The sequence below is a fragment of the Spermophilus citellus genome (genome assembly GCF_964194105.1).
Source record: "Spermophilus citellus genome assembly, chromosome: 3".
Classification (NCBI taxonomy): Eukaryota; Metazoa; Chordata; class Mammalia; order Rodentia; family Sciuridae; genus Spermophilus; species Spermophilus citellus.
Genome location: NC_138184.1, coordinates 8,454,686 through 8,568,481, shown reverse-complemented (window position 1 = coordinate 8,568,481; position 113,796 = coordinate 8,454,686). Strand labels below are relative to the sequence as shown.

At 40.0% G+C, this 113,796-nt stretch overlaps 4 protein-coding genes across 7 annotated transcripts; 1 reads left to right on the top strand and 3 right to left on the bottom strand.

The window, feature by feature from the left end:
- Nucleotides 1-24,491: 24,491 nt before the first annotated feature.
- On the bottom strand, nucleotides 24,492-38,029 carry LOC308645892 (uncharacterized protein). 2 transcript variants are annotated; one of them, XM_081288334.1, is made up of 6 exons: nucleotides 37,695-38,029; nucleotides 33,075-33,163; nucleotides 32,180-32,306; nucleotides 30,882-30,956; nucleotides 29,974-30,056; nucleotides 24,492-28,983 (listed from the first exon to the last, which is right to left on the bottom strand). In XM_081288334.1, exons 2-6 carry the CDS (start codon nucleotides 33,102-33,104, stop codon nucleotides 27,130-27,132), a joined length of 2,169 nt encoding a protein of 722 aa, XP_081144460.1. In that variant the 5' UTR covers nucleotides 33,105-33,163; nucleotides 37,695-38,029; the 3' UTR covers nucleotides 24,492-27,129. The 2 variants fall into 2 exon arrangements, with proteins under 2 accessions (XP_081144460.1, XP_081144461.1); XM_081288335.1 differs by having other exon boundaries at nucleotides 24,492-28,980.
- Nucleotides 38,030-48,752: 10,723 nt separating this feature from the next.
- On the bottom strand, nucleotides 48,753-62,192 carry LOC308645897 (uncharacterized protein). 2 transcript variants are annotated; one of them, XM_081288344.1, is made up of 6 exons: nucleotides 62,020-62,192; nucleotides 59,296-59,387; nucleotides 58,473-58,599; nucleotides 57,134-57,217; nucleotides 56,223-56,305; nucleotides 48,753-54,932 (listed from the first exon to the last, which is right to left on the bottom strand). In XM_081288344.1, the coding sequence occupies exons 2-6, from the start codon at nucleotides 59,326-59,328 to the stop codon at nucleotides 53,547-53,549; spliced, it is 1,713 nt and encodes a 570-aa protein (XP_081144470.1). In that variant the 5' UTR covers nucleotides 59,329-59,387; nucleotides 62,020-62,192; the 3' UTR covers nucleotides 48,753-53,546. The 2 variants fall into 2 exon arrangements, with proteins under 2 accessions (XP_081144470.1, XP_081144471.1); XM_081288345.1 differs by lacking the exon at nucleotides 62,020-62,192 and having other exon boundaries at nucleotides 59,250-59,383.
- Nucleotides 62,193-67,774: 5,582 nt separating this feature from the next.
- Nucleotides 67,775-82,165, bottom strand: LOC308645898 (uncharacterized protein). Of its 2 annotated transcripts, XM_081288346.1 has the most exons (7): nucleotides 82,029-82,165; nucleotides 75,198-75,339; nucleotides 73,584-73,672; nucleotides 72,550-72,676; nucleotides 71,376-71,459; nucleotides 70,137-70,219; nucleotides 67,775-69,536 (listed from the first exon to the last, which is right to left on the bottom strand). In XM_081288346.1, the coding sequence occupies exons 2-7, from the start codon at nucleotides 75,235-75,237 to the stop codon at nucleotides 68,271-68,273; spliced, it is 1,689 nt and encodes a 562-aa protein (XP_081144472.1). In that variant the 5' UTR covers nucleotides 75,238-75,339; nucleotides 82,029-82,165; the 3' UTR covers nucleotides 67,775-68,270. The 2 variants fall into 2 exon arrangements, with proteins under 2 accessions (XP_081144472.1, XP_081144473.1); XM_081288347.1 differs by lacking the exon at nucleotides 75,198-75,339 and having other exon boundaries at nucleotides 67,776-69,536; nucleotides 82,029-82,149.
- A 4,408-nt stretch (nucleotides 82,166-86,573) lies between these two features.
- ZNF561 (zinc finger protein 561) lies at nucleotides 86,574-112,594 on the top strand. The gene is made up of 7 exons (XM_081288343.1): nucleotides 86,574-86,836; nucleotides 87,118-87,201; nucleotides 103,706-103,794; nucleotides 104,398-104,524; nucleotides 105,232-105,312; nucleotides 106,681-106,766; nucleotides 107,365-112,594. Exons 3-7 carry the CDS (start codon nucleotides 103,762-103,764, stop codon nucleotides 108,751-108,753), a joined length of 1,716 nt encoding a protein of 571 aa, XP_081144469.1. The 5' UTR covers nucleotides 86,574-86,836; nucleotides 87,118-87,201; nucleotides 103,706-103,761; the 3' UTR covers nucleotides 108,754-112,594.
- Nucleotides 112,595-113,796: the final 1,202 nt, after the last annotated feature.

Sequence of the window (113,796 nt, the reverse complement as noted above, 5' to 3'; positions counted from 1 at the left end):
AGCTGCGGGGGGTGGGGAGGGAAATAAAATTAGGCCTGTTTTGCTGATGGAGGCTGTCAGGAGAACTGGGTTCTATTTGGGGGAATATGATGGAGGGTCCACATCAGCCACACATGTTACTATGGTTTGGATAAGGTTTGAATTTGTCCCCCAGGAGTTCATGTGTTGGAAGCTTGGTACCTAGCGAGGCAATGTGAGAGGTGGTGGGAACTTCAAAAGATGGAGTTAGGACTGGGGATGTGGCTCAGTGGTAGAGCAATTTCCTGGTATGCATGGGGCTCTGAGTTTGATCTTCAGCACTACAAAAAAGAAAAAAGATGGAGCTTAGTGAGAAGGACTTAGTAGGGATTGTAGGACTCTAACCTCTCTAGCTTCTTTTTGATGACAAGACTTGTTCCTTCCTGACATGCTGATGCCATTAGACATCATTAGCCATGAGGTTTGTATCAGAGGCACGTTAATGCAGGCATCATGTCCTTGAACCTCTAGAACTGAAAATAAGCCCTTTTTTCCATCATGAAGTTAGCTTGCCTCTGTCATTTTGTTATAGTAATGAAAAACAGATTGATACAGTTGGGCTCTGCAAGTTTATTTTGGCTTATGTTTTTGGAGGTTGTGGGATAAGATCAGGCAGATCCATTGTTTTGGGGGCTCTGATTAGGGTGTTGGATGCCAATGACAGGGAGCATACAGTAGAGCAAATAGCTCACCACATGAGCCAGGAAGCAAAAGAGAAAAAGTTCCTGGACATAATCCTATTCAAGACCATGCCCCTAATACTACCCTATCACCTAAAGATTCCACCAGCTAGGAACAGTATAACCTGGGGACCAAGCCTTTAACACACAGACCTTTGGAGAACACATATAATCCCCTACAGTTATATGTTGAAATTCTAGCCCCCAAGGGGGGGGGGCGTTAGGAGGTGATTAAGTCATGAGGACAGGGACCTCATGAATGGGACCAGTGCCCTTTTCAAGAGGCCTCTATTAGGGTAGCTGGCACAAATGTCCACGAGAGAGACAGCTCTTGAGTCAAGCAAAGGTTTATTGACAGAGAATATCTGCCAGGCTGCCCTTCTGCCAGGCGCAGCCGCCTGCTGGGAAATACTTCTTAACTATATAGTCAAGTACAAGGAAACAGTTAAAAAATAACCCATCGGGTCCTGTGATTGTTACTCGGCATCTTTGATTTGATTTTGGCAATTAGGGACTCTTGGAGGCGGGCTTAACAAGAAGGTCATGCCTGGGTGGGCTTCTTAGGATGGTGGGTGCTGATTTTCAAAATGAAGTTACTTTGGCCTAAGGACTTAACAGTCTCAACTGGGCATGGTAGTGCATGCCTGTAATCCCAGCAACAATGGAGGCTCAGGCAAGAGGATCACGAGTTCAAGGCCAGCTCCAGCAAATTGGTGGGGCTTTCAGCAATGTAGTGAGATTCTGACTCAGATTTTAAAAGTGGGGGCTGGGGATAAAGCTCAGTAATAAAGTGCACCTGGATTCAATCCCCAGAGGGTAAAAAAAAAAAAAAAAAAAAAAAAAAAAAAAAACCCTGGGCTGGGGTTGTGACTCAGTGGTAGAGTGCTTACCTAGCATGTGTGAGGCATAAGGTTTGATTCTTAGCACTGCATATAAATAAATAAAGATCCATTGACAACTCAAAAAAAAATTTAAAAAATAGCCCCAAAGAGACTCTTGCCCATTCCACCATGTGAGGATACAGAATGCACTCTGAACCAGGAAGCCCTCCTAGACATTAAAACTACTGGTGGTTGATCTTGGACTTCCCAGCTTCCACAACTGTTAGGAAAACATTTCTGTTATTCATTCCTCTTTATCCACAGGGGATGATTTTAGAATCCTTCGCAGATACCAGAATCTTCAGAAGCTTATGTCCCTTATATAAGTATTGGCAAGAACCTACACACATCCTCCTGTGTAAGTAATCTCCAGGTTACTTATGATAACAATATAAATGTCACATAAATTACTGTTATTCTGTATTGTTTAGTGTATAAAGACAAGGAAAAAATGTCTATGTCTAGGCATGCTGTCCTACACCTGCAATTCTAGAAGGACCCTGAAGCAGGAGGATTTAAAATTCAAGGCCAATCTGGGAAATTTATCAAGACCCTGTCTCATAATAAACAAACAAACAAACAAACAAATGGAAGGGACTGGGCATGTGGCTCACTGGTAGCATGCCCCTAGTTCAATCCCCAGTACCCACCCCTCAACACACAGTCTGAACCTGTTCACTGTAGACAGACACAATTACACTTTCATGTGTTCTTTGTCCAACTTTGATTGAATCCACAGATGCAGCTCTCCATGGATACTGAATGCTGGCTGCATTTTGTCACAGGAGCAAGAACAGATCTTCCTTGGGGTTTACATTGCAGGACATGGCTCCCAGGGGTTTTAAGGAAGACAGTCAGTTAAGCTTCTTTCTTCCCATGAGGACCTCAATCCTCAATATCCTCAGTGGAAACCAATGTGGACGTTGAGAACATCTACTCCTTAAACAAAAAGACATTCTCTGAGCTTTTTTACTTCTTTCTGCAAAAAAAAAAAAAAAAATCCCCTTTCTACTAATCTTTGAGATATTTCTGTGTGTGCTTATTGTAGTAATACCTTTCCACCTGTTGCAATAAGCGCTCTCTCTCTCTCTCTCTCTCTCTCTCTCTCTCTCTCTCTCTCTCTCTCTCTCGGATTAAACCCAGGTTCTAATTTAATCTTATCCACAAAACACTGAAATCAGTATTTGCTAACCACTGACCTACATCCCAGCCCTATTCTTCCTCTTGAAATGGAATTTTTTTATTGAAGTCTCTATTTACCAATGTCCAGAGTTCTTTTCAATTGACAATGCAAAACAGACAAATGAACTAAATCCTTGGAATCATGAATGATTCCAAAATACATCTTAAACAGCTATTGACTGTCTTCACTTTAGCATCAGACAACTTCCCACCCTCTCATCCTCCAAACCACTTTCTCCTTAACTTTCTAGCTATTCTTCCACATCATACCTTTGCTTCCCTAGAGTTCACAAATAACAGAGATATTTTAAAAATGTTTCAGACAATGTTGCATTTTTAACTCCAGACCTTTCCTTCAGTGGCTCCCCATTGCAATCAAAGTAAAACTCAACATTTTTAGAGTTGCTCAGTTCCCCTGTTATGATCTGACTCTGTGACTTCTCTGATTTTACTCTTCTTGGTAGTTTACCTTCGACCTAATCCACAATTCACTCAAACCATTTCAGACACTGAGGGTTCCACTGTTGATTAAAGAGGTCAAACACTGTCCTATCTCACGGCCTTTGCACTTGCTGTTTATTCTTCCCTCAGAAATTTACATTTTCTAAATTCCTTCAGCATTTTGCTGGGAATGAAGTGGAAATATTATGTGTAAATATAATTATATATAATTATAATTATGTGGGTCTGTTTTCTCATCTGTTAAACTGTTGCTATCTACTCCCATCCCTAGCCCAAGCAGTGGGAAGATGCTACAACCCAAAGATACAGTGAGACAGAAATATGTTTTTGGTTTTGTGCTAAGGGGTTAGATCCTTAAGCATGGTAGGCAAGCACTCTACCACTGAGCTACATATCCAGCCAGAAAGTGTTTTTCTTGTTTATGAGAACTTTCAGTACAGAAGATTTTATGGTTAGTTTCAAAAAGCAGCTGCTTGGGATGGAATGTAAAACCACTAGTAGGAGGTAGAATATTACCTGAATTGCCATGTAAATCATTAACATCTCAACAGGAATATGAGAAAACCTATATGTCTATCTCTTCACCCTTGTTTGAGATAAAGTGGAAAGAACTATTTGCTGGGTATCAACTTTATCATCTGGATACTCTGGTTTACATTTGTGATTTAAATAAAAATACGTCCCTCATCTTCCCAAAGACCCACATAACAAATAAAGGAAAATCTATATGAAACTAGTTGTTTTTACATGAGAAATGCATATGTGTTATCTGTCATTTTTGTAAATCTGTATCCATATTTCATTCTGTAAGTTCACTTCATAATTTGCATTTTCACTGTACAAAACTAAATAGGTCCAATTTGCATGTATATCAACTTATTTTTTTTATTTTGGGGCTCCTGGGGATTGAACCCAGAGGGATTTTACCACTGAGCTACATCCCCAGTTCTTTTTGAGACAGGGCCTCACAAAATTGTTCACAGGGCAGAATCTAGCTAAGTGGTGAGACTGACCTCAAACTTTCAATTCTGCCTCAGCCTCCCAGGTGCTGGAATTAGAGCAACTCATCACTTGTTTCCAGTGGACAGTATTAATTCAACAGCTGGTAAGTAAATGAATCAATGGCATCTCCCTTGTCTTAGGATATTCTTTAGATTGACTGAACATTTCTTAATCCTGAGAGGATCTTTACACTGATTCTTGGCATTCTGATTATTGCAGAAACATATGTTTTAATTTTTATACTTAATTTTATTGCAATGTGAATGAATTATTTTTTGCTATTCACATTTGAATTTTTTCTGTTCAGGCGTAAACCAAGTATTCCCAGCAACTCAGGAGGCAGAGGCAGGAGGTTCATAAATTCAAGCCCAGCAGGGCAATTTGGCAAGGCCCTGTCTCAAAAAAAAAAAAAAAAAAAAAAAAAAAAAAAAAAAAAAAAACCATAAAGTTTGGGGGGTGGGTGGGGATTGCTGGGGATTTAACCCAGGGGCACTTAACCATGGAGCTTCACCCCCAACCTTTTTATTTTTCGAGACATGATCTCACTAAGTTTGCTGAGGCTGGTCTCAAACTTGCAGTCCTCCTGCCTCAGCCTCCCAATCACTGGTATTACAGGTGTCCAGTGGCTTATTATTATTATTATTTTAAAGACAGGCTCTGGATATATTGCCCAGGCTGGCCTCAAACTTGCTGTACTCTCCTCTCTACCCTGCTCCCTAGTAGCTGGGATTACAGGGTGCTCCTCCACACCCAGCTTACAGAATTCTTATAGGGAGAAGCTTTTTACTGGGATGAACATGGGATAGCATTAATCATGAAGTATCCTTGAATCAACAGGAACGAGGACGCACAACAGAGCAACTCTGACTGTGAACGATGTGGATGAGGAGAGGATTTTGCAGTGCTGGGGATTGAATTAGGATCCTACACCTGCTAAGCACGTGCTCTACTACTACTGACCTACACTCCCAACCCGATGGGGGAAAAAAATGTCTTTAAGGACTCTATTCTTAGCTGCCCCCCCACCGCCACCCCCGCCCCCACAGCCCCTCTGGAGTGAGGTCCACAGCCACCGCTGCCCTGGGGCGTGACAGGAGGGGGCAGAGACCCAGCCCGGGCGCCCAGACCTCTGCACCCACCTGGAGGAGCCGCAGCTGCGGCCGCCCTCCTCTCCTTGCCACCCTCCCAGCTGGCAGTGGCGCCCGCTCATTCCAGAGCCCCCGCCCCAGCCTGTGGTTGTGCGGAGGGAGGCAGCTACAACCACAGGAAGGGACTGGGAAGCCGCTCTTCGGTGCCAGGAGGCTGAGGAGGGGCTGGGATATGTGCCTTTCCCCCGGGGAGTGGAGCGAAGGACCCAAAGGGGTGTGTGTGTGTGTGTGTGTGTGTGTGTGTGTGTGAGAGAGAGAGAGAGAGAGAGAGAGAGAGAGAGAGAGACACACGTACCCCAAGGTGTGTGTATGTGGGGGGGGGGGCGGTGGGCAGCCTCAGAGACACAGACGGGGACCGAGGCAGAGCCTAGCTGAATTGGTTTGTTCCCCTGCCTCTCAGCCTCTAGGCCACCTTCCCCGAGAGGTTGGGGCAGGAGCATCAGGGCCTGGAATGTATGAGTGGGGCCCCCAGCTCAGCAGCTATCCGTGCCCCCACCAACAGGGTGTGGAACCCCAAGGTGAAGGACGGCTGGAGTGGCAGGGAGAGCAGGACTGGCAGCCACCACACCCCCAAACTCCCTCAGGTCTGCCCCCAGGCTCTTGTGCCCAACCTTGCCTGCGTGGGGTCGGGAGGTGGGGAGGCCCCAGACCTGGTAGCCTCTGCCCAGAAGAAACTTCATAAAAAAAATCTTGACTGTCCTGGGACAAGTGGCCCTGGATGGGCAGAAGACAAAGCCTGAAGAGACCCAGGAAGAAAAGAGGAGCAAGCTGGGACTATGCATCCTCCTCGCTGCAGCACAGAAGAGACCCAGAGAGAGGGCCAGATGGCCTGTGGAATGAGGAACATCAGGGTGGCTTCTTCCCGTGTGGGCCTGGAGCTTTCTACAGATGCTAAGTCCAAAGGAGGAGGGGGAGGAACCTACTTTCTCAGCTCCAGGGCTCTTCTCTAAAGCAGTCACCACCATGAGCTAGATTTTTAAAAGGCCATATAAATACTTGAATATGGGGAGCCACTCTGAATGATTTGGTCTTCCAGCCTGGAGGGAAGAGGCTGTCACTGTCACTACATCTCCTTCTTTGTGTGTAGATAAATGTTTATGAGATCGTGACATTATGGATATGGTGTTTGACCATAAATACTTGGTTACTTGCCTCACATGTAACAACAAAGGAATTATAATTCCTACAAATTTACTACAAATCCCAGGAGATTAATTTGCAAGGGATTTGGATAGCCTCTTCCATAAAGAAAATGCCTAAATGGACAACAACAATAAGGAAAGGTGCTCATTCATTATCAGTAACCAAGTAAGGGCAAGTCCAAACCATAAAGTGACTGTACTACACACATAACTGAACAGCTACAAGTAAAACTGCATGAGTGACAACTTGATATAGTTGGCACATGCCTGTAAACCTAGCTAGTGGGGAGGTTGAGGTAGGAGGATTGCAGGTCTGAGACCCACTTGGGCAACTTAGTAAGACCCTGTCTCAAATAAATAAATAAAAAAAACACCTGGAGATGTAACTCAGTGGTTGAGTGCTTGCCTCGCAGGTGGGGGAACTCTTGGATTCAAACACCAGTCCTGAAAAACAACCACAAAACAACTAAAATGAATGATCTTAGCAAGGGTTGGTTAAGATTTGCACACATTGCTGGTAGAAGCACATTTTTGAACAGTAGCAACTAAATAGGAAGTGTTCATAATGCAACAGTAATGCATGTACATGTGCACCAAAATACATATAGACTATCAGAGGAGCATCATTTGAAATAACTGTAAGTTGGAAACAACTGAAATATGGATCAACAGGACAGTGTGTGAATTGTGGCATATTTTTTCTACGGCACGCTATTCAGCCAAGAGAAAGAACAAACCACCAGTAGATAGATGCAACAACTTGCAAGAGCCTCACAAACATGTTAAATGGGAAAAGCCAGACACAAAAAAATGCATAGTGTTTCTTTAAAAATTAAAAATGGACAAAATCAACTAGAGTGTAAGATGTCAGTGTAGTGGTTTTGACTAGGAGTCAAAAGACAGATTTGAGATGTGGGATATAGGAATGTTCTATTTCTTGACCCGAATGGTGGCCTTATGGGACAATTCATTTCTTGACAATTTACTGAAATTCTTACTCTGGATTGCCTCCTTCTGTTGTATATATACTGTAACTCAGTGAGAGAAGTTCAAGAAATAGAACTGAGTATAAACATTTCAAAATGAGACTGAGAAATAGGGAGAATAAAGTGTATGAAACCATGAATTATAATAAAACCAATACTTAGGGCTGGGGCTTTAGCTTAGTGGTGGAGCACTTGCCTAGCATGTGTGAGGCACTGGGTTCTATCCTTAGCACCACATAAAAATAAACAAATAAAATAAAGGCATTCTGTGCATCTACACCTACAAAAAATTTTAAAGAACCAGTACTTACTGGGCAAAAGTAGTACTTACTGGTCAATAAGAAGAAGATAAAAAGATGAAACTGTTTTATTGTATTATTTATAACTATGAGTAAAATAAAGCTACTTCAATTTGAACATAAAATTCGACATGATTCAGACCCTGTTGAAATGGTCAGCATAAGAAATGAATTTTGACTCATAAAACCATAATATTCAAGTTCAAGTATCTTTGGGTCCAATATGATTATTTTCCTATTCTGCCTTTGTCCATCTGTCTGTCTGTCTCTTTCCCTCTCTGAGGATTGAAGGGGTACTTAACCACTGAGCCACATCCCCAGCCCTTTTTTAAAAAAATATTTTTTTTAGTTGTAGATGGACACAATACCTTTATTTATTTATTTATTTATTTTTATGTGGTGCTGAGGGTTGAACCCAGTGCCTCACCCATGGTAGGCAAGCATTTTACCACTGAGCCACAACCCCAGCGACCCTAGCCCTTTTTCATATTTTATTCAGAGAAAGTGTTTTGCTGAGTTTCTTAGGATCTCACTAAGTTGCTGAGGCTGGCTTTGAACTTGTGATTCTTCAGCCTCCACCTCCCAAATTGCTGGGATTACAGGTGTGTGAACCCTTCTTTGTGTGTGTGTGATACTTCTTATAGTTTATTGGGATTTTTAAAAAAATAAAACCATACTACTCATCTGCAACTGATAAATCAGTTATTTGTGCCCTACTGAAATTAGAGATCCCTAAGAGTTACACTCAGCACCTGGTACCTGCCTGCCACAGTGAAGGACCTTAATGAATGTTTGCTAATAGACTGAAGGGAAAGCAAAGGTTTCAAATCCATCCAAGCTCCAACAGAGCATATCCGGGACCTTCCAAATTCCATAAAGCCTTTTATATTGTGTTGTTCATATGCCTAGCAAAGGTCTGGAGTGAATTCTAGTCATATCAGGGATAACAACCCGGAGATAAGGCTTTTGACACACTAACCTGTCATTTAATCCTGGCCTGCCTCTTCCTGGCTGGAGAATATAGGACAATTACTGATTCTGTCAGATCCTTAGCATTCTCAGCTATAAAACAACAGTGTTCAGACCTAATTTGTAGAGTTGTTAGACATTGAAAGGATGTTATAAATGTAGAAGTCCTAACAGGTGCTAATTAAATGTCAATTGTTATTATTAATATTTGCCTGGGATAGTGTTAGCTTTAATGTTTGGTGCTTGTCTTATTTGCATAGAGGGCTAATGAGTAATATTTCATGATCAAGGAGAAACCTCTGAGGCTTAGTGATTGATGATATTAACCCAGTTACCCAGCCAGTAATGTACTGAGAAATCAAGATCAATCTATTAATTTAAATTCACAGGATTCTTCTGAGCAAGAAATGGAATGTCCTGGAGAATTTCACTATCAGTGCCACAGAATGGCAGTCATTGATCTGACTTATATGTGGTGAGTCCTTGTTGATGCTTCTTTTCAAATCATCTACTTTGTGAGGCTCCTTCACAAATGATGGACCCATTGCTCAGGAGTAGTCACAGTGAGCCTTGCAAAAGGTATTGAAATGAACCAGGGTATCTACAGCTCAGGTTCCTAGAATTTGGAATGCAAAAAGGAGCACATATGTGCTCTTTTGGGGATAACAATCTGCAAATGTTATCGTGTCTGGTGAATAAACAGCTCCACCTATCTGTGCTTTAATTTGTATAACTATAAAATGAAATTAATCTCCTCTACTTCAAAGGTGAGAAGATGCAGATAGCCCTTTTCTTATTCTAGGTACCTCAGAACCACTTTGGCATTGTGTGGAGCTATTGTGTCTAGTGTGTTCTCCGTGTTGTGTGGAATAGTATACTGGCATGTGATTGTTGCTACTGAGGAAAGACTTGAAAATTTCATGCCCTAATTCTTTTCTCTAGATATCTTTCTCAGGAACCTTTTTGTCTTTGTGAGAGGAACCTAAAGGAGGCAAGGATGATGGCTGGGTTACTGATGGATTCCTCTCAGGCAAATGGAAAGTAGTTCTTTCTTTAAAACGTCATGCATGTTTCCATCAGGTAGCCTTTGCCCTTCTCATGTATGTAAGTGTGTTAAGTAGTTAGAGCACTCCTCAGGGATTGAGTGAGTTCCCAGGTGAGTTTCTCCAGGAACCATACATTAGGCTATACAGGGAGTATATTGGCAATGATTCTTTTATCTCAGTATTTCCTACTTCTTTTTTTTTTCTTTTTGTGCCAGGGATCAAACCCAGGGCTTCACACAGTCTAAGCATAAGCTGTGCCCCTGAACTACCCCCAATCCTTTACTATTTTTTTTCTGATCCTCAGTCATGTTTGTTGGCTTATTGTTTTCCAAGTGTTACATCACATAATAATAAAAAGATGAAGGTGTCCAATCTGAAGGAATATGTATGTCATTGTGGGAATAATTCATTTACCAGTCTTTACAGAATGCTGTAATGTCTTCAGTGTTAACTATGACCTAAAAATAGAGGAAGAATAAGATGAGAACCCACAGTAGAGTTATGGTAAGGTACATTTAGACATGGGTGAGCGATACTGGTAATCCATGTGACCGAATGGAACCACCAGACAGCGATGATATGTAGAGAAGAGAAAAGATCTGAGGCCCAAGAGTGCCATCCCTCATGCACCTTTCTTGGAACACCAAAGAAGATGGTAATTAGCTAAAGCCAGTATGTATTTGATGGTTTAGCATTTAGTGACCTTTGAGGATGTGGCTGTGGACTTTACCCAGGAGGAATGGACTTTGTTAGATCAAACACAGAGAGCTCTCTACAGAGATGTGATGCTGGAGGACTACAGGAGTCTTGTTACACTGGGTAAGGCTGGCATCATGTCTCCACTGAGCCCTTTATGAAATGAATGTTTCTTAAATGCTTGCTGTCAAATGGGAATGCTGTGATTAAAAAACAAAACATAACAAAACAAAACAAAAACGACATAGTCAGGCATGGTGGCATATACCTGTAATCCCAGCAACTCAGAAGGATCACAAGTTTGCAGCTTACCTCAGCAACTTAGTGAGATTCTGTCTCAAAAAAATAAAAAGGACAGGGGATATAGCTCAGTGGTGGAGTGTTCCTAGGTTCAATCCCCAGTGTCTACCCCATCCCCGCTGCAAGCACAGACATAGACCTTGGCCAATGGGCATTACTGTGCAGAGGGTTACCCATGAAGACTTCATTAAATAAATGACTTTCTTTTATGTGATTAAAAACTGTAAACCGGGCTGGGGATGTGGCTCAAGTGGTAGTGCGCTCGCCTGGCATGCATGCGGCCCAGGTTCGATCCTCAGCACCACATACCAACAAAGATGTTGTGTCCGCCGAGAACTAAAAAATAAATATTAAAAAAAATTCTCTCTCTCTCTCTCTCTCCTCTCTCACTCTCTCTTTAAAAAAAACTGTAAACCTTTAAATATGAATAAAATTCATGGTTCTTAGGTCTTAGAGCTCCCCAGTCATTTGAGGGCACACAGAGAGACTATGTTTACATTTTTGTTCCTTTTAAATTAGCTTTACTACATTATTGAAAATGCTGCATGATTAGTTTGCTGTTTGCAAAGTTAGACTTGATCATCTTCAGAAGTCCTGAAAGCAGAGGTGTGGTTTCTTGATTCACAGAAATGGCTGTCATATCTTGCCCAGTTCTCTTTGTGTGTTTTCCCTCAAAAAAGGTCCAAATTATGTAAATCCAATTCCATCAATTGGACAGAGGGGGAAAGCTGAGGACAGGAGGAAGAAGGGCTCTGAAGGGTGAGGTCACAAGTAAATATGGTATTATGAGGAGGAGTTGCTAGTCTGGGAAACATGGGGTACATTGTAAGTATCACTGTGTAAATTCTGAGTGTACTTTTTTCCTGAGAAGATTAAGACAATTGGCTTTTGAGTTTCCTTGGGTGCCTTCAACTTGCTGTTACCTTTAAATTTCCACCTATCTTCTCAACTTACTTTTTTCTATTTTTAAGGAGGCCTCTGGCCTATTTGAAAGTTTAATTTTTTGCATGTAGTTCCTTTGCAACAGGCTTTCACTAAGTTGATTGAGGCCTTGCTAAGTTTTTGAGGATGGATTTAAACTTGTGAACTTCCTGCCTCAGCCTCCCAAGCCACTGGGATTACAGGCAGGCAGTACCATGCCTGGCTGCCATATGCTTTTAAACAACTTTATCCCAAACCTGCATTTTTTAAAAAAACCTGCTATTTTTATTTAAGATTTGGATTTGCAACTTAATACCAAAGATACTCCACAGCTTCAAAACATTTCTGCAGAGAAAACATCAAATGGAATATAATTGGTAAGATTTTCCATCAGTGAAATCTTCCACATTAGGACCTGAAGCACCAGTTCCATGATTATGTGAGTCAAAGAAAGCAGAGTTTCTGAGAGATTCTCTGAATTTCATGAATTAAGGGATCACTCTAAACTTACTTCAAAGCTATTTTTTCTCAGATACCCCCCAAAAAATCCACATATAACTCATGTATTCTATATTTTACTTGAATTTTTTACTTGTTCTAATTAGTTACACCTGAAGGTAGAATGCATTTTATGTAATCCATTTTTGATAAACATTTTAATGACTATATTTATTAATATAGTCATTATCAGATACAATCTCTAAGAAGTTCTGTGAAAGTAGAGATGGTAAACAGGCTCCTGGCTTCACAGATTATTCAGTATAAAGTAATTCAGGGTTGGGGGTGTGTAGCTCAGTCCTCAAAGCTCTGGATTATCTCACCACACAAAATAAAACAAATCTCAAAAGCAGGGCAGTAACTCTGTATACATAGTAGAAACAGCAAAATGTTTAGTCATGATAATGTTGTTTCCAGTACATAAATGTTGCTGATGGGGAAGACATTCTGTTACTATACTGAATGTGAAAAACTCTGTATTCATCATTCATCTCTTAATCTACAGAAAAGAAACACTGCTACAGAGAAACTCTATGGTTCTAACCATTGTGGAAAAGTCTTTAGCCAATACTTACTTCTTATGACTCATGAGAACTTACATTAGAGAGAAAACATCTAAGGATAAACAGGGTGGAAAAGCCTTTAAAAAGAACTTAATTCATTTTCTGCCCCAGAGAAACCATGTTGTGGAGAAAACTAAGTGTGTACAATATAAAACCTTGAACCAGGTTCCAAATCCTACTTGCCAGGAGAAGACTCATACACAAGAGAAATTGTATGGATACAAAGATTGTTGGAGAACTTTTCTTATCAGTCATGTCTTAAAGTACAAATGAGATCTCATATTGGAGAAAAACATACGCATGTAAGGAATGTGAGAAAGCCTTCATTCATTCTTTGTACCTTATAGGACATTCTTTTCACTATGGAGAGAAGCCCTATGTCTGTAAAGAATATGGCAAAGCCTTCACTCAATCCACAGGACTTAAATTACATATGAGAACTCACACTGGAGAAGAAAATATATGAATCATACAAGAATTCACAGTGGAAAGAAGTCCTATGTGTGTATGGAATGTGGGAAAGCCTTCACTCCACACTCCACAGGACTTATTTTACACATACAAATCCACATGATTTCATAGCACATAACAACTCACACTTAAGAATAACTCTTTTGTAAGAAATGTGGTTTATGTTTTTGAGATGGGATCTTGCTATGTTGCCCAGGCTGGTCTCAAACTTCTGGGCTCAAGCTTTCCTCATGCCTCAGGCTCCTGATATTTGGGACTACAGGCAAATGCCACCATAACCAGCCTAAGAAATATGGTAAAATTTTGTGATTAGGTATTAATATCCACATGGGGATTCAAATGTGAAGTCTACAAGAAAACCCTTCCCTGAGAACTTACAGTGAATGGCTAGAGATGTAGCTCAGAGTAGAGTGCCTAGAATGCATAAGGCCCCGAGTTCCATCCCTGGCACCCCACACACACACACACACACACACACACACACACACACACAACAGAGGGGGGGGGCTACGTATGCAAATACCTGGGAGAGCCTTCAGAAATATTTGACAGCATCATGTGTAAGAAACCTCACAAGTTTAAGAAATGCTAAAGATTCTTCAGATATTGCTAAGTAACAGGAAATGGAGAGAAACCCTGTCCCCATAAGATATAAGAAAGCTTTAGTCCCACCACATATGTTAAAAATCTCAGAGGCCAAAAACATGAATGTCAGAAGTACAGGAATGCCACCGGGCAAGGTGGCCCATGCCTTTAATCCCAGAGATTTTGGCAGCTTAGGCAAGAGAATCTCAAGTTTGAGGCCAGATTCAGTAACTTAGCTGGGGATGTTGCTCAGTGATTCAGTGCCACTAGATTGAATTCCCAGTGCCCCCAAAAAAAATTTTTTTAAAGGAAGGAATATGGGCATGCCTACACACATGTGTGCATACACACACACACACACACAGGAAAACATGTTATTTTTGCCTTCATCCTTTAATAAACTTAATTATTCATACTGGAGAGGAATTATGATTGTAGAGAATGAGGGAAATGCTCAAGTCTTATTATAAACTAAAATTCACACTTCAAAGAAGCTCTATGAATACAAAAATGTAGGAATGTTTTTAGTAAATACACATATCTTCAGAGGCACAGAAAATATTCATTGTCCTTCCAGAAAGGATAAACCAAGAATTTGGAGAAGATAGGTGGTACTACAATTGCATATAAGATAAATCATTCTGGAGGACAAACTGAAATAAATGATAGGAAATCACTTTTCTGTGTCTTACTCTCAAGATACATAAGCACACAGTTTTCTGTGGTTGTTTTATATTTTAATGTTTAATTGCTTTAAAAATACTTTCTAAGTAGAATTTCCCCCCAATGTTATACTGAGGATAGCAGGAGGGAAGAGTGGGACTGGTATAATGCAATAGGCATTGGGATATTATGTTTAATCTTTATGGTAATCATAAAAATCTGTGGAATATATACAAAATGAAGAGGAAATTTCAGGCAACAGGTATGTATCAGAATGCAAGATAAAAAGCTCATAATAAAATTTCCATTCTGTTCAAGAATCCTGGAGCTAGGAGTCACTGCCTGGCCCTGCTGACACTCAGAGTGGCCTGACAGCCACATCCAGATATTCAGATAGGATTCCACAGGATGAATTCCAGCCCATACCCACATTCCAGGACTTGGTGATACAGAACCTGCTAAGCAATGAGGCCTTGCCATCCCCAGTATGGAGTACCTGACCAGGGTGCTCATTCTAGAGTTGTACAAAGGGTCTTTAATGGTGGTGGTGGGGTCACATGGAGATGCTGAAGAAGATGTTACTGTCCTGCCCCTTGGCTTGCCTCCTTCTGGGGTCTCTTATGAAGTCACAAAATGTGCAGGCCTTAAAAACCCTGTTGGGTGGGCTGGATATGCTGCTTTCCCAGAAGGTTCACCCCAGGCAGTGGAAACTGCAAGTGTTGAATTTTAGGAATGTGAATCAGGACTTCCTGATCATGAGGTCCAAGGCCCAGTGAGCACTTGCTCACAAGAGGCCATGTGTCCAAAGAAAAGAGGGAAATATGGCTGAAGGAGAATAAAACAGACTTTGAGGGTATTCATACGTAAGTGATGGATGAAGCCGCCAAAAATGAACTCATTTTCAGGCTCCCCACGTGGGCCTTGGAGAGAAAGGTGGTGGTCCGCATATACCACGAGAAGCTGAAAATTGGTGATCACTTCTCCTATAAAGCTGGTGGACTATGTCCAGGAGCTGGAAATGGATATTTTCTGGGGTCAGGAAAAAATGGAATATTTTGTTTTTCTTTACCTGAGCAAGATGAGGAAACTTCATTATTTCATTTCACCAGCATAAGTTGGCACCTCTTTACATCCCACTTGCTGAATAGGTGGTTTCCCCATAAATACAGCCTTCACTTGAGAAAGCTGGACAACCTCCAGGAACTCTGCATGAGGATGTCTTCTTCCTTTACAGAGCACTACATAAAATCCTCCTGAGCCAGACCCCCTCGAAGACACTCTTGCTGACATCGAGTCCACTTAAAGAATCAGACATAAAGCATCTGTCCGCATGTCCAAGCACTAACCAACCGAAGCATCTGAAGCTCAGCAAATGATCAATGAAAGAGATGAGTCCCGGACCTCTCCAGGTTCCTCTAGAGAAGGTGCAGACGCCCTTGAGACCCTGGTCCTAGAGTTTTGTGAGATCACAGACTCCCAACTGGATGCCATCTTTCTAGCCCTGGGTTACTGTTTCCAGCTCAGAACCTTTGGCTTCTATGGGAACCACATCTCCCTGTCCGCCCTTAAGAACCCGCTGCGCTACACAGCTAGACTGATGCTGTTGACACAAGTGCAGTACCCTGCCCCTCAGGAGAATATCACCCCCTGGGCTTATGGAGATGAAGTCAACCCCATTAAATTTGACCAGATTCAGAGGGAGTAGATGCAGCTGGTAAAGGACATCAGGCCTTGCCATGACATCCAGGTTCATGCTTACCACTGTGTTCTCCACCTAAGACATACAGATTTTATTGCCTGAAATTCAGTGGAAATTGGGTAGTCAGGGGATTGTTGATATGCATATCCCATTAGATGTTTCTTGGGCTGGGGACATGGCTTAAGTAGAGCTCTTGCCCGAAGGCATGAAGCTCTGAGTTCAATCTCCAGAACCAAAAAAAAAAAAAAAAAAAAAATGCTTCTTATAAACTTCTAATGGGGTGCATGTGTGAGGATCTCAAGTTCGAGGCCTGTCTTGGCAACTCAGCAAGACTGTCTCAAAATAAGGGCTGGTGTGGTGGCTCAGTGGTAGAGTGCTTGCCTAGCACATGCAAGGCACTGGGTTCAATCCTCAGCACCACATAATAAAGTTCTTATGTCTACCTACATTTAAAAAATATTTTTTAGAAAATCTTTTTAAAAAAACTGTCTCAAGGGCTGGGTATATAACTCAGTTGGTACAGTGCTTTCCTTGAATGCACAAAGCCCTGGTTCCATTCCCAGCAACACACACACACACACACACATACACACACACACACACAAATAAAATAAAATATAAAAAGTCTCAAAATTAAAAAAGGTTTGGAGATGTAGCTTTGGTCAAGTGTCCTGGCTTCAATCTTCAGTACCACTGAAAAATGGGTTGGGGTTGGCCTTCAGGATGGTAGGTATAAGGGGCTCCATTTTAATATATGTTACTTATGGAGTACTATGCAGCAATAAAAAATGACAAAATCATAGAATTTTCAGGGAAATGGTTGGTACTAGAGCAGATTATGCTTAGTGAAGCTAGCCAAACCCTAAAAAACAAATACCAAATGTCTTCTTTGATATAATGAGAGCAACTAAGAACAGAGCAGTGAGGAAGAGTAGGAAGAAAAAATTAACATTAAACAGAGACTTGAGATGGGAGGGAAAGGGAGAGAAAAGGGAAATTGCATGGAAATGAAGGGAGACCCTCATTGCTAAACAAAATTACACATAAGAGGTTGTGAGGGGAATGGGAAAATAAACAAAGAGAGAAATGAATTACAGTAGATGGGATAGAGAGAGAAGTTGGGAGGGGAGGGGAGGGGGGATAGTAGGGGATAGGAAAGGTAGCAGAATACAACAATTACTATTAGGGCATTATGTAAAATTGTGGATGTGTAACCGACGTGATTCTGCTATCTGCATTTGGGGTAAAATTGGGGGTTCATAACCCACTTCAATCTAATGTATGAAATATCATATGTCAAGAGCTTTGTAATGTTATGAACAACCAATAAAAAAAAATATATATGTTACTTAGTCTCTGTTGCTTGTATTATTCCATAATAAAAATGTCTTGTACTCAAGTTTCACTGCTATATGTTAATTTGATGGCTCTTTTTTTGGTACTGAGCATTGAATCAAGGGGTGCTCAATCACTGAACAACTTCCCTAGTCCTTTTTATTTTAAGACAGGTTCTATGTTACTAGGACGTAGCTAAATTGCTGAGGCTGGTTCCTGCCTCAGCCTCCCAAGCTGCTGGAATTACAGGCATGTGCCACCTTGCCCAGTTGCTAATTTTACTCCCTTAGAAGCATGGAGCATAACTGCCATATCCACCTTTCTGAGTTTGAAGCCTTGATTTTCTGTGCCTCTGCTCAGGGCAAAGAAGCAAGTCTGAGCTACCAAGACAGACCAGCAAGGAAGAGTCTGCAAAGCCAGGTGCTATCTGCAGGTTTGTGCAGGGAAGTGAAAGGGAAGAATCAGACACTGTTGCCAAGATCGGAGAGAAGGACAGAAACAGTAGATACTTTAGAATTTTAGTCTGATGCAGGCTATTTTTAAAAAAACTTTCAGTTGCCTAATTCAGACACCACTGGAAGTTCAAGGCTATATTCTGACATAACTGAGGAACAGGACTAGTTAGGCTAGTAAATGCCCCCATGTGGCGTTTGGTCCTATCTAGTATTACTTTTCGCCATCTTTGCTCTAACAACCTTAGCATCCATTTGCACATTTACCTGTTTTTCTTCTGATACATATTTACATACTAGCAGAATGGATTTTTTCCCTAAAACCACAAAGGAATGGGGTCCGGGAGTGCCCTGCTTTATTTATCACACTGGTCAGACTGTCTTCAAGATAGCTCCAGCAAATGGCGATATAGAAATCCATTTTGAGCCCTCAGAAAACAGAAAAACACTGTTAGGGTTTTTGACAGGGGACACTTACTAGACATTCTGGATTTCATGGATCTGGGTGTAACTAACAGTTATGTTGGTTGAATGACTGGAACTTGACTTGGTGGTGACCTAGAGTTAGGGAAATTCATATGCTAGAGCTTTCCTGGCATAAGTGAAAGAAGGAATCCTAGAGACAGGAATGTTGCCCTGAATTTCTCACGTGTGATCTGCACAGCCCTCCTTCCTCTTCCTGTGTTGAGGACGCAGAAGACACTCTCTTCATGAATTATCCATAGATAAACTGGTGACAGGAGAACCTCCATCCTTGAAAACCTGTGGTAATACCATTTTATATGTCAGGTACAAATATAGGGGAGACAATCATTGAGGTGAGTACCTTGATTTCTTGGGGATGATGCAAACCCAGAGTAGTGACAACTAAGTGGGTGGCCCTTAACTATCAAAGGCAATGGGTCCACATCAATAGTCAAGAACAGATGACACATACCAGAAATTAGAATGATTTGGCTGGCAGAGATCATTGATGATGGAATATGAAGACAGTGCTGCAAGGAATGACACTGAGAACCAGCCTAGCAGAACTGGGACCAACAGACATTGTCCTAAAGGGATGGGTATTAAACGTTAGGCATTGTGGGTCAAATGATCTCTGTTGCAAATAGTCAACTCCATCCAGCTGGTGTAAAGTGAGAGATGAGCACAGTTATGTCCCAGTGAAACTTTTAAAGTTAGGGCAAGATGTGTCCCATGGGCCATAGTTGCCAACCTGAGCTCTAGACTCTTATTTATCTATGTAAGAAGTCTCAAATCCAGTAGACAAAACACCTGACACAAGTCATCACAGCAGAGAATCACAGCCTCTCCCCCAATTTTCAGAAATAGGTAACTTCTATTTCTCAAAGTTACCTACTTATGAAAATAGGTATGTAACCTGACCTGTGTGGAAGAAGATTGGAACTTGGAGAAGTGGATTATCATAAAATTGGATTAATCCCCCATTCTCTGCCTATGTTAGCATTCCATTGCTATAATAGGTACCTGAGATAATCAACTTATAAAGAGAAAATGTTTACTTTGGCTCACAGTTTTGGAGACTCCAGTCCACAAGTGACTGATCTTGTTGCTTTGGACCTGTGACAAGTTGGCACATCATGGCAGAGTAAAATATGCTCACCTCATGGTTAAGAAGTAAAATGTGTGCTCACGCACACAAACAATTAAGTTTTGCTGCGATTAGCAAAACAAGGAGTTCTGTGAGAAAGTATGAATTCTTTGAACTGTGTCCTTGTTGCTGTCTTAAGAAGATAAAAGAATGTTCTGCCAAGTATAAAATTTATATGTGTGTGTGTGTGTGTGTGTGTGTGTGTGTGTGTTTGCTTGGGAATATTTAACCACAAGTTAATTGATAAGAAATATGGAGCACTGTGATCATAAACAAAGTTCTCCTGAGAATGTTTATCCATGCTTGTAAGGATTAAGCTGCTGAAAGGATGTTTTTTCTTTCCCCTTGTTTTAATTAACAATGCTGTATAAAAGAAGGAGAGAAGAAAGTAAAGATGGTGCTCATTTTCTAGTGGATGTGTGTGTGTGTGTGTGTGTGTCTTTCTTTAAGCATCTCTGCTGTACCAGGAATTACAGATTGTCAGCGGGCTCTGACAGTAAAAGACAGGACAGAGCTGGGATCCCACTATCACCTTAAAGAACATGTCCCCAGTAACCTGAAGACTTCCCACTAGTACCCACCTCTTGAAGGTTCCACCACCTCCTAGTTGCAACTCGGAAGTGACCAAGACTTTACCATATGGACCTTTGGGGGTAATTCCAGATCCAACGTATACCGCTGCACTAATAGAATGTCAGAGGTCTTACATTGCATAGATCATCAAACTGTCTACTCTGTTGACTATCATGTGGCTTGAATCTCATGAGTTGGAAATGCCAAATACTTGAGACATCTGTATAAGATACAAACAAAACAGAGAATGGAGCTGTAGGGGCCAGCTAACTCAATGATGTTTTTAGGGTCTGGCACCTGCTCCCCAATGAGGCACAGCATTGGTAAAACTTTCAGGGTGTTTTTCTCCCATTTCAGTATTTAGGATCAAACTCGGTGCCTCACACATGCTAGGCAAGTACTCTACGTCTGAACTCTATCCCCAGCCAAACTTTCAGATTTTGAAGACAGTAGTATGTATCCATATGAATGTGCTTTAACCCATCTTCAGAGCCTCCTAGATGGATTCCAGTTTCAATTGGGACAACAGTGAAAGCACTCTGCATCAAATCTAGGCTGAAGTACCAATTTCTCAAGCATTAAGTCTGAATGGTCCACCAGACAGAATGATACTGTCAATGGTAAGTAGGTTGAGGTTGGAAGCCTCTAGAAAGCACTAATATGAGACTCAGCACAGACTTCTAGCACTTCAGAACAAATACATGCCCTGTTGTAGTGGAAACCATTCTACTTTTGAGAAACAGCTTATGATTGGTATATAATAGAGACTGAACAAACCATAAGACATCAAGTGACCGCACAGACTGAGCTTCCTATTAAGAAAAGGATGTTATATGTTCTGTTGAGACACAGGACAGACACATGGGTACATGCAGAAAAAAAATGTATCCTCAAGTAAAAATGGCATAGATGATATTGTTCTCAGGCAGCTCCAGTAAGTAAAGATTGCATGAGCAGGGGATCTATACTCTTCAACACAAACACGTTACACTACCTCTTCTCCCTCAGTCCATGCCTATGACTTCCTGAGATATTCCTTATTACCCATTGATGCCGACAAAAAGCCTGGTTTACAGATGTTGTCTGCATGATATGTAGTTCCACCTGAAAGTGGAGAACTAAAATTATGTTCTCATAGAAAGGTGATCATGAAGACAGTAGTAAAAGAAAAATTTTCCCAATTCAATTACTGAATTTAGCAGCCAATAAGTCTGGAGAGAGAGATGGCCACAAAGAAGCATACACATTGATTTATGAATTGTTGCCAGTGGTTTGGCTGGATAGGCAAGGATATGGAAGAAACAAGACTGGTGACAAGAATGTCTTGAAAAAGGTATGGTGTTTGATGGGGGACTGCACACCTCACTTTAGAGAAGGGTAAGAACTTTTTCCCTTGATTCTTGTTAGGCAGAAATATATAATTGTTTTATATTATAAGGAAATTCAAATATGTATATAAGGATACATATGGATGTTGACTATCCAAAACATGGACTGTGGCCGTTATAAATTAATTAATCTTAGCTTCAAATTCACCTTCAAAACCTACCATAGAATAATGAACTGGATTCTTTTTCACTTATCTTTTACACTTACAGGTTGGTATAGGAGGCACTGGAGGGACAAACAAAAGCAAAGAAATCCTCTTGCTGCATCTAGTTGGTGCACAGTGGATCAGCCATGTGGGGGTAAAAGACATTTTCTGGCGCTTTGCCCATTCTATATACTCAGAACACAGTCCCTATGTGGATTAGTCAATTTTCTGTTACTATAACAAAATATCTGAGAATAGACACTTTATAAAGAGACTTATCTAGTTCCAAGTTCTAGATGTGCAAGGGCATGGCACCAGCATTGGCTTAGCTCTAGTGAAAACCCCATGGGAGATGGCATCACAGTGGTGGAAGCAGGTGTGAGGAAGATTATGTGGTGAGATAGAAAGCCAGAGAGCAAAAATGGGTCATTCTTGGGACCTTCAACTAGGTTCCACCTTAAAATCCTACCACACGTGTGTGTTACTAGGGATTGAATTTAGGGCCTTGCACACATAGACAAGCATCCTACCTCTGAATTCCATCCACAGACCTTTATTTTTTTTTTTTAATTTTGAGATAGGGGCTCACTAAGTTGCCCAGGCTAGCTTCAAATTTGCAATCCTTCTGCTTAGCCTCCCAAGTAACTGGGAATATAGGTATGTGCCACCTACACCTGTCTCACCACCTCTTAACACCTCCATACTTAGGACCAAGGTCCAACGCATGAACACTTGAAAAATACATATCCTATCCAAACAACAGCACTAGAAGAGTTTGAGCTTTGGCCCAGGCATTTCCTTCTCTGGCCCCCCTAATTTGAACATTTAACATTGAAAGGATGTCCATTAAAAGAGGGACATCTCAGTTACATGTGTCAAACAGCTTAACAGATTGTTTTCAATGTCCCTAGGACACATGCACTGAGCATCCCAGAATGAATGCTGCATGTCAGCATAGTAACTTTTGTGCAACCTGCCACATAAGCCTATGCCCCAGATGCCTGTTTACCATAGCCCTCCAGATGTGGACACTAAGGGTGCAAAGCCATTTACTACTAATGTACTTACATCACTTTATTTTAAGAGAGTTTCTTGGAAGCAACATATAATTTAGTCATGCTACTTCATCTTTCTTTTTGTATGTTAGATCATTTATATTGAATGGTTCAGATTACAAATGTGATTCAACTCTATTATTATATTTAGTCTCTTTTTTATTTTTCTGTTTTCCTTTTATTACTGTGCTTTTTAGTTATTTAACCACTTATTAGTACTCTAATTTATCTCCTGTATTTTTTACTGTATCTCATTGCTTTCTCTTCTTTTTGGTGGAGCTGGGCATCTGACCAAGGGCTTCTTGAATGCTATGCAAGTACTCGCTGAGTTAAATCCCTAGTCCCCCACTGCATACTTTTTAGGGATTAAAATATACATAAATTATTAGGTTACATGGAATAACATTTTACCATTTAAATTAAATACAGAAACTTGGTATCAACTTGGCTTACCCTCATTATTATGTTGTGTTTGTCTTATGTATTATATCTACAAAAATTGAAATATCTGTATACCTGTAAGATGTTTTATTCTTTTCAACAATCATTTATAAAAAATTCAAGTAGAAACTAGTTGTGGTGGTGCATACCTGTAATCCCAGCTACTCAGGAGCCTGAGGCAGGAGGATGGCAAGCTCAAGGTCAGCCTGGTCAATTTAGAAACTGTCTCAAAAACAAAACAAAGGATGAGGGGCTGGGGTATAACTCAGTGGTAGAGTATCCCAAATTCAATCCCCAGTATTGTCCCCCAAAATACCTCAGTTGTACAATACCATATTTATCCAGGTAACTATTTCTACAGCTTTCCCTTCATTCCTGATATTTCAAGTTTCATTTCTTTCTTAGGTGCATTTCTAACAATTCATTTAAAGCATGTCTTTTGGCAATGACTCTGTCTTACTTCATCTGAGAATTTATTTCACTTTCATTACTAGAGAATACTTTTGCTTGATATAGCATTCTAGGTTGATACTTCAGTTCAGTACTTGAAAAGTATTTCCACATTTCCTCTTGGCATTTATGATTTCAGTTGAGAAATAAATGTAATTTTTCTACTACAAGCATTCATGTGAGTTTTCTCAGTCTTTTAAAGATTTCTTATTTTTAGCTTTCACTACATTTTTGGGATTAGTTTTCTTTATGTTTTGTGTTCACTGAACATCTTGTATCTGTGTTGTTCACCAAATCTGAGAATTTTTTTTCTTCTGATACTAGAGATTGAACCAGGGGTACCCTATCACTAAACTATATCCTCAGCACTTTAATAAAAAAAAAACTTATTTAAGACAGGGTCTTGCTAGTTTGCTGAGACTGTCCTCAAACTTGCCATCTTCCTACCTCAGCCTCCGAATCACTGATACTACATGTGTGTGCCACCACACCAGGCCTATTTTTCAAATAGTCATGTGCCATGGGAGTGAATTCTGAGAACTGCACTTTTGGGCAATTTCATCATTTCACAAATATCTTAGATTTACACAAATCTAGATGGCATGGCCTACTACAAACTTAGCCCAGATGGTATGTAGTCACATGCGATCTATTGTTGCCTGCATTTGGTTGTTATGACACACAGTACTGTTTTTTGTTTTTAAAATTTTTACTGTAGTTGTAGATGGACAGCATGCCTTTATTTATTTATTTTTATGATTGAACCCAGTGCCTCACATATTCTAGGCAACTACTCTACCACTGAGCTACACCTTGAATTATTTTCAAAGCTTTCTACAATGCTATTTGTGTCTGAAAGGCTGGTCTACCTCACATTCTAGTTCTCAAAGTCTGTTATGTTTAACTGCCACTACAGGATTGCCTGGAGATTGTAGGCAAGTGAATAACATTGACTGACATGTAGCAGGTGACTCCTGGGAAACAAAAAAAAAAAATTCCTGTCAACTTTCAGAACTGCAGATAGTAATCTCTCTAAGAAGTAGCAGTAACTTCTATCAGATTTTCCTAAAGGGATGGGGTATATAGAGCTGTATATTTTGGCTGACATTATGTTGTAATATCTTTCAGTTTACAGCTAGCAGCTATGAGCAGCTCGGAGTGCTTGAAGAATCTATACTTGTTCAAGCCTGATAGGATGGGATGCTCTGCTCTAGCAAGCTGTTAGTGAAACCACATCCTTAGCACTGTGGTTAGCACTGCCAAGCTGCCAGGCCAGGAAACCGATAGCCAGGAGCTTCGACATGGAACTTCTAACTTAGAAACCCTCTCCCCTAGGGACAAAGACCCTTCCTGATGATAGCAATATTTAGAACATCCTCATAGTGTGGTTACATTAGGCATAAGATTATTGGCTTATGGATACTATCCTTGATGGGCACGCCCCACTCAAACCCTGTAACATTATACCAGGGTCACAGGCTAAGCTGACAACAAGCTCGGGCACACCAATCAAACCCCAAATATCAAATTAAGAAAAAATGTTTTGTGTGCAATTTGTACTTGAGGAGCACGAGCGCACAGGCATTGCTACAAAGAAGCAATGATGAATCTGAATTCATCTCCAGTGCAGTGGAGGAAGTCCTCTCCAGTGGCAAGGTGTTTGGGTGAGGTGATGTCTTCACCAGCAGTGAGTTTCTCAGGCAGGGCAATGTCTGGGCTGTGAACACTATACTGTCATTTGTTAATGATACTGTCACTTGGAGTCCAGACTGAAGGACAAGGCCAACCTGCACTAGTGACTTCACCCATCACCCACATGTGCTCATCATCAGGCAACTATCAGCGAGTTCCAGAGGGACCTACAGGTCTCATTTCAGACAGTAAGATGGCTTCTAAGGCAAATTCATGAGCCATAACCACCCACGCAAGGCAGCCCAGATTGATGTGATCACCTTTATTGTCATTGCCAATAGGTAATGGCAATAACGATTGTGCCTAACAGTAACACTCACACCCACAAGAGAATCATTCCATTACCACTCCTCACAAGAAACACATGGAACATGAAAGTGCACAGGTCTCTTCTGTTCAGGATTATTGTTTAGTGTGATTTGGAATACCTCTACACTGGCTGGATTAAAAGCCAAAGAAAGGACTGCAGCCCTGAGGGCAGCACATGACAGAATCCAAAGTTGCTCAAGCATATATAAATGTTGGGTCACTCAGACTGAAATCTGGTTGAGTTGGTCTGTGAAAGGCCATATTCAAAGTCAGTGATGATTTCCAGCATAGCAGAACATGATACCAGCCATGTCCAGAGTTCTTGCTATTTTTCATCTTATATGAAAGGGCAAATCCGGAAAGTCTAGTTGTCAGTCCAAGCTGTTGTTTGACTCAGGAATATGATTTATTTTCCAATCATGGAGTGAATCTATAAAGAAAAAGAAAATCTAGGTCTCTCCCTCCCTCCCTCCCTGAGTTAAAGGAATTCCTATTCTCAGGTCCAAGGATCTGGCTTTTCCTCCACAGCCATGAAACTCAGGTCTGTCACACTACCAGCTATTCACTCAACCTTTTTTCCACATGCCCTTTTTAATATGAATTAAAAAATCAGGTAAGAGAGGAGCAAGAGCATTTGAACAACATTGAGAGCTATATTATAGCCTAAATTTGGCTAGTGTGAGTTACTATTAGTGAACCATGTTTAAAAGCATGACGAGAGAATCTTCAATGCTAAAATAGGATTTGTGTTGGGGGTGCAACTCAGCCGTAGAGTATACACTTGACATGTGTGAGGCCCTGAGTTCAATCCCAGGAACAACAAATAAACAAATAGTATAGGATACTTTTGTTTCCAAAAGGCTCATTTTTGGCTAGATGCCATCTGAAAGGTCTAGCACCTTGACTGGAATGGTTTTGCTATACAAGAAACATATATCCCACCAGGAATGATCAAGGTGGACTCATAAATATTCAAACTAAATGTAAAGAATCATTCAGAAGGTGGTATGTCTGTCAACATACAAGATTTCAGGGGTGGGAATGCAATTTTCATATCTAAACATTCACTTTTTCTTGTGTGTGAATCACTGTTTTTAAAGGCTGAAGGATAATATGTAAAAAATTGACTTTGCATCCTTCCTCGCCTATACAATAAAGTTTTTCTCCACTGTGAGGTCAAATGAACATCAAAGTATTTAACAATTACAACTTTTCCACATATCATACATCAACAGTGTTTTCTCTCCACTGGAAGAGCCTATATATTTAATAGGTCCCTGAGAATTACGATTTTCATGTTTGTTACATTATATGGCTCCAGGATGAGTTCTCACAATACTGCATCATGATCAGATTCCAATGATTCTAACACAATTTTTAAATTCATGGGGCATCTTGAGAATAGAGGTCTTTCAATCCTTTGAAATAAACTGGCATAATTGAGGGCTGTTCCACATTCTTCGCATTAATAAGGTTTTTCATCAGTAAAAATTCCAGTGTGATGATTAAGACGTGAAGAACCCCTAAAGGATTTTCGGCATTCCTTCCATTCAAAGGGTTTCTGTTCAGTTTGAGTTATTAAATGTTCTGTTAGCAAATAAAGCCTATTATAGGTGTTCTCACATTCCTGATATTTACAGGGTTTCTCCCTAGTGTGAATTCTTACATGGTGATATAGGTTTGAGGATGTAGTGAAGGATTTCCCACATTCCTTACATTCATAGGGTTTCTCCCCTGTGTGAGTTCTTACATGTTCAGCTAGGCTTGAAGAAACGGTGAAGGCTTTCCCACAATACTTACATTTATATGGTTTTATTCCAGTATGAATTCGAATGTGCTTATTAAGACATGAGGAATTTCCAAAAAATTTTCCACATACCTTACATTGAAAGGGCTTTTCCCCTGTGTGAGTTTTTACATGTTCAGTCAGCAGATAACACCTTTTGTAGGCTTTCCCACATTCCTTACATTCATAAGGTTTCTCTCCAGTGTGGGTTCTTATGTGCACAATGAGACATGAAGAAGTTGTGAAGGCTTTCCCACATTCCTTACATTCATAGGGCCTCTCTCCAGTGTGAGTTCTTACATGTTCAGCTAGACTTGAGGAAACAGTGAAAGCTTTCCCACAGTATTTACATTTATAAGGTTTTACTCCAGTATGAATTCGAATGTGTTTATTACGGCAGGCAGAACTTCTAAAGGATTTTCCACATAACTTACATTCAAAGGGCTTCTCCACCGTGTGAGTTTTTAAATGTTCAGTTAGCAAGTAACACCTTTTGTAGGCTTTCCCACATTCTCTACATTGATAAGGTCTCTCTCCAGTGTGAGTTCTTACATGTTTCCGTAAGTATGAGGAAGCATGGAAGGCTTTCCCGCATTTTTCACATTCATAGGGCTTCTCTCCAGTGTGAGTTCTTACATGTTTACGCAGGTAGGAAGAAGCATGGAAGGCTTTACCGCATTCCTCACACTGATAGGGTTTCTCTCCAGTATGAATTCTTAAATGTTCAGTTAGGTTTGAAGCGGCAGTAAAGGCTTTCCCACATGCCTTACATACATAGGGCTTCTCTCCAGTGTGTGTTTGTATGTGTGTGGTAAGGCCTGAGCGTTTAGTGAAGGCTTTTCCACATTCTTTACATTTATAGGGTTTCTCTCCAGTATGAATTCTGAAATGTTCAGTTAGGCTTGAAGAAGTAGTGAAGGACTTCCTACATTCCTTACATTCATAGAGTTTCTCCCCTGTGTGGGTTCGCATGTGACTGTTAAGATTTGAAGAATAACCAAATACTTTTCCACAAACCTTACATTCATAGGGTTTTTCCCCAGTGTGGGTTCGCATGTGACTATTTAGGTTTGAAGAATATCCAAATACTTTCCCACAAACTTTACACTCATAGGCTTTTATGGTATACATTTGAATAGGCACAGTTCCACTTGTGGGAAATGTAAAATCTCCTGCATACTGCTTCAATTCAAAGAGTTTTTCTCCATTGTGATTTCTCAAATGAGCCTGAAAGTATGGCTGATTGAGGAAGGCATAGTCATTGCATTCAAAAGATTTGTCTTGTGTGATGGTTTTCTGGTAAACGTCATTTGGAGTCAGGCTAAAAGCTCTTTCACACTGACTCAACACAGAGAGCGTCTGTTCAGTAGAGGTTTTGTGAGTAGTAGGAAAATACCTTCCATACTGATTAGAGTCACAAGGGTTCCTTGAATTTTGAATCTTCATGTGTGTCTTGAAATATGAGTGTTCACTGAAGATTTCTCCATATTGCAGATAGTTACAGAGTTCCCCTGCACTTTGGTTTCCCGTCTGCTGATAAGGGATGAAATATGGTTAAAGATTTTTTTCAAATGAAATGGATTTTACCTATCTGAAAGCAAAAATAAAACATAATTGATTCTTACTGTTTTTATTACATGTATAGAATTTGTACTCTGTGAACTTCTCTCAAATTGAATGAAGGAATACTGCAAGGATTCTGAACCATCTATTTTAGTCTTAGGATAATTCCTGTACATTTTCATAAAATTTTTTAAGAATCTCAGTACCCAACTTTATATGTGGGAAAGTGTACTTCTAAGAACTCTGAAGCTCCAGGTTTTGAGCTTGGATTAGGGTATCCTAAATTCATCACATTCAGGATCTCAGGATCACTTTAGAGACATTTCCCCTGCTAGGGTAAATGTTATTTCTCTCAAGCATCTCTTGGGCCAGGGATGCAGCTCAGTGGTAGAGTGCTTGCCTAGCTCAAGGTCTTGGTTTGATTCCCAGCACCACGGAAACAAAAAAACAAGTATCATTGACACAGATTTTCTATAAGAGAATTCCCCATCTTTTTCAAGTATGATAAATGAGGATTCACCAATACTGCAACCTTCTCCCTAGTGACAAATGGTTGAATGATGAATAAAGAACGTATTTAGAGGGTTATTATAAATTTCACCATTTTCATTCTTTCATATAGTTATTGCCATGTGAATTCTATAGTACTCAATGAAGGAACAACAGGACTAAAATCCTGTGATATCTGTTCTAATGTTAAAAAGATTAAGATAATTGCTTTAAAAACTCCCATGTCCAGAATTCCAAGATATGTGGGACTATGTACTTGTGGGATCCCTGAAGGAACTGGCTTCACAATAGTTTGGGATACTATTGATATTATACTCAAAATTGATATTATATTCAAAGTATTTCTCCTGACATATTGCTTCCCTCCCACTTGGATGAATGTTACTATCTATAACAGAATTCACATCTTCTCTGAGTGTGGAAAACAACAACATCTTTTGTTAATCTTACCATTTGTATCCCACTGGAAATTCGTTCCTTCAAAATATTCTGCTGAAATGCTGCCTCTTCAGTGCTAACGTGCATTTTCCATTCTAAATATGATCAGAAGACAAATTTAAGATTTGGAGAAAGAAATGGTAGATTGTAGAAATTTAAAATGATAGGGCTTATATGTATTTGTTTTATCATTCTTTCTTCTTCTTCTTCTTCTTCTTCTTCTTTTTGGTACCAGGGATTGGAGACACATCCCTAGCCCTTTTTATATTTTATTTAGAGACAGGGTTTTGCTAAGTTGCTGAGGCTGGCTTTGAACTTGTGATCCTCCTGCCTCAGCCCTGTGTGCCACCATGCCCAGCCACTGTATTTGTTTTCAAATTAAACATGGTATAAAAAAAAAAGTGGGCTGGTGTTGGAAACCAGTACAGCACTTGCCTTGCATTCCTGGGTTCAATCCCTAGAGCCAAAAGAACAAACCAACCAAACAAACAAACCAAACAACAACAACAAAAAAAAGATAAAGGAAAAAAATATGGGGGGAAAAAAGCAAAGTTTGAGCATTTTAACTAGATCAAATTTGGCAACAGTAAAGTTGTGGATCATAGTCTTAAATAGTTTATTATAAACTGATTCTTTAAAAATTAGAACTGATGGTAAACAAGAATAATATTATCAGGCATGAAAAGAAGAAAAGATCTAGACAAAGAATAAATGAAAAAGTGACTTAAAAAAAAGACAACAGTTCATTTTGGAGATCACAGGAAACTTTGAGTAGACAGAGTATGAGAAGCTGAGATTTTCTACCTTCTCAGAGTAATGTCCTGAACCTTCTTAAATCAAGTACATCTTAAAAAGTTTCATGATCTTTCCAAACTCAATAAACTTCTCCTTGATCACAGTTGCCCTCCAGACTCACTCACCTTGGAGATCTCCGGTCTGCATATCCTCTTCTTGTTCTAACCATGAGATGAGAATGGGTTTGGTGGGTTCACATCCTGTACATGGGGAAAGATATTCATGAAATAGGTTCATGCAACAGATGATAAAACAGTATAGTTCTAATCATCCTGTTTCTAATGAAAGCAGAAGAATTATTTCAAAAGAGTGAAGTATGCAAGTATCACCTCTTTCTGTACCCAAAAATGATTAGTTATCTTGGAATTCTGAAGACCCAAATTAATGTTAACAAACAAAACACTAATACTGAATCAAATAGAAAGTAAAGTGAAACAAAAAGATCCTTGTTCTTCTGGGGAAAAACTATACCAGGAATCACAAATTATAATGCGTCAGATACAAATGGGTGGCTTACTAACATGCACTGACAGGGATCTATCTGGAATTTCTGATTCAGTATGTCAAAGGAAGAGTCTGATAATTTACATTTCTAACAGGATCACAGTGATTTGTTCATCTTGGACCACATTTTGAGAACCACCATGTTAGACCATGGTTTTGCTTTCTGCAGTTTTAGTTACCTACCATCAACTAACTTAATATTTATGGATGTTTCTTAACATCCATAAATATTAAGTAGTAAATTCCAAAAATAAACAATTTGGAAGTTTTAAATCACACAATGTTCTGAGTAGCTTATGAAAGCTCACAATATTCTATTCTGTCCTATCCATGGGATATGAATTATCCCTTTATCCATCACAGCCATACTTTGTATGCTACCTGCCCATTAGTCTTTAAGAAGCCATCTCATTTATCAAGTTGACTGTCACAGTGTAGCAGTGCTTTTGTGTAAATAACCCTTGTCTTACCTAATAATAACGAACCCAAAGCAGACTGTAATTATGACGACAATTTGAACATGCCAAAGAGAAGCCACAGTGCTCCATTTAATCTAAAAGTTGAAAGATCGTGACTTAATAAGGAAAAGAAAAAATATCATATGCTAAGGTTTCTAATATCTACATAAGAAGGAATCTTCAACCTGTGAAACTGTGAAGAAGGAAAAAGAAATGCATGCTACTTTCACTGTTACATCTTAAAATATTATTTTGAATTTGTATGAGTTTGGTTTCAGAACTCCACTGGGGATCTTGAGACATATCCCCCATGGATAAAGGGGGACCACTGAATTAGGGTAAAGACTATGTTCCTATTGTTTCCCAATATATTTGGTGTTGAGATCACTGATTGTGCAGTACTTTAAGGACAGAACATCCATTTCTTCCCTAAGAGCTACAAGGAATGATGGCAGACTTACCTAACGAGACCAGGTTCTGGTAGTTCTCCAGCATCACATCTCTGTATAGGTCTCTGTGAGTTTGATCCAATAAAATCCACTCTTCTTGAGTGAAGTTCACAGCCACATCCTCAAAGGTCACCAAGTCCTAAATTGTTAAACACATGGCAGCCTGAGTAATAAATTACAATACTAATATCTCTATCAATGTTGACTAAAGAATGAGGAAGTGAGGCCAAGGTCTATGCAAGGATCTGATGGTTTTCACTGTCTATTGGAAGGTTCAGTGGTCCCAGGAACTCTTTCTCTATCCACATGCACTTACTGCCCATCTCCTGAATCATATGGCTTTTATGGCTCTACTGAAAAATGAATTTATCGCACCACACTTAGACTAGAAGCTCTTCTCTTATTTCCTTCTATTTTTTTTTAATATTTATTTTTTAGTTTTTCGGTGGACACAACATCTTTGTTTGTATGTGGTGCTGAGGATCGAACCTGGGCCACACACATGCCAGGTGAGCGTGCTACTGCTTGAGCCACATCCCCAGGCCCTTATTTCCTTCTATTAAAGTATACTCCTATCATATACTTGATAAACAGGACAAATGAATAGTCTTTTATGGAAAAGGACACTTTTTTCTTTCTTAACATCTGGCAGAGTACTTGGCAAAAGAAGAATCACACCATACCCTTGTCACCATTAGTGTCATCATTGCTTAGTAATTACTGAAATATTGGGATGATTTTCAGATAACACCTCATTGATAAGAAGACTCCATTCCCGTAAATTCATCTGGGGACTTAGTTGATTGAGGCTCTACTGACTTTAAATAGTTGTGGAGATAAGTCTGTGTAGAAGAAAATGTGCCTGGTGGAGGCAAGCATGTCATTCTGTTGGACAGTTTCTGCATACCTGGTAATAGTTTATCAGGCAGTCTGCCATCTTTTCTGCTTTTATCTTTTTTTCAAGTAGGCTGAATGGATCCCTGAAAAGAACTGCTCCTGGAAAAGAAAGAAGGCATGAGAACCGGTACTACCCTAATTCCTACACTTACATGCCTAGAAGCCATTCCATCCTAGCATGAAACTGCCATGTAATCCTGCACATTTGAAAAGCGCTCTCTCTCTCTCTCTCTCTCTCTCTCTCTCTCTCTCTCTCATATGTGTACTACTATCATAGAATGCTAGAGCAGTCCTGTCTCACCTAGAGCTAGAAAAAGGGATGGTGAGTAGAACCGCCCATTAAAAAAACTACGATAGTTCATTTTACAGGTAAGCAAACGTAAATTCAGAGAAATTGTCTTCATTTATCCATGATGAAAATTCTCAAGGATATTATGCAGCACATACACCAGGGGGCTCATCTGCACAACAGTATTATCTAGCCCACTTTGACATCTCCAAAAAAACAAAACATAAAAAGCTGGGTGGTGTGGCTGCTCAGGCCTGGGCCAATGGGCTCTGTTACACAAGGTGGATATAAAGCAGAATCTCTATAAAAGAACATTAACAGGACTGGTCAGGGGCCAATCAATAACTGTCATTCTGTGAGGCTGAAGGCAAAGTTTTCTGGAACGCTGTTTTCCTAGATGCCAAGACCACTTCAGGCAGCTTACGAATCTTGGAGGATAAGGGAAATCTCCATTCTTCCTTATAGAGCAGTACTTCATCATTTGTCATCAGACATTGGCTTACTCGCCACAGATGATATAAAGAAAACCACTAAATACAGTGTAACCTGTTAACATAAGTATTAATAACACCCACTATCATTTACTGAGGACCAGAAAGTATGCATTTACACTAGGAGGTCAGTACACACACACACACACACGTGTGTGTGTGTGTGTGTGTGGAGAGAGAGGGAGAGAGAGAGCGAGAGCGAGCGAGCGCGCGCGCGCGCAAGGGCACACGGGAGACAGACTGACTTATGCATATTTCCAACCCTTCACCGTAGATATCAAATCCCTATTTAATGCTAGAAAAAAACTAGATTCAAACAATAAAAGGATTTGTTTCATATCACCCATTTAGGAAGTGGTGAACCAGGGCCCAACTGTAGCTAAAGTGGTCCTGATCTCCTGAGGTTGCTGTCACATTCCAGGATGATTAGAAGTTGGTCTAGACCTGCAATGTCTAGAGCACCACAATGTACTGACTCATCACATGTGTTAATGTTCATTTTATATGAAGCTAGTATGATGGAAAAGAATTAAAATGTCTTTATTTTTTTCCTTGCAGTGCTGGAGATGGAACTCAGGGCCTCACACATGCTAGGCAAGCACTCTAATACCACTGAGCTAATCCTCAGCCCTAGAATTGTATATTTATTTATTTGATTTGTTTGTTTTTGTACTGGGGATTGAACCCAGGGGTGTTTAACTCCTGAGCCACAACCTCGGCCCTTTTTATTTTTTGAGACAGGGTCTAAGTTGCTTAGGGTCTTCCTACGTGGTTAAGGTTGGCCTCAAGCTTGCAAACCTCTTGCCTCAGTGCGACCTTTTTTTTTTTTTTTTTTTTTTTAAGGAATAGGATTTATTTAAGTGTGAGGATAGAAACAACTCCTGCAGGGGCAGGAGGAGGACCCCAAGAGGGGTTGCCCTGGGTACGACTTTAACAGCTAAATTAGCTAGGCGACTAAAACTTGGATTCAAGGATGACCTACAGTTAGTGAGGCTGACATGCCAGAACTTCCCTGGTATAATGTGACAGAAGGGATCCTAGAAACAAGAAAGTTCTACTGAATTTGCCAGCTGATTTCCACACCCCTCCCACCCTTACCCTAATCTATGTTGATGATCCAGAAGACAATACTCTCTTTATGGAGATAACAAAAAAATTTATGCCAGATATTCATGTACTGATACCATCATTGAAATGCACATAGAGTTCCTCTATTCCAATGGCAAAAGTCAAAACCCAGAGCAGAAGAAATCAAGTGTGTAGCACTTAGACATCAACATCACAAGGTCACATCAACTCTCTGCTGCTTACACTTCAGGTGGCACCACCATCCATGGGCTCACAAAATACTTTAGCCACAGTGACAGCACTCACATGGCACTGGCTAGGGAAACCATTCCAGTGCAGATTAGTGCAACAATGGGAGTAGTCTCTGCAATCAACTAATCAACACATACCCCATTATTGAGAAGTAGCTGATCTAAATGAGAGAGGGAATGCCTTCCCGAAAACTCAGCTGCAGGGCCTGCTGTGAGACAACTTTAAGAAAGGGTGGCATTCTGTCTCATAGGACACAGTGCTTTGAATTAGAGTCTTACGTGGTACTGTCTCCCCCACAACCAGATTACATGGGCCCAAGATTGATGAATAAGGGTAGAAATGGCTCTATTGACAGAAATTTTGCTTCCAATCCCAATAACATAGAACACTTTGGAGATTTCTGCCCCTATTTGGGACTGCGTTCCCCAGGAGGCACAATTATATGACCCAGTGATCTCCACCTTCTGGTAGACACCCTCCTGGATAATCCCCTTATGTTAACTAACCCTCTAACCTGTTTCTAACAGAAATATGGTAAATGTGCAGGGATTATGTAAATATAATTAAAGTCCCCAGTGAGTTAGTTTTGTTTATCAATGGGAAAAATATCCTAGTGGACTTGATCTAATCAGGGAGAAGTCTTATTGAGTGTCTAGGCTTTCTGAGGTCCAGAAATGAAGAGCGGACTGTGTACATGTATAAGAAACACCAACCAACCCAAATTCAATTTCTTCTCCAAATACTCTCACAACACAGATCACTTCTGAAACCAGATGTGTTGGAATATTCCTCACACACAGCAAATAATTCTTTCTGCAACAGTCCTCCAATTCAATTCAGTTCTGACACTGTCTACCTGGAGATAGTATTAGATCCCACAGGTTGAGGGCTCAGTCCCTAAAACTGGCTTTACTTATCTATATACTAAATTTATTTTGGTACTGGGGATTGAACTCAGAGCCTCCTGCACGCTAGGCAAGCACTCAACCATTGAGCAACACCCTCTGCCCACCCCCACCCCAACACCTTTAATTGCCTGTGCTTCTTACTAGCTATAATCAGGGTTCCCATAAACCCCTACTCAATTCAATTAATTTGCTTAAGCCTCTCACAGAATTCAGGGAAACACATTCACCAGTTTATTATAAAGGACGAAGTATATTTTCCCCACATTTTTCTTTGGAAAAAATGTGAAGCTACTAATAGGTCATTTGAACATAACATATAATATGCACACACTATAGTAGTGTTTGTGTCAGCTTTTCGCCACTATGATCAAAAGATCCGATAAGAAATATGTGGAGGAGTAAAAGTTTATTTGGTGCTCATGGTTTCAGAGGTCTCAGTCCATAGGTGGCTGACTCTGCTGCTTTGGCACAAGGTGAGGCAGAGCACCATAGCAGAAGGGTGTGGAAGAAGAAAGCAGCTCAAATCATGGCAATCAGGAAGCAGAGAAAACTCTGCTTACCAGGGACAAAATACAGACCCAAAAGACATGCTACCAATTACCTGTTATAGCTTCCAGCCTACCCTACCTGCCTACTTATCACCACCATTCACTGACTTGATTTAAGGCTCTCATAGCCCAGTCATTTCACTTGTGAATTTTCTTGCATTGTCTCAGACATGGGCTTTTGGGGGGAACACCTCATATCTAAATCATAACAAATAGGTCCACTAATTTTTAGCATTTTTTTCATGTTTTCTTTTTCCCCACACACATTTTATTGTATTTGAAAGAAAGCCTGTTGAAAATAAACTGTAAACATGATGATATTGGAACATTAAATACTTGGTAATGCATCTCCTAAAAAAAGGGATTAAATCCACAATAGTAGTTTTTTTATTCAAGAAAATGAATAGTGAGTGGGCTGGGTGAGTATCTCATTGGTAAAATGCATGCACCAGACCCTGGGTTCAATCCTCATCACACACAAATCCATAAAAAGAAAATTAATATTCATAGTATTGTCTAATATCTACTCAATCAAATGTTAATTTAGTCACATTGTTCGGTTTTGGATATTGTTGAATCTAAAATCCAAGGTTTCTTATTACATTTGTTTATGTACTTTTAGTCCAACTATCTTGTCAAAGATAAACTATTCCTAGTGCAATAAAGCCTCCTTCCTTACTGGAGGCACGGTTCTTAAATTCTGTGGGGATGGATGTACAGCCTTAGGAAGTTCGGATGAAGGGAATGCCTGTAAATTCGTGGTTTTGTTTATAAAAAGGCTTGTGTTCTACAAACGTTCGTGTTCACATACAAAACTAGGCACACCTTCGGCACCTAAGAAAGTACCTTCACCTTTCTAACAAAGTAGAGTATGAAAGGTAACTATCTGATGCGCAAAGGCGGCACACTCTCATTTGAAACATTGAATTGCCCAAGAGAGGGGAAATAGGTCGTCAGGAAACTTCGCCACCTCGCGCCCGGGGCATGGCGTGGAACCCACGCTCTGGACCTGAGCAAGCGCTTCGCCACCCAGCTACAGCCTCAGCCCCGAACCAGTTTTCTCGCAGGGCTCACCCCGACTCGCAGCAGTCGCCAGGTCCAAGAGGCGGAAGGACACCGCGACGTCAACACGACTCTAACAGCGGAAAGTCCTTTTTTTTTTTTTCGAAAAATAAAATTTACAAAGGGAGCTACTGGAGAGGACGGCAGCAGATGAGATACCCGGGACGCAGGCCCACGTCACTTCCCGGGCCCACAGCACGACCGCCCTCTCGGCCCCGCTGGACGCTGGCTGAGGACGAGCCTTTGCGCCGAGGTCCCTTCGCTGCCTAGGCCAACTCGGTCCTGTAACAACTCCTTCCACCTTCCTCCGTGGAACTGACACCGACCAGGACGTCCCCCAAACTGGGGAAGCCAGAAGGATCCGGGTCGCGCGGAGATTGCGTCAGGAAAAGGGAGCGGGGTCGCTGACGTCACCTCCGCCCGGCCTCGGGCGGGGCACGCGGGCGGGGCACGCGGGCGGGGCTCGCAGCCTCGGGCCTCAGACCAATTGAACCTGATAAGGCCGGGATTCTGGTGTATTCCCGCGTGCACTGGGAAGGGCCCCCGACGTCGGCTCGCCGAGGGACGCGAGGGCAGAAGCAAGGCGGGGTCACAGGCTATTAGAACGCGGCCCTGGGCCGGTACAGCGGGACGGGCCCCCGCGGGGGTGGGGACGGCGGAATAGGCCGGAACCCCGCCCCCCACGTCCCTAGAGCCCTTCAAATGATATCACATTGGCAAATCTGTCAATCAATGCAATGGTCGGTGCCCTCCATACACTGGGTCTTTTAACTATTTCCTTATCTGGATACCCTGCTAAACCCTGTCTATTGCTTTACTTTTCAAAGTGATATATTTTTAGGAACCTTGAATTGTTTCTTCTTCAAATATATTTTTATTATTCAGGTCTTAGCAGATGATCTGGGGCCTCCCATTTGGATAGATCAGGCAGTCTTCATTTATTCAGCAAAAATTCTAGAATTTCTCCTGCAATGCCACTTGGCTGTGGTTTTCAGTGGGTAGCATTTGTAGAGTTAACAAAGATATTTTTTCTTTTTCTTTTCTTTTTTCTTTTTTTTGGTGTTGGAAATGGAACCCAGGACTTGTGCATTTTAAGCACGAATTCCACCAATGAGTTACATCCCCAGCCATAATAAAGATTTATATATATATTTGGGGCTGGGGTTGTGGCTCAGCGGTAGAACGCTCGCCTAGCATGTGCCTGGCGCTGCGTTCGATCCTCAGCACCACATAAAAATAAATAAATAAAATAAAGGTATTGTGTACAACTACAACTAAAAAACTTAAAATAAAGTCTAGAAAAAATATGTATTTATCTTAAATCATAGTTATACATAAATGTGGGGTTCGTTTTGGCATATTCATAAATGCACATAATTTGCTCCATTTCAGTCCCCAGTTCTATACCCTCCCCTAAGCCCCTTCCTCTTCTCTGTTGGTCTTCCCTCTATGGTTTTTAATTAGTACGCTGGAGTTATATATACATAAAAGTGGAACTCATTGTGATACATTCATACATGCCCATAACATACTTTGTTCAATGTCATGCCACTCTTTTTCCCATTTCCATCCCTCCTCCCTTTGTCTGGATCACCTTTCTCTCCATTGTTCTCCCTTCTATTTTCATGAGAATCCCACAAACCCCTTTTTAAATTGCTTATTTCTCTCTAGTTTCTGCATGAGAACATTCGATCCTTGATTTTTTTTTTTTTAAAGAGAGAGGGGGAGAGAGAGAGAGAGAGAGAGAGAGAGAGAGAGAGAGAGAGAGAGAGAATTCTTCAACATTTTTTATTTTTTTTAGTTTTTGGCAGACACAACATCCTTGTTTGTATGTGGTGCTGAGGATCCAACCGGGCCGCACGCATGCCAGGCGAGCGCTGCCACCGCTTGAGCTACATCCCCAGCCCTGGATCCTTGACTTTCTAAATCTAGCTTATTTCATTCAGCATAATATTCTCCAGTCTCATCTATCTACCAGTAAATGACATAATTTCATCATCTTTATGGCTGAGTCAAACCCCATTGTGTATATATACCACATTTTTGTTTACCAATTGTCTATTGAGGGACACCTAGGCTGGTTTCATAACTTGGCTATTGTGAATTGCACTGCTATAAACATTGACATTCATGTATCACTGTGGTGTGCTGATTTTAGGGTTGTTTTTTTTCTTTTGTTTTTGGATACATACCGAAAATTGGGATGGCTGGGTCAAATGGTGGTTCCATTCATGGTCTCTTTAAGAATCTATATACTGGGGCTAGGGTTGTGGCTCAGCGGCAGAGCACTTGCCTAGCATGTGCAAGGCCCTGGGTTTGATTCTGAGCACCATATAAAAATAAATAATCAAAATAAACGTTAAAAAATAACTTACAGGGGCTGGGGATGTGGCTCAAGCGGTAGTGCACTCGCCTGGCATGCATGCGGCCCGGGTTCAATCTTCAGCACCACATACAAAGATGTTGTGTCCACCAAAAACTAAAAAATAAATGTCAAAATTCTCCCTCTCTCTCTCTCTGAAAAAAAAGAAGCTGCTAAAAAAAGAAGCTGCTAAAAAAATAACTTACAAATCAACAAAAAAAAACATAATAAAAATTTTTTAAAACATAGAATCTATATACTGCTCTGTAAAGTGATTGCACTAATTTGCAGTCCCATCAACAATGCATGAGTATGCCTTTTCCCCCACATCCTAAGCAGCATTTATTATTTGTGTTCTTGATGGTTGCCATGCTAACTGGAATGAGATGAAATCCCAGTGTAGTTTTGATTTACATTTCCCTGATTACTGCAGATGTTGAATATTTTTTCATATATGTATTGTTTTCATATATTTATAACTTTCTTCATTTGAGAGATGTTTAGTTCATCTGTCCATTTATGGATTTGGTTATTTGGGGAATGGTGTTAAATTCTTTTCTGTATCTGGATATTAATCTCCAGTTGGAAGATTAATTAGCAAAGATTTTCTCCCATCTGTTGGCTCTCTCTTCATGCTCTTGTTTCCTTTGCTGGGCAGAAGCTTTGTAATTTGATACTGTTTCACTTCTTGGTTTTATTTGATTTACTTAATTTATTTGATGTATTTGATTCTTGGTTTTATTTCCCAAGCTTTAGGAGTCTTATTAAGGAAGTCCGTGCCTGAGCCAATATGTTGGAGTGTTGACCCTATGTTTTCTTCTAGCAGTTGTAGTGTTTCTGGTCTAATTCCTAGGGTTTTGATCCACTGTTAGTTGATTTTTATGCAGATGAGAGATAGGGATATAATTTCATTTTTCTTTTTTTTTTTTTTTAATTTTTAATATTTATTTTTTAGTTCTCGGCAGACACAACATCTTTGTTGGTATGTGGTGCTAAGGATCGAACCCGGGCCGCACGCATGCCAGGCAAGCGCGCTACCACTTGAGCCACATCCCCAGCCCATAATTTCATTTTTCTACGTACGGAAATCCAGTTTTCTCAGCAACATTTGTTAAAAATGCTATCTTTTCTCCAATATATGGTTTTTGTACTTTTGACAAGAATCAAATGACTGTACCTATGCGAAATTGACTTTTTGTCTTCCATTTCATTGGTCTTCGTGACTTTTTATGCCAATAACATGTTGTTTTTGTTACTATAGCTCTGTAGCACAATTTGAGATCAGGTATTTTGATGCCATCAGTGTCATTTATATTGTTCACTATGCTTTGGCTATTCTTAGTTTATAATAAAGATATTTTTACACATTGATTTACTAACACATTTTATCAAGATTTCTTGGGCTGGGAATGTGGCTCAGTGGTAAAGGACTTATCTGGCATTCCTGGGTTTGATCCCCAACACCAATAAATTTTAAAAAAGAAATGTGTATCAAGAATTCTTCAAGAATTGATGATTATTTTGCTATGCTAATATGCAACATTTGGGGAGGTTTTGCCAGGAATTGAACCCAGGGGTGTATAACCCCTGAGCCACATCCCCACCCCTTTTTATTTATTTATTTTTGAGACAGGGTCTTGCTAAATTGCTTAGGGCCTCGATAAGTTGATGAGGCTAGTTTTGAATTTATTTTTTTTTAGCTTTAGATGGACAAAACACCTTTATTTTTTAATTTTAATTTATTTTTATGTGGTGCTGAGGATTGAACCCAGTGTCTCATACATGCTAGGCAAGTGCTCTACCACTGAGCCACAACCCCAGCCCTAGTTTTGAATTTATGATGCGCCTACCTCAGCCTACCTATCTGCTGGGATTACAGGCATGCACCAACACATTCAGTGCTAATTTGTTTTTTATAATTTTTTATTTGTTTTAATTAGTTACACATGACAGTAGGATGCATTTATGTACTTTTATATATCATACATAATTGGGATATAATTTCTCATTTTTCTGGGTGTACAAGCTGCAGAATCATATTGGTCATGCAGTCACATATATATAGTAATAATGTCTGCTTCATTGTACTATCTTTCCTATCCCCATATCCCATCCCCTCCCCTCCCATCACTTCCCTTTACCTAATCTAAGGTAGTGCTATTCTTCCCTAGTGCCCCCCTCCCCCGCCACCATATTGTGAATTAGCATCTGCATATTAGAGAAAACACTTGTCCTTTGGTTTTGTGAGATTGGCTTATTTCACTTAGTATGATATTCTCCAACTCCAACCATTTACTGGCAAATGCCATAACCTTAATCTTCTTTAAAGCTGAGTAATATTCCATTTAGTATACATACCACATTTTCTTTATTCATTCATCTATTGAGGGACACCTAGGTTGGTTCCATAGTCTAGCTATTGTGAATTGAGCTGCTATAAACATTGATGTGGCTGCATCAATATAGTATGCTGACTTTAAGTCCTTTGGGTATAAAACAAGGAGTGGGATAGCTGGGTCAAATGGTGGTTCCATCCCCAATTTTCTAAGGAATCTCCATACTGTTTTCCGTATCGGTTGCACCGATTTGCAGTCCACCAGTAATGTATGAGTGTACCTTTTCCCCCACATCCTCGCCATCATTTATTGTTGCCTGTATTCTTGATGATTGCCATTCTGACAGGAGATGAAATCTTAGAGTAGTTTTGATTTGCATTTCTCTAACTGCTAGAGATGTTGAACACTTTTTCATATATTTGTTGATCAATTGTATTTCTTCTTCTGTGAAATGTCTGTTCAGTTCCTTAGCCCATTTATTGATTGGGTTATTTGGTTTTTTGGTTAAGTTTTTTGAAATTTGAATCCATCTTATTAACTGATTTTTTTTTTTTTAAAGAGAGAGAGAGAGAGAGGAGAGAGAGAATTTTATTTTTAATATTTATTTTTTAGTTCTCGGCGGACACAACATCTTTGTTTGTATGTGGTGCTGAGGATCAAACCCGGGCCGCACGCACGCCAGGTGAGCGCGCTACCAGTTGAGCCACATCCCCAGCCCATTATTAACTGATTCTTGATTTTACTTCTTGTGCTTTAGGAGTCTTGTTAAGGAAGTCAGATCCTAGGCCAACGTGGTGAAGATTTGGACCTATATTTTCTTCTATTAGGCACAGGGTCTCTGTTCTGGTGCCTATTTGTTGATCCACTTTGAGTTTATTTTTGTCCAGGGTGAGAGATAGAGGTTTAATTTCATGCCAGCACCATTTATTGAATAAACCATCTTTTCTCCAGTGAATGTTTTTGGCACCTTTGTCTAGTATGACATAACCATATTTATGTGGGTTTGTCTCTGTATTCTCTATACTGTACCATTGGTCTACAAGTCAATTTTGGTGTCAGTACCTTGCCATTTTATTACTATAGCTTTGTAGTATAGTTTAAAGTCTGGTATTGTGATGCCTCCTACTTCAGTTTTCTTGCTAAGGATTGCTTTAGTTATTCTGGGTCTCTTATTTTTCCAAAAAAATTTCATGATTGCTTTTTCTAATTCTATGAAGAATGTCATTGGGATTTTAATTGGAGTTGCATTAAATCTATATAATGCTTTTGGTAGTATGGCCATTTTGACAATATTAATTCTGCCTATCCAGGAGCATGGGAGATCTTTCCATCTTCTGATGTCTTCTTCAATTTCTTTCTTTAGGATTCTGTAGTTTTCTTTGTAGAGGTCTTTACCACTTTTGTTAGATTGATTCTCAGGTTTTTTTTTTTTTTTTTTTGAGGCTATTGTGAATGGAGTGGTTTTCCTAACTTCTCTTTCAGTGGAGTCTTTGCTGATGTATAGGAATGCATTTTATTTATGGGTGTTGATTTTATATCCTGCTACTTTGTTGAATTCATTTATTAGTTCTAGAAGTTTTGTGGTGGAATTTTTTGGATCTTCTAGATATAGAGTCATGTCATCAGCAAAGAGTGATATTTTAAATTCTTCTTTAATGTGCAACTATTGATGTATAAAATATTTATGTTTTACACAGTCCAAGAGATTGTTTTTCTATAATTTGAATGTAATAACCTGCCTTAAGTCTTGTCATCCTTAAATCTTGTTATTGGGGACATAACTCAGTGGTTAAGTGCTTGTAGGGGATTGATCCCCAGCACCACAAAAATAAAAAGAAAAGAAAAAGTCTAATCAAACTGATTATATATAGATTGCCAAAGTTTCCTTTGATTTTTTTTTTTAAGTACTGGAGATTAAACCTAGGGGGACTCTACCACTAAGCTCTAATCCCCCATCCTTTTTATTTTGAGTCAAGGTCTTGCCAAGTTGCCCAGGCTGACCTCAAACTTGTGATTTTCCTGCATCAGCCTCCTAAGTAGCTGGAATTGCAGGCATGCACCACTACCCACAACTCAAATTTTCTTTTGAAAGATACTTCTTTATGAAAGATTTGTATCTTGGGATTGGGGCTGTAGCTCAGTGGTAGAGTGCCTAGTATTTAAGAGTCTGTGGCTTTGATTTCTAACACTGCAAAAAAGAATTAATATATTTTGGCATGCATTGTGGGATAGTGGATCTAATATATCTTCCTCTAGAAGCATGGCCAGTTATTGGAGTACCACTTATTAAGAAACTGTCCCTGACCTACTGATGAAATTCCACCTTGAATAAACAATAATTCCTATACATACTTTTGTCAGTTTCTAGACATTCTATGCTAGTAATGTATTTACTCACACTAATATCAATATCATATTATTATTATTATTATTATTATTATTATTATTATTATTATTTTAGTTGTAGGTAGACACAATATCTTTGTTTCATTTATTTACTTTTTAATGTGGTGCTGAGGATCAAACCCAGTGCCTCACACATTCAAGGCAAGTGCTCAACCACTGAGCTACAACCCCAGCCCAATATCATATTATTTTTATTCATTTTTTAAAAATTGAGTCGTTTTCTTTTCTTTTGGTGCTGGATACATGGCCTCCTGAATGCTAAGCATGTACTTTACCACCAAGCCACCCCTTTGTTCCCAAAAGTTTTATATCAATAGTGCTAAAAATATAATGGTAGCTAACTGTTTGTTGCCTACTACTAGTCTATATGCTTCACAGACATTGAATTCTTCATGGTCACAATTAGGTTGGTACTATCATGATTTTCTCTTTTACTTAATTTACAGAATAGCTTAAACTATTGCATACCATAAACAATGCATTTGAAACTGTAAAATTTATTTTTTAGTATATTCACAGAGATTTGCAGTCAGCACAATTTTAGAACCCTTTCTCTTACAGCCATTTTCTTACTCCCTTAATCTCTGAACAACCACAAAGCTACTAATTATAGATCTGCCTTTTGTAGAAATTTCATGTAACAAAATCATACAATCTTTGACCAATAGTTTCTTTTACACAGCATTTCTTTCAGGGTTCATCTGGGATATAGTGTATCTCTTTCCCTTTTATTGCTGGATGATATTCTGTTGTGTGGATATAATTTTTCCATTCATCAGTTCATGGACATTTGTTTGGACTTTTGGGACCTCATACATAATGCAGCTATAAAAATTTACCAATATCTTTTTGTATATACAGAGCTTTTAGGGATATTCCAAGGAGTGGAATTGCTGGGTCAATTAGAAACTGTATGTTTTTAAATGTGCAGAACTCCCAGGCTGTTTTTCCAAAATGGCTGAAGCATTTTCCATTCCTGCAGGAAGTGTATGAAATTTCCAGTGTCTCCACAGCCTTTCTAACATTTATATTTCGTTTTAGTCATCCTAGTGAAGTGATGTGATTTTTTTTTGGGGGGGGTGAGGGTACAGGGGATTGAAGTCAGAGGCACTTGACCACAGAGCCACAACCCCAGCCCTATTTTATATTTTATTTAGAGACAGGGTCTCTCTGAGTTGCTTAGGGCCTCACTAAGTTGCTGAGGCTGACTTTGAACTTGTGATCCTCCTGCCTCAGACTCCTGAGCCACTGGGATTCTGGGTGTGTGACACTGTGCCTGGCAAATTTATTAATTTCTTTTCAAGTACTGAGGATTGAATCCAGGGCCTTGCACATGCTAGACAAGTGCTGTACCACTGAGCTACATCTCAGCCCTTTTCTGTTCTGTTCCTAATTTCTAGTCTAACTTCATCATGGTCAAATAATACACTTTGTTTTACAGTTTCTTTAATGCTCCAGGATATGTACATTTTTGGAGAATGTTCCATGTACATATGAAAGTAATTGTATTTATTGCTATATCACATTTTACAGATGTCAATGTGATCCTTTTGATAAATATTTATTCACATTTTTTAAAAAACCCTGCTCATGCTCTCTACTATTGTTTAATTTATTTTGGGGTGGTGCTGGGGATTGATCCCAGGGCCTTGCGCATGTGAGGCAAGCACCCTACAAACTGAGTTATATCCCCAGCCCCTACTATTCTGTTTATTACTGATGGAAGAGATTTTATATGGATGTCTGCTTCCCCCCCCCACCAATGTATCTCTTTTTCCTTCATGTATTATGAAGCTCTATTGTTAGATTCTGTACATTTAAGATACTTTTCAGTGAACTGATATATTATTACAGTATCAGCATTCTGTTAGGCTCTTCTTTTCCTTTGGTCATGAAAGCTCTTTATATTACCTGGTAATTTTCTTTGCTCTGAAGTGTATTTTGTATAATATTAAATGTAGACTCTCTAAAACTTGATGATGTATGCCTGTAATTCTAGCTACTTGAGAGGCTGAGGCAGGAGGATTGCAAGTTCAAGGCTAGCCTCAGAAACTTAGTGAAATATTGTCTCAACATTTTAAAAAGGGATAGGGATGTAGCTTGGTGATAGAACACCTTGGCTTCAATGCCCAGGATAAATAAATAAATAAATAAATAAAATTTTAAAAAACCAAAAATGTATGTCAAATCCAAACCCACAGAAGAAAATGAGTTCAGTTCCCAAGAGAATAGTGAAACCATAACTATGTGAAACTTTATTTATATATTGGCATTAAATTAGTACTGCTCAAATTACATTGAGGATTTACAGTAAAATCTGAAAGTTCCTTCTAATGTACATATAAGTGGAGTCATGAAAGCTCTTTATATTACTTGGTTTATGACCTTACAGATTTAATTAAGTGAATGAAAACTGAATCTCTATTCCATACTCCATCTTTTATCACTAATAATAAAATCTATTCTTATTTTCAAGGTAGAATTTTAAGTGTCCATATTTCTCTTTTATTAATTTTTTAGTTATAGATGGACACAATACCTTTATTTTATTTATTTTTAATTTTTATAGTTATAGATGGACAGAATGCCTTTATTTATTTTTATGTGGTACTAAGGATCAACTCCAATGTCTCACACATACTAGGCAAGTGCTCTGCCACTGTGCTACAGCCCCAGTCCAATACCTTTATTTTATTCATTTACGTTTTATGTGGTGCTGAGGATTGAACCCCGCACCTCACATATGCTAGGCAAATGCTCTACCATTGAGGCACATCCAGTCCCTAAGTGTCCATATTTCTTAAGCCACATTTGAGGAAGTCATATCTTAGGTTTGGATGTTGTCTCTCCTCATCTTATACATAAAACTTCAACAGATTTAATATTGGCATCCATCATCTGTAAAATTCTTTACATTCTTCAAACCAATCAAATTTATTTGATGTCCTTGTCAGACTGGACTTGTAGTTGCTATCTGGATTGGAATTAAAGGATGGGGAAGCAGAGATGGTTCTTGGCCTAAGTCTCTTTAACAGTAAAGAGGTAGAACAGAGCGCGAGGACTGTGAAAACACTGATGGTTGACAGCATGGCACTCTACCTCTTGGTGGTGAAATTAGGGCAGCAAAGGTATACTGAGAGGAGTTATTTGAAATCGTCACAACAGCTGTTTTAATTTGAATAAATCTGCACGGGTAGGAGCAATGCCAGATGCAGCAGCCTCAGCCCAGCATGGCCACCATTGCTCTGCTCCTTCAGTGCTCAGCTTTTCTCCCTAGATGCCAGGTATGTGGAGATGTGCTGCTCTGGGATAGCACAGGCAAAATGGGGTGCATCCTTTCAATTACATTTAATGTGTCTGAGTATGCTGAGATTCAGTTCTACTATATTATTATCTCTATGGTCTCCTTTCTCATTATCCAGTTTCCTCTTTATTACTGTTCTTTTGGGTTAACTATTTTTTATGAGATTTTGAAAAATTTTTCAAACTTTATTTATTTATATGTGGTGCTGAGGATTAAACCCAGTGCCTCACATGCTAGGCAAGTGCTCTACCACTGACCTACAACCCCAGCTCTGGGTTAACTATTTCTTTCTTTCTTTTCTTTTTTTTTTTTAAAGAGAGAGTGAGAGAGGAGAGAGAGAGGAGAGAGAGAGAGAGAGAGAGAGAGAGAGAGAGAGAGAGAGAGAGAGGGAATTTTTTTAATATTTATTTTTTAGTTCTCGGCGGACACAACATCTTTGTTGGTATGTGGTGCTGAGGATCGAACCCGGGCCGCACGCATGCCAGGCGAGCGCGCTACCGCTTGAGCCACATCCCCAGCCCTATTTCTTAAGTACTGTTTTCATTTACCTTTTAAAAAAACAATTTCATTGTATCCTTCTCAGTGATTAAAATATACATATATAAAATATATGTATAAATGTAAAATATTTATCTTCTCAGTCTTTTTTTTTAGAGAGAGAGAGAGAGAGAGAGAGAGAGAATTTTTTTAATATTTATTTTTTAGTTTTCGAAGGACACAACATCTTTGTTGGTATGTGGTGCTGAGGATCGAACCCGGGCCGCACGCATGCCAGGCGAGCGCGCTACCCTTGAGCCACATCCCCAGCCCTCTTCTCAGTCTTCATGAAATATTTTACCATTGAACTGGAAAGTAGAACCTAACAATCACAGAAGTCACATCAGCCTTAAACCTTTCTTTTGTAACTGTCTTGTTTATAATTTGAAATCCCCATGTTTTTATTTTCAACAACACAGATTATAAATTTCTCTAGGTTTCACTAGTCTCAATGGTATGTTTAGTTGTGACTTCATGTGGATTAACCACGTTTTAGTTTCACTGAACTTCTTGAATCTGTAAGTTTATATCTTCTACCAAATTTGAGAAACTTCATTATTTTTCAAATTCTTTACTGAATCACTTTTCTTCCTATAGGATACTATGATAGCCTTTTGGTATGTCACAGTCCCTTGATTCTTTGTTGTTCACAGAGAATTTGGAATTTTGTTATGACATTTTTAATATTATGACACTTTGGGTCTTTAAATCATATGGAGAAGGTAGATATCTGTATCACCAGACAATTAATAAAGTTGGGTTCAGTGTGCAAATTTCAGTGTTGAGAGTATAGCTTAATGGTACAGTACTTGCTTAGCATGTGTAAGGCCCCTGCTTGAATTCTCAGCACTACCAAAAAAAAAAAAAAAAAAAAGGAAAAAATGCAAATTTAAGTAAGCATTCTGTAGTTGTAGTTTCAATATGAATTTCATTTCAAAGGCCTTTTCCATGCTATTTATTCTCTCTATTACAAGCTGGCCTACATTGAGGGTGGAGGATGATCATCTCAGTCTTTTTTGTAAAGGTCTATGCTGTGTCTCATAGCCACCATAGAGTTGTCAGATGTTGGGGACATGTACATGGAGGGGGAAAAATAGCATTTAGCTCTTTTCTCTCACTGTGAATCCACCTCCCTCACTGGCCTTTTGATGGTTGGTTTGAATGTGAAATACTTGCCTCCATGTATGTTGTTTGCCAGAAATAGAGGAGCTATGGTAATCTCATGTCCATAGGGAGAAAAATGACCAAAATGGTATGCATTTGGTATATAAATTTGAAATTAGAATTACAAATATGGAAGACAAGGTAATGGAACATATTTAAGGTCTTAAATTTCTGAAAAACATAAAGGAATGGAGACACTTGGGTAGGACAAAATGAAGAAATCTATAAGACACCATCACAAAGGGGAAAACACATAAGATGTAAACTCCTATAATCTTTTTTCCCCTCCTGCAATGTTGTAATAAAAAAATTACAAAGGTTGAGGATATACTTTAGTGACATAGACAACACCAGCCTAGTATATATAGCTCTCACACAGTGCAAAATTTACCTAGGAAAGGTAACATCTTGCTGTGAGATATGTACACAGGTATTAAAAGCTATGAAGAAAGGCCAAGAAATGATTGATTTAAGTTTGTGGATTCATAAAGATGACTGAGTACAGAAAGAGGTTCCAGTGACTATGTTTTTACTCCTAGTACTAACAAAAAGGGCACAGCAGAGGCCGCACAGGCCTACAAGGGGAAAAGAGAGAGTTGATCAGGAGACAGATAAGCAAGAAGAAAGCATCTGCCTCAGCATTTATTGGAGTTTCCACCACAAAGGCAAAGCAGGGCATGAAAAAGTTTAGGATCAAGTTTGAATAATTCTCATGGGTAAAGGCATAGGAAATATTACTATTTGTCTTGAGCCTTTCCCTGTGTTGATTTTTGGCAGGGGAAATACTGACTTTATATATTAGTTAGACAAAGCAAGTAGCTGAGAATTTGGCCTTTTGATGGTTGGTTTGAATATGAAATACATGCCTCCATGTATGTTGTTTACTATCTTGAGGAATAACTTAGCACATTGGGAGGGGCAGTCTCTGCCCAGACCCCCAGAATTTCAGTACATCCCAATATACAGGAAATACAATACATGAGTAACACAATTGGTCCTCAGATGGTCTGATGTTATACTAAACAACTCTGGGACAACGTCAAGAGATTTTTCACTGATAAGGAGAAAAATGCCAGGCATGGTAGTAATTCTGGAGACTGGGACAGGATTTGTAAGTTTGAGGCCAGCCTCAGCAATCTAGCAAGACTGTCTCAAAATAAAAATAAAAAAAGATTGGTGATGTAGCTCAGTGAGATCGCCCCTGGTTCAATCAGAAGGGAGGAAAGGGGTTAAAAAAAAAAGGACAAAGAAAGAAAAGGTGAAATATTGCAGTACTTGTAATAAGTATGTACAGTACTTGTGGGCCTGGCCACAACAAAGTTCTCAGATAACTATGGCATTATTCAAGAAAATAGACCTGAAATGTTGCAAGATCAATAATATTTCTGCAGATTGTAAAAAGTATGATAATAGTATGAATTTGACAGTGATCAAGATGGAAGGCCTGGAATTATACTGTTGTGAGGGTATGAATTCAAACATTAGCAAATTCTAAGTAAAGATAAATGGTTTTGAAACCAAGGGGAAGGAGTCAGATCAACATGGAAAACATGATCAGCAGAATTAACTGGGAAGATAGTGGACTCCCCTTTGGTGTCACTGCATTAATTGACAGCAGCTGCCTCCTGGGAAACCAGAAAAAGTTTTGTCAACTTTCAGAAATGTAGATAGTAACCTCTCTAAGAGGTAGCAGTAACTTCTATCAGATTTTCCTAAAGGTATGGGGTATAGAGCTGTATGTTTTGGCTGACATTATACCAGGATCACAGGCTAAGCTGACAGCAAGCTCGGGCACACAATCAAACCCCAAATATCAAAGTAAGAAAAGCAAATATTTTGTGTGCAATTTGTACCTGAGGAGCACTAGCGCACAGACATTGCTACCAAGAAGGTTCTGGTGAATTTGAACTCATCTCTAGTGCACAGGAGGAAGTCCTCTCCAGTGGCAAGGTCACCAGCAGTGAGTTTCTCAGGCAGGGCAATGTCTGGGCTGTGAACACTATACTGTCATTTATTAATGATACTGTCACTCGGAGACAAGGAGAAGGACGAGGCCAAACTGCACTAGTGACTTCACCCATCACCCACATGTGCTCATCATCAGGCAACTGTGAACAAGTTCCAGAGGGACCTATAGGTCTCATTTCAGACAGTAAGGATGGCATCCAAGGCAAATTCATAAGCCATAACCACCCACACAAGGCAGCCCAGATTGATGTGATCACCTTTATTGTCATTGCCAACAGGTAATGGCAATAATAGTTGGGCTTAACAGTAATAATCACACCCACAAGAGAACCATTTCATTACTACTCCTCACAAGAAACACATGGAACATGAAAGTGCACAGGTCTCTTCTGTTCAGGATTTATTGTTTAGCATGATTTGGAATACCTCTACAATGGCTGGATTAAAAGCCAAAGAAAGGGCTGCAGCCCTGATGGCAGCCATCAAGGGGCTGAGTTCTGATGGCTACACATGATAGAACCCAAAGTTGCTCAAACTTTAAATTTAGATCACTCAGGCTGAAACCTGATTGTGCTGGTCTGAGAGGCTGTACCTAAGGGCCACATTCAGAACCATGATGGTTTCGAGCACAGTAGAACATGACACCAGTTATGTTCAGTTTTTCTGTTTCCATGTGCATCAAAGGACAAATCCAGAAGCAGTTTGTACTGCCAGTCCAAGCTGTTGCTAACTCAGGCATTCATAAGTGCTTTGCAGGCTATGTAATGGATGCACAGATTAAAGACAACACTCAGGCTTCTCCCTCACTCCCTATGTTACAGGAACTTCCATTCTCAAGGGGATCAAAGGGTCTCTCTCTCTCTCTGCATGGTCATGAAATTGAGGTCTCTCACACTAGTAATTATTTACCACTCATCCTTTCTCTACTCACTTTTCTTGCACTCTCACCTTTTATCTGAAAGGATCAGGTATAAGAGAACAAGGGCATTTAACAACATTAAATGTGTTAAAGTGAAAAAGGCTTTCTCACAGTACTTGCACTCCCAGGATTTAGCCTGTTTAAGAGCATGACAAGCCAGGTATGGTTATGCGTGCCTGTCCTAGCAGCTTAGGAAGCTGAGGCAGGAAAATCACAAGTTCAAAGCCAACCTCAGCAATTTAGCAAGGTCCTAAGCAATTCAGTGAGACCCTGTCTCAAAATAAAAAGGGCTGGGGATGTGGCTCACTGGTTAAACACCCGAGTTCAATCCCTGGTACCAAAAAAAAAAAAAAAAAAAAAAAAAGCATGACAAACCTAGGAAAGATTCTATACTGCTAAAATAGTATTGTTTGTATCCCAAAGACCCACTTTTACCTGGTGGCTATCCAGAAGTTGTAGCAACTGAAATGACTGAAATGAAATAGTGTTGCTATGGAGGAAAGGAAAGACATATCACTCCAGAATGATCAAGGTAGAATCACAAACGTTCGAAATAAACCAGAACCATTCAGACAGTGGTGTCTGTTGGTGCACTAGATTTCAAGATAAAGGGACCCCAAACCCCTATATTAAATTTCTCTTGGATCTGAATCATGTTTGCTAAAGGTTGACTTTCCAACAGTCCTTTCCTTCATAAAGTTTTCTCCACTATGATGACACAAGTGAAGACCAACATATTTACAGAACTACAACCTTCCCATATATTTTACATCAGAAGTTCTTCCTTCTATTGCAAAGTCTCACATTTAGTAACTTTCTGGGAATTAGTGAAAGATTTTATATTTCCTTCCTTACAATGTGAAGAATCTTAAGGGATTTTTTTGTATTCCTCCCATTGAAAGGGTTTCTTTTCAGTGTGAGTTATTAAATGTTCAGTTAGTAGGTAAAACTTACTATAGGCTTTCCCACATTCCTGACACTTAAAGGGTTTCTCTGTTGTGTGAATTTTCACATGATGAATTAGGTTTGAGGATGAACTGAAGGATTTCCCACATTCCTTACATTCATAAGGCCTTTCCCCAGTGTGAGTTCTTACATGCTCAGTTCGGCTTGAAGAAGTGGTGAAGGCTTTCCCACAGTACTTACACTTATAGGGTTTTACTCCAGTGTGAATACGAATGTGCTTAGTAAGATAAGAGAAATACTGAAAGGATTTTCCACATACATTACATTCAAATGGCTTTTCCACCATGTGAGTTTTTAAATGGTCAAGTAATAGATTGCATCTATTGTAGGCTTTCCCACATTCCTTACATTCATAGGGTTTCTTTCCAGTGTGAATGATTAGATGTTTACGTAGGTATGAGGAATTGAGGAAGGCTTTCCCACATTCCTTACATATATAGGGTCTCTCTCCACTGTGAGTTCTTACATGTCTACGTAGGTATGAGGACGCATGAAAGACTTTACCACATTCACCACATATAAAGGGTATCTCGCCACTATGAGTTTTTCTTACATGATTATGTAGGTATGAAGAATTAAGGAAGGCTTTTCCACACTCTTTACAAATATAGGGTCTCTCACCACTGTGAGTTCTTACATGTCTACGTAGGTATGAGGAAGAATGAAAGGCTTTTCCACATTCCCTACATATATAGGGTTTCTCCCCACTGTGAGTTCTTCTTATGTGGTTACGTAGATATGAGGAAGTGAGGAAGGCTCTTCCACATTCCTTACATATATAGGGTCTCTCGCCACTGTGAGTTCTTACATGTTGAGTAAGGCGTGAGGATGAAGCGAAGGCTTTCCCACATTCGTTACATTCATAGGGCTTCTCTGAAGCATGTGTTGGTTCATGTGTGGTAAGGCCTGAGCGCTTAGTGAAGGCTTTTCCACATTCCTTACATTTATAGGGTTTTTCTCCAGTATGAATTCTGAAATGTTCCATTAGCCGTGAGTAAGTAGTGAAGGGCTTCCTACATTCCTTACATTTAAAGGGTTTCTCCCCAGTATGGGTTCGCATGTGCCTATTAAGGTTTGAAGAACGTCTGAAGACTTTTCCACAAACCTTACATGCATTGTTTTTCATTGTGCGCATTTGAACAGGCACGGCAGGACTTGTAGAGTGAGTAGAATGCCCTGCATTCCTTGTATTTTGAGTTTTCATGTGAGTCTTGAAATATGAGTGTTCACTGAAGATTTCTCCACACTGCATATAGTCACAAAATTCCCCTGCACTGTGGTGTCCTGCCTGTTGATGAAGGGATGAATGATGGTTAAAAGACTTTTCAGACTTATTAATTCTTACCTATCTGCAGACAGAAACAGTATTATGATGATTATTATTCTTACCACTTTGATTACATGCAAACATTCCCTGCTATGTAAACTTCAAGCTGAATGAAGGAACCCAATTTCAAGGATCCTATGACATCCAGCCTACTCTTGGAAATGACTACTCTATATTTTTATGAAGTTCCTTTAGGAACCTCAGTGCCCAGTTACATGAATAGGAATGTGTATTAGTGGAACTCTGAAGCCTCATGTTTTGAGCTAAAATTAGGATAAAACCCTAAATTCATCATATTCAGAGTATCTCCCTACTGGGTGAATGCTACTCAAAAATCTCTCATTTATGCTGATTTTCTATAAAGAAATTCCCAATCTTTTGATATTAATCTCCCTTGTTAATATTAGAATTCACCGATTCTATTGCCTTTTCCCTGTAAAACAATGAACAATGATAACATATTTATTTAGAGGATTATTATGATTTTTAACATCTTCATGACATTCTTATAGTTCCTGGCATGATTTCTTTTAAATTGAATTATGGAACAATAGTGCCAGAACCTTCTGCCATCTGTTCTAATCTTTAAACAACTGTTTAGATATTTACAAAATTGAGGCTAGGCGAGGTGGTACGTGCCTGTAATCCCAGTGGCTGAAGAGCCTGAGGCAGGGGAATTATAAATTTAAAGCCAGCCTCAGCTACAGCAGGCACTAAGCAACTCAGTGAGACCCTTTCTCTACATAAAATACAAGAGGACTAGGGATGTGGCTCAGACGTTGAGTGCCCCTAAGTTCAATCCCTGGTACCCCCTCCACCAAAAAAAAAAAAAAAAAGATATTTACAAAATTGAGCCAGCAGAGTGGCATTCACCTAGAATCATAGATACTCAGGGGCTAAGGCAGGAGGATTGTTAAGTTCAAGGGCAACCTGAGCTGGGAATGTAGCTCAGGGTAGTGTTGGCCTAGCTTGCACAGGACCAAGATTCACTCTTTAGCACCATTCCCCCCTCCCCCCAAAATATTCACAATACTGCCTTAAAAGTCAATGTCTAGTTACACATGTGGGACTATGTACTTATGGGATCTCTGAAGGAATAGGTTTTATGACAGACAGGTTTGGGACATGTTAAAAATTCAAATTTATCACCTTCAGAATATACTCCTTCCTAGGTGAATGCTACTTATTTTCTATAAGGGAATTGGCAATGTTCTCTGAGTGGAAAACAACAAATATCCATGTTAATCTTACTGTTTGTATCCCACTGGAAGTCTGTCCCCTCAAAAAATCCTGCTGAAGTGTTGCCTCTTTGGTGTTAAGTAGCATTTTCCATTCTGAAGATAAACAGAAAAATAAAATTAAAGTTTGGAGCAGAAATGGTAGACTTAGGAGTTAAAAATAATAGGGCTCATTTATATTTGTTATCAAATTAAAACTGGTTAAAAAGAAAGAAAAGTCTGGAGCTGGGGTTGTGGTTCAGTGGTAGAGTGCCTGCCCAGCGTGTGTGAGGCACTGGGTTCGATCCTCAACACCACAAAAACATAAATAAATAAGGGTTAAGGTTTAAAAAGAAAAGTTTGACCATTTTGAACTAGGTTAAAACTTTGGTGACAGCTAAAGATGTGAATCACAGTTTTAGACATTTATTAAAAATTAATTCTTTGAAAAATAAAACTGATGGTTAACAACAAAAAATATTATTAGGCATAAAAAGGAGCAAAAATCTGGACATAAACCATATAACAAAATAATAAAAAAGGTCATTTTGTGAGATCACAGGAAAGTCTGAATAGACAGAAAGTGAGCATATGAGAAGTTCTTTACTTTCTTACCTTCTCAGAGAAATGACCTGAAATGTCTGATATCAAGTGCATATTAAAAAGTCCCCCTTAACACTCCCAAATACACTATGTGTCCTTTTTTTTTTTTAAAGAGAGAGTGAGAGGAGAGAGAGAGAGAGAGAGAGAGAGAGAGAGAGAGAGAGAGAGAGAATTTTTAATATTTATTTTTTAGTTCTCGGTGGACACAACATCTTTGTTGGTATGTGGTGCTGAGGATCGAACCCGGGCCGCACGCATGCCAGGCGAACGTACTACCGCTTGAGCCACATCCCCAGCCCCACTATGTGTCCTTGATGGGGACTGTTATTCACAAACACTCACCTTGGAGATCTCCACTCTGCACTGTCCACAGATCCTCTTCTTGTTCCAACCAGTAGATGAGACTAGGTTTAATGGGCTCACATCCTGTAAACAGGGAAAGATATATTCATGAAAGAGTTTCAGATAAAAGATCATTAAACATTATGATTCAGGAACTATATTTCTAACAGATGTAGGAAATCATAAAAGGGCTAGGCATGCAAATATCATCTCTTTCTATGCCCCCAAAAGATCTTTGAACCCTGAAACCCAAACACTAACACCTTGATTCAAATAGAAAATATAGTGAAACAAAAATTACCCCAGTGATTCTCACATGACACTGCATCAGATTCATGTGGGTGGCTTGTTAAAACTCACATGACAGGTATCTACCTGGAGTTTCTGATTCAATAGGTCAAAAGAAGAAACTGGTAATTTACATTTCACTTTTGTGGGGGTAGTCCTAGTGACTGAATCTCAGTATCTTTGCATGTTAGGCAAGTGCTCTACCACTGAGCTGGAAATAAAAAATAATTTTTATTTCCCATGGGGTGATGGCAACAATATTCTTCTTGGACTCACATTTTGATAACCACCAATATGTATTAAAATGTACAGTAGTCTCCCCCTATAGTTTTACTTTCATGGTTTCTTACAATCCATCCTATCTAAACATATTAAATATAAATTTCCAGGAAAATATTCACTAGTTTTAAATTGCATACCATTTTGAGTAGCTTGATAAAATCTCATGCTATCCTACTCTGTCCTACAGGGGATATGAATCATCCCTTTATCCATCATATCCACACTCTATATGCTTCCTGCCCATTAAGTCATTGAGTAGCTGTCTCACTTATGGTTGATTATCACAGTATGACACTGCTTGTGTTCAAGTAATCCTTATTTTACTTAATAACAGACCCAAAGAGAACAGTAGTGATGCTGCCAATTTGAAAATGCCAAGAGAAAACTTAAAGTGCTATATTTAAGTGAAAGTTGAAAGTTCTTGATTTAAAAAGGAAAAAAAATATACATGCTTAGGCTGCTAATATCTACAATAAGAAAAAAATCTTCAATCTGTGAAACTATAAGGAAGAAAAAAGAAATTCATGTTGCTTTTGTTGTTGCACCTCAAAACATGATTGAAACTGTTCAGTTCTACGAACATTTCCAGACATCCATTGGGGGTGTCTTAGAATATACACCTTAGAATAAAGGTGGACCACTGTACTAGGGAAGAGACTATGCCCCTGTTATTTCCCAATATAGTCAGAGTTGACATCACTGATGCTGCAGCACAGCAAGTACAGAACACCCATCTTCCCTAAGCTACAAGGAATGATGGCAGTCTTACCTACTGAGGCCAGGTTCTGGTAGTTCTCTAGCATCACATCTCTGTACAGGTCTCTGTGCTTTTGATCCAATAGAATCCATTCCTCTTGGGTGAAGTCCACAGCCACATCCTCAAAGGTCACCAAGTTCTTAAAAAAAAAAAAAAAAAGTCACCAAGTCCTAAAACATTACACACATGCATGCAAGCAAACCTGAGTAACAAGTAAAATAGCAACATTTCCACCAATGTTCACTAGAGAAAGAGGAAGTGAGACCAGTGCCTACACAGGGATCTGAGGCTTCCATTGTCTACCAAGGCTTTCGTGGTCCTAGGAACTTTTTTCTCTATCTACACTCAATTTAAGATTGATCTCCCTCAGTCATGTGGCTTTAATGGCTCTTCTGGCACCTGAACTGATCTCACCACAATCAGAATACAAGTCCTTTTCTTATTTTGTACTATTAAAGTACATTCCTGGAGGCTGGGGATGTAGTTCAGCAGCAGAGCACTTGACTAGCATGTTGCAGGCCTTGGTGTCCATACCAGTACCACATTTGAGCCTTTAATCCCTGCTTCTTGGGAGGCTGAGGCAGGAGGATTGCAATTTCAAGGCCAGCCTCAGCAACATAAGTGTGAAGATTAATTCATAATTACTGAGATAATGGGATGATTTTTAGGTAACACTTCACCAATACCAGAGGCTCCACTCTAGAAATTCAGCTGGAGACTGAGTGCTTGAGTTTGTCTCTACTTAATTTAAGAAACTTTGAAGATATATCTGTCTAAAAATGTGCCTACCTGTAAAGACAAGCTGGTCATTTTGTGAGACATGGTGTCTGCATACCTGATAATAATTTGTCAGACAGTCTGCCACCATGCTGTCTGTCTTACTCTTTTCTTGAAGAAGGCAGACTGGGCCCCTAGACAGAAGAAAGCCTAAAAAAGAGAGAGAGAGAGAGAGAGAGCATGAGAACCCAGAGCTGACCACAATTCTTACTCATATGTCAGTAAATTAGTCCACTCTAGCATGAAACCCCATATAATCCAACACACTCTACATACAGACACACAATTGCCATACAATGTCAGAGTAGTCCTTTCTACCTAGAGCCAATAGAAGGGACGATAAACTATGCTGCCCACCAGGAAAAGACAACAGTCTCATTTTACTAGGAAGACATTTCAGGCCAGGGGAGATGTGACAGTTTATTTCCCCATGGTGATAAATGACATGAGGGAGATTATGCAGCACCTCTTTTCAAAAGACACATGCTAGGGAGCTGACTTCATAACCGCATTCTCTAGCCCCCAGGGTTCCCCCTAAACGAACTAGACAAGATAGAGTGACTGCTACAGCATTGACTCTACATTATACGGGGGGGGGGGGGGGGGTGACCTAAATCAGATAGCCCCTAGGCTATATCAAATCCCCATTCTTTCTAATAACATAGTCCCCAGAGAACTTGGCATTGCAAATGAAATTTTGTAGGTGTTCAGTGGTCTGGATCTTGTAAAGACATCCCTCAAAGATTCCACTCCAAAAGATTGCACGTCATACAAACTACCAGCTAAAATAAAGGGGTGTGACACTCTATAGACCTTTTGAATTCTAGATGCAACATTTCAAAACTTGAATGAATTTTAACATATCTTAAGGCTTTCAGTTTCAAATAGAGACAAGAGAAAGTTAAAGGTACAGTACAAGCCTCTCAAGCACCTGGTCCACATTATCAGGCAGACCCAATAATCCTCAAAGTGTCCATGGGTAAACAGTGTGAACTATTGGAAGCCTCTAGCAAGCACCAACAGGAGAATCACACAACAGACCTTTGGTACTTGTAAGCAACTCTGTGCGCTCTCTCTCTTTTTCCCAATGCCGAGGATATAACAAAGCCCAAAGAATGCTAGGCAAGCATTCTACCAGAGTTACAGCCCTCACAATTATCCCTTTTTTGAAGATAACTATTCTGTTTTTAAGAGACATGTTGTCAGTACCTGGAAGAATAACCATGGACATTAAGTGATTAAAATAGAACTGAGGGAGCTGGGGTTGTAGCTCAGTGGTAGAGCGCTTGCCCAGCACAGGAGGCACTGGGTTCAATCCTCATAACAATAAATAAAAGTATTGTGTCCCATCTACAACTAAAAATATTTAAAAAAAATAGAACTGAGTAATTCAAGAGCACATGGCCCAAAAAGCATAAATTACTTACTGTCAACCTCTATCAGTTTCCAAACCTCTTCTATGGAGCCAATAACAAGTTCATAGAAAATAGCAAGAAATGGAGGAATATTTAAACATTCTATGAGAATGCAATCGACATCAAAATGTGTGACTTCCTCAAATAACCTATGACTCTTCAAAAGTCAACATAACAGGGGCTGTGAGTTTAGCTCAGTAGTAGAGCTCATGCTTAGCATGTATTAGGCTCTTGGTTTGATCTCCAGATCCTCAGTTCCAAGAAGAAAAGAAACAATAGAAACCACTCTAAATGAAAAGGCACTAAAAAACATGAATAATTGCAACATATAAACTTCCAATGTATCTGAGATCCAAAAACTCCCAACTCTAAACAGTGTATGTTGGAATAGTGTGGAAAATTTCAGTTGTTACACAAAACAAACTTTAGATGACATTATTATTATTTTTATTTTTTGGTACTGGGGATTGAACTCAGGGGCATTCAACCACTGAGCCACATGCCCAGCCTATTTTGTATTTCATTTAGAGACAGGGTCTCACTGAGTTGTTCAGTGACTCGCCTTTGCTGAGCTGGCTTTGAACTAACTATCCTCCTGCCTTCGCCAACGGAGCCGCTGGGATTACCGGCGTGTGCCACTGCGCCTGCCTAAATGACATTATCATTTTTAACTTTGTTACGGTGAAACAGTATTGTGGTTTTAGTAAGGCGATGCCCTTATCTTTAGAAGATGCATTCCCGAGTATTTAAAGGAAAAGTTTCATGTTCTCAATTTATATTCAACGATAATTTATATTCAAATGATAATTTACCAAGAAATGTTCTTAATTTCCTGAAAAGTGGGCAAACATGCACAAAGCTAAAAATTGGTACATCTGCCACTATATTTATTACATATGTTAGTTCGTATTTTTTGAAAGAAAAATGTAAGGGAAAAAACATGCATGCATACAGGAGGTGGGGTAGAGGGCTTACCTTCAAAGCCCGGTGTTCAATTCCTACTACCACAGAATAACCTGAACAACAACAACACATGCTGTAATGAATTCAATTATTCTAGCACCACTGATAAAGCTGCCATCTCTTTTTCCTGGCGGCCCCCGTTTTGAAGCTCTGTGGGGACGTACAAGCTTTGGAACTTCGGAAGAGAAACCTGTATCTATGCAGATACAGGTTTTTCCAGTAAGAAAACTTGTATCTGCATAGAAGTAGTCACACCCTAGACACCTAAAAATCTACGTTATCTTTCTATCCGAATGTCATGTATAAACTAAATACCGTCAAAGACAATGCCAAACTTTCAGATAAAACATTCTTTTAAGAAAGAAGTAGAGGCTCTTGTGAACCAACTTGTACCCAATACTGACCTGAACTCGCCAGAATGCCAATCCGTCAGGAGAGTGGGCACTGAGTCTGGAGCCAACGTTACTAAATCGCGGAAATTCTCTTCCCTCTGGGAAGCAATTTCGGAAAGACTGCTTTGCAGGCTTTGGAAAAGAGGAGCGCCGCGGAAGAAAGCACCCGGAGGGCGCCCCCCGGCGTCTCTCGGACCCGAGAGCCGGGAAGGATGCGCGGCCCTAGGCACGCCAGCGAAGCCGGCCTGGTCCCTTTACGGGGGTCCGCTGCCACCCAGCTGCCACCACTGGGAGACCCCGCACGCAGAATCCACCCTAGGCGGGGAGAGGTGCACCGTGAGGAAGGCACTTGACACTACACTGCGGAGCCGGCGCCCGCTGACGTCACTTCCGCTCTCAGGCTTCGGCCTTCAAGGGGGTTCCTCAGGCATCAGCCACGTCGAGCCACGTCGGCCCGGCCAGGCGCGGACATTCTAACTTCCTCTCCGGGGAGGATGAGGCTGACACACAGGTCGGTTCATTGCAGGAGGCAGAACCGGGCGCAGCGGCCGAGGGCGAAGTGAGAGCCAGGCCTGGGGGTGGGGCTGGGGGTGGGGCCAGGCCCGTGCCGACTCCGCCCACAGCTGCCCAGCCCGTTGATTCTTCACGTTGATGCGTGGCACGGCTTTTCCGTTCTCTTTTTGTGGGTCTTTATGGTTCCTTAATTCATTAACTTATCTGAATACCATGCTAGACTCTAATAGTTTATTCCTTTGTGTTTTCAGTGTAATCATATTTTCTGCAAACTTATTTTTTTTCTTGTTATTTTTGGATTTTGCCAGAGGGCCTGGGACCTCCTCTCCCCCCCCCCCCGCCCCCATGCGACAATTCAAAATAACCACTGATATTACGGAGTATTCTCCAAGAGTTATTCAGAAGTGTGACGTAACCCCAACAAGAATGCCAACATTTTTTAAAAGCAGTTAGGCATATTGATACTTAAGTTAATATCAAAGAACAAATATCTGATGATAAACAAAGAAACACTGAAAAACAAAATAGATGATAACCTACAGATATTAAAAAAATATTAAAAAGCGAGGTGATAAGCAACTCAGTGAGACCCTGTCTCTAAATAAAATAAAAAAATAGGGTGGGGATGTGGCTCAGGGGTCCAGTGACCCTGAGTTCAATCCCGGGTACCCCCCCCAAATATTATAAAGCCTCTGTAATTAACAGTGCATGGTACTTACATATGAACAGGAAGCGGATAAATAGAATGTCTCCAAGTAAATTCAATAACATGGAAATTTGATTCAAGTATATTCTAGATCAATGGAACAGAAATGCACTTTGGAATGAAAGGTGCTAAAACAACTGGTAAACCATCTGGAAAAAGATGAAATTAAGCCTGTTCCTTTTACAATATACAACAATAAACTCCAAATTAATCTAGAATCTAAATGTATAAAATAAAAACATACACATATGTAGGGTATTCCAGTGATTTTTTTTTCTTTTTCTTTTTTTTTTTTTTGCTATTAAGGGGGAAAAAATGTAACCAGGAGGTGGCAGTAGTAAGGAAAAAGATGTAACCAGGAGGTGGCAGTAGTACACAAGCTTTATTTGTGTAGTGCTTTGGCAGGCGAGAAGTTGACTCTCTGTGCCCAATGGGTTTCATGACTGATAAAATTAGACAAGCCTATAAAGTAAAACATAACCATTTTCCTCTGTTGTCTATTAGGTATACTTTTGGGTTGTATGAAGCACAATGTTTAAATTTAGTGGGAGGAAAATATATACATGGCTATTCATATATTTTCTTTTTTTGAGGGGGAGACTGAGGATTGAACTCAGGGACACTTGACCACTGAGCAACACCCCCAGTCCTATTTTTTTAGTATTTATTTTTTAGTTGTAGTTGAACACAATACTTTTATTTTATTTATTTATTTTTATGTGGTGCTGAGGATTGAACCTGCAGGGCCTCGCACATGCTAGGTGAGTGCTCTATCACTGAGCCCAACCCCAGCCCTCTCCGGCCCTATTTTGTATTTTATTTAGAGACAGGGTCTCAATGAGTTGCTTATCACCTTGATTTTTACTGTGGTTGGCTTTGAACTCTGTCCTCCTATCTTAGGCCCCAGGGCCTCCGGGATTAAAGGCGGGCACCTCCATGCCTGGCTCCTATATTTTCTTGTGTTAAAATATTTTCCATATGTATATATAATCTATTTAATTACCTTGTATCTTTACTCCCTATACCTAGGAGTTTTAAAGTCAGTAAGTAATCATACCATTATATTTGCTTTACCTGGCATTAGCTAACTAAGTTTGAAATTCCTTTTTTGTTTTCACTGAGCTCCTGGCCACTTAAAGTGGCAGTCTTCCTTCCACCCCTTACTTTTATTTTATTTGTTGTAGTCTTCAAGGGCTAGAGCCTAGGTCTTTAGTTTCTCTAGCTGATAAGAGTAAAAGAGGAGAGAGACAGGGATCAGGTGTCTCTTGACAATTGCATCCTGAAATGGCCCCTGTCTACAGGACTACAGAATAATTAGCACTCCACATATCCTCTTATATTTTTAAATTATTTTATTTGCAACCCAGGGCCGAGCTCCTGCTAGGCAAGTGCTCTTTTACTTAACTACATCCCCAACCTATCCCCTCCTTTTAACTTTAAGGGTCTAAGAAATCTTCCTGATGATGGTACCCAAAGATTCAGTGTCTATTGAGGGCCTGCCTGTGGGAGGCAGACATAGCATGTGACCAGTGTTTGCCTCCCCTTTTGATCAGTGTGGCACTGTAGGTCACCCTGTGATCTGGTTGCTTAAGTAACCAAAGATAGTAGCCCCGATCTTTAGGGTTGAAAAAACGCAAATGTGTCTTTGTGCATGGGCTCGTCCTCCTACATCCCCAGGGATCGAGCTACCCTCACCTGTTCCTTTGTGATATTAACCCTTGCCCTGTTTGGGATAGAATGTTCCATGGAAATTTGTGCGTCCCCTTCTCTTGCTTTGCCTTTGAGTGTGGCCTTCCTAGATGTCAGGCAACCTACTGACAGCAGGCATCATGAAGCTAGACTCAATCCTCTGAAACCTGACCCCTTGCCTCATTTGAATGGCTTCTCCTCAATAAAAGGGATCAGGATGCACTCATTCTTTCTCTTTCTGCGGACCCTTAATGTCAGAAGAGCTGTCTCAGCACCCCCAAAGAAAAAGGTATTTCTCTGTCTTGTGTGGTTATTTCAGGCAGCCCAGTTCCCCTGGAGTGACCCCTGAGTGTTTTAGTTGCATGCAACACATCTCTGGGTGGCAGGTGTGAGTGTTTAAGTCGCCAGGAATGTGACACCTGCCCTTTGCTTCCAAGATGGTGCCTATTGCCATATCTTCAAATGGCAGATGGGCAAAAAAGAACAAATATTGTGTCTTCACAATGCAGAAAAGTTGGAAGGGATGAGAAGGACAAATGTTTTGTCCTCATAAGGCAGAGGAAATGGAAGGTCCAGATGGCTCCCTGTAGTCTCTTTTACAGTTTATTAATAACACTGTGGGGGTGGAACCCTTATGACTTAATCACGTCCCCCAAAGACCCTCATCTCTAGATACCATCACAGTATGAATGAAGAGCAAATGGTGAAGGTGGGAAACTTATCCCTTTGTTTCTGCATTCCTCTGTTTGAAACCCCTGTTAAATTCTCATGGAAGGTGTTAGGTATTGAAAAAGACAAACCCCAGAATAATGTGGCCTGGGGAGAAGGAGTGAAGGAATCACTGCCTTTCCCAGTGACAAGACAGGCCCTGGGGAGGAAATTTCCATCCAGTTTGAAATGACAGTTTCTGAGAAGCCAAAGCATTGATCCGACCCTAAACTGACCCCCACCCACCATCTGGCCCAGTAAAGATAAATTCCGGGTACTGACCACTGACCCCACATCCACTAACCCCACACCTTCCATCTGGCCTAGTAAGGATAGCCCAAACTGACACGCTCATTAATTGATTCACCTCTCAGTGTAACCATATAAGCCTAACACCTACCCCGCTTTGGCCAATGGCTCATTTTCCACCAGGAAAATGGGTCAGTCAGAGGCATCATTCCATTCCTGAATAAAAGCTGTGCTGGGCTGGTTTGTAAAGTTTGCATCTAGCCCAGTCCTCTTGCACTAACAGAAGGAAATAACATTTCCCTCAAGATGCACCACAACTGCCTGCAGCTGCCACTAGTCATAACCAGTGCAAAACCCAGAGGCACAAATGTATAACATCAAGCAAAAGAAAAAAGCTCACATAATAAATTAATTCCCATTGTGGTAATATATGTCATAAGAAAAACAAGAAACATGTATGAGAAGGGATTCTAAGGATGTTAGACCAAGAATTGTGGAATATAACACTAGACAGGGCCAACTACTGAAATAGGAAGACAACAGGATTTCATATATAAGCTCATGGACCTGGGTGCTGCCTTTAACAGTTAAATTGTTTGGATGACTTGAACTTAAAACTCAGTGGTGACCTACAGTGAGTGGGGGTGATATGCCAAAGGGATTCCCTGGCATAATATGAAGGAAAGTATCCTAGAGGTATAGGAATGTTGTACTGAATTTTTTTCTTTTTGGTGGTACTGGGAATTGAACTCAGGTGTGCTTTTTCACTGAGTTGCATCACCAGCCATTTAAATTTTTTTTTTAAGTTTGAGACAGGGTCTTGTTAAATTGCTGAGGCTGGTCTTGAACTTGAGATTCTCCTGCCTTGGTTTCCCTAGTTATTGGGATTACAGTCATGCACTGCAACTAGGTTTCCCTAGTTACTGGGATTACAGACATTTCCAGCTCCTAAATTTATTATGTGATCAGCGCTGCCCTCCTTAATTAGCCTATATGGAGAACTCAGAAGGCATTGTCTTCATAAAGGTATTCAGAAACAGATCAGTGATGGGAGAACTTCTATCCTTGAAAAGCTCTGTGTTTACACTCCTTTCAGGTATGACTGAGATATTTTCCCCAATTTCAGTGCTGCTGATGAGAACCCATATTAGCAGAAATCAAGTGAATAGCCCTTAACCATCAAAGACCATAAGGCCACATCAGATGTCTTGGGCAGGTGGAACATACTAGTAATAAAAATACTTTGGCCTACAGAGCTCAATGGTGGTGGCAAGATTATCAGTGTCCCAAGGATTATCATCAATAAGAGGACACATTGACAATATTTAGAGAAATAGTAAACACAGGTTTAGGGTCACATGTAAAATTAGGGCTAAAGTCAGTCAGTTGAGTATTCTTCCTTAGGATAAAAGTGAAGAGAAGGGCTGTGGATGGTGTGGTGGTAGAGCAGAGCACTTGCCTTGGCCTGTATGAGGCCTTGGGTTTGATCCCCAGCATTGAGAAACAAAAGTGAAGAGGACATTGATTTTCCTTTTGTAAATGAATACCTAGCAATTAAACTAAAATCTGTTCCTTATTAAAGAATAGTCTTTAAACAAATTTTTAAAAATTTGATTCAGGGGGCTAGGGTTGTAGCTCAGAGGTAGAGTGCTGGCCTGGCATGTGTGAGGCAGTATGTCCAATCCTCAGCACCACATAAATATAAAATAAAGATATTGTGTCCACCTATAACTAAAAAATAAATATTAAAAATTAAATAAAAGTTGATTCAGAAATTGCCTATGGCACAACATATGTGGAAAGAAAAACATTCATGTATGATGAAATTAAAAATATATACTTTTACCTAGATATCCCATCTTAAAAACTTGCCTTGAAAATAAACCACCACACGTTTAAAAAAAATTGAGAACTTTATTCACTGCAGGTGACTCTTGGCTGCTCAAAAAATAAACAAGGTTATTGGGGGATAATATGCTTATTGGGGGATAATATGCTCTGAATATCAAAATAGCAACCTACAAATCACTTTCTTATTCACAAGGAAAAGTCTATATTTAAAATAGAGTTCTCTGATGGTCAATATTTTAAGCAAGTATCAAACATAGTATCACTAACCAAGGACAATAAAATGTACATCTTACTGATGATATGTAATTGCAAGTACAAAATATTTTGCAAATGAACTTCTGAATTCTCAAAATCAGGAGTTGGCTTACTCCTTACATTCATTGGGTTTCTCTCCAGTGAGACATTGTTCCTGTACTAAAAAGAAATCAGAGTAACTGAAGGCTTTGTCACATTGTTTACATTCATAGTTTTCCACCACTGTGGAATAACATATGACTATTAAGGTATGTAGAAAACAAACATTCCCACCTTCCTTATATATCTATAGTTATTGGACTTTGTGAGTTCGTATGTGATTATTGCGACTTGAGGAATATGTAAAGACTTTCCCACATATCTTACATTCATAAGGTTTCTCTCCTGTGTGAGTCCTTTGATGTACAGAAAGATTTGAGTAATAAGCAAAGGTTTTCCCACATTCCTTACATTTATAGGGATGTTCTCCAGTATGAATTCTTACATGTCTGTTTAGGTCTGAAGAAGCAGTATAGGCTTTCCCACATTCTTCACATTTATAGGGTTTCTCTCCAACATGAGTTCTTATATGTTCAATAAGGCAAAAAGATCTAGCAAAGGCTTTCCCACATTCTTTACAAACAAAGGGCTTCTCTCCAGTGTGAGTTCTTATATGTGCAATGAGGCAAGTGGACGTGGTGAAGGCTTTCCCACATTCCTTACATTCATAGGGCTTCTCTCCACTGTGAGATCGTACATGTTTAGTAAGGCCTGAGGATTGAGTGAAGGCTTTTCCACATTCATTACATTTATACGGTTTTAGTCCTGTATGAATTTGAATGTGTTTTTTAAGGTATGAAGGATTTCCAAAGGATTTTCTACATTCCTTACATTCATAGGGTTTTTCTTCATTATGAATTCTTACATGTTTAGTTAGGTATGAAGAAACAGTGAAAGACTTCCCACATTCCTTACATTCATAGGGCTTTTCTTCACTGTGAATTCGTACATGTTGAGAAAGGCCCCAATACTGAGCGAAAGCTTTCCCACATTCTGAACATTTATAGGGTTTTTCTCCAGTGTGGGTTCGCATGTGCTTATTAAGGTAAGCAGGATATCTAAAACTTTTTCCACATTCCTTACATCTATAGGGATTTTTTACATTGAGACTTTCTATATGCATAGCAAGGTTTGTGGATATAATAAAACTGCTCCCATATTCATTCCATTCACAGAGTTTTTCTTCACTGTGAGTTCCCATAAGGGCCTGAAGGTATGACTGATTCATGAAGGCCTTCCCATAGTCACTACAATCAAAGGGTTTCTCTTGTGTGCATGTTCTCTTATACACAACATTTGGAGTTGGGCTGAGGGTTTTTCCACATTCATTAAACTCAGTAAGTTTATCTCCAATAGAAGTTTTCATGTGCAGAGTAAGGAAATCTTTTCCATACTGATCACAATCATAACTTCTCCCTACATTTTGAACTCTCATGTGTGTCTTGAAAAATGAATGTTCATGACAGACTTCTTCAGGTTGGTTATAGTCATAGAGTTCACCAACACTATTGCTTCTTCCCTGTTGATATGTGGACAAATACTGATTAAAGTATATCATTTTGAGGATGATAATGATTCTCCCCCATTGTGTTACATTTATATAGTTCCTGTCTTTTTTTGGCGGGGGGGGGGAGTGGGGGACGGAACCCAGGGTTTTGCATATAGTTGGTAAGCACTCCAAAATTGAACTACATTCTCAACCCAAATCCTTTAATTTTATTTTGAAAGAGTCTTGCTAAGTTGACCAGGCTGGCCTGGAACTTGAAATCTTCCTGCTTTAATCATTTAAGTATTGGAAATACAGGTGTGCACTACCATACTCAGTTTATCATGTTTTCTTTCTAATTGAGCAGTAGTAAAATACTGCCAGAATCCTGTGCCATTCTCTAATCTTAGACTGTTAAGAAGGATGTATACTGTAAACTCTAAATCAACAGGTTTCATGAGACATTTAGGGCACTCTTAAATTCATTATATTCAGAATATCTCTCCAGACATTTCTCTCTCTTGGGTGAATGCTACTTTTCTCATGCCTCTCTCATTTGGACTGATTTTCTAAAATGGAATTTGTAATCTTCTATGAATACAGAAAATAAGAGACATCCCCTGTTAAACTTACCATTTGTATCCCAATGCAGGTTTGTCCCCTCAAAAACTCCTGCTTAAGCATGGACTCACTGGTACTAAGTCTCATTTCACATTCTGAAAATAGACAGAAAAACAAAATTAACAATTGGAGAAAGAAATGGCATACTGAAGGAGTTACAAATAATACAACTGGGTATATAGCTCAATGGTAAAGTGCTTAGTTAGAATGCATGAAGCCCTGGGTTCCATCCCCAGCAAAACACACACACATACACAACATTAAAGCTGACTCTTTTTTTTTCTTTCTTTTCTTCCTTTTATTTGTGTGTGTTTTCCTTTCAGTATGAGGCATTGAATCCAGGCCAGGCAAGCACTTTATCATTGAACTACATCCCCAGAAAGATAGAAATGATTTTTATTTATTTTTAAATTAAACTAGCTTAAAAATTTGAAAACTTAAGTAAGGCCCAATAGCTCATACTTGTAATTCTAGTTACTCAGGAAGCTAAGGCAGGAGGATCAAGTCCATCCTGGGCAACTAAGTGAGACCATATCTCAAAACAAATAAAAAGGGCTGGGGATATAGCTTAGTGGTAGAGTGTTGCCTCACATGTGCAAGGTCCTGGGTATGTACCACCCCAGTAGCACAAAAAACAAAACAAAAATTTTAAAATTTAAAAAAAGAAAAGTTGGGAATTTTAACTTGATTAAAAATTTTTCAAAGCTATGGATGCAAATAATTTTAAATAGTTTATTACAAATTGATTCCTTGAAAATTAAAGCAAATGGTAAACAGAATGAATGTGTGTGTGTGTGTGTGTGTGTGTGTGTGTGTTTGGTGGTGCCCATGGTCTCATATATACTGAGCTATTCTCCCAGTCCCAAGATGAATACTATCAGGTATAGAAAATATCCAAGATCTAGGGCTGGGGATGTGGCTCAAGCAGTAGCGCACTCGCCTGGCATGCGTGTGGCCTGGGTTCGATCCTCACACCACATACAAACAAAGATGTTGTGTCTGCCGAAAACTGAAAAAATAAATATTAAAATTCTCTCTCTCTCTCTTAAAAAAAACTATCAACATCTAGACACACAGCATACATCAAAATTATATACTTCAAGAAGAAATAGAGTAGGTTTTTTTGTGAAATTATAAGAAAATCTGAGTAGACAAAAAGTAGATGAAGATGGGAAGCTGAAGATATTCTCAGATATATGACCTCAACATTCTGAAATCAAGTGCATCTTAAACAGTTTCCTTCACACTCACCTTGGAGATCTCCTCTCTGCACTGCCCACAAATCTGTTTCTTTTTCCAACCAAGAGATCAGACTAGGTTTGATGAGCTGACAACCTGTACATGGGGAAAAATGCACTAATAGAAGAAACTGATGCAAGAGATCATAAATCTTCACATTATTCAGGAATGTTGCTTCTAATTAAAACAGTTAAATTATTTCAGAGGGGTTAAAAATGCAAGTAGTACCTTTGTGCTCCCAAAACACTGGTTATACCTGACCCCTGAAACTCAAATTAATGATTATGTATACAAAGGGCTAAAAGTTTCAATCATTTAGGAAGTGAAATGAAGAGAGCTTTATTCTTATTGGTAAAAAACTATCCAAATGATTCTGAAACGATACATCAGATTCATCCAGAGGGTTTATTAAAAAGTTTATAAAAAATACGAGGGCTGGGGTATGGCTCAGTTGGTAGAGTGCCCTTGCATGCACAAGGCCCTGGGTTCAATCCCCAGCACCAAAAAAAAAAAAAAAAAAAAAAGATGCACAAGGACTGGAGTTATGGCTCAGTGGTAGGACTGAACCCAGGGTCTCATACATACTGAGCTACTAGCATGTGTGAGGCACTGGGTTCAATCCTCAGCACCACATAAAAATAAATAGATAGATAGATAGATAAATAAAATAAGGGTATTGTGTACATCTACAACTAAAAAAAAAAAAGAAGATGCATGAGAATCAGGCACAGTAGCTCACTGAGCCTGTTCCAGCCCCTCAAAAGGCTGAGGCTGGAGGATTGTGAGTCAAAGCCATCCTCATCAACTTAGTGAGGCCATAAGCAACTTAGTGAGTTCCTGTCTCAAAATAAAAAATAAAATGGCTGAGGATGTGGCTCAATGGTTAAGATCCCCTGTATTCAATCCTTGGTTTAAAAAAAAAAAAAAAAAAAAGCACAACAAGGATCTACCCAATGACATAATTGTATGTCAAAGGAGACTACTAACATATTTCTAAAAACGTCATGGTGATATGTTCATCTTGGCTCACATTTTGAGAACCATAACATTAGATTATAATGTATTAAGCAGAGACTATGCCCCTGTTATTTTCCAACATAGTCAGAGTTGACATCACTGATGCTGCAGCACAGCAAGTACAGAACACCCATCTTCCCTAAGCTACAAGGAATGATGTCAGTCTTACCTACTGAGGCCAGGTTCTGGTAGTTCTCCAACATCACATCTCTGTATAGGTCTCTGTGCGTTTGATCCAATAGAATCCACTCCTCTTGGGTGAAGTTCACAGCCACATCCTCAAAGGTCACCAAGTTCTTGAAAAAAAAAAAACAGTCATTAAGTCATAAATTATATATACAATAATATGGCTTTGAACTCATGATCCTCCAGCCTCAGCCTTCTGAGGTGCTAAAATGACAGGTGTGAGCTACCGCACCTGGCTCTTGTGCATCTTTCAATAAGCCCTCCAGATGAATCTGATGTATTATTGTTTCAGAATCATTGGGATTTTTTTTTTTTTTTACCAATAAGGATACTTCTTCATTTCATTTTACTTCCTAAATGATTGAACCTTTTAGCACTTTGTATACACAATGTCATTACACACATGCCAACCTGAGTAACAAGTACAATAGAAACATCTCCACTGATGTTCACAAGAGAATGAGGAAGTGAGACCAGTGCCTACACAGGGATCTGAGGGCTTCCATTGTCTACCAAGGGTTCAGTGGTCCTGGGAACTCTTCTCTCTATCCACCTCACTTTAAGGCTGATCACCTCTGGTCATGTGGCTTTAATGGCCCTTCTGACACATGAATTGATCTCACTACAACCTGCCTGGAAGCTGTTCTCATCTTACTTTTTTCTTCTGAAGTACCTGAGGGCACTGTATATGCTTCATAATCAGTGTGAATGAATAAGTCTTTAGAAGAAGAACACATTTTCTTCTTCCTATCATCTGTCAGAGCAAACAAACATGCACTCAGAACTTGGAGTGTCTTGATCAGTTGCTAATCACTGAACAATGAGGGAGATTTTCAAGGTAACACCTTGCTAATATGAGAAGCTCCATTTCCTGGAGAAAACTAACTGGGGACTCAGCTCTTCAGTGAGGCTCTGTTGACCTCACTGAAGAAGGTGTGGAGACAAATCTGCCTAAAAGGAAATGTGTCTACATGTTGGAGCAGGTATGTCATTATGGGGGACACTGCTTCTGCATACCTGATAATAGTGTGTCAGGTAGTCAGTCAACATCCTTGATGTCTCTATCTTTTCTTCATGAAGGCGGAGTGAGTCCCTAGAAAGAACTCCTGGAAAAGAGAGAAAGCATGGTAATCCAGAGCTGACCATAATTTGTACACTTGCATGACTAGAAGTCACTCCATTCTAAAATGAAATTCCCATAAAATTGCATATTCAGTAAAATTCACATACATGTTTCTACCATACAATGCTAGAGTATCCTGAATCACCTAGAGCCATAAAATGGATGGTGAGCCATGCTGCCCACCAGGAAAACTATAAAACTCTCATTTTATAGGTAGAGAAATTTCAGAAAGATGTGACTTTATTTCTCCATGGTGATAAATGTCATGAGGGAGATTATATGGCTTGTTGGTGTGAATGTTTGGCATGGAGAAACTGCTAAATTTTAAAAATTTGCAATTCAATCAGGTAGAATAAGAATCTGAAACTTGGAATGGAGACATGTTGTTGGACCTTGAGAAAAGTCAATCTTAAACCCCCAAGACAGTCTGAGACCCACTAACCAGGCAGGTAGGTTGTCCTTGGTATCTAAAGAGGCAACCTACTCTCAATGAAAACCCTGTGATAATCTCAACTGGGCCTGAGATCTTGGAAAGAAATGTACATTTTCAAGATAAACCATGATCTGCTGTTGTCACTAGAGTAAAAACCAGTAACAATCCAGGGATATAGATATATAATATAATGTAAGAAGAAAAGCTCACACAACAAAATAATCCCAATCTGGAAATAATATCAGAGGAAAATCACAAAACAAGTATAAGTGGAAGGTAAAACTAAATAGGGCCATATATTCATTGATGTGGGGCCACTTAATAGACTATTAGCTAATAGTTAAATAATAGTTTAATTAGATGATAAACCTGCACTCAATGGTGATCTTAAGGTTAGTGAGATGGATAATGCAAGAGATTTCCTGGCATAATAAAAGAGAAGGAATCCTAGAGATAAAGGAAGATTGTACTGAATTTATATGTGATTGTACTATATTTATATGTGAAAATGGCTCCCCTTCACCAATTGATGTTAAGAACCCAGAAGACATTCTCTTCATGAAGGTAGTAAAAAAAATAGGTTAGTGAATGAAGACCCTCCATCCCTGAAAAGCTCTGTGGTTATACTGTGCCAGGCCATCACTGAGATGAGTTCCTTGATTATAACAGGAATGGCCAAAATCCAGAGCAGTATAAACCAAGTATGTGGCACTTAACAACCATCTATAAACATGAGGTCATACCAACTGTCTTTCTGCTAGTTATGCTTCTGTTGGCACCACCATCTACACACTTGCAAATAGTTCATAAGTAGCAGCAGCATTCATAAGTATGGGGTCTACTCAAGGAAAATGTTTCAGTATAAAGAAGTACAACAAAGGGAGCATGTTCCTACAATCAGCCATCTTATTACGCCCACCACCTCAGAACATCCCTTCAGGAGATCAGAGGTAGAGTTTGGGTAGAAGGTTGAACTTCAGCTATCCACTCAAACAGTATTTGACACTGTGTTTGTGAATACAAATATTTACTGAGATTGATAATTAATATAAGAGGCTTTTTAAGGAGAACTTACCAGTGTTCAGCCTGATTCTGATGAACTCCTTGAATTTCATTTCACAAATTTCCAATGTTTTCTTCTATTTTTATTTTTTCTTTCATGTTTTCTTCTATTTTCCCTTGATTTATGGCACTGGAATAAATATCACTTATTTTTCCTGTCAGTAACATATTAAAGATCCTTTCTTTAGTTTTTTTTTTTTTTTTAACCCAGCAATAGAAAAGAAGTCTTGAAGGGAGAAACCCTTGAAGAAGGCTGAGGGAGGAGCATCATGAATTCAAAGCCAGACTCAGCAACTTAGTGAGGGTCTAAGCAACTCAGTGAGACCCTGTCTCTAAATAAAACACATAAAAGGGCTGGGGATGTGACTCAGTGGTTAAGTGTCCCCCGAGTTCAATCCCCAGTATAAGAACGAAAGAAAAGAAAAAAAAAAGAAAAGAAAGAACTCAGTCAACTCACAAGACACTTTTCCCCTCCTTGTACTCCCCTCCCTTTCAATGTTACCTTTTTGTTTTTCAGTCTCTGCTTAAAAATCCCTCTCTGTTCTTACCTTTTCCTATTGCCTTGTAAAGATAGAGAAAAATCACACTGACCTCTACTTCACTTTCAGAACATTCAATCAATTTGGACTTATACATTTATTTGTGTAGTTAGATGACAATCTACTTCACTAGGTTACAAGTTCCCTAAGAATAGCTTTAGGATGAATTTTTTTTCACTATGCTTTGATCAAATACTCAAGAATTCATTAAACATGCCATATCCTACAGTAAAATAAGAGATAAAGAAAAGACTAGGTTCTAGCAATGTTAAGTTGGTCAAAACTCTTGAATGGGCTGGCCTAGGTGCCTCTATTGCAGACTGCAGGAGGTTTGGTGAACACAAATTTGTCAGCATTCTTAAATGGCTATGCACTGAGGAAGGTTTCTCCCAGCAGAAATATCCTTTCTTAGGAATCAATAGCCCAGAGCCCTCATTCACATTCAGAATTATCCTGGGACCTATAAAATTTCTTTTCCCCTAAAGTGAAAACCCGAAGATGGGGGAGGGAAGAAGACTAGGAAGGAACCCTATCAAGAAGGCCTTATTCATCAGCCCAGATGTCACTGTGAACAGAGACTGATGTGCAAACTTGGGATACTTAGTCTCTCTTGCTGGAAAAAGAGGACCTGAGGGTTCCCAGTATCCAGGAACTATCTCCCCTTCCAGCTGAATAGTTCTTTACATCTTACCAAGGGCAGAGGCATAGGAAAGGCCATCTCCCCTGATTTTTGCTACCCTTTCTTCATCACAGGGTTGCCAGCTTCATCATATAGCTGTGAAGAAAACTGAGTGCAGGTTTCAAGTGGTTTGTTCAAGATCCCTAAACCAGTAATTGGGGAGCCAGATTCTGATCTTCTGTATATACTGTTAAAATGAAAGTGGATTGCTAGGAATGATGGCATATACCTGTAATCCCAGTGACACAGAAGGAGGAGGCAGGAGGATTTCAAGTTCAAGGCCAGCCATAGAAACTTGGTGAGGCCCTATGAAATTGAGACCTTGTCTCAATATAAAAAATATTTTTTAAGAGAGAGAGATGAGAGAAAGAGAGAGAGAGATAGAGAGAATTTTAATATTTATTTATTTTTTTTAGTTCTCGGCGGACACAACAACTTTCTTTGTATGTGGTGCTGAGGATTGAACCCGGGCCGCACGCATGCCAGGTGAGTGCGCTACCGCCTGAGCCACATCCCCAGCCCCATAAAAAATATTTAATAAATGGCTGGGGATGTTGCTCACTGGTTAAGTGCCCCAGGTATAATCACCAGTACTGGCTTTACCTCCCCTCACAAAAAAGTGAGCCAACCATTTAATGTACCTCATGAGAAGGACAATTTCTTGTTTCTTCACTGTCTGATGCCACTTCTCAAACTCGATACCCCTCCCTTATTAAACAAGCATCCAGAGAGCCTGTGTTCTACCTATATCATATGTAGTTACATTCCTCGGCTCTAAACCAGAGCCTTGAGAATGCAGGGTCGTTTCTCCAGCTAAAGCAGGGAGCTGGCCAGGATCTCAAGAGTAGCTCTTGAGATCATCTCCCTCCTCCTCTACAGATGAACACCCACCTTGTCTGTGAGCTTGCGGGAAAAGAGCAACCTAAAACATCTTCCCTGGCAACAAACATCCTCTGGGCAAGTCTTAGGGATGGTAGAAGACGTTTCCTCTTAGAATTCTGGCTTGGCAACAGTGGGTTCCTCAGAGGATAGGCTGAGGTTCCAAGGGGAACCCTGAAGAAATCCATGACATGCAAAGAAGCTGAGTGGGGAGAGGGAAACAGAGCAGACAGCCCATGGGCCATTCAGCAAATCTACCCCCTAGGGCCTTGCTCAGATGTTAACAGTGAGATTCAGAGATTGGAAGAAAGGGCAATGGATATGATAGTATCTTTCAGGTCACTCAGGAAGCCTGAACATGAAGATTTTGCAACAATAGGACATCCTACCTCTCTGACCTTGAACTGGGCGCAGCAAGGATGGGGGGATTGACAGATGCTATTTGGAAACTATCTAGTTCATCCAGGATCTGGGTTTGAGAGTCCCAACAGCAGACTGTGACTCCAGGACAGAAAGATGCCACTCCAACACATCATGGCAGAGGAAAGGAAGAGCTTCAGGCCTGAGTTCCAAGACCACAATGAGGGCCTGGGTACTTCCAGTTCCTGGAAACCTGGAGTTGCATGGCTTTTGCCTAGAAGCCCACTTAGAAAAATGAGACAAGATAGTGGAGGAAAGGAAAAGGATTAATTAGGACTTCCCATGACTTGTGTATGGACATCATGGGAATCCTCACTCCTCACTCTGAATACAATTTAATAAAGTTTTTAATTTTAAAAGTTTTTAATCGGGCTGGGGATGTGGCTCAAGTGGTAACGCGCTTGCCTGGCCTGTGTGGGACGCTGGGTTCGATCCTCAGCACCACATAAAATAAAATAAAGATGTTGCGTCCACCAAAAACTGAAAAATAAATATTAAATTTTCTCTCGAAAAAAACAAGTTTTTAATCTAGGAAAATGAATGAAATAATTTTGATCAAAATCACTTTGATCACAACACTGATCAAAGTCTATGTTACCACAATCATATTTTAAAGTTATTCTGAGAGAGAGACACCAAGAATTAGAGACAGTCCCTAAGGGCACACCCTTCAGGACTTACTTAGTCCAACCATGCTCCACCTGACGACAGTTACCAACCAGTTATCCTTTCAAATTATTAATCTATCAAATGAATTAATCCACTGAGGGGGCTTGTGCCTTCATGATCCAATCATTTTCTAAAAGCCTTACCTCTGAATAATACTGCATTACCTTCAACACATGAGGGTTTAGGGGACATTCCAAATTAAAACACTAATAGCAGATTTCCCTATAGGCATGGAGTGTAGTGCATTTTGACAGAGAGCAAAGAGTTTACTAGGATGATGGACCAACCAGCAAGCTCAGGAACAACATAAGAGAATCTAAATGAAAGGAAGAGTCAACACAGTTGTGTGTGCCTATAATCCCAGCAATTTAGGAGACAGGAGGATTGTCAGTCCAGGTAACTTTGCAAGATTCTGTCTCAAGATTTTAAGAAAGGGCTGTGGGTGCAGCTTAATGCTAGAGTACCCCTGGGTTCAATTCCCAGTATCTAAAGTAAATAAATAGCAGAAATGTCCCATGTCCAATTTGTACCTTTGGTGAGACTGCCCATGAGCAACCCCAAGGTGAAAGTTCTACTGAATTAAAGGAAAACCTGTTACAGGGATGAAATCATCTTCAATGGCAAGATATTAGCAAATGGAGTGATTTCCTCTAAAGTGATATGTCACCAACAGTGAAATTCTGGGTCAGGCTGATGTTGTGTGGGATATCAGAATGTAGTGTTCTTTCCCTGTTTATACCCACATAGACTGATGTGGGTATCAATTTTTATCATGTTTGGGAGAAGTGTGGTTTATGTGGTGTGTGTATGAGCCTCTATATTTTAAATCAATAAAAGTACTTACACAAATATAATAAGACCAACAAACAACAGAACAGTGTACAGCTGTACCTGACAGGAATTTTGGATTTTATTTTATTTTTGACACTAGGGATTGAACCCAGGGTGCTAACTACTAAGCCACATCCCCAGCCCTTTTTTAATATTTTATTTAGATACAGGGTATTGTTCAGTTGCTTAGGGGCCTCACTAAATTGCTAAGGCTTGATTTGAACTCTCGATCCTCCTACTTCAGCTGCTGGGATTATAGGCATGCACCACCATGCCTGGCTGGATTTTTGGATTTTAGATAGCTTAGACTCCAATAGGTCCCATAATTAAAAGGGCAGCTACCTGGCCCATGGGAAAATTCACAGTTAACAGTTCACAGGAAAGTATATACACTTGATCTGTCCTCCAGCCCATATAGGATGGAGGAAAGATGGAAAATGTATAAAGACAGGTAAAACCATGGAGCAACATAGAAACCTATTTAGAGGTCCATTTGCTGAACTGGATTTTTTTTGGGGGGGAGTACTGGGGATTGAACTCAGGGCCACTCTAGCACTGGAGGGAAAAAACCCAGGTTAAAATGGAGTTTTTATTTTTATTGCAGTACTAAGGTAAAAATGAATCCAGGGGTGCTGTACCACTGAGCTATATGTCCAGTTTTTTTTTTATTTTTTTATTTTTTTATTTTGAGACAGGGTCTCACTAAATTCCCCAGGGTGGCCTCAAACTTGTGATTCCCCTACATTAGCCTTCCATATGTTGCTGGGATTTCAGGCATGCACCATTGCTCAAGCCATGGCTTCTCTAATTTGGCTGGGCATGGTGGCACATGCCTGTAATTCCAGAGTCTTGGAAGGCCGAGGCAGGAAGATGGCAAGTTTGAGACCAGGAAATTTAGTGACACCCTGTCTCAAAATAAAAAAATAAACAATAAAGGGCTGAGGATGTAGCTCAGTGGTGGAGTGCCCTTGGATTCAACTCTCAGTTCTTAAAACAAAAATAAAAAAGTCAAAACAAAAACCCAACATTCATAATTTCTCCTATTATATGTTGCATTTCAACATACAGTATTAATTTTTTTCTGTCAGTTATGAATTGGAGATCAGACTCCTCCTCTAGCTTTTTTTTTTTTCCCAAAAAAAGAGCACTAGTGTGAAAACTGCCAGTAATACTTGATGTATTCCTTTCACCCTAGAAATCTCAACAGCTAATTTATAATAGGCTTCTGTTACCTGATATTCCATTCCTTTTCAGCATGACTAATTCTACAATGTGTATAGTTGTTTAGTTCTGTTTGCTTAGCACTCTCCTTACTTTCACCAACTCCCATACAAATAAACAACAAAATAATATTGTGCTTTACTTCCAAAATATTTATTTCCTTGGTTAAATGCTTGTGTCCTCCTTCAGTTTGCAATTTTCCAAGAGCTGGATGAACTTTTTCATTTTCCCTTGATCAATCATCCACACACTATGCATGAAGAGTGCATGAAGAGATGAAAGGATAAAAAGAGTCTGGCAATTTCACCTTATTTAAAACTTGCAAATAGGCTGGGTGTGGTGGTGCTTGGCTGTATCACAGCGACTTGGAAGGTGGAGGCAGGAGGATGGCAAGTTTGAGGTAAGCTTTAGCAACTTAGTGAGGTCCTAAGCAATTTAGTGAAACTCTGTCTCTAAATAAAAAAATAAAAAGGGCTGGGATGTGGTTCAATGTTAAAGCAATGGGTTCAATCCTCAGTACAGAAAAGAAAAAAGTCAGTTGCAGTGGTACACACCTGTAGCTACTTGGGAGGCTGAGGTAGAAATATCACTTTAGCCCAGCCTATGCTAAGAACCCATCTCAAATAAAAAAACAAAACAACTTTGCAAATTATTTTATTATTTTCTGTTCTGTAACAATCATCTAAGTATGTTACTACAATCATATTTAAAACTTATTCATCGTAAGCTGCTATCTTGACTCTACCTTCACTCTTTCATTTCCTGAACTCCATTCTCAAACTAGGAAGTCCTTGAATTACATTATAGTCAAATATATATTCAAATCACTTCCCTGCTTAAACCATTTCATAAGGCCCCTAACCCAGTCATTTTTCTGGTCCTATCTCACTCCAGTCTTCTTCCAGCACTCTCCCTCTCTGTGCAGCTTTAGCCAACTCCCTTTCCTCAGTTCAGGAACTGCTCTAGGCTCTCAATTGCTCTGGGATTTTGTTCATGAAGTTTCCATCTCCTAAAATCTTCTTACTCTACCTCGATGATCTAACCATCAAATCCTGCTCTTGTCTTGTTCTCAATGTAAACATCAATCCTTCTCAATATACTCTCCCCTCTTACCAATTCTAGGTGTTTAAATTATGAGTATGTTTAAGAATTTACCCTGTTAAAGGTCAATTCGATTAGTTGTGGGTTGGAGATTAAACCTATCGGTAAAGCTCTTGCCTAGCATTCACAAGGGCCTGGGTTCCATCTCAAGCACACAAAAGAAAAAACAGGGGTGGGAGGTGGGGGTGCAGTGTAATAAAATCTCCATCCTTTCTCCTTGTAGGTCCTGGTTTTTAAGCTCTGTAGGGATGTACAGACCCAAAACGTCAGATAAAGAGAGCGGCTGGTATCCTTTAGTAGAAAGACCCGCGGTCTACAACCGCTTGCGGTAGTCACCCAGGGAAACGCGCCTAAGACAGTATCTGTATCTTCCCACCTTAACATCATGTGGCAAAAATGAACACAGGCTCGCAAAGACAAAGTCAAGTTCTCAGGTGAAATATTTGTTTGCATAAGAAAAGGAAGACCCCCCCCCCCTTCTGACCGCCTTTCACCCAGGGCTCACCAGAACGTGTGGGATCGCTAGGTCCTTGAGGACGGAGGACGCGGGGCCAGAATCTATGATTCGACAGGAAAAAAAAATTCCTTCTGGTAAATAAGTGAGAAAGGTTCCCTGGAGCCTTTTGAAGAGGGGAGCTGGGTGAATGCGGTCACTCCGACGACGCAGTATAACGACACTTTCCAACCCGCTCCTCCCGGGGACCAGCGGCCGGACTCGCGGCCCCGGCGGACAGAAGAGGAGCGGGCAAGGCCTTTCCACCGAGGCTCCTCGGAGCCGGGGTCAGACCTGTCAGTGTCGCCTCATTCCCACACCCGGACCCTCGGCTGCACGCGAGCGTCTCAAAGAAAACGCGGACCGACCACCACCAGGCTAAGCAGGTCTTTGACAAGCGCCGCCGCCGGCGGAAGAGAGGGGCACGTCTTACGACGTCACTTCCGCCCACTCCTCTGCGGGGCCGGGGGCTTCTTCCGTTCTGTATCCGTGCCGGCGGAGAAATCCTATTTCCCCCATTCCCATCACGGCCCTGAGGCCTATTCTGCGTTAGGGCTAGACAGAAACGGGCCCCGAGGACACGGTCAAACTTCGAACCAGTCCTCCGCTGGGCTACGGGTGGGGGCGGTGTTGGAGGAGGGTCGAGGCCCGGCGCCCTGCGGTGCTGACAGCGGGATGGACTGAAAGGGCCACCCGAGGGGCGGGAGCTCACACCACCGGAACTCCCCACCGGAGCTCCCGAAAGCTTCCTGCGTGCCTGTCACCTACCTGTCGCCTAGCCTCACACAGTGTTTCCCACGTGAAGCAGGGCCAACTAAACCCACGGAGCTGAGGACACAGCCACACTGGAGCAGAAGCTGAGAAAGGCACAAGATGAACAGGACTGACTTTTAGATACAGACATTGAAACCTTAGGATTTATTGTGATAGCTGAAGGATGGCTCTAAATTATTTTTCTTTGTTTCTTGCTGTTCTTGTAATTTGGGGAGGGGGAGGGGCAGTGTGGGGGCTGGGGATTGAACCCAGGTCCTTGTGCACTCTACCAGTGAGCTACATCCACAGCTTCTTGTTGTCCTATTGTTATTATTTTTGGTACTAGAAATTGTACCCAATAGTGCTTTACCACTGAGCTGCATCCCCAAACCCTATTACTTTTTTGAGACAGAGTCTCACTAAGTTCCTTAGGCTGTCCTACAACTTGTGGTCCTCCTGCCTCAGCCTCAGGAGTAGCTGCACCACCATGCACCACTATGTTCAGCTATGAGTTGTTTTTTTTTTTTTTTAAAGCAATATATTTTGAAAAAAGAATTTGGAATTTTCCACTGAATTTGGTGGGGTTCTTTTTTTTTCTTTCTTTCTTTTTTTTTTTTTTTTTTTTTTTGTCTTTTTTGGAACTGGGGATTGAACCCAGGGCTTTGCGAATGTGAGACTAATATTTTGCTGCTGAGCTGCATCCCAGCCCTTTCCACTGAATTTGAACTTATGTATGGCCTATATGACAAAATTCATGTTCATCAAGAGAAATATAAAAGATTATTCATAGGAACTTGATTTGAAAACACCTTAAGTGGAAAAAAATCCAAATTCTAAAGGAAAAACTATGTTACCTTCATTTATTGAAATACTCCTCTAGAAAGAAAAGCAATAATTTACAGATTGTAGTAGCTATGTTTGCCACAAAACTAGTGGCTTAAAATAATACCAACTAGGCTGGAGATGTGGCTGTGTGATAGAGTAGTTGCTTAGCGTACTTGAGACCTTGGATTCAATCCCTAGTACTGGAGGGAAAAAAGTAAACTTTGCAGTTTCTGTAGGCTAGAAGTGTAACCATGGTTTAGCCAAGTTCTCTGCTCAGGGATGTCATAATGCTAAAATCACATGTGGCCAGGGTACAGTCCCATCTTTTTAAAATTTTTCTAGTGCCAGTGATTGATTCCAGGACCTCTTGCATGCCAGGCAAGCATGCTACTACCAATGAGCTATACTCTCAGTCCTATATTCTCATCTTGAGACTGAAAACAGTGAGATATATTTCTAATTTCCCTCAGGTTATTGGCTATTTATTTCTGTGTGGCTGTGGAATTCTTGACTGCTTATTTCATCAAAGCTAACAACAGAAGCTGGGTGCGGTAGGGTGTGCCTATAATCCCAGCTACCTGTTTCTCATAGACACCAGCCTGGGCAATTCAGTGAGACCCAGGCCAAAAAATAAAGCTAGCAACAGAGAACAGAGAAAGTATCTTTGCTCCTCTTCATCTCTGCTTCACCCTTTTTGAAGGAGCTCACCTGGTTAGGTCAGGCCACCTCCAGGATAGTCTCCCCGTTTGATTAGGGACATTAATTTCACCTGGAAAAGTACTTAATTGTTGCCACATGATCATAGGTGTGATATCCCATCATAATAGTCTTTTTGTGTGTGTGTGTGGGGGGTGTGATACTGGAAATTGGACCCAGGGGAACCCACTAAACTACATCCCCAGAACTTTTCATTTTTTATTTTGAGACAGGGTCTCACTAAATTGCTGAAGCTGGCCTTGACCTTTCAATCCTCCTACCTCAGCCTCTGAAATTACTGGGATTATAGACATGAGCCACATGCCTGGCTCCAAACCATTCTTATAAAAAAAAAAAAATAGGGTGAGGTGCTGTGGTCAAAGCCTGTAATTCTAGCTACTCAGGAATTTGAGGGAGGAGAATCATAGGTTCCAGGCTGGTCTGGCCAACTTAGGAAGACCCTGTCTCAAAATAAAACAAAAAAGGGTGGGGATGTAGCTCAGGGAAGAGTGCTCATCTAGCATGTATAAGGCCTTGGGTTCAATCACCAGTACTCGATGAAAGGAAAAGGTAAAGAAAAAACAGAAAAAAGGGACTATTTGCCTGAGAGAGAGAGAGTGTGTGTGTGTGTGTGTGTGTGTGTACTGGGGAGCAAACCCAGGGCCTTGAACATGCTAGGCAAGGGCTAAACCATTGAGCTACATCCACCACTTACTATCTTTTATTTTATTATTTCATTTATATAAATAAATATTTTGTAGTGCTGGGGATCAAAGCTGGGAAACTCTTGCATATTAAGCAGGAGTTTAACATGCCTGCCACTAAGGCATACCTCCAGCCCAGGGACTAATTATCTTGAGGCTACTATCTAGAGGTAATAGGCTCTTATCTTTCCATCTTTTCCCCCTTTCTTCTTTTTTTTTTTTTTTTAGAATTTTTAATATTTATTTTTTAGTTCTCGGCGGACACAACATCCTTGTTGGTATGTGGTGCTGAGGATCGAACCCGGGCCGCACGCACGCCAGGCGAGCGCGCCACCGCTTGAGCCACATCCCCAGCCCTCCCCCTTTCTTCTTGATAGTCCATTTTTAATTATTATTTACCATCTTTTCCTCTTATAAAACAAAGTACAATTGGTCATGATGGTGCAAATTTATAATCCTGGTTACTTGGGAAGCTGAGGCAGGGAGATTACAAATTTGAGGCCAGCCTCAGGAATTTAGTGAGGCCCTAAGCAACCTAGAGAGACCTTGCCTCAAATTAAAAACTAAAAAGGGCAGGGGGTGTGGCTCAATGGTAAAGTGCCCCTGGGTTAAATCCTTAATACCAAAAATAAATAAATAATAAAACAGAGGCAGATATTAAGAACTGTGGCTTTACCTGGACATGGTGGTACATGCTTATAATCCTAGCAACTTGGGAGGCTAAGGCAGGAGGATCTCAAATTTAAGGCTGATGTGAGCAATTTATGGAACCCCTGTCTCACAAAAAAAAATTTTTAAAGGGATGAGGATATAGTTTAGTCGTAGAGTACTAAGCTAGCATGCACAGGACCCTGGGCTCAATCCCCAGTGACACACACACACACACACACACACACACACAAATCCTAAACCAAAACAAAAGTGGCTATTTCAATAGCCTCTCTGCAACAATTTTTTTCCATTTCTAAAGGACACACATTTTTCAGGTCACCATGAGGTGCCTCAAAGTTTTGTCATCAAAATCTTTGAAAACCTGATTTTTTTCTTTTTGCAAAACTGGGAGTTGAGCCCAGGGCCTTGTACATGCTAGGCAAACGTTCTAACATGTAACAACTTTTCAAACCCTTTTTGTTTTTAATTTTGAGAAAGGATTTTTCTAAAGTTTCTGAGACTGGTCTTGAACTTGCCATCCTCCTGTCTTGGACTCTCAAGTAGCTGAGGTTACAGATGTGGGCCCGGTTGCAGACAAAATCTTGATGACAACCCCCTTTCTACAGGAACATTAAATTAACAATATGCTCCTCCAAAGAGATCAACCCTCATTAAGGACATATAAATCCAATATTTCTGTTTGGGTTCTGGTGGCAACAGAGTCCTTATCTACAAATATTACTTATATAGCAAAACCAACAGTCTCTCTTGTTGGAGCCTGCAAAAGAAATCCTTCACTGGAAAGGGAGAAAAGCTTTTGTGAGCATCCTGAGGGATGCGTCCCCACCCCCACTCTTGCCTAACCTGTTTCTCCATCCACCCCCGGAGCGCAGGGCCTGGTCCCACCCCCAGCCCCGCCCCGGGGCGTGGGCCCCGCCCGCAGCCCGCTCAGAGGCCTGGTTCTAACTTCGGCTTTGGCCTCTGGACTTCTTTCTGCCTCGGATCCCCTTGATGGGCTCACCCGCGAGCCCCCGGACACGAGAGGAAAGTGTAATTTCTCGGCCCGAAGAGGCCTAAAGTGCTGCTGCCTGCCCGGAAGCGGTAGTGACGTCAGTGGTCCACCGCCTCCTTTCTGGCCCGGTTCGCCCGAGACCTCACTACTTGGTGGTCTTAGGTCTCGGCCCGGCTCTGGTGAGGCGTGGTGAGAGGGATGCCCCGGCGGTGGAAGAGGGTGGTGGGAACACGAGCTTGCCCCTGGCGGTCCCCAGGACCTGTTCCGTGGGGCCGGGCGCGCCCCGCCCGCCGGGCTGCGCGTCCTCCTGGCGTGGCCTTGTCCGAGAGGCCGCCCGGGCAGTCGGTGCCCTCCAGCGCCGGGCTGAGCGGCGTGGTGAGAGCTCGCCCTGGACGCGTGTCCGTGCACCGCGCGCCCCTCCTAAAAGCCTCCGAAATAACCTTTGTGAATTTTTTTCCAGAGGGAATAGAATTTCCGGCACTGGAGTCACGTTGGTTCACACTTGCGTCCTCCTCCGGGGACCCGGCGACTTCTGCGTGTCCTGGTGAGCGCTGGGTAGAAAATGGGTCGAGGGGGCTTTCTCCTCCTTTTTTATGCGAACTAATATTTCATCCGGGAATTTCGCTTTGTTTGTGCGTCATGTATTTATTTGTGACACATTGTACCCTGGTAGAAAGAGAAAGATACTTTCTTAGGTGTCTTGTGAACCATATACAAAGGTACATAGACCCCAGCGCCACTTTCTCCTGAAGAAAAAAGCTATTTTTTTTTTTTGTTGTTGTTGTTTGGATGCTGTAAATGGAACCAGGGCCTCATGCATGCTAAGCCTGCTCCACCACTGAGCAACACCCCCATCCCCGTTAATAACTATTCTTATCTGAACTTTATAGGTCTCTACCTCTGTACCAACCTTATAAGCCCTCCTCCAGGAGAAAAGAATGGAGGCTTTGTTTTGTTTTGGGTACTGGGGATTGAACCTAGGGGCACTCTACCACTGAACTACATCCTCAGTCTTTTATTATTTATTTTTAAATTTTGAGACAGGGCCTTGCTAAGTTGCTGAGGCTGCCCTTGAATGTGCATCCTCCTGACTCAGCAGGAGGATTAAAGGTGTGCCATCCCACCAGCTAAGAAGGCTTTGTTAGACTGGTACTACCAATTAAATTAGCTATTTGATTTCGCCATAGAATAATAAAGTACGTTTTATGGCAAACTGTTTAAGCATACATTGAAATTACAGGCATGATATTATCAGGTTGTTGGTGAGGTATCACCTAAAGATAAGAATATTGGTCTACTAAAACCACAATAGTAACATTTCCTCTAAGAAAATTAAAAATCTAGTATTTACTTTTTTAAAAAATATTTTTTTAGTTGTCAGTGGACCTTTATTTTATTCATTTATTTACTTATATGCAATGCTCAGAATCAAACCCAGTGCCTCACACATGCCAGGCGAGAGCTCTACCACTGAGCCACAACCCCAGCCCAAAGTATTTAGTTTTTTTGAAATTAAAATTCTCCACATTGTTCCAAAATAGACTTTTGGGTGTTACTGGATCTAATATCAATCTCTTCAAAGTTCTTATATTGAAAACTTTTAATGTCTCCTAGGTTCTTTTTTTTTTTTTTTTTTTTTTTTTTTTAAGAGAGAGGGGAGAGAGAGAGAGAGAATTTTTAATATTTATTTTTTAGTTCTCGGCGGACACAACATCTTTGTTTGTATGTGGTGCTGAGGATCGAACCCGGGCCGCACGCATGCCAGGCGAGCGTGCTACCACTTGAGCCACATCCCCAGCCCCTCTCCTAGGTTCTTTGAACTGAAAACAGTCATTGTTGTTTCTCTGTTGACTTTTTTTTAAGTTTTTTTTTTTAGTTTTTTTAGGTGGACACATATCTTTTATTTTATTTTTATGTGGTGCTAGGTGAGCAGGCTACCATGTGAGCCACATCCCCAGCCCCTCTGTTGGGCTTTTTTAATGTACTTTTTTTAAAAAAAAAATTATTTTTAGTTTTATGTGGACACAATATCTTTTACATTTTGTGGTACTGAGGATTGAATCCAGCGCCTCATGCATGCTAGGCTAGGCGAGCGCTCTACCACTGAGCTACAACCCCAGCCCCTCTCTGTTGACTTTTTTGAAAGGTCACATGTTCTTTCAGAAAGTCACAAGTTTTGCTATTTGTTTAAAGTCTGATGGCGTATTAATATTTTCTCCATTTCTTATATATATCCTATAAACTGATGAATGCCTGAATGACTGAGGTAGAGAAAAAAATTCACACTAGGTCTTTTTTTTTTTATTAAAGATATTGATATAGGTTTAGGAAAATAGTTACATATTCAAAGGAGAATGGGGCAATCTTGAAAGAGATTGTAGGTAAAGCAAGGAATGCACATGAGGGCTATCTTCAGAGGGAGGGAGAGCTAAAGGTCTGTTCTGAGGGAAGTTATACACTAATAAAGAGGGCAAATAAATGAATTTATGTAGTGATCAGAATTTTGGAAGTAAAGTGTAATATGCTCTGTTAGTGTATGAAAGTAGGTGAAGGAAAAAAAAAGTGAGTTCTATTTAAGCTGAGATCAAAAGTCCATAGGGGGGCTGAGGTGGTGGCTCAGTGGTATTGTGCTTGCCTTGCATGCTTAGGGCACTGGGTTTGATCCTCAGCACTACATAAATAGGTAAAATAAAAGGTATTTAAAAAAATTAGTGCTCTTAAAAAAGACCATAGGAATTCACGTTTTTGAACTAGGAGGTATGGAAGGAAGTGCATGACTAATTTTATTTCTACAGCTATTTATTTTTGTGAATAGGGAATTAATGAGAATCAGTGATTAAACATTAAAGAAAAAGTTCTCTATGAAAATTCACTTGTTAATTCTCAATCTTAAGAAATGATTATGTTCATAAATAGTCAAAGCTTCTTTGAGTGGTTTTCAGTCCATTTTGGGATTCCCACATCCAAATTAGGGCTCAGTTTCCCTGAGAGAAAGTTCAGACCAGCTAGTCTTGTGTCACTCCTTATATAGGCTGACACATCTAGTAGTTTGATACCACTAGATATTAAATATGATCTGGTACAAAGCTCTGAAGGAACCCTTTGGCATAACAATATCCATTTTACCTTAAGTGTTTGCTACTTAGAGGTCTTGGTGAATTAGCTGGCCGTAAAGAAAAAAAAAATTGATGAGGGTTGTTTTGTTTGTACCAGAGATTGAATCTAGGGCCTACCACATGTCAGGAAAGCTCTCTCCCTCTAAACTATATCTCCAGACTTTTTTCTTTTTCTTTCTTTTTTTTTTTTTTTAATTTTGAAACAAGATCTTGCTAAGTTGCCCAGGCTAGTCTAACACTTGTGATTCTCCTGACTCAGCTCTCCTAATAGCTGAGATTACAGGTATGTGCCACCACACCCAGCTTTGATGAGAGGTTCTGAAGATAAAATTGGTGAGGATGTGTATATTCTGCTGGTGGCAGAGTTTATTGAAGAAGCAATTTGAGCTGTTGGCAATATCTATTAAATATGTGCTTTAACTTTAGAGTAGTGGTTGCAATGTCTGTTAATATAAAACTGAAGACATTTCATCACTATTATTTGAAATAGTCCTCAATTAGAAACAACCAAATATGGCTCAACAGAATAAATAATATTATTGGAATCCTTATTGTAAACAAAAGGAATAAATTAATAATAGATGCCATAGTATAGATGAACTTCAGTACATCATCATTATTGTTGTTGTTTTTTGTCATATTCTATTTTTTGTATGTGTGTGGTATTAGAAATTGAATCCAGGCCCTTGTGTATGCTGGGCAAGTGCTTTACTATGGAGCCATCCCCAGCACTTGTAATTTTTATTTTGAGACAGGACCTAAGTTACCCAGGTTGCCTTAAATTTGCAATCCATCCTGTCTTGGGCTCCTGAGTCACTGGGATTATAGGAGTATACAGTCATACCCAGCAGTAGCATAATTGTCAGTGAAAGATAATAGCCAGGTGTGGTGGCATATGCCTGTAATCTCAGCAACATAGTGAGGCCCTAAGCAATTTAGTGAAACCCCTGTCTTAAGAAAAAAAAATAAGAAGGGTTGGGAATGCAGCTTTGTGGTTAAGTACCCCTGGGTTCACTTCCTGATATAAAAAAAAGTATGTTCTAAACATAGAATGCCTACCTCTTCCAAGACCAACTTCATTAGAAAACCTGTTTATATCTATCTGTTGGTGCCTAATGAATTTCAGCAGATTCAGTGGCTTAGAATAGTACATGCTTCCCAGTCACTTGGGAGGCTGACACAGGAGAATTGAGAGTTCAAAGCCAGCCTTAGCAATGGCGAGACACTAAGCAACTCAGTGAGACCCTGTCTCTAAATAAAATACAAAATAGGGGGCTGGGGATGTGGCTCAAGCGGTAGCGCGCTCACCTGGCATGCGTGCGGCCCGGGTTCGATCCTCAGCACCACATACAAACAAAGATGTTCTGTCCGCCGAAAACTAAAAAATAAATATTAAAAAATTCTCTCTCTCTCTCTCCCCCCCCCCTTTAAAAAAAAATAAAAAAAAAATACAAAATAGGGCTAGGGATGTGGCTCAGTGGCCAAGTGCCCCTGAGTTCAATCTCCACACTGATGTAATTTGCAAAATTCATTTCTTGGCAGCTGTAGGTGTTTACCATAGTTTCTTGAGTTTACTTATAATTTTTGTCATGTGTACCCTTCATTAATATAGCTAGCAGAGTATCTGTACCTCACAGAAGGACTCTTGAAGAGTCTTCCACATGATTATATTAGTTCTACCAGAATGATTTTCCCTGTTGATGAATTAAAAACCAACTCATTTGGGGCCTTAATTACATCTGCACATTTCTAGCCACATTTTCTTGGCTAGAAACAAATCACAGATCTTGTGTATCAATCTGGAGAGGAGCTTATCCAGGGGCATGAATATCCCAAAGTGGAACTCATTAAGGTCCTGTTAGGGTGTATTGGCTGCAGTGTAGGTGTAGTCCACTAGAAGGTAGTGCTCCTGGTATGCTGTGAGCCTGAGTTGCTCTCCAGTCACTAGTCAAGCATGAACGATGCTTATGGCAAAAGCTACCTGAAGTTGGGCCAGTGTGCAGAGGGAATTGGGCATAAAATGCAGTGTTAGCACCTGGAGAACTATGGGGAACCAAGGTCTACGACATAGGCTTCTTATGGGTTGATATGTAGAGCAAGTTGGGTCAGCATGCATCTTGCATTCTGTAATGTACTGTGACTTGTCATGGGGCACTTAGGAAACTCTGAAACTGACGCATGTGCTGATGTGCCCCCAGGTTTGAGTTACACTCACCTGTCCCTTGTAGCCCTGCCCCTTCTGCCCTTTTTTGGATAGAACTTCTAAGAACAAGAGTCTCCCCAATAAAAGCTCACTTCCAAACATATTCTCTCTCTCATTAGCCTCTTGTGACTTTCTTTTGCTCTCCCTTTTGGGGAGCCTGAGGCTGAGAGCAGGGAAGCTGTCCTGAAGCTTGTGTAAATTGTGTCTGTTTTATTTGGTGAACCTGCAAATTCACATAAGCCATCTTAAGTTCAGCTGCCTGCACTGGTCAGGGGCGGCATGGGAGTCTTTGTAATGGCTGGTATCCCTGTTATGAGGACTACAGGAGAATCGATATTGCCTATGGAGCCTGTATTCTGGGCACATGGTGGGGACAGAGCACCAGAGGATGACTCATCATGCACCAGTGGGATCCCACAGAAGTTTCCATCCTTCTTCAGTGTCCCCGTAATGCCCCTGTACTTGGAAAACTTAACACATTCGGGATAAAAGATAAATGTTTAAAGAAACCAGTATTATATTTCATAGCAAATGTTGACCGGGAATTTGAAGCTGAGATGAATATTTAGTCTACTGGCACATTCCACTCTCTGGCTACTCAACTTCCATATTCACCCTTCTACATATATTTTAAGTTTCTTGCAGTAATTAATCAAGTCTATATTTATAGCTAAGAAAATAAGGGAAGAAATCCTAACCCTTCCCAAAGTGATATGATGCATATTCCCACTAGACATGGTATATCACCATCATAAGCCATATTAACTGCTCCTTGTATTTCATCACATTCTCAGTGAATATTGTTACCTCAGGACTAAATTTTAAAATATAACCTTCAGTACTTATGTGTAAAATAAAAATGGAAGGAAGATTGAAGTGATTTGTTAGTTTTGTACCTGGTAGAGTTAATCCAAACTCCATTCCCAAAGGGTCTTCCATTCTTCATTTTTTTCAGTTGAAATTTTCCATTAAGCTTTTTCTATTCAGCATGGAAGTATGTGAGACTTTAAATTTCTTTCTCCTTGCCCCAATTATACAGCTGTACCTCAGATTCTTTTTTTGGTACTGGGAATTGAACCACTGAGCCATATCCCCAGCCCTTTTAATTTTTATGAGACAGGGTTTTGTCAATTTGCTTAGGACCTTGCTAAATTGCTGAGCCTGTCCTTGAACTTGCAAACCTCCTGCCTCAGCCTCCCTAATCACTGGGATTAAAGGTATGCACCACCATGCCCAGCCTGTACCCATTTCTTTTTGGTACTTGGCGTCAATCACTATGGCCAGTAGATCAGCCCCCTCCCTTCATTTTGCCTTTTGTTTTAGATATTTGTGATATATGAAGCCCAAAATACCCAGGTAGCTGTCTCATTTCTAGTTGTGTCCTGAGGGAGGCATTTCCCATTAGGGCTTAAGATCTAGGTTCCTGGAACTGAGGCAGAATTTCTGTCTGCAGAGTCAATTCTACATTCACTGATCAATTATTTCACTCCAGGATTCTGCCTATGGGGAGAAAGTACCATGTAAAGCTGTATGATTGTGTGTGTGCATGTGTGTGTACACGTGAGTTGGGAATGGAACTCGGGGCTTCACACATGCTAATGCTGGGCAGGTAGGTATTCTTCCACTGAGCTACATCCTCATCTCCAAGGTCTGATTTAAAGCATATACTCTTAGCCTTCTGCACATTCCACATGCAGGAATTTGACCAGCCACCAATTGGAAGAAAACATTCTATTGTTGTTGGCATGTACTATATAGGTAAGCCTTCAGTGGTTGCATCTATACTGAGAATGTACAGACCTTTTCTTCCCTTGCTTTTATTTCCTAAATAATACAGTATAACAACTATTTATGTTGTATTTGGTATTAAAGTAATTTAGAGTTGCTTTAAAATATTAGGGAAATGCACCTAGGTGATAAGCAAATACTGTGGGATTTTACTTAATTTTTTTCCTTTAATTCTGAAGATTGAACCCAGGGGCGCTCTGTCACTGAGCTATATATCCTGCTTTGTAAAACTGTTTATTTTGAAACAAGGTCTTGCTAAGTTTGCCAGACTGGCCTTTAACTTGCAATCCTCCTGCTTCAGCCTCCTGAGTAGCTGGGATTATAGGCATTTGCCACTACACCTGATAATATTGTGCAATAAGGCACTTAAGCATCTGGGGATTTTGGTGTCCACAAGGGTTCTGGAGCCAATCGCAGAACAACTACGTTGTATCCTCTGAGACAGAATCTCATCCATTGTGAGGTTTGTCTACAACTTTGTCCTGTGAGTTTTGTGCTCTTTTTCCTGAGATTATGGGGAATCAAATGCAGGGCCTTTTGCATAGTGTTGAACACTATGCTATACTCCCAGCCCTGTACATGAGTTTTCTTATAATATTTCACCTCTCATGTAGATCAGGTACTTCTGAATGGTAACCTAACTAATAAGACTATTTGATTGCATGGATGTATTCCTGTTTTTGTACGTCCTTTGTGGTGAAGTAAATTTTTTTTTTTTTTTTTTTTTTGGTATCAGAAATTGAACACAGGGGTGCTTTACCTCTGAGCCACATCCCTAGTGCCCCCCCGCTTTTTTTTTACTTTTTATTTTGAGACAGGGTCTTGCTCATTAAGTTCCTGAGGCTGGCTTTGTTTCACTTTGCAATCCTGCCTTAATCTCCTGAGCTACTGGGATTATAGGCATGTGCTAGCATGCCTGGTGTGAATTTCTTAATTAGAAATAATGCTATGTGATTTCCAAGATGATAGATAAATTATTTTGTGAATTCACAGATGGTGGTGCAGGCAGCAGTATTACTAATGGAGAGGGAAATCCATATTTATAACATAAGTGTATTATAGTGAGGGTAAATATTTGTCACCTTCATGCTAGTAGAGGTTCAGTGTGAGCAACTTGTAATCAAAATACCTAGTGAAGTGCCTGTCTGGTCCTCTGTAGGGAATGGTGCCATAAGGGACACCTATCTCTGGTTTCTGCTTTTAGCAGATCAGGCCCACAGCAATAGTGTTAGATGGTTCAGCCTTGGTAAGGGCGAGTCCATTTTGTTGAACCATGAATGATGTTATCTCTGCTCTTGAGGCAGTTTTGCTCATGGCCCATTAAACAAACACCCATTGGGGTGGCTGAGAAAGTAACAGACAACTGTACAAAAGTAACAGAGTGCATCATATTGCTCATGTAATTATTAATCATTATTTATTTATTTATTGGTGGTGCTAGTGGTAGAACCAGGGCTTTGTGCATGCTAGGCAAGCATCACACCCCCAGCCCAATTGTCTTATTTCTAGTGGATCACCTTTGGCGGGTATTCACATAGGTCACAGATACTTTGACAGCCTATATCCTTTTTGAGAAGGCCATCTGTGATTAAAAAAAATTTTGCAGATTTGCTTGTCACCCAGTCTTGGTTTTCTACATCCTTGGGCATCCAACAAAACCATTGACAGCTATTGATGAATCATTGTATATACATACCTCTGGCCAAGTGAAGAGCCAAATGTACTGCTTGAAGTTCTGCCACTGGAAAGTGAGGGGGTTTAGTTTGTTTTGGTACCGGGGATTGAACTCAGGGTCACTCAACCACTGAGTCACATCCCCAGCCCTATTTTGTATTTTACTTAGAGACAGGGTCTCACTGAGTTGCTTAGCACCTTGCTTTTTGCTGAAGCTGGCTTTGAACTCATGATCCTCCTGCCTTAGCCTCCTAAACTACTGGGATTACAGGCATGCACCACCGGGCCCACCTATGTGTTTTGTTATTGTTGTTTTTTGGATGTAGAATACAATATATTTATTTTTATGTGGTGCTGAGTGTCTCACACTTGCTAGGCAAGCACTCTACCACTGAGCTACATTCCCAACCCTGGGAAGTGAGTTTTTATTATAATATTCCACCTATTGTGGCATATCTAATAAGACTAGTTGATTGCATGGATATACTCCTATTGGAGTATCCTTTGCAGTGAAGTGAGGTTTTTTTTTAATATTTATTTATTTATTAGTTATTGGCGGACACAACATCTTTGTTTGTATGTGGTGCTGGAGGATCGAACCCGGGCCGCATGCATGCCAGGCGAGCGCGCTACCGCTTGAGCCACATCCCCAGCCCCCTTTTTTTTTTTTTTTTTTTAGTTTTCGGTGGACACAACATCTTTATTTTATTTTTTTATGTGGTGCTGAGGATCGAACGCAGCGCCCCGTGCATGCCAGGCAAGCGCTCTACCTCTTGAGCCACATCCCCAGCCCTGAAGTGAGTTTTTTAATTAAAAATAATGCTATATGGCCGGGTGCAGTATTGCATGCCTATAATCCCAGTGGCTGGAGGGCTAAAGCAGAAGGATCGAGAGTTCAAAGCCAGCCTCAGCAAAAGTGAGGTGCTAAGCAACTCAGTGAGATCCTATCTCTAAGTAAAATACAAAATAGGGCTGGGGATGTGGCTTGGTGGTTGAGTGCCCCTGAGTTCAGTCCCTAGGACTGCCTCCCACCCCCAAAAAAAGAAATAATGCTATGTGAATTCCATGATGAAAGATAAATTATTTGTGAAGACACAGATGGTGGTGCTGACAACAGTATTACTAGTGGCACTGTTACTACAGTCTGACCAGTCCTTGGTCAGTGGTACACCATGCTTCAGCTCTGTACTTTTCAGGTGGTGCATGTCATACAGACACATCTATAAAGGGGGAGGTTTAGGTTTTGTGTTAGTATACTGGGTGAAAGGAAGCCATAGGCATGGGTTGAGGGAAAGGGACAGTGCAATTGAAGATGGTGTTGAAATAGTCTTTGCCATTTACTCATGCAATTTATTTAGGCTCACTGGACTTGCCAGAGCTCAGTGTCTTATGCCATTTCCATTTAGTGTAGATTGATGCTACATATGCCCAAACGTAAGGCAAGGTGGGTCAAACAAGTCCCAGTTTATTTAAGAAGATCGGACTATTTGGTCACTTGATGTCCCACAGTTGTTTATTCTCTACTGTGAGTCAGGGCTAAGCTTTTTCTCAAAAGGAGAATAATTTTCTGCAGAAAATTGCAGATTGATTCCATGCTACTAGAAGTCTGTACTATAAATCTCCTATTGGATATACTAGATCATTTGGGGTAAGTGCTTGAGGAGCTTATAGTATAGCTTGAACTTGCTTCTGAGCATGCTCTTGTTCTGGACCCTCTTGATGCGGGGGGAGGGGTGGAAATTGTTGGGGCTTTTGTTTGTTTGGGCTGTTTTTTTTTTTTTTTTTTTTTTTTTTTTTTGGTCCCTCTTATCAGAGTCTTATTGGTGATTGAATAAAGCAGGTTCAAAGGTGGTATTTGATTAAAAAAAAGGACATTCTGTTGTTTGCAACAACATGAATGAACCTGAAGGATGTTAAGAGAAATAAACCAGGCACAGAAATGCATATACCTCATGATCTCCTTGTATATCTAAGCTAAAAAAATTTGAGCTCATAGAAGTAGCAAAGGGATAAAGAGGGGGCTGTTGTCCAGAGGATATAAAATTTCAGTTGGAATTAGAAAGATCAAAATACCTCTTGTATACCTGGTGACTATTAGTTAATAACATGTTATATCCTTGAAAATTGCTAAAGATTTTAAGTGTTCTCATCACAAAATGAATATATATTTCAAAACAACATTGTATACTATAGTTTGTTGATTAAAAGTAAACAAATTGCATTCCGCTGTCATATATAAATTAGAAAAAAAAAGTAAACAAAGTGCCCCCCCCCCAATTGCCCAAGGCCCTGGGTTCAATCCCTAGCACCACACACCAAAAAAAGTAAGCAAATTATGAAAAGTAAAAATTAACTGCAAATAAAGTGATTTCACGACCCTCAATGTCACACAAAATTACATATAAGAGGTTGTGAGGGGAAAGGGGGAGGGAAACAAGGGAGAGAATTGAACAACAGCAGAGGAGGTAGAGAGGGAAGATAGGAGGGGAGGGGAGGGGGGATAGGAAAGGTAGCAGAATACAACAGTCACTAATATGCCATTATGTAAAAATGTGAGTGTGTAACCGATGTGATTCTGCAATTTGTATTTGGGGTAAAAATGGGAGTTCATAACCCAATTGAGTCAAATGTATGAAAGATGATATATCACGAGCTTTGTAATGTTTTGAACAACCAATAAAAAAATAATAAAAATTTTAAAAAAGACTTAGAAAAAAAAAGTGATTTCACAGTAGGTTATGGACATCTTTACATAGTTCGGGATGTGTGTAATTATTACAGGGCTTTCAAAGAGACCAAGGTTAGTCTACTAAGAAGTCAAAGGAGAAAATACTTCCCTGGAAACTGAGGTTTAGAGTATCCTGGGGTTAAGAGGGTGACTGTCATTTGCCCCCATTCCACGTTTCATACTCTTCCCTGATTGTTTTGTAAATCTTAAAACTTCATATTTTTCTGATGCTTCAGTATTTCTCATCCAAGGCCACCAGATGTGCCAGTGTGGTAAGGCTGGCCTCTGCCACAAATTCTTATTATACCCTCTAACTGTGAACTCCTGACATTCAAAGGCACCAATGGAATCCCTTTACTACTTTTGCTTAATTACCCCACTCAAACTTCTAGTAAACCCCCCCACCCCATAGTTTGTCACCCTCTTTCAGCTGCTCACCTGCTTGGTTCAACCTGCTTTCCCTTGTAGTCCCCTGCTTGACTTGCTGTGCTTTCCTCTCTAGAACCTGTGAATATAATAAATCTTTAATATTATGTGCTTCTCTGAGTGTAATTTCTTGGCCATGTTGGAGTAATCTCCCCTGTTTTTAACACACTGATTAATGCCCTAATTTTCACATAAGAAATTAGGTGAGGTTGATATTGAGGTTGTAAACCCCCCCCCCCCCTTCCAGGGTTTGAACCCAGGTGTGTGCTTTACCATTGAGCCTCATTCCCAGCCCTTTTTATTTTGAGACAGGGTCTCACTAAGTTCGAGACTAGCTTCAAACTTGTAATCCTCCTGCCTCAGCCTCTGTAGTCGCTGGGATTATGGGCATGCACCAGTGTTGTAACTTAATCCATTCGCATAAATTTTTTTGTTTAATTTTTGACAATAACAGCCCCTGTAGTGACGAAAACATTTTTTTTTTTTCCCATGAGAACTATCATAGAAGCTCTTTGGTTCTTAGTTCTTAAATTGAGCTGCAGTTCTGAGCTTTTCACTTTCTGCACAAGCACATTCAGAAGACAGTCCTTTTAGTGATTATTACTGCTATACTGGTTACAATGCACTATTCATTTGACCTTCCAAGACAAGTGTTAGAGTTGATACTTTATCAACCACAGGTACCAACTTGGTTAATATGGTTCAGCTGAATGTGTTTCCCATTGGTAAGGAGCTCAGTTCTTTTATTGCTCAAAGAGTGGGTGAGTGAATGGACTGGAAGGGAATGATTGTGGGCATATTGTAGGTACTGTACTTGGATCTAGATCCCCTTTCTCCCATATTGGGGATTGAGCCCAAGGGTTCTCTATCCTCACCTCTTTTTTTATTATTTTTTATTTTGGGGCAGGGTCATACTAAGTTGCAAGAGGTGCCTTGAACTTTGGGTTCTCCTGTCTCAGCCTCCTAAATAGTTGGGATTATAGGTGTGAGCCACCCCACCGATCAAGACATGTGATTTACCATATGTCGATTTAGCATTTGAAACATCTCTTGTGTAGAGTAAGACCTATAGGGTTTTTGTTAGGGTGAATTTGGTTCATGAGTCATGAACTGTGAATTCTTCAGGGGGTTGTCATTTAAATTTCATTCTGCAGATCACTATTTAGGCTGTTGTTCTATTTGATTTATTGAAGATTTTTTTGTTGTTGTTTTTTCTGGGAACTGAGGGGTAAACCCAGGGTCACTTTATCTTGAAAGTACGTCCCCATCCCTTTAATTTTTTATTTAGACAGTGCCTTGCTAATTGCTGAAGCTGGACTTGAACATGCAAACCTCAGCTTCCTGAGTTACTGGGATTACAGAATTTTCCCACCACATCTGGCTTTTTTTTAAGAGCTAATCTTTTAGCTAGGCACAGTGGTGCATACCTTTCTAATCCCAGCGCTCTGAGACTGAGACAGGAGAATCATATGTTTAAGGCCAGGCTCGGCATTTAGTGAGCAATCCTGTCTCAAAATTTTTAAAAAATCAAAAGATCTGGGGATGTAGCTCAGTCGTAGAGTATATTTAATTCTCAGTACTGCCAAAAAGAAAAAGAAAAAAAAGGAACTCTTTAAAATGGATGTTACAAGGTAATATAAGAAACATGAAGGAATTGTAAGGAAGAAATTAATAAAAATTAAAGCAAGGACTGGGTATATAGTTCATTGGTAGAATGATTGCATCTTCTGTACAAGGCCCTGAGTTCAATCCCCAGCACCACCAAAAAAAAAAAAAAAACAAAAAACAAAAAAAAACACTGATGCAAAAAAAAAATTGACTGTCTTTTCTCACCCAATGAATACTATGGAAAGGTATTCTTTGAGAAGATCCATAAAGTAGACAAGTGTTGGTGGTTTGGCATTCACCTTTTACTGATGTGGGGGAAGAGGGCAGATTTCTTCATTTTCAGAATTTTTTCAACCAAGATGCTGATGAAGCTGATCAGTACTGGAAATGTGTTCTGAATTTCTTATAAAATCCTTGATAATTCTAAACTTGTTGGGTCAAAGGTGAAGTAGTTAATGTTTATTTCCCTCTTTTGCTATCATCTTGCCCCAGAACCAGTTCACAGTATCTGTGCTTTCTAGCCAGGCACAGTGGTGCATGCTTGTATAGCTGGGGAAGCTGAGGCAGGAGGATCATAAGTTTTGAGGCCAGCCTCAGCAACTTAGCAAGGCCCTTGGCAACTCAGCAAGACCCTGTCTCAAAATAAAAAATAAAAACTGCTGGGATGTGGTCAGTGGTATGGATTAAATTCCTACTTAAAAAAAAAAAAGTAATTGTGCTTTCTGTGTGTATGCATGTACAGGACACTGTTTTCTCAGCTGCTTGTTTTTTTTTTCCCCCATAGCACTTACGATTAATATCTCAGTTATTTTGTTATTGTTTTTATTATCCTATAGAACTTTGGATCTTTAAGAACAGGACATTTCCTGTGTATCCCTGCTCTGGATATGCCTACCACAGAAATAGGACTTCCTGATTATTTGGTGAAAGAATGAAAGAGTAAGACAGACCTGAGATAAACTTCTAGTAGCCACAGTAAACAAAGTAGAAACAGGTAAGGTTTTTTTGTAATAATATATTTTATTTTGTCCCACATATTGAAAATTATTTCAGTATGTCATCAATAAAAAAAATTGAGATAATTACATTCTTTTTCTCATACTAAATCTTCATAATTCACTGGACCCTAAAGTTTGATTGTACTTGTTTTGTGTTTATATCTCATAAAGTTAATACAGAGGGGTAGCAGTGGGAGGAAGGGAAAGAGAAGGTACCTGCTTGGCTTTCCTCCACACACCTGTGCCTGGTTGCTGTGCTTTTTGCCACCAACCTGGGCATGCTGCTTCCGGTCCCCCAGAGTCTATTCTGCCCTACTGCTGGCTGCACAAAATAGATGTCCCCTACCAGTGCTGCTGCTGGGTGTGGTGCTGGTGGCAGCTGTGGCATGGCTAGCAGTGGGCATGTGTACCTATGAGACTGCCTCCTGTTGTGAAGGAGTTGGTTGCAATTGGCTGCCAGCTGGTGGGTAGAGTGACTTGAGAAGGAAGACTGTTTTCTGTTACCTGCCAAATCAGTGTGCATTGTGGGCCAGGATGGCATGGCAGAGCTGGGGATTCGGCCCTGTTTGTGTGGAGCTGGAGGGGCCCCAAAGCCATTGCCTGAGACTGCATAGCTTGGAGCTCAAGGATGAAGGTGTGTCCTACTGTGCCCCTAGTGCCTAGGTCAGCATTGCTGACTCTACCTGGTACCAGGTGGGCAGTGCCTGCTTGTGCTCGTCACAGACTAGTGGTTACAGGGATAGCTCCAGTCACTGGTGCCACCATTACCTGCTGTGGATGATGATCCCTTGTTCTCCGGTTCTTGCAGGTGTCTACTATCTCCTAGCCAGCCATCATTCATTTGACCTACCCCCATCCAGAGTGAGAGATATGGCCTCCATTCTCCTGTCTTCCCTCCCCAATTCCTCCTTTCTCTCTGTTTTTGATCTCATGCCCATCCTACAAGAAGGCCATTTCCTGTTCTCAAACTAGTATTTCTAAAACGAGAATAAACTTGCTTTATTTTTTTTAAAAGGGGGGAAAAAAGGTATGCCTGTAATCCCAGCATTTTAGGGGGCTAAGGCAGAAGGCTCACCAGTTTGAGGCCAGCATAGCAGCTTATCAAGGCCCTAAATAGTGAGACCCTGTCTCACAAACTAAAAGGGGTTGAGGATGTGACTCAGCAGTCAGTGACCTGGGTTCAGTCCCTGGTACCAAGAAAAAGCAGATTCAGGAACTGGGGATGTAGAGTACATGCTTAGCATGTGCAAAACAGGGTTCAGTTCCCATTGCATACATATACACACAAATAGATTCAGATATCCAAGTTATTCCAAACATATTTGAGAGTTTTCAGGTAGCTAAATCGTGTTCATCTTTTTATTCTGATTTTAATTTATTAAGCAAAATTATTTAGTCATACTAGATCCTTAAGAAGTGGTCAATAACATTTGGGGTTAGTACTACTGAATTATAATGTATAGTTACAAGACTACCTTCTAGTCATGTGGAGAGTAGTAAGAATCATAGGAGATCAGGCTTTTAGGATAAGCAGCAGCATCCAAGTCCTGTTTGACAACTTCCAAACTGGATGATACTAGCCTAATTATAAGTGTTGTCTGAATTGTAGGTTTCTTCAGTATTAAGTATGGTAATGGTAGGATGATTATGATAATTATCTGAACTTATATATAGAAAGGTATTAGAGCAACCTCTGACAAATACCAGTCTTGTCAGTATTTGTGTAATTGTACTTGTTATTGAATACTCCATTTTTAGTGGCTTTCACATATGTTAACTATAGAGAGAACACTAATGTATGATGTTTAATGACTGATGTTTGATGTTGATTAATGATTGATATGAATGGGACTCCACATAACCCTGTATGAAAAGGAATGGAGATTGCTTCTGTCCACTTAGATTCATACGCTGCCCTAAAGTGGTCTTGGCATCAGGGAAGGGAGCATTCAGGCACATTTCACCATCAGCATCCCAGGATGGCAGCCATTGATTTGTCCCATGGTAAGTCCTTATTGATGCTCTTTTTCACACTCTGTTTTAGGTCTCCCCTGCAGAATATAGAGTCCAATGGATGGTGCTTCAGCAGTCATGCTGCTGATTCATTTAGGAATAACTGAAGTGGGACATAGAATGTTGTCTCATAATTCATCTCCCTGGTGTCTGTGCTTTGGGAAGAGGTGCTGCATAATCTTCATGAGTTCTACCACCATGGGAAAATAGAGTTATATGTTTTCAGGGCTCAAGTTTTTTTTTTTTTTAACCTATAAAATGAGATCATTACCCTTTCCCCAGTGGGCAGCATGGCTCAGAATTGGCTTCCTGGGCTCTAGGTGAGACATGTCATGGCTATTGTGGCATTTCATGTTAATGTTGTATATTTATGTGGTTTTTGAGTGTTTAAGATTATGAGGGAATTTCCATGTAGGATGGAATGACTTTATAGCATGTGAATATAAGAATTATGGGCAACTCTGGGTTCTAATGCCATCTTTCTTTTCCATTAGGCCTTCTTTCCACGGAACCAATCTGCTTTTATGAAGAAAAGACAAACGTAGAAAGAATGGTGACTGACTACCAGGCAAATTATTACCAGGTAAAAAGAAAGGGTGTCCTTCCACAAAGTGGAATACTTCTGTGCATTAAAGACATTGCCTTTTAGAGAGACTTTATTTTAATGGAAATACAGCCCCATTTAAGGACTGAGTCCTCATTTGAATTTCCTCAGGGAGTGGAAGCCTCAGATTGGTGAGGTGTTACCTTGAAAATCATCCCAGTATTTCAGTAATTACTTTGATCCTCATGATGCCCACTGCATGTTTCTCATTTTGCTGAGTACTCTGACAGATGGTGAGGCAGATTAGTGTCCTTTTTTCAGATAATTTATTCATTAGCATTTATCTGCAGTGTGCTCAGGAGTGTGTTAACAGTAGAGACAGGTAGGACAAAAGCTCCTAGACTAGGTGTGCTGAGATTAATTCACGTTTAACAAATGATGTTCAAGGCATATATAATGGTAGGTGGTTAACAGTGAGTGAGTTTAGATAGAGAGAGGCGTTCCTAGGGCCATTGAACACTGGGGATGGAATATGGGAGACCTCAGAACCATATATAGGTATTAAGCCCCCTTTCCTAATTCTCCAGTGAACATTGGTGGAAGTGTTAATTGGCTCAAACCAGCATGTGTGTAATGGTTTAGGATTCAGTGACCTTTGATGATGTGGCTGTGGAGTTCACCCTAGAGGAGTGGACTTTACTGGACACAACTCAGAGAAACCTATACAAAGATGTGATGCTGGAGAACTTTGAGAACCTGACCTCAGTAGGTAAGGCTGTCATTATTCCTTGTAATTTGATATGGAACAGATGTATTTCATATGCTTATTATTGTCTTACAGAATTGACTGTTAATTCTGACTATAGTGGGAAATAACACATAGTTCCTGATATAATACATTTTAATCTACTGTGGCCATTCTTCAAATGTCATCAACACCATGACCTCACTAAGCCTGTTAGGAATATACACTTTCCTTCCACAACTTTGAAATAACTATATTGGAAACTTGGTTTGAGGCTTGGTTGTCTGTTTTGAGAAGCACTCCAGATCAATCTAATGCACAGTAATGTTTGAGAACCAGAGGGAAGAGTTGCTGTCCCATGAGAACAAATATCATTTTGTTAGATTTGCTTTATTTTCTACTTGAAGATAAGTCTTAGTGTCTGTAAATGTGTATGTCAGCTTTCATTGACTATCAGAGTTTAGAGATAACCAATCTTTTGGGGGCACAGAAGTGGAGAGACATGCCTTTTTCTTTTTTCTTTTTTTCTTTTTGGTGCTTGGGATGAAAATAAGGGCCTTGCACATGCTACGCACATGCTGTATCAATAAGCTATACATTCAACCCATATTTTTCCATTTTACCCATTTTGAAATAATTGCTTTCATTAGAACTATAATTCCTTAGTCATAAGAAGGATTGTCATCTCTTGCATGATCCTCTTCCATTCATGCATCTTTCCACCTGCACAGGATATCAGTTCTTCATACCTAGTCTGATCTCCTCGTTAAAAGAAGAACAGTTGAGGACAATGGAAAGTGAAGTTCTTCAATGTGAGTAAGAAGAACTCAGTTTAATGAGGAATTTTTTTCCCTAGTTCTGAGGATTGATCTCAGAGGCACTTTACCTTTTAGCTACACCCCACCCCTTTTTTATTTTGAGACAGTTGATCTTCCTGCCTCAGTGTCCCAAGTATCTGGTATTATAGGCGTGTGCTACCTCACCCAGCAATATGGGAAGTTTTTGGTTTTTGGTTTTTTTGTTGTTGTTGTTCTTTTTTTTTTTTTTTTTTTTGGTACTAGGGATTGAACCCAAGAGCAACTCTACCACTGACCTGGATCCCCAGTCCTTTTTATTTTTTATTTTGAGACAGGATCTCAGTAAATTGGCCAGATTTGTCCCAAAATTGTGATCTTCCTGCCTCAGCCTCCAAGTAGCAGGGATTATAGGTATGTGCTATACATATGAGAAAAAATTAGTTTGCTTTTTGTGTTTGGGATTGAACCCAGGGGTGCTTTAATACTGATAAAGTAAACAAGGAATATTTGTTATTTCCCACCTTCAGAAAAGATTGGGAATTTCTTTATAAAGAACCAGTATAAATGAGAGATATTGAGAGAAATAATTTGCATCCAGAGGGAGGAATTCCTTTGGAGAGAGAATCTAAATACCATGAAGCTCTCAAAAAAGCACATTTCTGAATATATAACTGGATAACTTGATAATTTGGTTTAAACAATTTTAGGGAAATATGTCCCCAGCCCTTTTTATCTTTTAAGAAGGGTCTTGTCTTGTTACGTTGCTTACAGTATTGGTAAGTTTCTGGACTGGCCTTGAACCTGTGATCCTCCTGCCTCAACCTTCTGAGACACTGGGATTACAGGTGTGCACCCCCATGCCTGGCTAATATGGGAAAACATTTAAAGGTGTACTTTATTTCTAAAGCTTGAAGCCATTTTCCTCAGAATTTGAGATCTTCCACTTCCTATAACCTATTACTTTCAATCTACTCAAACATTCCTATAATTCTCACAAAATTACCCATTCTGTTCCCTCTTTTAAGTTTATTGTTTCAGTATATGCTTTTCCTAGTTCTTACTTTCTTTTTCTGATAATCTTCACTTTAATTTTCACAGAATCAATATGAAATAAGCCATCTAAAATGTTGACCTTGTGTCCTTATTGCTGTTTTTTTTTTTTTTTTTTTTTTGGCAGTGCCTGGGATGGAACACAAGGGGATATGCTTGCTAGCAAGCACTCCACCTCTGAGCCACGCTCAGCTCTATTGCCAAATTTTTAATATACTAAAAATCCTTAAATCTGATATTTAATTTGCAAACAAGGACAGTTGACCCCTCATCATTTTTAATTTCTATCTACTATTTATTTCTTCAAACCCTTACATTTCTTTTGTTGTTTAGCTTCAGAATTGGAACTCCAACCTAGCACCAAAGGGTCAGAGCTTCAGAATGACTGTATGACACAAACTTCCATTGGGATACAAACGGTAAGATTAACAAGGGGTATTTGTTATTTATTTGTTATTTCTCACCCTTAGAAAAGATTGCGAATTCCTTTATAGAGAACCAGTACAAATGAGATATTTTTTTAAAAATATTTATTTTTTAGTTGTAGTTGTCAATGTCTCTACTTTTTCATTTATTTTTTTATGTGGTGCTAAGGATTGAACCCAGGGCCTTGCACGTGCTAGGCAAGCACTCTACCGCTGAGCCCCAGCCCCCAAATGAGAGATATTTGAGAGTAGTATGTACCTAAGAGGAAGCAGTTCCTCTGGAGAGAGATTTTGAACATCATGAAGCTTGTTGCTTCAGAGCTTTCTCAAAAACACATTCCCAAATATGTAACTAGACAAATTGACATGTAGGTTTTAAACAATTTTATGGGAATATAGTCTTTTTACAGTTGGAGTCAGTGGCACAAGATTTTGATGAAAGGATCCATTATCCAATTTTTAGGAAATAAAGAGGCCAGGAAATCTGTGCATGAAATGGAAATTGTAAAAATTATAATGTCCATGGAAATGTCTGGGTAAAATTTATTTCACCTTTCTGAAATCCCTTAATCTTCATTCATGCATTCATCAGCAGGCAAGCCTCAGTGATGGAGGGAAACTGTGTGACTATAAGTCATGTGGAGAAGTACCCATTGAACAGTCATGCCTTATGACAGATGTGAGAATGCAAAATCAAGGATACATTTCTGAGGGTAATGGGTATGGAGAAAACATCCTTACTCTACATAAACAAACCTCTACTGAACAGAACCTTTCTGAGTTGAATCAGTGTGAACAAGTCTTCAGCCTGACTCCAGATATGATGTACCAGGGAACTAGCATGACAGAGAAACCCTTTGAATACAGAGACAGTGGGGAAGCCTTCTTTAATCAATCATACCTTCAGGCAAATATGGGAACTCACAATGGAGGAAATCCGTATGAATGGGAGAAATATGGGAACGAACCTATTCATGCCACAGACCTTGATGTACATCTTCAAATTCTCAATGCAACAAAACCCTACAAATGGGAGGACTGTGGAAATGGCTTTCCATGTTTTGTATGCCTTAATAATCCCATGGGAACCCACACTGGAAATAAACTCTGTGAATGCAAGGAATGTTGGAGAGCCTTTGCAGTTTCCTCACACCTAACTCAGTATGTAACAATTCATACAGGAGAGAAATCCAAAAAATGTGAGCAATGTGGGAAGTCCTTCACTACTTTTTCTCAACTTTCTGCACATATAAAAACCCATAATGGAGAAAAATCCTTCCAATGTAGGGTGTGTGGCAAGTCCTTTAAAAATAACGCATACCTTAATGATCACAGTAGAATTCACACTGGAAGAAAATCATATAAATGTGTGGAATGTGGGAAAGCCTTTCTTCGGTGGTCAGGCCTGACTGAACACATACGAGTTCACACTGGAGAGAAACCTTATGAATGTAAGGAATGTGGGAAAACCTTCTCTAGATCTACTCAGCTTACTGAACATATAAGAACACACACTGGAATCAAACCCTATGTATGTAAGGAATGTGGGAAAGCCTTCACTCAGTATTCAGCCCTTGCTACACATGTACGAATTCACAGTGGAGAGAAGCCCTATGAATGTAAGGAATGTGGGAAAGCCTTCACTAGGACTTCAGGCTTGATTCATCATGTAAGAACTCACACTGGAGAGAAGCCTTTTGAATGCGTTCAGTGTGGGAAATCCTTCATTACTTCTTCTCATCGTACTAAACATTTGAAAATTCACAGTGGAGAAAAGCCCTTTGTGTGTGATATATGCGAGAAAGCTTTTATATATTCCACATCCCTTAACATTCACATGCGAACCCATACTGGAGAGAAACCCTACATATGTAAGCAATGTGGAAAAGCATTTGCTGTTTCCTCCCGACTAAACAAACACACAAAAATTCACACTGGGAAGAAGGCCTATGAATGTAAAGGTATGGGTGTTACTATATAGCCCATCTGTTGTGACCTTTAAAGTTGACAGTGACACCAAAGATCATCAGATTAGTCTTAATTGCCTTGTATGGGTTGTAATGGTTCAGATTATCCTTAGATGCCATCCTGATAGTATGAAATAAGATATGTTGATCCCCTGGAACTTAAATATTTTCTTTTAGTAATGTTTGGGATCAACCACAGGGTTGATGTACCATTGAGCTACATCCCTGGCCCCTTCCCTGTTGCCCATTCACAGATACCTGAGTCTGAGCACTTGTGGATCTTAGGTGAGGTCAGTATTGCAGGTTGGCCTCATCCTGGTGCTTGGACTCATAGTTACCGTAGCATTAATACATGCTATATGAGATAAATGAAGATTTGGTTCTTATCCCTTGTTGATAAGTGGCTGCCAGTGTGGCTTATTCATGTGAAAATTCACCAGACTCCAAGATGATATAGGACACAGGTGAAATGTTGAAAGACACTCCTCCAAGCATATCCTCTAATCCCACTGATCTCCCACTGAGCATGCCAAGAAGGAAACCATCCTTACCTGCTCTTAATGGCTAGTCAATATTCATAGCTGATTATCCCTACATCCTCCTCTTATAAGATCTAAGAAATTTACTGCTTTGCCTGCTGGGTTCTTTGTAGATCCAAGCAGCAGTGTCTTTGCTAGTATAATCTAATTTCTGTTTCTGACTTCAGTTTTTGTTTGTTTGTTTTCCCATTACTGGGGATAAATACAGGGTCTTGCCCATGCTAGGCAAGCACCCTGACTGAGCTATATCCCCAGCAATTTTTTTTTTAATTTCATTTCAAGATAGGGTCGCACTAAATTTCCCAGACTAGCCTATAACTTATGATCCTCCTGCCTCAGCATCCAGAAGGGTTGAAATTATAGGCATGACCACCATGCCCAGCCAACCCATGATCTTTTTATCAAATAGTTGTTCAACAACATTTTTAGTAGAAGCTTTCTTAGTTTTTGTAGTATGTTTAGACTAAAAGTTTTCCAAATCTCCGAAGCTGTGGTTCCTTTTTGCTTAATATTCTTTCTTCAGTTCAGCTCTTATTTTTTGTTTGTTTTATTCTTGTACTGGGGATTGGACCCAGAGGGGCTTCACCACTGTGCCACATCCCCAGCCCTTCTTATTTTTTTGATATGGGGTCTTGCTGAGTTGTTTAGGGCCTCACTAATTTGCTGAGGCTGGCCTTGAACTTGGCAGTCCTCCTGCCTCAGCCTGCTGCATTGCTGGGATTGTAGGTGTGCACTACTGTGCCCACCTCAGCTCTTACCTTTTGCATTTTAATAAAGGTGTCAGGAGGAACCAAGCTACTCCTTCAACATTTTAATTATAATTCTCAGACTTTCAGTTGTAATACTTCCAGGTTCTACCTTCTATGAAATGCTAGAATATAGTTCTACCAAGTTCTTTACCTCTGCCTTTCAAGGATTGCATTTTCTCCATTTTCTAATAATAGTCCATTGCCAAGTGACACTTCACCAGAATATCCTTTAATTTTTTTTTTCCTAGCATGTGCTTTAAAAAATTTTCAGCCCTGATACATTACTGAATTTCAAAGCTGCTTGCACATTTTTAGGCGAAACCACACTTTCAGTTCCAAAATCTGTCATATTTAGCTTAGGCCACCATAACAAAATACCGTATATCAAGTGGCTTAAAAAGTGATTCTGTTTTGAATAAATAAGCTGAAATGATACAGAAATTTATTTTCTCACATTTTTGAAGGCCAGAAGTCTGAGATCAGGAGTACCAACTGATCACCTCACCAGTCAACTTCTGGTGAGGCCTCTGTTTTGCCAGCCGCCTCAATGTGTCTTCATGTGATGGAGACTAAGAACAAGGTCTCTGTCCTCTGATAAAATCATAGCCCTGTTGGATTTGTTCTCCACTCTTTTGACCTCACTTCAGTAAAGTCCTTTAAAGACCCCACCTTAAAAGTCATATTGGGGTTTAAATTAAACATGAATTATTCGAAGTTGCCACTTTAGGGCACATAAACACATAGATTCATTTATTTGGTTTGTCACCAAGCAGTCATATCTATAGAGAATGACTATTATTTTTCTAGTTCAACTGTTATTTCCTTTTTTTAATGAGTATGATCTCCAGCACAATACTGACCAAAAGTAGTAAAAGCAGCATATTGTTCTTCAAAGTTCTGATGAGATGCTCTCCATTTTATTGACTTATTAGGTTTTACTTTTTACCCAGTCTGTGTATAAAGATTTCTCAATATTCCTTAGTTTGTGAGGCTGCATTCCTCTTGGATTTATTAATTGCCTTCCCTGCATCCTGTGATCATGTTCATTCACTGGTAAGACTCAAGTACCTAGAACTCCAATTGGCCTATAATGCCTAATAAGTACTTGAATGAGTGAATGAATGAAAGGACTCTCAAATGTGGTCATTTAATGATTTTTATTATTATTTATTGATTTAATTTAAAAAAAAATATTTTGAGACAGTGTCTGGCCAAGTTGCTCAAGGCCTTGCTGAACTGCTAAAGTGTGTGGACTTGTAATCCTCCTGTCTCAGCCTCCCAAATCTCTGGGATTATAGGCATGAGCTACCATGCCTGGCTATTTTATTTTTTTAATCTTAACACTTTAAAACTTTTTTGTGCTGGTGATCAAACACAGGGCCTCACACATGCTAGGAAAGCAGTATACCACTGAGCTATACCCAGCTAGTGTTAACTTTGTGTTCTTAGATCCACTCAACTTGGACATAATGGATCATCTTTAAAGGTAACTTGCATTTACTAATGTTATAAAATCTTCTCACAAATATATGTTTGAATAACAATGGCATGTGATTGTTCTGTAACAATATGTGCTTAGCATATGCAAGGCCCTGGGTTCATTCCCCAGTATTACCAAAATAATAATTCAAGAAAGACTTGAAAGATATTTAGATGTAGATTATGACAGTATCATACATTGCATTGGGGAATATTGCCATGTTTTCTAAATTCTTAACTTGGTGATTTATCCTGTTGATTTATTCAGATCTAGAGTAATTATTACTGTCTTAGGTACCCTTTTTCTACAATGATTTTAAAGCATTTGGTCAATTTCTTTTATGCTTATAGGACAACTAGGGTTTCCAATCCCATCTTACACATTGTGAGTTAAAATTTTCTAGGCATGTTTTCATTTTCACTTGTGCAGCAAAAATTTGCGGGTTTTTTTTTTCTTATATTTTTAATGTTTACTGGTTGGGTAATTAAGTTTAGGTTTCTTGTATTCTGGAATGATTTCTTTGTGCATTTTTAACTTGTGTTAATCTTGGCAAATATTTAGTTTTGTGATTTCTTTCAAAAAATATTTGTTTTGAAAAAATTAAACTTTCTCATGTTTTCTATTCAATTCTTTTTTTGATATTAATATGGCTATATCAGCCTGATTTTTTTTTTTTTTAATTTCTCAGTCTCTCTGACCCTCTGTATATATTCTGTTTGTTTTTTGGTGCTGGGAATCAAACCTAGGGCCTCATGCATGCTAAGCACGTGCTCTACCTCTGAGCTACAGCCCAGCCCCAGAGGTGTCTTTATACATACTTTAGTAGCTGGAGTTTTAAAAAAAAAATCGAATACTTGAAAAATCCTAACAATCCTTTTCTTTTATCTCGAACATTTAGTCCATTATGTATAATATAATTAGTAATAAATTTGGAGTAATTTTTAGCATCTTGTTTTTTCTGTTTGTCCTTGTGCTTATCTGTATTTGTACTGGTATTTTTCATTGAGATTACTCTACTCTTGGTGTTTTAAATTTAGGTACTCCATTACTTTTAGTTGCTATCTAAACCATTAAATTCATTAAAAAATTTTAATTCTTTGTTAATGCTTTTTCTTTCTAACTAAATGGACCGGCCCATTTGCATTCATATTCCCATGATACCCCTCCTGAGCTTCACACATGCAGAGACCCAGGAGTAGGTGCATCCTCACACAAGCCATTAAAAACATCTAAGTAGAAAAAAACAACAGGACCCTTGACCAAGACCCAGCACATCCTGTGACAGATTACAAACAACCACAAATTCTTTGAAGTTGCTCCCATCAGAAGAGGGAGTGTTTCATTTTCCCTTGAATTGATCTTGTGACTTTGACCAATAGAAATCTGAACTGTGCAAGTTTGTCCTCAAGAGGCTTCTACTAATAATAGATTTGTTATTTCCAGCTACTAAGTTTTGGGGATATTTGTAAATGTCAAGCAATAACCTACTGATAAATTGGTTCATGATATATATCAGGAGAGCCTTCAGAACCAAGCTCAGTCTTGAGAATTGTGTCAATAGTGATGGAGGAACTGGGTATCTCCTTGTAACCTCAGATGAGAAAAATCCTGATTCTAACTCAACTTCATAAGTTTAGGGGCCCAGGGCCCTCGCAAAAATGGGGGCTTGAGGAACGGTTGATGGGAAAGCTGAAAAGTGGAATGCTGTAAGTTGTAATTTTCAAAAGCACTGTCAGAACCCTTTAGCCTCTGCCATTCTTCCCGTTGACCCCTGAACCTGACTGGATGGACTGAGGGTGCAAGATTGTGTGGAAGCCCCCAGAATGGCTGTAATCAATAGTGATTCTAACACCATCCAGAGGCCCATAGTTGCTAGAGCAAGACTGCCATTCCATATTAAATTCCCTACCAAGCAAGGGCTCTCTAGAAACGTGGGCTGAAGCGGGAGGAAATCCGATGGGTCGTTTCGGGTGGGACAAGAACACCCCCACGGCCGCCTAGTCCCATTTTCGCCCTAGCCCCGCCCACACCTAGTTCTACCCTCGGCCTTAGGTTCTGAGTGGGCGTGGGCCCCAGGCCCCATCCTCCCTCACTGCGCGGCCCACGTCTGAGCTGCCGAGCACCGCAGAGCCTGGCGGTGAGCGGAAGGGACGTCAGTGGCCCTGCTGTCTCTTCCGGCCGTGCTTTTGCACGAGAGATTTTTTGCGTTCGCCTGTGTGATGCGGCTACGCGGTAAAGGGTGGGTTGCGGGACGGGTTTCGCCGGGGAGCCTCTGTATAGAGGCCGGGC

Bases quoted from the DNA above. Each gene is read 5' to 3' on its own strand.
- LOC308645892 (XM_081288334.1), bottom strand. From the start codon at position 33,104: ATGGCAGACTGCCTGATAAACTATTACCAG. The intron at 32,307-33,074 runs GTATGCAGAAAC...TTAACAATTTAG, and splicing joins GCCTGATAAACTATTACCAG to GACTTGGTGACCTTTGAGGA. The intron at 30,057-30,881 runs GTGAGTGAGTCT...GATCATATTTAG, and splicing joins GCAGACCGGAGATCTCCAAG to AATGGAAAATGCACGTTAGC.
- LOC308645897 (XM_081288344.1), bottom strand. From the start codon at position 59,328: ATGGTGGCAGACTGTCTGACAAATTATTATCAG. The intron at 57,218-58,472 runs GTAAGACTGCCA...CCCTGTTTACAG, and splicing joins CCAGAACCTGGCCTCAGTAG to GATGTGAGCCCATTAAACCT. The intron at 54,933-56,222 runs GTAAGATTAACA...CTTCATCAACAG, and splicing joins CTTCCAGTGGGATACAAACA to GCAGGACACCACAGTGCAGG.
- LOC308645898 (XM_081288346.1), bottom strand. From the start codon at position 75,237: ATGAAATTCAAGGAGTTCATCAGAATCAGGCTGAACACTG. The intron at 73,673-75,197 runs GTAAGTTCTCCT...TCTCTTTTCCAG, and splicing joins CAGAATCAGGCTGAACACTG to GAGTTCTTTCTAGGGACTCA. The intron at 71,460-72,549 runs GTAAGACTGACA...CCCCATGTACAG, and splicing joins CCAGAACCTGGCCTCAGTAG to GTTGTCAGCTCATCAAACCT.
- ZNF561 (XM_081288343.1), top strand. From the start codon at position 103,762: ATGGTGACTGACTACCAGGCAAATTATTACCAG. The intron at 104,525-105,231 runs GTAAGGCTGTCA...CCACCTGCACAG, and splicing joins TGAGAACCTGACCTCAGTAG to GATATCAGTTCTTCATACCT. The intron at 106,767-107,364 runs GTAAGATTAACA...TGCATTCATCAG, and splicing joins CTTCCATTGGGATACAAACG to CAGGCAAGCCTCAGTGATGG.